Consider the following 144,179-nt stretch of genomic DNA (forward strand, 5'->3'; position numbering starts at 1 on the left):
GCTAACCGTTTGAGCGCTGCTGTAGTCCATAAGACCAAAAGAAAAAAAAAAAAAGAAAGTCAAGAAATGTCTTAAGCCAAACCAACCATCACATCAAATTAAAGAAAAAGGAATTGAGAAGTTTCTCCAGAGGGAAATCTGACATGGAGAAAAGGGGTATAAATTAAGCAGAAAAAGTCTTGAGACAGTGTCCTTCATTTAGAAACACCCCCTCTTGTGTCTTTCACTCCAGTTCACTTCATTTTCCATTTAATTTCCTCTCTTTTAGTCTCTGCCTCTCGTCTCTGTTCGGCCCCACACAGAGCTCCTGCCACGGGGACATGATTGTCGTCTTGCTTGGAGATTAATTAGTCCTTTTTATACCGTGCTCTCACTCCTGGCTCACAAGTACAAATAAAGGGAAGACGTGCTTCCAGTTTTTTAAGTGCAGTAAGCTGAAATGAATGTCTCAAAGGAACACAAGCACAGAATTAGTTCAATATTTCCAGTTAGTTGCCCATTGTTGTTGGCTGGTCTCAGCACTGGGGCTAAACTCGATGTACAAGAAATGTGCCCTCCAGAGGACAAATAACGGCATTTGTTGGATTTCCATGCTCGAGGTGGTCTCCTCTGCGTTCATCTTTCCTTAAATACAAAATTTACACAAGTGGCAGCTGCGCAGTGGAAGCAGAAAAAGTTGCAACCATGACTGCACTTTGCCCAAAACACAGTAATTACGAGCGCATGTTGGCGAACACGGTGTATGAGTGTGTATATTTAACATGCTGTGTGCTATAAATGTTTTCAGTGAGCCAATCAGGCATTGACAGAGCGAGAGAGAGAGAGAGAGAGGGAGCAGGAGCATGTATCCTCAGAAGGAGGGAGGTAGGTTGGTTGTTTTGTTTTTTCCAACTCAAGGAATGGAGATGGAGGAGGACAGGCCTACACGGACGACTCCTCTGGGTTTGCATCGGGCAGAACGCTCCTCTGCTGCAGAGTACGTCTCAGCTCCTCCTTGAAGGGGCTAGAGTAGTCGTTCCCGCCCACGCCCAGGCCTCCCAGCCCGCCGCCCCCAGCGCTGGCCCCGCTAGCCCTCTCCTCCCCCGCTGTGCTCAGGTTGAGGCGGATGTAGCCGTTGCTACCAGAGCCTCGGATGTTGGTGAGGCTGAGACGGCTCGGGGAGTGGATGGGCTGGCCGGGAATGGCGCTGGGTGACGTCGTGCTGCTGACACTGCTGGGTCCTAGGGCGTGTCCGGGAACGATCTTCAATGAGCCGTCTGAGTAATAGTAGTTGGCCCCTGTTTCCCAGAAGCGGTCTTCGTCATTGGGCATCTTGCTGGGCACAAAGGTGGGTGGCTCCTTGGGCAGGGTGATGGGGTAGACCAGGGTGCTCTCAAGAGGCTTCATATCGGCCCCTTTGCCTAGAGCCAACTTCAACCTTCTGCGCAGGTACAGGGCTACGATGAGCAGCAACAGGCACGCCGCTCCGAGGGTGATCACCAGCACCCAGAAGAGGCCCATGCTGCTGTCTGGAGCCCGGGCTTCCATGAACACTGGTGCACTCGCAACAATGGCCACCTGGTAGCGCTCTGTCTGAAACTTGACTCCTTGCTCCTCAGAATAGCAGATGTAGCGACCCGCTTGCATCTGGCCCGCTTCGGGAATGATGAGGGCTTTGAGGGCTCGATCAAAGCGTGGCCCTCCTGCTTCTGGGTCACCCAGTAGGAGTTCACGGTCATTTAAAACCCAGCAAGGCTGAGCCAAGTTGGACACCAGCTGGCAAGGTAGCACCATGTCAGACCCTACAACCACTGTTACGTTTCTCAGACGGGAATGTTCTGCAGAAGAAGAAAAGGGGTGGGAAATGAAAGGAAGAGAAAATAGCAGGGGAGGAGGTTAAGTATCATCAGTAATAAATCCATAAAATATTCTGCAGTTGCCAGCTCTTGTCTGCTTTCAAGGAGGACACCGATGACTGGTTTAGTCTCTATTTTGCAATTCGCTCTTGCACTGACAACACAGTTCCACAAGAGGCCACTAGTGAGGCATGACACCGTACTCACCAGGGCTGGGGATGGAGACAGGCTTTTCAAATTTGCCATGATTAAAACTCTCCAACATCAGGTCCTGTGTGAGGGAAGAGGTCGACCTGGGGACAGGAGGACAAACAGTGGAAAAGATTTAGAATTTATGAGAAGTAAAATCAGAGACTTTTCCTCAGGAGTTCACAATGATTTGCAAAGTTTTGAGTAGAGGGAATTTGCACAACTATTGACAAAATATACAAAAGAAATACAAAAAACAAAACAAAACAAAAAAAAACATCAGAGATAAATCACACTTTTTCCCTTCAGTTTTCACATTTTCCAGAATAGACATATAAATGTAAATGTAGGTAAATGTCATTCTGCTCTATATAATGTTCTTAAATCTGAAACAAGAGGCTTTTCCTCAAAGGACTCCCTTAAACCTGTTATGATGCTTCCATAATCCTGCTTTGATGTGTCCCATCTAAAGCATGAGTCTGGATGCCAGTTCATAAAAATAGTCAAATTCCGTCCCAGAGCCTTGTCCAGTTTATCAGCAGCTACTTCTCTAACAGCAATGCCGAGTTTCATCCAACGGAGAACGAAAGCACAGGGGCAAGCAGGTACTCGTCTCACCCTCGGTGGAGGTCAATGCGGACGCAAGCCCGACCCTCGTTGTCCCAAGCGCAGTAGGGGTCCCTGGCGAGCAGACAGTCTGGCTGAGACTGATAGCGACTGCAGTTGGCCAAGGGCAGCTGGAGAACCTCAGAACGGGAGCCGATGTACAAGTACTTCTGCAGAGCAGCAGAGAGAAGAAGGCGAGAAAGAAGAGGACAAAGAACAGAACCAGTTATCCACCAGGAGACAGAAACCAGAGAGAGGGAGATAAGAAGGAAGAGGAAAGATAAATGGACAGAGGAGGAGAGTGACTGAGTTATGGGTTAGAGGAGATAATGGGATAATCACTCTCAATTACAATAACATACACCCTCCAGCCCTCTTCCAATCCAATCTGGTTTTTGTCCTTTAAGCAAAAGCCGTTATAAAATATGTCTGGTCGCAGCTAAGCCCGTATTAATGAGATAAGCAGTGGGTTTTAGCTCGACGAACGCCCTGTCAAAAGTGCATCGATCAGCGGCCAGGCCTTTGCAGAGCCATGGTTACATGACGGTGCCAGGGAGCATGTGACAGAAAGGAATATGCGCCAAGGTTCAATTCCCAGCTGATGTGAAGCTTTGTAATTAGTGTCATCATGAGGGGAATTTCAGACTCATGGGGTGACAGGTGATCTGAAAACAGGTAGCCTGCTAGAAGGCTCCAGGAGAATCAGCCTTACGGACAAAACATCTATGAATATAAGCATCTGGCAAAAAAAAAAATGGTATTAACAGCTCAACAATGTCAGAGCAGCACTGCTGCAGGGGAGTACTAATGACTCACTTATATGACAACAAATACAGCCTAAATGACTCTAAAGGAACACAATTAGATGGCACAGCAATTAGCTGAATGTGCTGGTCGAGCAGGAAATTTCCAAGACAGCAAAAGGTTTTGCTTTGTCACAGGAGCAGCTAGAAGCTCATACTTAAAGGACTCCTCTCCTCTTCTCAAAATCTCTTCTACCTTAGTGTGTTTCAATGAGGCAACGACTCAGAACTTTACTTTTGTTGTAAATTAGTCTCTATTTAGTAGTAAAAGGATGTGAAGTGCTTTTAAAAAGGGCACCGCAGTGATTTAAGCAGTTGCACTGAGCGACTTCAGGAGCTTTGAAGGTTGCAAAACCACCTGACTTTGCCTCCTCACGTCGCATTTTTCCTTCATCAGAGGAAAAAAATAGTCAAGATATCCTCTTTTCCTTTACTATTTTGGGTCAAGCTCTTATAATCTTTTGTTTGACCATTCCTTGTCCAGAGCTGACAAGCTTACCTCATGAAGATTTATGTGTCAATACTTTCTTACCTTGGAGTGGGAGATGGTTAGGGTGTCTACAGGCCGGGCCGTCTCAAACAGCTGGATCTCCTCTATCACATGCGCCTCAGAGCCCAGAATCATCACCCTCTGCAGCCAGCCCTCCGCTGCAGAGCACAAAGCAAGAGGAAGGAGAAATAACTTACTTTACTTCTCTCCTATTCAGACAAATATGAAATCTATCTTCACCATATTCTTCCTCCCTTATGGGATGCATAAATATTTCATAGTGTCTGTCAGAACTTCAAGATATTTGCACGCCTGATAAATTCACACCTCCAAGTAGCTTATTTCAATATAATTGATTTGATATTGTAAATATTCACCAATGCACCAATTACAGCAAATCATCTCATTTGTATTCTAATGATATGTTACAGTAAACATACCCCAGCACCAGCGGCTACATACCACTCACTTTAAATATTAATCAGGAGTCCACAATCACCGCTGACTGCAAAGTATGGCAATTTGAAATATTAATGATGCCCAAATAAATTCACAAAGACACACCTTCTACTGTGAAGAAGTTCATTTAAATATTAATGATGAAATATGATCATATACAAACACTCAGCTTTTATGTTTATGTTTTAAATATTAAAGGAAAAGCTGATAAAGCATCACCACCTTTTCTTTTTTTAGTGGGAGGATTACTTTATGAACTGTACAGGGGGTGAAGTATCGACTCACTGATGGAAAATCTTGCCTTGTCATTTGTTATCAGTTCATGCTTTTCTTGTCAGAACCCAAATTAACCCAAGACTCTCTTGATGTTTAAAGCTCTTTTGTTCTTTCTTTTCCTGTCACAGCAGGAAAAGCACATGTAAAATTAAATTAATTACATTAATTATATTTCTCAAGGTCTCTCGAGCTGGCTGTGCTGAAGTATCAGTAAGCTAATATCCAGGCTACTCAACAGGAGCAACTAACTTCAATGCAGCTTTGATTTAATGTTGTTAAAACCTGCAGAAAAAAAAATATTTGCAGAAAAAAATGCATTAATGAAGAGATAAAAAGACCAGTTAAATATAAAGAGAGTTTGTTACTAAAATGCAAATAAAAAACAAAAAACAAAACAAAACACAAATTCATTGCACAAGCAGCCCCGCCTGTTGGATCACCCAACTTCTTTATGGAGCTCCTTGGCAACAAACTATATTTAAAGATGATTTTAAAGGAGACGAGCTGCTGTTCCTGGCCCTTTAGCACCTTGGGGAACAGTCATATTATCAGAGAAACTTGGAAGACTTTTCAAGTGGTGTGTGTCGAGCTGATGCTGCAAGAGGAAGAGGAGGAGGCTCTATGCGCCTTTCATGTAAGGGCACTGTGAACACGTCCAGATCCCCGGTGATGAAAGAGTCTCAGGCACAGCTGGTGGGGTGACCTTGGTGTTTGTGTGGAATGGTGTTACGTGCTGACATGTGCTGTCTTGTGTGGTCCTGATGATTATGAGACTGTCACGGAAGATATGAAAAGCTAATCTGGCAGCCAAAAGCACGTAAACACACGTAGAGGCATGAAAGGGAGCAGGCATATCATCACACTCGCCAATCACAGCGTCAGGGACCACAGTCAGCTAATCCCTCAATCCTTGCCTTTTTTTTTTTTTAACCTTAAAATCAGCCTGTACAAGCAACCCCCGCCCCCCTCTTCCTAATTCCTTCTCCCGCTCTTCACACATCAGCTGTCGCTATGCTGCAGCTAATAGCTAATCAAGCCTGCAGCCCAACTGGCACTGTGAACGCATGTCTGCCAAGGGCCCTGTTGAGTTTGTGCTGTGAAGCACGGCGAGCGGCAATGACTGCGCTTGGCACGGTGAGTGCAAGCGTCCATCCATGTGTGTCAGTTTCTAAGTGTGTCACCTCGTGCGTGTTGCAATCGTCTTCCCTGCTTGCCAAGCAGAGAAGCCCAGAGTCCGCCGTTGTCTCACCGTCTGTGTTGCCCCCAGTCACTCTGCCTCCGCAGTGATCTGAATGGTAAGCAGTGGAGTCTCTCCTCATTCATGAGATTGGCTGCATTTAAATTCCCATTCCTTGGAATCCAGTGTCAGAGCTGCGTTATTTGGGATTAAGTCTTTGGGAGAGGGGGTTGATTTCCGATCTGTGCCAAAACACGGCACCAGCATATGGGCCCTATGGCTACAGACTTGAGATATTAATTAAGTCGCAGATACAGTAAGGTAGACGTGTCCTGTGATGCGTGAGGATGGATCTCAGCATGCAAATGAAGGCTGTAATTGAAACCCGAGTTGAAGTCTGACCAGATGGCATGTTGTTTTCATGCCACCATACCTAATACCAATACCTGCTCCTATCTGCCACCACAGCCTGAACACTGTCATCTCTTTAACAAACCCACTGAAGGAACCCCCTCAACACACACTGACACACAAACCCACACCAGCGGGAAGGTAATAGGAGAGTGTGTTGAATGACTGGGAGCATGGGATGCATTTCTACTCCCATGGTTTAACAGGAATATTATGCACTTGAATGCAACACAATACAACAAGCATGCAAAAATACAAGCTTTAGCTTAAGCCTGTAAAGCTTAACTGATTCATGTACAGTAGATTAAGATGATGATTCAACAGTAACGCCTTTTTTCACCCCCTCAAAGCAGAACAGGATGTTGTCTTGAACTGCACCGCAAGATTCATTAGTGACTGGGAATAGCTTATATCAGTGTGTTTGCAGGTAGATGTAAAAACTACTGCATCTGAGGTAATGAACAGGAGTTGTTTGCTGCTGGATCCCGGGTTGGAGCATGTCAGACAATTAAGTCGTCCATGCATTTGATGCTTGAGCACTGAAGAAATAAAATCTGACTGCAGTGAAAATGTTATGTTTTATGCAGTCTAAGACCTTCAAGTAGCTGAAAATGGCACTTGAACAGTAAGAAATTGAACTGTTTTGTATTTGCTGCTTCCAGAGCTTGTATTTTACAAGAGCCAAGTGCTTTCAATAAGGTGAGTTGCTGTTGTGTAATTTATACCTGTGCCAATGAAGAGCATGTTGTAATGCCTCTGGTCCAGGGCATTGACCCGGTCCACCGCCAGCCTGGTGAAGTTAACACCCTTGGTTAGCAGCAGGGGGCGACCTAGAGCTTTATCCTCCATCAGCGGGTGTTTCTTAGCAAAGTTGAGTGTGGCATCGGGCAGCTGCAGAGAGCTGTTGTAGCCATTCTCCCTGTCTGATTTAGTTATACACTGCAGTACAGAGAGAGGATGGAGAGACAGGGGGGAAATGGAGCAAAGAAAAGAGTGGAGAAAAGAACGAAGGGACAAGCGAGAGGGTCAGGAAGGAGAAGAAGGAAGAGGAGGAAACTTCTTAGCTGGAGCTGGTACAAATTGGCATGGTTAGTTGGTTTGGAGACAACCACTCTCCCCTCCCATTACTTTCCTTCCTTTCCTTTCGTCCTGGATCATTATGTCCTCAGCTTTTTGCATCATGCCAGCTCCTGGTGTTTTCCACCACCTATCGCCCACTTCTTCTTCTCTCCCTTCCTCCCTCATTACTGCTCCATCCCACCTCTACCCTCTCGCATTATGATGCAAACTACTTTCTTGCTTTCTAAAACTGTTTGGAAATGCCATTTCATCACATGTGCAGTATTCTTAATGTTCTCACCGATCCGGGTCGTGGGCTGGGGACAGAACCTGTGAAGCGACCCCATCTCTGGGATGTCTCCCTGTACTCCTTGTACGACCCGTCAAACACCTTTTTTACATCGCCGATCTGATACTGGCAGACAGCCGACACGTCCACATCGCCCCTGAAACATGGCAGCGAGGTAGAAAGGAAATCAACGATGTGTGGCATTGATGACTGACAAATGACTTACCTGTCTTCCATCTTCCTGAGATGCACCGAACAGGATGAAACGCATTAAAAAAAAAAGCAAACTATAACTGCCAGATGAAAGTCAAATGCTTTGCAATGCGAGCTGAAAATGAAAAGGCTAACTCTGCAGAGGTGAGGACATAACAGGATTCTCAGTAATCTCATTCATTCATTGATTATCCTAACCACTTAGTCCAATGAAGGGTGGCGGGGAAGCTGGAGCCTATCCCAGCAGTTTATGGGCGAAAGGCAGGGTACACCCTGGACAGCTCACCAGTCCATTGCAGGGCCACACAGAGACAAACACCCACTCACACTCACTAGCAATTTAGAGTAACCAATCAACCTAACATCCAAATGTCTCTGGATGGTGGGAGGAAGCCGGAGTACCCGGAGAGAACCCCCGCATACACAGGGAGAACATGCAAACTCCACACAGAAAGGCCATTATCCAAGCCGAGGATCGAACCACTGACCTTCTTGCTGTGACCACTATGCCACCGTGCAGTCCCTCAGTAATCTCACAGCTACAAATACATATTCATCCCAGAGCCGAACCTCATCGACTGTGTGAGCTGCAATGACTGTCTGTATTGACACATTTCTACTTTTTCTGTGACAAAGAAAGCTGAGGTTTAAATCCATGCAATACACCTCCTTTATACACTGGCAAAATCAATCAGTTGGTGGCTTGTTGGGCCATTTTCGGCCCTAAAGCGGGACTAAAATTGGATATTGACGTACAACCCAGTCACATTAAATTATACTAGTAGTCATCATCTCTTATTTGATTTCCATCCTCATTCAACTGGAATTAAAGCATCTGTTTTTACTTACTTTGTAACCGAGTGGCTGGAATATCGACACAGAGATAATATAGCTGTGAAAAAGTCAGACTTTGTACACCAGACAGCAAAGTCACAGTTTTCAGCTCTTGGCATTAGCTGCTGAAACGCTTATTGACGTACATGATGCCAAATTTAGCCTGAAATGGACATACTGCTGTGCTTTTAGAAAGCTGTAAACAGGAAGGAAAAGGTTGTTTTCACCAAATCATAATGTGATTTATCCAGCGAATGGATTTTCTTTCCCCTTTGCTTTTGGTAATATTAATGTGCAACAAATATGCAGCTTTAATAAAGTGGATGGAAAAGTTAAGGACAGGACTGGTGTGTTAACAAAAAAAGAAAATAAAAAAACTTTCTGCCTATTCAGTCACATTGTGCCTCAAACATCATTTACATAATGTCATATTATCTTAAAGGAATCTCTATCAAAGCCAGAGGGTATAAGGAATCCCCAGCGAGTCACACAGAGAAGAGGGATTAGGCTTTTCAGCAGCTTTAGGAACTCTGAATGAAGAAACAAAGCTTGATGTTCAAAGCTGGCTCAGTTTGCGATATGATATCTTATTGAAGAACACAAAAGACTAACATCAAAGACCAGTGCCTGGAGAGAAGGAGAACGTCTAACTTTCCGTTCGCCCTCTGCTACCGCTTTGTTGATAAGCAACTTATTAGCACATTTCAGACATGTAGTGGTCAGAGACATGCCAGTTGTTATATATTCTGCATTTTGTTGGAGTTATACTGAATAAAAATGGAAAGGATCTTTTAAATAGCAAAGCGCAGAAGAGGTAGATGTTTGAGATGCAGTTTACTAAGAAAAGATCAGTGAATTGATTGGTACCATTTGGCAAGACAGAACACAGCAGTTGTGTTTTAAGGCACAAATTGCAAGATAAACAGGTAATATGAAAAATAAATTACGTGATTCAACCAATAAATCTTAATAATTGGTATATTAGTATTCATGACTCAAAGGTTTTTAGTTTTTTTCCGCTTTTAAAGTATCCTGCAGTGAAAATGAGTTTTGTTAGTCTGGTTGGTGAAGGAACATCTGCAACTCACCACTGGGCATGGAAGATGCCGTAGAAAGTGGTCCCACGCCAGTCCTGGCCCGGCAGGGTGAAGACAGCTCGCAGGTTATTGAAGGAGACATGGCGCTCAGGGAGGGAGCACTCCAGCCGGGCCTTCTGGAAGGTGGTCCACTTCTTCTGCAGGGTCCTTGTACCACCCATATCGCCCTGAGAGACAAAAGATCAGATGGGAATAATAGTTTTTGTCTGTTATTATGTCTTCTGTACTTAAGATGATTGAATCTCCTGCAACAGAAGAAAACGTTAAACTTCTGAGTTTAGCCTCTGATGTAGTTTTTCTCTTTGACTTTTAACAACTGTCCAGTTGTCTGAAGAGTAGCCGATACCTGAGTGATGCGTCATTGATGGTGCTGTTTGGTGATGCCATTCGGCATCACCAAACAGCACGTGACTTGTGATTATAGCAGGTCAGTTTACAACTTCCTGTCTTCATGCATGATCTTTAAGGGAACAAAGACCTCACTGACGACAATGACACCAATGTTGGCCATTATCAGCAGGTGCGACTAGAAGCTGTGATCTGGTGGCATGATGTGAATAATCCAAAACCGAGTTAATGAGCTCAATGGATGATGAAGTAACCAAGTTTACGCTGATTCCATGTGCTCCTCTGCTGAAAACAGATGCTACTAAATGTCTTCTGCACATTGAGACAAAAATTACTTTTGAAAGGATAAGAAGGACTTTGATACTTGTTGCTAAGGATGCTAAAGTTAAAGACTTACCTTCTTAAATAAGATTGTGAAACTAAAGTTTTCTGCATTTCTTTTTTTCCCCCTTTTTTCCTGCTGCTAAACATTTTTCTGCTATTTTTGTCTTGCTGCTAAACTGCAGATGATCATCAGCCCATTGATAATAAGTCTCATCATTTTACCTCAGTGCCTTTCTAATCATAACTAAATCATTGTCATGTGCACCCACTGACTGAAATGTCATGTTGGAAGAGGCCTTTCAGGGCAGATATTTACCTCTGAATTGGAACATGAAGATAAGGAGACTCATTTGAACAATAGGTTCAAGTACTTCCTAAATGTGTTCTTCTTTGTACCAAAAAAAGCTTTTTCTCTCATTTCTATTTCCCTTAACTTTAGCAGAAACTGTACAAAAGCAACAAGATTACACCAGAAGCACACAATGCTGCTGCTTCAACAGCAATAAGCACTGAATTATTTACCACTGTGGTATGCATCATGTATGACTATCTGTTTCTAATATCATTAAAAGAGCTGCAGTGTTCATCACAAAGCAGACATTAAAGGGCACTTCCTATTAAAGCAGTGCATGCAGAATATTGTACATGCAATTACACACTTATCAGCCTCATCTGCAGTGCGTCTAGTTTGCTCATTTTACAGGCTGCTGAGATTATATACTTGGATAATGAAATGTAACGTGACACTGAACTTTTTGCTGCTCTGAGAAGTCCTCACGGGATCAAAAGAGCTGCTGTCTCAACTCTCATTGATTGTCCTTACAACAAAAAGCACTTCTGATGTTTGGCCGTAATGACTGTGGTATATCAAACCAAATCAGTTATCCAAATGAGGCCATTAATTAAGCAAATGAATCATTAATTACCACATGTATCAATGACAATGTAATTGTCTGCACATAATGCAATGTGAGTAAACTGGCAATGAGTTGAAATTTTTTGCTCCTGCTGCTGTGCGTCGAAATGAATCACAGAGCAGCGGCTTTCTTACTGCTTACAATTCTTTGTCCTTCTGTTCTGGCATCCTCATTAACTATGTGTTGTATTCATTTTTTAGTTCTTTCATGGAAGACCTTAAAAGCTGAAACAGTCGGCAGTCAGACACAGCACATAAACAACCCCAGATGGACTGATCAATGCAGATGATAGCTAATTTGTCCGATGGTTGGATAAGGTCAGTAATGAACAAATGTTCAGCCTACAGAAGACAAACTATGACCAGAAGATCATTAATATGAAGCTGTGCTTTTGTGTCATCACATAATTTTGTGTGTTTACCTTGAAAATAAAGGATCAGAGACACGAATGGTTATTTGTTGTATTCATGGTGTGTCACACCTGATTAGTTGTCTGTTGAACGAGGCGATGGGCAACTCGGCTCATTGGAGACCACAGTGTGTGGTGATTTATTTACGGTTTATTGCTCCCTGAATGATGGCTTTGTTTAAAGGCGTGCCCATTGTTCTAATCATAATGCTGACTGAAGTTACTTCAGAGTTCTTTAGGAAGCTGTGAAAAGGAAAGACCAAAGCCAAGGATTTTATTGAAAAAAAAGTGGTTTGCCAATCTTTCTTTGGGTTGAGAAAAGGCATTTTGAGTCATAGCAAGTCTGAAGACTGTATTAAAGTAGTACTATTTAACTTTTTGTCCTTAAAAATATGGGCTTCTGACTTACTTTGATCTCACAGTGACATTTATTATGTACATTCCTGGAGCCGTCACTGCCCAGCAGAGTCCCGAGGCTGAAAAAACTGCACTTCACAACTTTCGCCTCTTCAATTTCAGCTAATCTTTTTGCTTCATTCACCAGGATGTGGTTATGATGAAGACAACATAGACTGGGCTCTTTAAAAGAATCTCGGCCATGATAGAGGGAAATTGTTGCAGTTAAACATATGTAGCAACAGCACCATAATAACACCAAATGTGTACTTACAGGTGCAGAAACAATGCATGAAGGGTTCAATCCCAGATGCTATTAACCATTCACACATGAAGAAGCTGAAGACTTCTCTGTGTTTTCATCTACTTGGAATAAATGTAGAACTAGATAGTTCAAGATATCAGTGATGGGTTTATCTGCAATTCAAAGCTGAAATTCTTCTTGGAAATCATATAAGTTTCTATGCCTGCACATAGCTCAACTCTTTTTAGGTCATCTAAACTGTAAACATCAGATGCCATCTTGCAAAGTCCATGCACAACACAAGCTATTTTGTCTTTGACCACCACTTCAAATCATGTGATGTAACACCAGTAACTCCCAGTTTAGTGTATGACTGTTTACAAATTGCTCCATGAATACAGTCAGTTGTTTCCTTACATTTTCATCTCCTTGGAAGGCCATAACTGTTAGTAAGCGCTGTCTCATGTAATTAAGATCTTAAGAGTAGCTGCGGAAAGTAAAAATAAGCTCATTCCCTGGCAAGTGTACATGAAACCATCATTTTTAAGTCAAATCCTTCCATCTGCATTTATACTATCAGACAGATTACCCTATGAATCTGTGCTTTTTCCGGTAATGAACTCCAACATGCACGCTGTGCACGCAGCTCCAGGGGAATACTGATCAAAACTGTTCTGAGATCAGTTTTAATTATCGTGTGTTACCTTGCAGACGCGTGCCACTCTGGCCACAGTGAGCTCCGTGTCACAGTCCAACTCCAACGCTCGCTCACTGAAGAAGAAATAGATCTTGTCGTCATCCCCGTCTGTACTGCCGCTGCTCTCCCTCACCAGGGCTGAACCCACAAAGTCAGGTTCTGGACACAGACACACAGCACACATTCAGAGGTTGTATCAGATGGGGCGCTTTTACACAGGAGTTAAGACATACATCACAAGTGAACAGAGAAACAGGTAGCCTGCATGACAAAATCTCACACAGAGACTTGACACCTCTGTCTCATCATCTACCTCCCCTTCTCACCTCTTTGTCTATTTTCTTTCATCACTCCTTTGCCTCACCTCTTCACCAGTCATTTTTCAATCTTTCTCTCCAGTGCTGACTATATTACTGATTCAGTTTGTGCTTTCCACTTTCCCTGTCACTGCTCTCTTTCTCAGATTCTCTCAATATCCAGGCCTCATTAGGTCATGAATGTTTCTTTTTCAAAGGCAGACAGACATTTGCTTTGGGCTTTTTATGCATTTTTTCCCCTCTTTTTTTCCCTTTTAAGTAACAAGGTTTTACTCCCTTACTTGAGGAGCTCTTTTCAGCATTTAAGCCACAGATGAAGAATTTTAAGTCATTATGGGATGGTATAACTCTCCAATGAAACACAGGCAAAACAAATGCTTTCAAGTTGGTCAGAAACTGCTTAAACAGGTCTGTTTCTTCTTTTTTTCTTCTTTTTAAAGCTCCCTATCTGGATGAATAATAAACAGACATATCAGTCCAAACCTCTGCCTCATCTGTATGCTTCTCCTACCTTCTTGTCCCTTCTCCATTCCCCTCACCTTTCTCTCTCTATCTTTTCATCATCAGTCCTAATGTCTGTTCTTTCATTACCCATATTTCCTGCTGTGACTTGATCCTCTTCTCTCCCCTTCATTTCTCTGCAAGTGGCTCACCCCTTTCCCCATCTCCTGCCCCCAAAAGATAGCAATGCTTTGTTGTGAAGCACACATCTTATCTTCTGCAACTCATGTTATTGTTTTTAATTTGAAATTAACTCAGTTTGAAAGAAAAAAAGCAAAATTAGCATCTTATAATTCAACACGAGAATGATGCACTCAAACTGATGCAGTGTTTTGAAGTGCTGCACAACTATACAGGAAGTGAACATTTTCATAGAAACTTCTAAATGAATTTTTTCCAATTGATAATTTTGCAAACTCCTTCAAGCACACTTCAGCCAAATCTGATGTTTGTTTAACAGCAGTTTTAGTAACACGGGTTATTTCTGTACATCTTTCCTCTCCTCAAGTAACCAAAAAAACACACAGCAGAGCATTAGCAACAAACTAGCTGCTGTTAGCCGCAGCATGAAGCTAGAAATACAAACAATTGTTGCCAAACATTGTTGATAACATTTGAAGTGTCTCAGCTGCTTCCTAACTGAGATGACATTTTATTTAACAAAATTCTTACAGTTTGAAATACACACCAAAGTGAGAAATAGATACCACAGACACTTCTTACTTCTCAAATGCTAAATATAACCACAGCAGCTAACTGATGCTATTGGGTTTGACCAAATGTAACTGGATGCCCCAAATGTCAAACCATTGGTTTTACTTTAATGAAATACTATTTTTTAAAAAGGAAAACAAAAACACAATGAGGAGACATAAAGCTTGTGCTGCTTATATGATTATATGATAATGTATTAAATATATTTTTTCACCAATAGTCAGCATTCAGTTACATTATGGTATGCTAATTTTAACCCTGTAACCCTAACCCTATACACATTTAATTTGACATGGTGTCTATTTTATTAAAAAAAAAAAAAGCCTAAAGCTGCAAATTTCAGTCACTTAATGACTTATATTTGCACATTTACATTTACATGTCACAGACACTGTGACAGTGATGTGAGTTATGGAAATATTAATAGCCCACTTCCCAGCAAATCGTTGCTAACAGAAGCAAGTAGAAACAACTACAGAAGCTGATGAAACATTTTAATATACAGACAAACAGCTATTTTCTCAGTTAGAGGCCTTTGGGTTGTTAAAGAGTGTAAATTTATATCACACCAGTCAAAAATCTGAATACAACAGCATGTGTTTGGTGAATCATGTCAATAGCTACTATGTGTCTACTGTAGTCATCATTAATAAACTACTTACTTGGCTACTGTTTATCAAATCAAATCAAATCAATGATACTTTATTCGTCCCAGAGAGGAAATTCAGAGTTATTCAACATTCATTCAATTTTCCTGGGTGGACAAAATGTATAAAGTTGATCCACTTGTTGATTCTGACTCCATACTGTAAGAACATGATTCCTATCTATTATTTTTTGCAATGTAGATGGTGAATCAGTGTTTCAAGAAGTCTCACATAGGTGATTCACATTTCTTTGGTCCTCTCTATAATAATCAATAGGTAACAAGTAGAAACAAAACCTGATCTTTTTTTCTGTGTGATAGACAAGATTAAAAATAATGGTTTATTTCAATTTCATTAAAAATTATTGTAAGTTACCTTTATTGTAAGCTACAATACAAATAAAATTTGGTGTTAGAAACAGTAACAAAGGACAGAAGTTTAACCAGGTGTTTGTTTTTTTAAGGATAAGAAATATTGTTATTTTCTTATATTATTCAATTTTGCATCATAATTCTTCTTATTTTCTCTTTGTCTATGCCTTTCATGCGGGATTACTGCTTCTTACACATTTGTACCTTCCTTCTTTTGGCTTACCATTGAGCCAGGTAGGCAAGTACTCGCTCTTCATGCTGTAGTGCTGAAGGCCCAGGTTCCTCAGAATGACTGGCTCCGTACCCAGAAAGTTGTTGAGTGTTGCTGAGTACAGCTCCTTATCTATATAAAATGCAAGCTTTACATTAATTCTGTTGTTTTTCACACATTTATAAAGGCTAATGAAGCAAGAAGGTCACAAAGTTAAGTAGGTAGACCAAAAAAGGATGCAGAAAAGGTGTCTTACATGCAATAAGAAAAGTTTGATCGTATAGCAAGAAAACTTAAATGATGATTCAAAGATTCCCTAAAACTGTGTAGGTGAATATAAATAGTTTAGACTGACCAACAATGAGACCAGTGTGCCCCTTGGCAGGGTCATATGGACATTTGCCCTTCCCATCCTCCAGGGCTGCACTGTTAAGGGTAAAATCATCTGCTTTCTGAAAGCACAGACAGAATCACAGGAAAAAAAACACACATGAGGAACTCAGATGGTTTGTGGTCAACATATGGCTGATAGCTCTGTCTGTCTGTATGCACCCCCTCGCCACGTTGTCCCATCGCATCAGTGTCACATCTATGCACAGACATGCACACACCATTCTTCACACATTCACCTGACCCCAGTCCAGTATACTTATTCTCCATTGCACTCATTTTCATGTTATCACACAGTGGTCTTTGCCCCAGGCCAGCTGTGTCAAGCTGATATCTGTCAGCACTAGCTTGCTACAACTGTTCACAAAAACACACACGTACGGTTGAAATACTTACAATGTAAGTGCATTTAGGCTGGAAGGCGTAGGTACCACAAGTGTAGAGGTGTGTGTGGTTGTAGCTCTGCAGGAACCGAATGTAGTTGAAGCACTCAGTCTGGTGAGAGAGGGCGGAAGAAATTTTAGAACTGTTCTGTCTTTGTTAAAATGGCAAAGAGGGCAGAGAGAGACCCTTTGTCATCTGTCGAGGCGAAGCATATTCAACCATGACGACTTTCTGCAGTCTCACACACGCTCAGAGATTTACAACCTCCCTGGGAATATCTCACTGCTTCAGATCATATTTGCAGATAATATTTCTAAAAAAGAACGAGGGGTATTGTAGTATTGTGATTTTTCAAGTCAGACACAAGTGCTCAGCATCCTTTTGAGGACATCACTTAACAGACGATGTTGTGACAAATTATCTGAATAATCTCTAAACTGAACAAGAAAGTGACAGATCGCTGTAAGGGATAATTAGCTGTAATTTATGCAGTGCTTTTTTGAGAAGTGCTTTTTAATGTTTGCACTGTGACGAAGAATGAAGCTCTTTGAATGGAAATGGAAACAGATGCTTAGACATGATGTATACCAGAGGAATGAATAATTCAGTGCATCCAGTTGATATTGCAACAGCAAAACACTGCATCTTAGTGCTGCAACATGAGCTGGGATTCTTTCAAATGCGCATGTACATCACTGAGAGTAATGAGAACGAGGATTTTCTGCCAGACAGGTCAGACAAATCAGCATTACATAGGAAGACCAGTGATTACTTGTTATGGCGGGCAATGAAAACACCATATGGTCACACTGAGTAAGCACCATCTGTCAGCATGGCCATATTGTTTCTAAATATCCGTTTTTGTTATTGGACTAAAGTACATGTAAAAAGTTAAATATAAATCCAACTATATTTTGGAAATTATAACAAAAAGCAAAAAGGAAAAGGTGTCAATTTTAATAAGTTTAAATATATGCACTGAATAGCTACATCCTGTCACCAGTCTTTTACCCCCCGACTTCTACTTCTTTAAGAAATGATCACCACATTATTTCCCTTGGAGCCAGTTTTAAATGTGAGCTGCTGCTGTTGCACTCCAATTAGCTGTTTTCCCTGGTGGAGAAAACCACATCAAAAGTTACCGCTGTGCACAGAAAGAAGTTTTAGCCCCTTTACAAAAGCTCTCTGAGATTCCATAAAATATTAACTGCGGATTTTTTCAGGCGTACATTGTCTAAAGAAGCTGGAGTTAATTTGCTGCCTGGGTTTGTTAATGTTTTAAAACTGATGGTGAGAACTGAAGAATCGTACATCATGAAGTTACTCCTGTCTTATCAGCATGAGAAGAGTCTGACGTCCGTATGAGGTTTGTATTTACTTATCATATATACAGTAAACTTAAACAATAATGCTTTGAGTGTGTTTGTTAAATGCGTTTTGTCTGCAGGAATATTCCGTCTTGTTGCAATGCGCCGCGACCAAACTCTTCTTTTTTACATTCAATCCTTTTTGGACAAAGACTGCAATATGCTTTTTGCTGCTAAAGAGCAAACGTACGTTAAATCTAACTGCTTTGAAATCTGCTGATTCTGACCCCTGTCTGGACGATGCACTTTCCTGTGTGCTAATGTAATGACTGGAAGGTTTCCAGTTTAAACCCACAGACAGACTTGACAAAATGTAATTGACTTGAAGAGAGAAATTCTACACTTATAATCTATGCCTTTTTCTCCTGCTTTAGGAACTATTATAACTAACAGAAGTGAGGGAATCAGCTTATTTTACCTGGTTGTTCTTCCCCTTGGTGACACATTCCCTCTTCTTATCCTGAGGAGCTGGCCAGTCGATCTGGAGAACAATAAGACAAGAGAAACCTTACGTGCTGCAGGAATCTTGTCAGCTTTTTCACCCTGCAAGTGTGTCTTATTTTGCAGTGTACGAAGCACACTGGAGATGCTGCAGGAAATGACATTATGAATTGTAGTTTGGGTTATACCCAAAGTAAAAAATAAATAAATAGAAGAATGAAAAGGACATTTTCTGTTGCTGTATTGCAGAAAATACTCAACAGCCTATTTATCAGAGTTACATGTATAAAAGAAAAAAAAAAAAAGATAAAAATCTGATAAATGCGTGTAAAAACTTTTAGAATGACAGTTATTTTAGTCAGTGTACTGACATCCACATACTAAGCAGTACAGTTAGTACAAGGGAAAAAAAAAACAGTGAACAAACCAAAAACAAAACAATACACAGACTTATTCATTCATTCTCACTGTATCGTTTCTGCACTGGCTCCCTGAAAACATGCCGGTTAAGACAGCATGCGGACTTTACCAAACACTGTTTTTGCAGGGTCTTCTGCAATGCACCGAACAGGGATAAAATACGCTTCCATTTACTCATTGCAAAGAGCGTGCAACACGTGGCTGAACTTTGTTGTGTGGGAAGAAGTCCAAAAAGTCAAATGAGTTTACCAAGATGTTTCCACACCATTAGAAATAATCATACTGGCCATCACAGGGCGAGAGATTTGTCAAATTTAAACTTGACTTTCACTGGATTTAAACCAGCTGCTCCCCAACAATAAGCTTCTGCAATTTAATAAAATGGCAGATAGACTGCACTTCAAAATAAAGGGGGGGGGGGCGACGACATTAAATACCACTGCAGCTTTAGCCTTTACTGGTATTGAAAAGAGACAGTCTGGTTGTTAGGATGACCCCTTGTGTAAGCCGGTATCTCCTTCCATACATTAGCATACATATAATTTATCACCTCTCAACGTGTTACCACCCCTCCTGCAGCTAAATATAAAGAAATGAAGAGTGGTTTGTGACTTTTGGACACATCTGCATATGTAGGATGAGCTGCAGGAAATGTGCAGTATTAACCTAACCCCGTCCTACCACTGTCCACTACAATCCCCATTTAATTTTCAAAGAGGTCCTTTCATAACTGGGGACATGAGGGAGTTAGTGCGGTTAAATTTTAAAATCTGAATTAATCATTCATGGATCCGTGACTGTGAAATATCACCTTTAGGATCTATGCTTTCAATTGATTGCCTTTAGTTTTTTAGGAAAGAGGCCAAGCTAAAGCAATGCACCTCCACTAGATTATTGTTACTTCTAATTTGTTCCCATAAGGATTTGAATTATTCACAAAAAAAACAACAACAAAAACCTCCTTAATTTGCACCACATATTTCGCATCTTACAGGAAAGATAATAATATGCAGTCAGGGCCGGATTAAAAGTGCTCAGGCCCCTGGGCTCAGAGTGTTCCAGGGGCCCCCTTCCCCACCGCAACATTGCGAAAATTGTGAATGATACACTGTGAAACGGCATTTCTATCATCTCTCAGCCAGTGGTACCAATAAAATATACACTATTGGTAAAAATACCAACAGCAATACACTATAAACGGTGGTGTAACTATCTGGCTTTTATAAACATTTTGTTTCGTGTCCAAATTCCTGGTGTATGCCTTACTTGGGCCCTACATGGGCCCCCAATGGGTGTGGGCCTCTGGGCCCGTTGGATAATCCGGCCTTGTATGCAGCAGCAGCAGGCATCACCTCAAACGACACTCATGTAAATATTTTTTGCACATCAGATTACCACACTGGAAACAACAAGCTGCAGGTCTTACGTGACAATGCACAGCAAATGTTTGGTTTCATCATCCTCAAATGCCCATGCAGAAGCCTGGCGTTTTAATTTAATTTGCAGATTATTCAGAGTGCTAATTGAACTTTCTGGAATAAAAAACATGGGGGTAGAAGCTTGTGAAACTAATTTAACATAATTCCACATTTCAGTCTGATTAGTTATTCAAATGAGAGCTGCTTCAGTCAGAGCGGTGATTCTACTGGAAGTCAGGGCTCCTTTTAAGATGCTGGAACACGGCGAACCAGTGCATTCAGGTGCAAATGCATAATGGAAATTAATAAGCAAAGCAATAAAACGCAATTCATCGTCATCCTGCGGAAAAGAACATAACAACATAATGCAGAAGAAAGCACTGCGAACACAAATGACAAGCGCTCGTCTTCAAAACGTTGACGTCCTGAGAGAAACATCCTCGGAGAATTTCCAGGGAAGGAAGACAGAGCAGAAAGTAATGAAGACAAAGTCAGTGAGACAGCGGCGAGGAAATGAAAAGCAGCGGTTTAAAGAACGAGCGGGAGCAGGAGACTGATGGGTAGATAGTAACACAGGGGATGGACTATTTGCTTGTCCTTGCTAAGCCACTTTTCTTTGTTGGCTCCTTCGGTCTATACTGCACGCTAGGGGCTGACAACAGGTGGTCTTATCATTACTGTAAGACTCATAATGCTCACTCAAACAGCCAGTGGCTAGGCTGAGTGTGACATTGTGTGTGTGAGAACGTGTATGTGTGCATCTAATAACTTCTCATTACAGCAGTAAATCAGATAGAAATTCCCAAACCACTGCAGGCTGCTCACTAGACCTTCGTTTCATTGCTGTAATTGTATTGATTTCAATACGCACCAATTATTGAGGGAGCAAAGCAAAACTAGATGGAGCCTCTGAGGGTTTAGCGTGTCTCTGGCAAGAATGTGTGATGCAGGTCAAGTCAAGGCTGTTAATAGAAAGAAATCAGTTTTCCCCAGAGTCATTCACAGAAAGACAAGAAACCTAAATGAAAACAAGGATGGTGCGGGAAAAAATGAATAAATGCATCCTCAACTCGGAGGAGGCTTGGCCTATATGTGCAAGTTTACATGAGGGGCTATTTACTCCCTTATATTTACAGTGGGTGTGTTTGTGCTGACAGAGGTGAAATACTGTAGTCAATATTTGCACACTTTACGATTTCAATATGGTTTGGGCTATCGCTGTGATAGACTTTTTAGCAACAGACAAAAGAAATAACTTAAAAACAAACACAATAGCCCACCTGTTATTTATATTTATGAGCAATTGGGTGCATCTAGAATGTAAATATGTTTTTTCTCTCTTTTATTAAAAACTTAAAACATTCTATTTAAAATGTAAATGTTGTAAGTTCAGGTAACAGATGTCTACTGGAGGTGTTGCCAGAGCGAATGCAAAAGAATACAAGATGTTTTTTTTTTTTTACCAGGTGGAGCTCACAATACAAGTAAGATACAAGATGGATCAGTCAACCATCAGTCAATGAGCAAAATGCAAAAGGTCTGCAGTCCCTCTTTCAAGCTATTAATCCTAATTTTATTATGGTTTTGAACCTTTCAGGAGAAATCTTTGTGACAGCATTAATTTGCTTGACATTTTTACAGTGTTAGCTTAACCGAGCCTGCAGAGGTCAGAAAATAAATACAGATCCCAGCAACAAAACACCCAGAAACCACATCACACGTTTGACATTAGTGGTGTAGCATTAAGCTCTCTGACTGACAGCTGAAAAATTATTTTGTCTGTGTGTTTTCTCAGGATAAAATAAGGTTATTCTGTAAGTTAATAAATGACAAAAAAAATGCTGCAGAAGAGGGGATGTTTTATGATTTATGTTCCCGTTCCTGCTCAGCGGTGCCGTTATATTTAAATGCCTTTTGTAATAATTCCAACCAAATTGATGTTGTAATTGAATTTGGAATAAAACTTTTATCTCCATGACAAAGCCATGCAGAGGATGCTTTTTGTTCCTGAGCTGTCCATCAGAATGCCCGACAATATTAAATGTTGTGTTATCATTTAATTTGTTACATTTCTATAAAAGCTTTTCTGGATGTCTGCTGGTTTGCAATAACAGCCAGGTAGTCATTCATTTTCTATCAATTCTCCCACAACATTCATGGACTTATGTATAATTTATTCATATTCAGAGACAGAAATACACCTTCATCGTGTTTGTGTGTTTGTGTGTGTGTGTGTGTGTGTTACCTGTGGCCGTAGCTGTCTACTGATGTCGTTTGGGTCCAGGGCAAACAACACCTCACGTGCTCCGACATACAAAACCCTCTCGTGGTCCGACAGCGTCAGCATGCTGTAGTTGAACACTCCCTGAACGCTGAACCTGGCCATGCTGTCCAGCACATCTGGATAAAGACACATCGATGCATCGTTACATCACAGCCCTGAAGAAACGCTGCTTTTAGCTGATGTGGTGAGAGGAGAAAACTCCAGTTTTATGAAAAAACACATTTAGTAACACATCATGGCGTCTCTCAGCTTAGTTTGGCTTTACAGCATGCAATAGCTTGGAATCAAGATCAAATTTAAAAAAAAAAAAAATGTTTTTGACAGAAGTGAAGGGTGAAAACCCAGACAATCCTTGATCTGACAGGGAAAAAAAAACATGACCTCTTTAGCAGTTAATGTTAAGAAGTGGTGAAGTCACAACATGTGCCAAGATTAGGTGACAAAATAGGTCTCTCTGACCGTCACGACACAGTTTAGTCTGCTCAGTTTGCAGATATGTTACTTCTACACATCAGGACGGCACTGGTGACACCTGACGCAGTCCCCTCCTGCCAAACTGTCAAAGCTGGGAAGGCTCTGAGAAATGGTGCTGGAAAGCCACACAGCCCAATGTGTGAAACTAGCTGATATATTTAGCAAAAAAAAATTAGCACAGTAGATGATGCTAAAGTTAAAGAATCAGATGATGATGATGATGATGATGACTCTAATAATCACAGTGGAAAGCCACACTGTCTGCATGTTAAGGTGAAATATATGAAATTATTAGTCACAGAGTTTTATTTTAAATGTCACCTGGAAAGAAAAAATTAAGCAGATGAACGAGGTAAACCACAAGCTGCGTTGCGTGTTTAATAAATTAATCTTTATTAAATGAGCAACAAATAACTCAATCTGCTGCTGAGATGACGACGACCCCAAAATCAGGAACAACCAGAGCTAAGTTTAAACAATATACACAACTTGATGTTGTTGCATTTTAGTAGAAAACAGGAAATCTGTAAGCTGAGTCTTGTGGTGTTTATACTGTAGTACTGGTACTGGGATGACACAGGTAATCATGATGAACCACATCCTTGTAAGTTTTATTAGAACTTTCTGCCAGAACAAATTCAATGTGCATGACTGCAACTTTTAAATATCATCAGATTTGAAATTAACAAGTCAAATCAAGTTTGTTAATATCTTGCTGGTTCAGGAGGACTTAGAGGCCTTTGTCTGAAAATACACAGAGAGAAAAATCTTCATGTCCTCCACAACCAGATAGTAACAAACAACAAAAACCAGTTTCCTTTTAAAACTGCTGCAAGCAGCAAACCTCAGTTGAACATAAATAAGCCTGTTTATAAAAACTGTAGGATGGTAATAGACGTAAGAAGCGCGGTGATGTCACGCTCCTATGCATGACCATCTTAGCTGGTTAAACCCTCCTAACATACCTGCATGCAGGTTGAAGTTTTAAGTCCAACACCACAACTTATAATCACAAAAATCTTTTAAAAAAAAAAGAATAAATTACCCTACATAAACAGCAGTTCTTCACATAACCCTTAAAGAAAATAAGGAGAACACACAGGAACGGGCAAAAGGTGAGCCTATTCGCAGCAGAGGGATTCCAACCTGCATTTAACTGAGGCAGCCGGCTGGCTGGTTGTTACGCCACTTTAGCCTACCTGTTCACAGAGCAAATACCAGCAGAAATAAATGTGTTCAATGTGTTGTGTAACCATTTGGGGAGCTACTGAGTGCCCATGTCCTTTTAACGGTCCCACTTTGGACACCAACCTCCGTCTCCTGAGTGAAAGTCCTGTCTGAGCTGTATGGATCACTGTGTCAACACACCGTCACTCCAACACTCATCTATCTAACTTCCAGCTCTGTCATAAATGACACCAGCAGGAGGGAGCTTTGCGCCACAGAGCGTTTGCCAAGTACTGTGTTTACTTTAAGAAATTGGAGGAGAAGACTGTCTCTGGGGTAAGTTTGATCATTTCCAGATCTGCATGTCAGAAAAGAGATAAGGTGGATGTTGTGTATTTAGAAAGGCTGTGCAAATAAACAAGATGCTTTCTCAGACCAGCCCTTGTAATGAAGACAGCAGAGGTCTGCAGCATTAAAGCTGCCAGGAAAGGCTCTGACAGCAAAGCTTGCCAGAATCTAGAGCTTTTAAAGCAGAACGATATTGAGAATACAGATTAGATCACCATGAAAAGGACTGCAAGAGTACACAATATCGTTTTATCGATGAAACACGCTTCAACAGATCAACAGCTTCAATCAGTCTGCGCTTTAATGTGAGTTTTAAAAGAGAGTTTGGATCAAATCGGATGCCAAAAAATATGAATTCATACTAGTTCCATTAAGACTGGGGATTTTCATGCGAAGAAAATCAAATACACTTGTTCAAGAGAGCCAGAAATGTGTTTTCCTTCAGTTTAAGGCAGCTTTTAGAGCATAGATTGCTAAAAAGTCAGACTGAAGCATTAGGAAGAACCCCCCCCCCCCTCCATGGAAAAGAGCAACATAATCCAGGCTCTACAGAGCACCGCAACACAACAACACAGGGATTTGTCGGACCTGCTAGCATTATTGCACATGGAAAATGAGATCCAAGTGACAACGTGGGCAGCATGCAAAGTGTAGGAACGCTTATAAATGGACACTAATAATGGGTGTAAATCTGTGGGGGAGATTAGATCGTTCATTACGTGGCCTGAACTTCTCCATGCAAGCTGCAATTTAACACAAGGTTTAAACGAGGTCTTTTACGATCTTCAGGCGGTCTCAGAAAATAAATTGTATGTTAGCATCCTTATCGAACCTGTTAGTGGCTGTTTGAAGTCAAAGGAAAAAAGCTGAACTGGTGTGATTAGACTAATTTGAGAACATCAGGAAGTGTTCATTTCAATCTGCAAGGAGAAAACTAAAGCTCATCTTTTTTGGTGAAAATTGAAAAATATGCATCCGCTGTTTAGCTGTTCACTATCCCATCAACACACACACACACGGACACACACATACACGATCACAAGCCATCCAAATCCCCTAATTAGCATACAAACAAACCGGTCGTGCAGGGCATCAGAGAACATGAGAGAGATGAGGAAAAAAAAAAAGATGGTGTTTAGTTTTCTTCTCCACACTCTCGCTGCTTGTGTCACCTTGTTCCTCTCCCTTCCTCTCTCATGTAATCTGAGCAGATAGGATGTGCACAAAACAGGAGACAACGATGACGACACGCTCTACTCACAACGCCATCCCGTGAACTGAACGGGATTTTGCTTTTCTCCAACAGACATTTTCACATCTTCTGTTGTTTTTTTTTTTCTTCGTTTTTATCCACGACTGAAAATAGCAGCAGAAATCTGGGCAGGGAATGGAGGGAACTGGTGTGATTTATGGTGTGACTAACTGCTCATGTGACGCTGTGGCCTAGTTGAGACTAAATAGACTTTTCTACATGAAGAAGCCTGTTCTAGAGGAAGGAGTAGGTTGTGTGTGTGAAAGTCAGAGTGTGTAAATATGTATGGAAACGAAAAGACAAGGCAAGGACAGACAGTGCTGGAAGGAGGTGGGCTTGATGTTATGACTAAAAACCCTTGATATCACTGAACTTAAGAGGATTTTTATTCACGGTTTAAAGAAGGTTTCCAGAAGAGTTTCTGTTTTTGCTTTAAAGACAAAGTGACCCTTCTTCTGGCATATGAAAGTAATCGCACGTAAAAGAAAACCAAGCAAAAAAAAAAAAAATCTTTGAGATCAGTTTAAACAAAACCTCCTTTCATCAAAAATGGAGCAGAAATTCCTAAAAACACATCCGAACCCCTCAGCTGACAGCCCAGAAAAGTGCAAAGAGCTCAGAGGAATAGAAGCCAGAAACATCTATATTCAGAACAAAGTCATCCTGCTGATGAAGACCATGTGAAATGCTGCAGGTTGAAGGCTTCACTTTCCTGTCAGACCATTTATAAAGATGCTGAGTGTTTCATTAAACCTGCTGATTATTATTTACTATTTTTTCAGTCAACAATAACGATTTATTTCTGAATTATGCTCCCATTACTTTTCACTAATAAAGAAAAATATTTTGATTTTAAGTTTGAGTTTCAGACTGCAGAAAGATTCAGGATCTTCAGGAAGTATTTACTGAGCTGAAGAGAGAGTGCATGTAATTCTGTATCTTAAAACACAAAAATGTCTCTTTTCATTCATCCAACAAAAGAGAGATTGAGGAGAGAAAACAAACATTGCGTTCAATAGAGCGTGATTGCACTGACAATTCCAGAGAATGAAAGCAGAATCACACTGTCCGTCTTACCCTGCAGGGCTGCAAGGCATGCTCACGTGTTAAATATCTACAGTCACAGATATTCTGATAATTCACGACTTTTAGTCTCCTCTTTTATTTTTTCCCAGCGGTCATCATATCATTTTCTGATAATGCTGGAAACATTTCACATTAGAAGCGAGAAAGCAGCAGTTCTAAGCACATGCGTTAAATCAAGTATTTGTAATATAGTCTGAGATTTTAATGTCAAGGAAAATTGAAAAAGTATTCAAAGTTTTCTTTCTCTCTCTCTCTTGATGTTAACCTGGTGTCGAGTTAGCCAGAACTGAAACAGAAGACTGTAAACCACCACTTCACATCTAGTAACCAAATTAGTAAAGACAAATTATAAACATGGAGGTTTGTTTGATGGGATGTTTGAGCAGCCTGAGCCAACTAGCCACCTGGCGTTACAATAATCTGCAGCAGGTGGACATGCAGTTTGGACACCACATGGTAAACTCCCAGTAAACCAGACTGTGTTCATTAGTTTTGCCCTTTTAAAGCAGCTTTACCTTGACTGGTGAAGCAAACCTCTAAAACCTAAAATCTGGACAAGTTGGGAGTTGAATAAAATCCTAAGAGGAACGGAGGGATGAAAGGAGTGAGATGAGATGAAGAGAGAAGAAGGACTGAAGAAGCAAAGGAAGGAAGAGCGATAAGTACTGAAGTCAGCTTATTATCTGAAGAGCAGCAATGTATAAACATTGGAGGGTATGTGTGGACGAGGAAGCGAGATGAGAGCGAGTGAAGAGAGAGGCAACATCCTCGGGGGAGAGCTGAGCACATCTGCTGTGTTCCAAACAGCTGCGCAAAAAAACTTCAGAGCTGTTCTGCTAAGACACACACACACACACACACACACACACACACACACACACACACACACACACACACACACACACACACACAAAACAGTGCATGTGTGCACATGTACACAGACTATGTGCAGTGTATGAGGAAGCTAAAAAGCACACTGGATTTGCACACACACTTGCATTCAGTCCTGAATAGCTCTCCAGGGTACCTGCTCAGTGACTTCAGCATCTCTCCACCAGCAGAGTGAAAGTTCTGCTCCCAGTGGCTTTTTTGAAGTGATGAGCCGCTCTGTCATTAAGAAGCGATGCATGCAGACACACTTACCATCTGCCACCACACTGTGGCAGCCCTGAGGCTAAAGGCTGTGTGTACGTGTGTGTAAAGTTGTAATCTGCATGAGTGTGGGTTTGTCTATTTAACAGCTACGGGACTGGCCACAGCTGTGGGTCATTAATGTTTGTGTGCAGGCTCGTGTATGTATGCGTGTCAGAAAGAGAGTGCCAATGAAAACAGCATCTGTACTTTTCAGATATTTGAATTTTAGGGTAATATTTAGGCCGGCCTCTATTCTGATTAAAGACTGAAACTGAAAAGAAACAGATTGCATTGAGATAAATGGAGTCAAATAATTCTGGACAAATAATTTGCAAGCAAAGCTGTGACTAATCAGCAATAAATTTTGGTTGCAGACAACGGAGTACTGTTTAAATCTTTATACGAAGGGTATTTTAATTTTTTTCCCCATCACATGAGGACCTAGTGAGTGTATGTCTATGGGCGGTTTGGGTTAAATTACAAGTCCTTTGATGCTTGGAAACAACACTTTGTAGGGAGCAGAAGAAAAGAGAGAATATAAATAAAACAGTGCGAACAGAAATTGAGGGCAAACACAAGGGAAGGCATAATGAGTGCCACAGGATGGAAGAAGTACAAACAAAAAGGAAACATGGTGAGCCAGAATGAAAAAACAACACAACTCAGAGGGCTTGACCAGGGTCAGCACCGCCAACAACAGATCTGATCTGTGATTAATGCACAACAAAATCTTCTCTCTGGGTGCTGTCACAGTGTGTATGCCTTTTCACCTGGGATAAAAAAAAAGGTAATAAAAAGGGATGTAAAGAAAAAAGGAGACATGACAGACATCTGGGGGTTTGTATTTGTGCTGATAAACATGTATTCAGACACATAAATGCAACAAAAACTGACTTTGGAGTAGATTGGTAGATAGTGTTCATTTGCATAAAAGTGCATAATATTGCAGATTGTGGATGAAGAGACATACTTTCAGTTTTGTTTAATTAAACTCTTTAGCTAAAATCTACAACATAACATTCCCATCTGAAAACAGAATCTGTACCCAATAGTAGTTCATTTGTTCCATTCTTATGACTTACATACAGAAAAAAAAAAAATGTGATCACAAAGTTGTTAGCTAAAATGAGTAGCTAACATAAAATGACTCAAAACATTTTTTATACTTAGTTGTTCAAATAAATAAAGCATGCCTAATTTCCAAAACTTCCAAAACATCCCACACCATTTAATGGGGATGTTTAGTACTCAGCAGTTCCTGTCAGGATCCTCCACCTTATCATAGTTAGGCTTCAAACAAGACCGCTATATGCTAACATATGCTAACAGAGGCTAACAGACGCTAACTGTTTAGTCTGACAGTTGTCAGACTTTTCTCTGTGGTTGTGCTTCATGGTAAAAAAGATCATTTCTACCATATTTCAGAGCACAAATTTCATAAAATCCTTTAAAAACTATTTTTAAAATAGGTATTTCTAAAATTGTGCTATGGATTTCCTCATTTTCAGTCATTAAACAACATTGTGGTGATCCTTCATCCATTTTTCTGTTTTCTCTTTGAAAAATGATAAGAGATGGGGTTGACACAAGTTTGTCACAAAACCCCTAAAATCTAAAAAAAAAATATTTTACCAAGTCTTTGCAAACTTATATTCTATTACTTTAATATTGCATAACAATAATGTAATTTTGTTATATAAAAAGGAAGTCTGAAGAACATCTCAACATTGTGAATTGCTTTATGAGAATATGTTAATTTCTGGTCATAAAAGGTCAACTGCTACATCTATAGCACTAAAAGGGAAGAAGGACAAAACATTTAGTTTGCAGAATATTTTTAAGGACATAGAGCTATTTTTTCTATAAATATGTAACTAAAGACTGAACTCAAGTAATGATAACACTAAAATAAAAAAGTATTCAATTCATAGATGTTAATATACTGAAAACTAACCAAGAATAAAAAGGCAAAATAGCAACTGAATTTGGTAATACTGGGATTATTTTCTGGGTTACTATTCGATTATTGGACTCCATGTAAACACTTGTCAGGAAAGCATAACATAACACAATGTGTGTATGCAATTTCATGTGATCAGGAATCTGATGTGGATACATTCACTGCAGAGAAAAGTATCTTAGAAAAATTTTACAGTGTTACCACACAGCATAACCCAAATCTGTCCATTCATTTTTCATATCCACTTCATCTTGATCAGGATTATGGGGAGTTTGGACCCTATCCCAGCAAAGGCAAGGGGCGGGGTAACCCCTGGACAGGTCACTTGTCTATTACAAATTCAACACAGAGAGAAATGAGGACAAATATCAGAACTATGATAACCACCAACCCAAACCCAAGCAGGCTGAAAAACACCCAAGCATTATTGCTGCACAAAGTTGGACAGAAGGAACTCAGGGAGTGTCTGTTGCTTTATGTCCAGCTGAAAAGCTCTCAATCTGGACCTTACGACTGTGATCAGCCTCCCTCTCGCTGCTATAAATACACTCAGCCTCCTCTTATAGCTTCAAACCACCAAACCACTCACACACCAAACTATGATTACAGGCCTATTTTAGGGAAAGCTTTGAAGAAGTGGCAAACAACTAAAGAGGCAAGACGACAAGCGAAGGAGAGACATTGTGAAGCAAACATGTGGAGAGACACAAGGCAGCATTGTCAAGGCTACATCTGAGCAGGTATCCTCTTTCAGGTAACAAACAACAATCTGCACATTAAGACAAACACACTCCCACATGGATGCAAGAGCTTTTCCTGTTGGAGGAGTTTACAAGAAAGTCAGGTGCACGACAGAATGAGAGCACAGAGATAGAAACAACAAAGGAGAGATATACATATCTTTACTTGCTGGCTTGTTTCATGGAGAATATACAGTATAATCCCCGCCAGGCTTTATTATTAATATTACTGATTATTTGATGAATATTCAGTTGAATTCAACAGAACTGGGAGATAGGTTGATGAACTGGGAGGAGAAGAAGTGGTATAAGTGGATTAACACAAAATGGAACAAACCAACCCAATGAGGAATAGGTTTTTATTTAGAGGGGATTGTGAAGGGGAAAGATGAAAAGAGGGTTTGGGGGTGGGGTAAAACAGCCTGGCTTAGCATGTGTTTTGAAGGGGAGGGAAGGGGAGAGAAGGGGAGGTTGCAATCCACAACAAGCCGAACAAATCGGGCACTGGCTGATGCCACAAGTGAAGCTTTTCAACCCCGACGTCATGGTTCAGCATGTATGACTGATGCAGCGGCAGGCAGGCAGCAGCTGGAGAGAGTTAGACCTTTGTGCACCGTGTTGTGGTGATGACACACATGAACAGATACAGGAAGCCTGCGGAGTTCAATGACACTGTTTCACTTCTGGAATACAACTCATTGAATATTTTAGATGCTAAGAGTTACTGTGATGCTTTCAAATGATGGAGAACACATGGTATTTAAAAAGACTGTGGGGTGCAGCGCTACACCAGAACTGGTGGGTGTCATAGCAGTCAAACATGGGATCTGATTATTTACTCAGCTCAAGTATAAAACCCAAGGACCCAAGCACTCATGATGAAATATTTGTCAGTGCTTAGTCATATTTCAAAAAAACAAAAACAAAAACAAAACAAAACTGTTTATTCTCCTAATTTACATATCTGTTTAAAAATAGATACTGAAGCAGTTCAGCAACATTTATAATAGACCTTGTTGAAGGACTCCTAATGACATGATTACAATTACTTCATGGGTTACTCACTGCAGCTTACCACAGAAACTTCACGGTTAACACACAAAGAATCTACACAGAATGTACAAATGCTAGTTTTTCATGGTTTTGCAACAGGAACCATGATTGTAAATGTAAGCAATTGTTTAAACAGCTCATAAAAATGCCACGCTATTCCCTTCAGCTGCTTCTGTTTTACAGATGCATCACTCAAGCAGCATGTAACAAGAGGCACCAAACGCACCAGGACTTATGACATCAATTTCTGATGTGTTTCAGTGTATTTCAGAGAAAATTAATCATAAAAAACCTCTAACACTGGAGAGTAGGGTGGATACAAGGCAAGAACAAAGACAGTGTTACACATTTCCAGACAAAAGCACGTTTGTGGGCATAAACTCATGGCATGTTTACACTGGCACTGTTTGGTCTACTTTAAACAAACCCCAGTCCACTTTCATAAATACTGTTAGCCTAGAAGTGTGAACGCACATTTGGACTCTGGTGCAGAATCAAAGAAGAGTGAAAACTGGGGGAAAACTGGGGATCTTGTTTCACAGTGAACCCCGGCGTAGTTTGCCTGCAGTGTGAAAGCAAATTTACCATCCTTTGAGCAAAACAGAGGATGCAAAAATATGGTAAATCCTAGAAATGCAATAGAAATTCATACCCGCATGTCGAAAAACTGCATGTGCATCACTTAAATGGCATGATCAGCAAACAAAATTCAAAGATATTCAGTTTACAGCACAAAAGCGTGCAAAGCAGGATCCTCCCCCATCTTTTCAATATGTAATTTAGGATGTATAGTTAATATGTGCACAAATTCAGCTGTCAAACTACCACAACAAGAAGGTGCTTTGGATGAGAGCTGCCTCAGAGTGGCATTTTCATTTTAATCCACATGCCCACTTGCTCACACATCTGCTCTTGCAAAATCAGAATGACAACAGAGAGCACTCCAGGTCCTGACATCTGGTCCCGGCTGTTAATCTTCACTGACCAATCAGTGTGGGGTCAGGGGATGAACGACACTCAAAGCAGATAAAAGCAATGATGAATCTCCTCCTTCCATTGCTGCCCTCCTTCTCCCCCATCTTTCCTCCCGGTCATGCACAGCCTCTCTGTGCCTCCTCCTCCACCTCACTCTCAACCACTCATTACTGTAATTGGAGGGTTTGAGAAGACAGAGCAGTGAGACAGAGAAAAGGAAGGGAAAAAAGAAAGGTTGGGAGAGAGGGAGAGAGGTTTCCAGAGGTCAGAGGCCTGGCCCTCTTCCGTTATCATTCTACAACGAGGTTTTTTATTTATTGTCCACCATCTCTGATTCTGACTTTCTTTTTATAATTCAGGAGGTTTTCATTTGCTTTGGCTTCTCTTGAAAGATTTGCTGCTGAGATTTAAAACAAAGTATCACATTTCTAAGGACTCTAGCACTCCTAGCAGCTTCACTCCTCCTATTTCTTTTCTTTTCTTTCCTTCTTCCTTTCTTTTCTTCCTTTCATTGTATTACCACAGCTGCTGCGTTTTATCATACTCAAGATTCGGATTACTGGCCTCTGTCATTGGGCTGAGTTTAAGGTTCACGGTGCGGTTGTGTGAATGTGTCAGTGTGTGTTTGTGTGTGTGCAAGTAACCCAACAAGAGAAAGTTCAACACAAAGGACACAAGATAGTGTCACAGAGAGAATTTGAGAGAAAACAGTAAAAACAGGTTTTGTTGAGGAAGTGAAAGTAACTTTACAACACAGTTTCAGGTGAGGCGAGAAATGAAAGATGGAAAGGTGAGAATAAAAAAAACAGAAAAAAATTATGTATAGCCCGGCTAATTTAATAATTACATATAAAATACACAACATTTAAGCCAATATAATGCAGAAAACATCCAAAAACTATGAGCAGTGATTGTATTTAAATAGGACAGCCTATTTCAGCGTGTTTTACAATCCCAGCTTCTGCTTTCTGGGCTGTGACAGCCATCCACATTCGTACATGTGGGCCCTTGTTTGGCAGATCAGGTGATACACCAGGAACTCTTTATTCAACTGAATATTCAACTGAATAAATAATGTTGGCTAAAAAATTATCCTGCAAAAACAGAAAAGATTGGAGTCTGCTTTGCTGGAATGGAGACCTACAAGCTGCTCAAAGAGCTGAAACTTAGATTGGATGTAAAATTTTGACTTTTCCTCTTTTGGACTGATTCTGTAGTTTATCACAAGGTGGTTTTACTATTGTACAAGAACATAAATGTAAACACAGAGGCTATCTTTGATGATCTATGTATGTCTAATTTAGTTTTAAACTGGATTTATGCTCGCATGCCATCTGCATCAAGTTGGTTACACTGTAACCGTCGGGTTCTGCGTAGGTCCGCAGAGCCCTGGAGCACACCCCTACGGACCTGACCTGTCCCGACTATGTAACTCTATATGTATATAACTCTATTGCTAAATGAATCTCATCAGCCACTATTTGTAGTTTAAAATAATTTTATTTCTATTCTACAGTCATTCAGCAGACACTTTTATCCAAAGTGACTTACATATACACTCATACCATAACAGTGTCTTGCCCAAGGACACTTTGGCACATAGTCACTGAAGCCTGGAATTGAACTCCCAACTTTTCATCTACAAGCTGTAGCTGCTCTTCCTCCTGAGCTACAGCCGCCCCCCCAATTTTTTTAAGAACAGAAACAAAACAACCTGTTAACCCTGTTTACCGGCAGATACCAGCCCTACTACCACTGCAGACCCTATGCTAGAGCATAAACACACACTCCATCTGCATCAGCAGGTGGGCCTGACCTGATGCAGATACCGCATGAGTATAAATTCAGCTTTAGATTGTAAATCATGTATGATGTGTAACTTCATAACCTATTTTCTCAGTTGGGTGGCTAACATTCAAGTTATGTAGTTGTTGGGATTCACGACTTAAATTGCAGACTTAAGTAACAAATAACAGAAGTAATCAAAACAAACATTAGCTTTGCGCATACTGAAATGAGAAGCAACTCATGCAATCATTTGTTCGCTGTTGCAAAGCATAAATGTTGTCATCAGCTGTGGAACCTCTGAGCTTGTGTAACATCGTAACATGTAGCCATTTTCTTAGCTGGGTTAGCTAGCAGTCAAGTTAGCCAAATGTCAGGACTTTCTGTTCTTTTTGACTTGAGCTTTCAAAATCCATGCAGCTCGAATCTCGCTTAATTTCAAAATCCAATTTCTTAGTGCTGTGTGGATGGCTAGCAAAAGCTAGAAATAATGGAAGTCAATGAAACATTAGCTTTGTGCAATTGTTTGGCTGCTATTAAGATGCCTCAAATGTTTTAATATCAAATATTGAAGGATGCGTAATACACAGCATAATAACATTTAACAAAAACATTAATTTGATACATATTATATAAACAAGAAACTCATGCAGTCCTTTTTTTTTTATCCATCCATCCATCCATTTTCTAAACCGCTTAATCCAATTCAGGGTCGCGGGGAATCTGGAGCCTATCCCAGCAGTCTTTGGGCGAAAAGCAGGGTACACCCTGGACAGCTCGCCAGTCCATCGCAGGACCAAATGTTGTATTCTGATGCTAAACCTTGTGTGTGTAACATCATTTTCTCAGCTGCATGGCAACTAGTTAGGCTAGCCAAATATTGGGATTCAAGACACAATTTGCTATTTGTAGATCTTGCAGATGTCAGCATCTAAACCCAGACTTGAGAGCCACTAACAGCTCTTTACCTGCGTTTCCATATTCTATGCATAATGTGGTTGACTTGCTGCACTGCAGATCTTGATCCCACATTCACAATGCTGCCACCACAAATACTTTAAATGCGAGTTAATCCCCAGTTTGAAATAGTCCAGAGGAAATGAACTCTTAACCCTATTTTAGAAACATTTGCTAAGAGCTAAAGTGTAAAGCTTATTTAGGAAATTCTGGAAATTATGCAGTCATGATCCGCTGTTAAAGATCTAGGTCACCCAGGAAATGTGGCTTCTGCTACAGACGGCGGCTAATTCAGGTCATTTGGAGGGGAAGGAAAAGTAGCATATCGTTATTCAAGGACAAAAAAAAATGCTTTGAAAAGGACAAAAAACTTCAAAACTATAAAACAAACATAAAGATGAAATATTACCTTCATAAAAGTGGAAAGAAATCAAGATACACGCTCTTTGTCAATGATTAGAAAGAGGAAACCAGAGAAAAATAAAAAGTTGGTGAATTTACAGCTCTCATTAGCAGCTCTACAAGGGTCATATATAACGTGTGGATATAAAATGTCTCATTAGAAGCCAATGGTGATTTGTTTTCCCTCGACAAATGAGATTAAGAAGAACAACAGCCTAACATTTAAATTGGCAATACATGACTTTTGCAAAGCAAAGACGAAAAAAAAAAAGCCAAACAAGCAAACACAAAAAAACAAAGATGAAGCCGGAGACGAGGTGGACAGATAGCGAGGAAAAGGGAGACACCGAACAGAGGATGTTTGTGTTTCTTCTTCTGCTGCCCCATGTAAGCTTCATGTAATTGCAGGGTGGGGGTAGGGGTGGAAGTGGTGGGTGGGGGTAAATATTATCTTTTCAACCATCTCTGCCCCATTATAACCCACCCAGTGCACTCACACACATACTCACACACAAACACACACCACCTATACTGCCTAGAGCTCCAAATCCCTCAGACTGCCAGCCTAAGCAGTACACACACCCTCACACACATATAAACAAAAGAGGATTAGATAGGCAGATTCACAGCTAGACACACATGCACACTTGCTCTCTCCCTCTCTCTCATATTCTAACAGATAGGTATAAACACACACGCCCTATGTGGCCCCATACGCTCTCTCTCTGTCTTGCTTTTCTTTGCCTGTCTTCTACAGTCTGTTTTACTGCATGCATGCTCCCAAACACACACACATATGCACGTTAACATGGAGGCTAAGCAGTGACGCTTCAGCGCAGAATGAAACTCAGGGTGAACGGCCTGCAGTGGATGAGTGTGCGGTTTCCCTTCTCTGTCCATCGTCTGAAGCTCCTTTCTGTCCTTTTAAGGCGTGTTGCTGCCAGTGTCTCTCCCCCCCGTCTCCGTCTGTGTCTCTCTACTAATCTTTGCTTTTAGTTTTCTTTCTATTATGCATCATCTCTCCCTCTTCATTACACCCCCCCCTCTTTTCCCCTCCAGTTTTGTATCATTCATATCTCCTCCTCGGCCCCGTTGTCAGAACCCATCCATATAAGTCATTTAACCCAGTGTTCTGCCTGGAAATCTCTTTTTTAACCCACTGGAGGAATCTGCCAGCAGATAGGATAATCCCTCTTGCTTCAAATGCAGATCAGACTGCTTTAAGAATCTTTCAGAGCTCAAGTGCAACACTCCAATCAAGCATGATAGAGGTATAATGATGGAACTTTTACTTCTTCTACAAGCAAAGCTGCACCACAAGCCAGAGGTTATGCTGTCTTTGTTCACCATTTTCTTTTCTTCTCTTCTCCTTCTTGTTTTTAACATACTTTTTTGGTTGTGTTCCTTCTGTACACGACACCATGTGTGTCCCAGTTTTCCCCTCGCTGGTGTGTCTTTACCACAAGTGTGTGTGTGTTGTCCAAAATGCAGCTCTGATCTGTGCCAAACTCAGGCTTCGCATTGTCACAGTGGAGCACTTCACCGCAAACTATCAACACCATGTTGATTGTTTTTTCCCCCCCTGTTCCCTCCTCATATCCCACTGCATCCCACTCAGAGCACTGTATGGGTAGATGAGAAGAAAGAGAAGGGCTATGAGGAGAAAAAAAAAGCAAAGAGGGCTGGAGAGTGGGTGATAGCGGCATGAGAAAGCTTTTGAAATAGACCCCCACCCTTCTGAAACCACCGCCGCTGCCACCACCAAGCGTCACTCTCTTTGAGAGTGGCTGAAATCGGAGCCCTTTGTGAAAAACGCCGTGAGAGCATTTCAGGTTCATGTGTTGAGTTGCATACAAAGTAAAAGAGGGGGGAAGGATAAACGGTATAAAGAAACAGCTGGAGGAGATTTAAAAGACGGGATGGATACAGGATGAAGGGTGGAATAGGTGCTGCAGAGAGGTGAGAAAAACACACCTTTTTCCCCATATTTTTTCACTCTCCTTACACCCTAATCCTCAAGAGGGAGAGTGCTGCACTTCCCAGTCAAAGGATTAAAAAAAAGACTTTTTCTCAGCTTTCCACAATTGGCATTGTTCAGCAAAGAAAGCCGGGTCTGGCTGCTGAGGAAGGCCGAGATAAAGGGTGTGAAAACAGTTGAGTGCTAGGATTAGACTGATTATTGTTTTATTGAGTTGAAGTAGGTCTTTCTGACAAAGGCCTGAAAGCATCAACCTCTGATAAAATGAAAAAAAAATCCTCCCTGATTGTTGTAATAGGATACAGTTGTGTGACTACTGGTTTTGAAGTGGATACCAGACCAGTGAAGCTATCGTGCCTTGGATAGGCTGCAGCTGTCACGCCAGTGAATAGTTGGAGAACTAAACTTTCTGAATAAACTTTCCAGATATGGCTTGGAAAAAGCAGTAAAACCAGCTCTCCTTCTGAGCTCAATCACTTCTCTCCAACTGAGCCGTGGCTATCAGGGTATACGACAGCAGCGCCGACTAAACCCACACAGATTTTTCTGTTGAGGGTATCTCTGGTAACCTTTGACTCACAAATTCTCCACATCAACCATTTGCTGTCTGTATTGATTTTGCTGACCTTTGAGAAAATGCAGAGCTGAGAAAACGTTTCAGAGATTTTTAGGTAAAAAAAAAAAGACTTGACCCACCAGAAGTTCTGTTATAGCTTGTAAGTGAAAAATAAAAAAAAGCATATTAAATGTCAGGAATCTGAACACGTTTCCATTTTGCTGGAACACAAATTGAGTTAAAAACTGGATTTATCTAAAAAATAAAGCTAATGCGAAGGTGTCTTCAACCTGCGTTATATGCACCAACCAGCAGGGGGCGACTGTTGCAGATTAAAAGAAAAATACAACAAAGTTATTAGCTCTGTAATTGACTTACCATGGTATCGAACAGTCTTCCGAGGAACTGGGTTCCAGTTGAGACCCAGCGACTTCTCCCATCCAACCAGAAACACCAGGAGCAAGATCTTGATCCCGCTCGTGCCTCTCATGTTAGCCTCTCTTGTTGAATCAGCTGCTGATTGATAGATTGAGTGACCAATCAGTGGATCTGTGAAACTTGAGAAAGCAGCCAAGCTCCTGGCAGCCTGCCGAGAAACAGAAAGAAAAAAAAAAGCCAGATCAGCCGGGAGCTGCAATTCACTTCCTTTATTGGCTCAGTTGTATATCTGAAACAGCAGTATTTACAACGTGCGCATTTTTAGAAAAGACACAAAAAAACGAGTCAGCCTTTCAAGCTACAAAGAAAAATAAACATGTCACATAAAAATGAACAAGGCCATCAAATTCCACCATAATGTAAAACAACAGTGAGTTATGCAAATTGTTAAGCCTTTCATGGACAGTTGTAATCTGAGTGTGGGTTTCTATGTGTGTGTGAGTGTGTGTGCACATCTGCCAACAAAAACAAACCAAACATTTTAACGACTTTTCAGAGCTCGTGCAGGAAAGCTTTCATCGCCCCTCCCTCACTTTGAGTGATAACCCAGCTATCACCACTCAGAAAGCTCAGAAATAGCTTATCGCCGCTTTCTTGTCAAGCCAATTCAGCAGCCGTTTATTAAGCTGGTGCTGAGTTTAATTGGCACTGGCATCGCATCAAACATCAGCGTGTAGGGAAATGAATGTTGAGGCAAGGACAATCCAATAGCTCTGTGTTGTAAATTAATTGGTTTATATCTAATGAACATGTCAAGTGTGCAGCTAACACGCAGCATTACAGCCCAATAACAGCACAGGATGATTGACTTGTGCAACATGTGAGATGGCTGCACAGGGTTATAGAAGACACTTTCGGCAAAGTGACTCTCGGCAAACTTTGCACGGCCTTTCGAGGATGTGCCAGCCCTGAAATCTTTTATTCATCAATTTATAGCAGGGGTGGCAAACTCCAGTCCTCGAGCGCTGGTATCCGGCAGGTTTTTGTTGTTTCCCTGCACCAACACACCTGATTCAAATCAAATGGATCCAACAGCTTCTTGTCAACCTATTTTTTTGTTTTTTTTGTTTGGTGTTTTGAAGCTTGGAAACAACGAAAAACCTGCAGCATACTGGCCCTCAAGGACTGGAGTTTGGCTGTGGTTTAGAGGAAGAATAGAAAGTCAAAAGTGCTTAAAACAACAGCAATTTCAAGCATAACTAGCTTTAAATAGTCCAATTTATTTTTGATTAGCAGTCTCCATATCAATATTGGACTCCTCAAAGTAAATTAATATTGACCTGCAGGCATTAGTGGATTTGGTGCATCGCATGAAAGGGTAAAAGTCTTCATAACCAACAAAACAAAAAAACAGAAATCCTACATTCTTTCTCATATCACCATAAATCAGAGGTTTACAGAACTATTGAGTGATTTATTGGTTAAAGGATTAAAACTAATTTAAATGGCTAAATATGTTTTCTAACCTTCCTTAATAAGAAGCAATGCTAATGGCCTGATTAAGTTTTCAAATGTTTGGACTGATTTTAAAATTGAGCTTTTAGGAGTGTTAAATAAGACAATGTTTTTCAATTGAAGAGAGATGCACTGGTTGATGCTACTGTCACACAGCAAGAAGGTGTAGACCTCCGCTTGGGGCATTTCTCTGTGGAGTTGCCATGTTTTCATCGCATGAGTTCTTTCAGGAGACACCAGCTTCTTCCCACAGTCTAAAAACATGCAGGTTAGGTTAACTGGTGATGTTAAATTGACACCAGGAGGGAGTGTGAGTGGCTGTTTGCCTTGTTTGTTTCTGTGGTGATCCTGTGATGGACAGGAAACCCATCCAGGGCGTACCTCGCCTCTTCTCTGATAGCAGCTGGGATAGGCTGAAGACCATGTACAATTCTGAACAAGAAGGGCCGGATTAAAAGTGCATAGGCCCCTGGGCCCACAGTGTTCCAGGGGCCTACCACAACATTGTAAAAATTGTGAATGATATACTGTGAAACGGCATTTTTCTAACATCTCACAGCCAATTGTACCAGTGGCAATACACTAGACACTGTGGTGTAACTATCTGGCTTATATGTACAGTTCGTTTCATGTCCAGACTGCTGGTGTTTGCCCTATGTAGGCCCCACATGGGCCCCAAGTGGGCGTGGGACCCTGGGCCTGTGCCCTTAATGCCCATTGGATAATCCAGCCTTAGGTAAGGCTAGAAAATGGTTGGAAGATTGAATGCACATCTGGAATCAGGCATAAAACTTAAAACTTTTTTAAAGTGCAAAATATTCTGTATACAGAAGCCATCCAAAATTCTTTCTCAAGAATAAAGCAGAAGGCTGTTCGTAGGAAGGCGGTGATTATCCGGCACTCCATTTTAAATGTCACTTTTAAGAGCCGTAGGGCCAAAAAGTCATTTTTCCTCCATTCAAACTGCTGCAGAAAAACTTTCTAATCCACAGCAAACTCTCTGACACATAACACTACGAGTAAGTGCTTCTCTTGGACTCAAATAAGTTTAACATTTTCCTTAACATGAATTTCTTTTTAATGACATTAATGTAAAGCAAGTCAAATAAAACAATAATACTAACTAGCAACTACTGAACTTACATTCAGCTACCACAGACAGGAGCATGTAGTGAGCCATCTAAAAGCTGGTATTATAATAATATTCCCATAAAAAGTGAAATACAGAGTAAATACACACACACACACACACACACACACACACACACACACACACACACACACACACACACACACACACACACACATACCATCTGTAAGCCTGCCCCTCTGTACCTGCTGCCGTGCATCACTGAGTGAAACAGTGCCTCTGATGATGTGTGCTCATTGAAGAAAGGAACCCATTTAGTTTTCAGCAGGCACAAAATGTCAACCTTTAACCCAGAACAAAATAAAAATAAAGTACCTCAGAAAACAGAGTTAGTACAATTTCCCCTTTCTTTCACCTATTCCCACATACGAAGACAAATTGTATTGCAGACAAACAAATATTTAGTCTATTCAGTGGGTTGGCGGGGGAGGTAATTCAGACTCAAGGATGTGTGTGCGTAGTGCGTGTTTGTGTGTCCACATCCAGCCTGTGTGACTGTTATTGATTATATTTTTGAGTGGAAAATAAGAAAAGGCTGGAGAGAAAAAAAAAAAAAAGTCACGAAAACAACCAACCCACTCTCCTAATCTTCCTTCAACTCCACATCAGATCATGGCGATGCGCTGTTAAATGAGCGTGCCTAAACGCTGGGTTTGGCTGAAAGCTCTCCCAGCCTCGCAACGCCGGCTACCAGCTTTATTGGATCGATGAGGATGGCCTTGCCTGGTCAACGCTTGAGTGAGCGGGGAAGAGATTGAGAAAGAAAGATGGGGCTTAAGAGTAAAAACAAAACAAAAAAAAAATCTTTCCCTCAGCATCAGTTGTTTCATCTTTGTGCTGAGACATGACAAAGACTGTCAGGCATCCTGAAGGCCGAATGAAGCGAAAATGCAGCATGTAAACACTGCGGTGCAATGAGGAGGATGCAGGTGAGAGGATGAGGATGAAGAAGGTGGACAACAAGCCCGGATATGAAGCTAAACAACACAAATGAGGAAAAATGATGACGCTTATCGAACTTGAAATTCTGGATTTAAAAATAGAAACTTGAGTCAGAGTCCAGCTGTTTGTCTTCTCACATACAGGAAGTCAAGAAAATGTCAGAGCTGCTGTGCACATTTGTCACAAGCAAGTAGTTTAATCTCACTTTACCATCTTACTCCATTCTCCTAAATATTCAAATATAACATTTAGTAATAAGAGCAATTAAAGAAAGACCTTTACAGGCTGAAAGGTTGCCAGAGATTAAAGATTTGATCTAATTTATTTCCCTTGTGACTTTTATTTCCAGTTGTACAGAAAAATACATGGCATGAACTAACCCTGACCCTCAAATTTCCACAAGAGCACAGAGGATTTTATCTTTAGACATAAAAAGGAGATGTAAATATATGTTTTATCAGAGAACAGATGATGTTGTACAAATAAATGAAGAGCTGCTGAAGCTGCATATCCAGAGTTTAGGTGACCAGAAGTTAATTTCATCGAAAATGGATTTTGTTGCATATCTATTCAGTCTTCATGGAAATGCAACCATAACTTTATGAGTAATATTGCCTGCTACAGACTGCAAACATTCACCTTGATAATAAGTTCCTAACAAAGTGGTTGTAAGTTTCTCAAGAGGAAAGAGGGTCAGAGCGAGAAAGCCACGCAGCACTGGGCCCCAGGCTGGGATTTCAACCTGGGCTGGTGAGTAACTGCAGCCCCTCTGTGTGAGGCAGCTGCTCTCCCAGATCAGCTAAATGCTGCACTGTTTTACTGTAGCACTTTCAGTTATAGACAAAATATCGAAGCAGAGGCTGGAAGTTTTGAAATATGAATACCTATTGACCTACAGACATCTCTACTACCGTCAGGTTTTTGTTTTCGTTTGCAACATCTGTACCTCTGCTCCTTACATTTTCATTAAGAGACGTTTAAATGGTAACTGGACTAACTTTGCATAGCGTGCTTCTAGTCTGCATTTCAACACAAGCCACACTCATCCAATCACACACGCAGTCCTAAAGTACTTTTAATGCATTTCTTCATTTATTTCCAATAAAATTAGCTTTTTTCATGACTTTTATGTATTTTCTTGTGTTACATATTTATGTACTTTTCAGTATGAATAAAGACTCCAACCTACATGAAAGGAACGGCACCATTTACAATTTCGTCCAGCTTGCAACACACGTTCAGTAGCATCATAGCAAAATGAGCCAGAGATGCTAAGGGAGGCCAGGGGTCAGCCAAGCACTATAACTGATGGAGATCAACGCGGATCTAAGTCAAATGTTTCAAACGGATTACTATAAGAAGAACCAGTCTATCCATCTATTTTCTATACCTGCTAAATTCTATTTGGGTTGCAAGCAGGGGGCAGAGCCTCTCACAGGCTGCTGTAAGGCCTTCACATGGACAGATAATATATCAGAATATTTTAGTACAACTTTTGTAACCTCTATCAAAAAGACCTCTGAGAGTGAAGGTGAGCCCAAAGCGCAATGGTTCTTCCTTTTCCGGAGTTCCAACTCTTCATCGTGTTTCCTGAAATTCAGGTGGTTTTTATGCAAATTCTCGTTAACAAAGATTAATAAGGTTGGCTTTGCTCTGGTGGAGGCAAACAGCAGCACTGAAGTCTTCCATCAGCACAGGCGAAACACTGAAAAAACGCTCTTTGCAGTCCTTGATTTGAGCATTAAAATTTTCATGGCACAAATGTTAACAACAAAGTGTGAAAAACCGCTTCCTCTCTCAGTAGTAAAGTCTGCTCTTCCTTTGCGATGAATGTGAGACTAGCAGCCTCTTCTCTTAGAGGAATGTAACGTTCTGCACTTCAGTCTATCTGCAGTGATTTGTGCTGAGACGTTGAGCCATTCGCTAGAAGTAAAAGCCAACGAGCTACTAGCAGTACGATTCTGCATTGTTGACTGCTTCCCTTCATTTGGCACCACTCTGACGCTAAACTCTTTCTCTGAATCTTCAAGGCACATCTGCAGGGAACTTGACGAGCGACTGGGGAGAAGGCTGCACTCGGCTTATGATGAATCTTTCCATTTCTTGCCATCAAACCCACTCTTCTGATTCCTCGCTGTGCTGAAAGAAGCGAGATTCAGTCAGACTTTCCCCTGATGACCAAATTAAGTCTATTGCTCCGTCTGTCACCGTACTCTCTTTAAGGTCCTGCGGTGTCACATAACTCTACAGGCGGCGTCAAGTCCTTTAGCTGCCGGTGTCGTTGGTGCGCCTGGTTTAGCTAATGAGCTGAGACACAACAACCTAATAATCTCATTCAGCACTCCACCATGAAGGGCTCATTAAAACATACTGAGAAATAGGCCGCATGCTCTAAATTAGGTTGCCGAGATCCTGCGTGCGTCTGTCGATTTGTGTCATCGAGTGTGTGTGCGAGCGCTCGGTGTTTGTTTCATGTCAGAGTGTGTTTGGAGGTGAGATGAGTCCCTGTAGGGAGAAGCAACACTGGGTTGCCTCATAAGTGAGCGGATGTCAGGGAGGAAAAGAAGGAAGAGAGGAACATTTTCAACCCCAATCTGTCTGTCCTATTTTCATTTCTACGACGCCTTTCTGGTTTCTGTTGCTGTCTCCTTGTTTTTCATTCCCCCCCCCCCCCCCCCCCCCCCACCTTCCTGGAAGCCACACACACACACACACACACACACACACACACACACACACACACACACACACACACACACACACACACACACACACATTGACCTCTGGTGCAGTCCCTAGTGATTTGTTACTCCTTCCAAGCGTTGTTTGACTTTTAACCTCAACCTTTAACCTTTTTTGTGGGCAACAGAGAGCCTGGGTGTATCGTTCACCGTCTCTACTTTGGCTATCGCACTTGGACAGACCTAATGTCCATTAACCCGTAGCTGCCCACCACTCCTCACACACTCTAACACATACTGACAGGATGGGCTTGGACGGCTCCCACCCATCACCTTGCCTGCATGCAAAACTAACACAGAGCTGCCATCAGCTCTCTTCCTTCCCTCCTTCCTTCCTTCCTTCCTTCCTTCCTGCAACCCTTTTACCCTCCCAACTCCCTTCTCCTTTTATTTGATCGGCAACATTTCAAAACAAACACAAATGAAAACTCTCTTTTACACAAAGAAGCTGTTTCAGCTTAATGGAACAAGTTAGATCAAACAATTTCACACCTTGCGGACAAAAGGGAGTTCAGAGCGGCTGCATTACTTTTATGCTGTGTTCCCCGCACTTTGAAATCATCACTGCGGGAGGCCGGAGCTGCTGCATTCATGTTAGAAATGCTGATTTTCAGCTTACTTGTCTGAAACAGGAAACATTTTGAAACCAAGACTAATGCTCACTAGAAGGGTTTAGTTTAAGTTAGAATGACACTAATTAACAGTGGCACTTTTAATAAATTCAACAAAAAATATATATTTAAATGACTGCTATGAATTGTTCTTACAGACGTTTATGGTCTTCAGAGGATGTACTGTGTGACCTAACAACTTTCATCTTGCCAGCATCAAGTTAAAGTAAAATTTTCATCAATTTTTTTGCATGTTTTTTCAGGACAGTTCATGTTTTCCAGACTTTACAGAGGACAAAGTCTAAAAATAGCATCTGCGAGAGTAAAGAAATTCATATTAGCATGCTAACATGAATGTTAATAAGTTCTTACCTGCTAATCTCTAGATCAGCGGTGTCCAGCTCTGGGCCACAATTCTGCAGGTTTTCTGTGTATCTCTGTTCCAACACATCTGAATCAAATGAATCAGTCATTGTGCAGAACTTCATAAGCTGTCGGATCCGTTCAGTGTAAGTCAGGTGTGTTAGAGCAGGGATACATCGAAAACCTGCGGCACATCGGCCGTCGAGGGCTGACTTTGGACACCCCTGCTCCAGATATTTGCATTAGTGCTACTGATATGTTAGCAATCTCTCACGGGCAGCTTTCTAAACCCCCTACAACGTGATACCACACATACCAGGTGGTACACGCTGTTTCATTTTAGAACATGCGACGCCATTTTTAAGCCTGGTTTTGAAAAAGAAGAAGTAAACGATGGTAAAGCAGCAATTTTATATAAATCATGAATAAATGTAAAAAATGTACTTCATTATCATGCAACTTATCTGACATCTGCTCAGTGTTTAAAGGAGGCAAAGCTGGCAGTCGAGTATTAAACAGAAAAAAAAATACAACAAAATAACAAAAGAAAAACACACACACACTTGAAAAAAAAGCAAAGATTTTCTCAGACAATGAATAAAAAAATAAATCAATAAATAAAGTTTTTGGAAGGATAAAAATAATGCTTAGAGCTCCTGTAATGTGCAGTATTTTCTACCTGTGATGTCATCTCCATCCATAACAACAGTGTAATTTGTGGCAAAGTTCAACTTTCTGAACTTTGCTTCAGCAAATCGGTTTTAAATTGCCAAAAACTTTTTATTTTTCCACACAAAAGGATTCGCTGCAACATGATAATCTGTGCCCTGAGTTCACCCAGTTTCATTTTTGAGATTTAAATGTATTCTGATGGGTTCAAGATGTTAACCGAGAGTCTGTGAACGCACCAGAGGCCCTTGGAGAAAATGCATCATAGCATGATATCTCCACTTTCGCTGAATTTCACAGCTTAGAGGTTCTGATCTGAGTTCAACTCTTAAAAACACTGAGGTCCATCATAATCAGTTTTGAAGACTTGAATCAGAGCTCACACCCTGTAGGATGGTAGTCTGAAAGATTTAGCTCAATGTCTGCAATACAAACGAGAAAAAAAAACAACAAAACAAAACAGATGGCAGTTTGTAAGTAAGAGATTTTAAGGCTGTGGGTTCAAGTCCAGAGCAAACGACTTCGATGCTGGAATGGAAAAATATTGTGTTACAGCTCTTCCTGCAAAATTGATGACCTGCAGGACATGAAGTGCGAGGAAGTCAACATGGACTTCTTGCTATTTGCTACCAGTTTTACCTTTCACTTATTCTCAGCCACAACAGAATGACAACAAGTTGTTGTTTTTTCACACACTCAAAAGAAACGTGTATTCAACGAAGCCGATATGGTGCTTCTTGCATTTAGAGTGTGGCATTAATGGAACCGACACGGGCGCTCCGCTGGCGAGGAAACAAGTGCACATCCAACACCACGCACCCTCAGCATCTACGAGCCTTGGCACAAAGACACAGGTGGACGCTTAAACCACACAGTGGTTTGTATGGGACAAACACACATGCAGTTTGAAGCAAAATCAAGCCTCAGTGTTTCTGCAACTAAGTGATAGCAGTAACAAGCCTATCTGCGAATACAGGTGTAAATAAAAGGCTTTCTGCTGACCAACTGACATTAAAGAGCTGTGGGTGTGTGGCTTTGTGTGTGTGGGGGCAGATTTTGTGGTGTGTTTGTGTTGAGCTGGCACAGATGAAAGACTGATAATCAAAGAGGGATTTGATCAGCTGCACACGGAGTGTATGACTGCAGGACATGAATACAAAAGGGTGTGTGATCGTAACAATGTTGCTCTGATATGTCCGACAAAAATGTTCTCTAAAAGTCCCTCTGACAGCATCCATCAACAATATGTGCTCTCTTTTCAACTGCATCAAGTTGGTGTTATCCACTTCCCTTCGCATGGTAATGGGAATTTGCATCCCAAATTGAAACTGAGCGTTTCGACTGACTTTAAACATTGGATGGAAATGTCAAAAAAAAAAACACAAAGCCGTAAAAACATCTTAGCCTCTCTGGCCACTGCCTCCCCCAGAACCCCACTTCTTTCATGTCTCCCCCTTGAGAGACTCTGCAAGCCTTCAAAATTTCCATCTCCTCTCCTTTCATCCCCTCAGCGCTGCAGCTCTTGCTCGCTTGCCCTGTCTCCCCCACCCCCGACCCCACTTCGCTGCCTTGTTCTTGTTGTTATGGTCGGCTGGTCAGGCGTGGCTGGCTTATAATTCTTTGATCGGTGCTCTGATCTCTTCCATCAGTGCCATGGACTCCAGCTGATTACAGATGAAATGGATCTGATTTGGGCGCTGACTGCGGGCCAAACACCTGCTCAGACCTGAGGAAGCGATAGAGGAGGAGGTGAGGGCGAGATGAAGCCAGACGGTGACGTCCGGTTTATCGAACAGCAGGACCCTCTGTGCTAGCGGTCCGTGGTGACAGGCGCACATGTAATGGAAGCAGATTGTACACAAAACATTTGGGAGACAAGGCGTAATTTTCTTTCTTTCTTTTTTTTTTTTTTTTTCTTCACAACTGAACTCAAAACAACGCCTCAACAAAACCTGCGTGGACTCATGCATTTGTTGTATATTTACATGTATCAGAAAACGCTTTTCTTTCTCTGAAAATGACTTTTCATGCAAGGTTGAATTTCAAGGATAAAATGAACACAAGAATTTCAACAAGCTGTTAAGCCTGAAATCAGATCCAAGGGTAAAATGGATAAATATTTAACCATAATGTTTTAGTTCTGACTCAGCCTTTATTGCTGCCATCCACTGCAGGAAACTGTTGTCAATTAAGAAAAATCTTGTAAACTCAGTGCACACCAGCTGCCCATTCAGAAGAACACAGTGAAGCCTTCATCGCCTGAAAAGTCTGATTTTCCCTTGAAGAATGCAAAACTGTAGGGCTCAAAGGAGAGTGATATATCCCCAAATAAATGCTAATGTCTGCAGGAAGTGCATGCTAACATAAGATTTGTACCAACACTATCTGAGAGAAGCCTGACTGAAGCTATGAAATCCCACTGCTGCCATGCTTATCTGCCGCGAGGAGATGACAACCCACCGATACAACCCTAAAAACTGAGTTATAGCAGAGTTCGCGGCACGCTGATGACTTTAATCACACTGGTTGTCAGTTCTCTGCCCCAGAGGTCTACAGCTTTAATTCCAGCCAATCATTCGAGCAGAGAATCTCATCAGTGCATCAGGCTCTGTGCTGAAATCCATAATGAGAGAAATGAGTGGATTTAGTTGGAATAATAAATAAAAAACTCTGTAAAAATGTTATTTTTAATAACGATCTGTAAAAAACTATGAAAAAAAAAACAAGAAATCTGATATGATGAGGGAAATATGATAAAAAACAAACAAAAAAAAAAAACAAGAAAAAAAAAAAGTACATTCTGAACCCTAAATGCAATCTGACTATAGAGATAAAGCATCACATCTTATACAAAGATTGAGCACTGTTTAATCGTCCAAAGAGTTTCTGTGGATTGATGAGATGTTTCCGTTTGCTGCATATGTGTGTTTGCGTTGGTGCGTTTACATCTGCAAAAGATGTCTCTCAAGCCTTTTGACTAAAAGTTGAATTTAGACGTTTCATTTTCTTGACCTTTAAGAAAAAAGGAATAAATGCAGGAAAGCCAGCAATAACCACCGATAAGACCTTTTCTGAGCGAGCACAAACAATGTCTGAATTTCATCTCTTAGCCTCTCTGTCTAGCTTGCTTCTTTTTTTTTGTGTGTGTTTTTCTCCTTCCTTTTGGGCGACCTTGTGCTGTCAGCACAGCGTCTGTTGTTTCTGACAACTGCATGACTGTAGTGAGAAATCATAAAGCCCACGTGCACTCTGCCCTGCCTCGACCTGCCTGTTCTGTGCGGAGGCCTGAGGGATGCTGGGATAGCTCTTTGACCTGTCATCAATGCACATGCATGAGTGTGTGTGCGCCAGTCCATGATGACAAGTCGATGATCCTTGCTCAAGGCAGCGGACTGATGTGTGAGCAGAAGGCCTGCACACACACACACACACGCACACAAGCACACGCTTATCTATAATTCATGTGGAAATACCACATGCATGTACACAGAGGAAAAAAACATGAAAGGGATGCTTTATCACGTGTTATATCCACACCCGCGGTTTAGCGCACACAAACGCACATTTTCACATTTACCGCTCACATATGCTGCAACCTGCTCCTCACACACCAGCACACTAATCAAATCACTCCTGCAAATATCCTATTTTTTCCCCCGCCAGCCGGGCTAAGACAAGCAAATAGCTAACAAACTTTCTCTGCTTTATTTCGAAGCTCATTAAAAACTATTCACTCTGTACGATTTAGCGGCGTAATCAGCTCTGAATAATAGACATAGTGATATTGACGCCCGTGGGCAGCACACGTACTGTCTCATTTCGGAACAACAACCGCTGGGTGTGTGAATGCAAAACAGTATAAGGCAGCACACACACCCCCACACACACCATCTCCCTCTCATGTTTTTTTTCTTTTGCCGGCTGGCAGTCCCTGAGATATTACCAGTATACTCTTGCTTAGGGGGACCACCTACTATGCTGCTTGGGGGGCTAATTGTCCAGTAGTGCTCTTGCACTTTCCCTCTCACAGTCCTCTTCCTCTACCCAGGTCTGATCTTTTGGGGAGGTTTCATGCTGAGTCCAGAGCCCTGGATCCCAGTGAGGAGCCACAGGGCAGAAAGGTCACACCTAGCTGTACTCTACAGAGGCCGCCCACACGCCTCCATCAAGGCAAATGCAGCAAAGGAGCCTGCAGTTACATAGAGATGATAAAAAAATCAGGGCTGGCTGTGGATGTATAATTATTTTTCAGTAAAGTTGCACTGTTTTAACTAACTAAATGGGCAAAACATCCTGACATTAGTAGATTATTCATTACTAAGTTGGCTCTGGCCAGTGCGTCACTATCCCATTACATCCCTTTAAACAGCTCTTCCATTACCTGTTTGACCTCCTTTCCAGTCTATTCCCAATTTCTGTGATGGACCAGAGTGCAGTGAAATGGTTTTTTTTTTTTTTTTTTTTTTTAAATCTTTTCAGAAATAACAACAGGTTACAACAAGTTTCATTTTTTTAACAAAAGTTGTTTCTGAATGTTCTGAATGGTAGGGCTGCTCTAATCGCGATTATTTTGACTGAAATTAAGATCTCGATTCTTTAACACAATTATCCAGTATTTTTAAACCACGCTGCGCGTCGTGGTGTTTTCAACTTTGTGTCGCACATTATAACCATCTAATGCACGGTTCAGAGTTGTTTAATCCACTTTTATCGCTAATATAGGAACTATTTTATGTTGGCCTCAATGTACGTTTTATGCCAAACAACCGCTGTCAGGCTGCAGCGCGTTTTTCTCATTCACCGGTTAAAGACAGCGGACTTGAATAAGCTGATTAATGCGTTACTATGGTAACGCCCCGTAACGGAGGGGTATTAGTGTTCAACTCGCCGAACTACATGTGTGTTTATACGAAAATAATGCAGCCAGTTGTCACTGACAACGGTATAAACTATGTTTAGGTGAACTTCCACAACCTGCTGCAGTTATTCTACATTGACCTGCAGCCGGAGCCGACTGAGACTGGCCGCCTGGGAGTGCTTTAGGACGGGAGAGGCTCCAGCTGCTCCTTCCTTACAGTAACTGCAGAACAATTTGTACCTTCAAGTCAGTCGCAAAAACACCAGACAAGTCTCTAATAACTCCAACCAAAGTTGCTCCATTTGTCGCAAATCGCTTTTAAAAAAAAAAGTCGCCAGATTTAGCGCGAAAGTCGCCAAGTTGGCAGCAGTGTCTGAATGAAACCAAAGCGGCTGTGGGAGGAGTTTACAGCCCAGCGCTGCAACGCCAGAGATGCTCGATTAGCAGCTGAAGACAGCAGGAGAGGAAACTGCAAAGAGAAAAATAATCACACCCTTTTATTTTTATGATCGTTGAAAATCCAGATCGTAATTAAGATTAAGATCTGATTAATCGCCCAGCCCTACTGAATGGATGGTGATGCAAACATGTTATCCACGAGGTGTTTAGAAACACTGGCTAACTTTTCTGAGACACTCAGCAATATTAATATCAAACAAACTGTAACTTGCTTAAACATTTGTCTGCAAACTGTGATGGTGAATGTGGCAGCATGAGGATTTATCAGATTGTGCTTTTACACCTTTTCGGCTTGTGGATCAAACCACTTTGTCAGAAAACTCTTTTCTTCTTTGTCATTTAAGATCAGAACTGATCCTGTTCCTGAATAAACAAGAAAAATATTTAACTTACAGACAATAAAAACAATAAAAGTTTTCCTTTTCTCTTTTTATGATAAACTTCCAAGTCATCAGATTTTCCAAGCAACCCCCCCCCCCCCCCCCCCCCGAGTTTTCCTGCCCCTCATTATAGCAGACAGCAGTTGAAAGTATGAGGCTACAGCAGTGAAGTGAAAATGTGAAACAGAAAACTGCTGCTGAGTTTGAACTCATTTCTGTTTTGTTTAAATGTTTACACAAATACACAAAAGGAGAGAAGCAGAAAGCACTGAAGGGAAATATGAATTACATACATTTGATCTGAGCTACGATTATCCAGCTGTTGCTGCATTTATGCTCGCGCAGCGTCTGCGTGCGGCGGGGTCGGCTTAGCCGATGCTGGTGAAATACGCTCTCCCACTCGGACATATGGTTACGGCGTCATGTTGCTGTTTTTCATCCGTGTTTACCGCAAAAACTCAGGAATCCAAACAGATTCATTACAAAGGAGTTGTTTGCGTAAATGTGCTGCGAGGAGGGGTGAACGTCGGGCTTCCACGGACCTACGCAGAGCCTTTTCAGTGTTTTTCTTTTTAAATTTATGATTTAAACTCTTTAATCTCGTACACCAGAAGTTAATTGCTGTAACTTTTACAATGTGACTGTTGCTGGTTAAAATACTGCATATAAGCATCAGAATTCCTCGTGTCTAAGCTACAGCAAATTGACAGAGTGGGGTCCTGCTTTCATAGTAATGTGAGAATAAATAACATGTTTTAGCATTTCGACCATAAGGACAACCCACACATCCTAATTTTTCAAAGTTCGTAAAAAAAACAAAAAAAAAAAAACAAAAACAACCTTTTATTCCATTATTCTTCTCTTCACTCATGCTATGAGCTATTTAAATTTCTAAAAGGTAAGCAGGAATTTGAGAAGCCCTTTCCCCTGGGTCAACAACTACTTACAGCAATGCTGCCTTGAAGCAAGGAGCTTAACCCAGTAAAAGCCTGTGTGTTCAGTGACTGCAAGAAGTCAGAAGATAATAAAAGGCTTGAGCTTTGGGCACCGGGCAGCTCCCAGAGGCCAAAATTAGCAAAGTGTGGTTCTACTGAACAGCTACCATGAATGAATGGGCAGTACTATGAAAAATGCAAAGCACTTTGAAAGAAGTCAGTGCATACTGCATACTCAGCAGAAGTATCTATCTATCTATCTCTCTCTCTCTCTCTCTCTCTCTCTCTCTATATATATATATATATATATATATATATATATATATATATATATGGATACATACATACATACATATGTATGTTGATTGTTGTGTTTATATATATATATATATATATATATATATATATATATATATATATATATATATATATATATATATATATATATATATATATATATATATATATAAAAACACAACAATCAACAATTAAACAGTGCAGATATTTGTTAAAAGGAAGAGTGGTGAAAGGTGAGACCGGTCAGAAGAGAGTGGCGGCCCTTGATGCTCCAAGTCAGGGTCTATTATGGCTTGATTGGACCCATTAGGAGTGAGAGGTGATACAAGAACCATCTGCAGGGTTCCTTCAGTGCAGGTCTACATTAACCACTGCCTGCTCTCTACTTTGTTGAACACACAGGCTGATCAATAGCAATGAGAAGGGAGGAGGTGGTGAGTCAGGGCAGAGAGAAAAGAGGTCCAGGTTTACGGGAAGATGAGCTGAGATCGATCGGGAGACAAAGACCGCTGCCGCATGGAGCGAGAGAGGATAGAGGAATGCAAGATACGGCACATTCCCACTCATTCGGCTCATCAGGCTGGATGCAGTGTAAACTGGGAGTTTCTACATGCGCTGGCCACTGGGAAAGAATCCTCACTTCATCACTATAATACGTCAGATGTGAGACAATAACTTTGGTCAGTGTGAAGAAATACATACTAGAGAAAACTAACAGGGAAACACTGCAAAAATCCAGCAGTTCCACCACCACAACTAGACAAATAGATTTGCTCTTCCAAATGAAAAATAACTCAATTTTCTTCTGTTGAACTAGTTTTAAATCTGACATATAGTAAGTAAAAGTCAACACTTCTTAGTAGCACGCCGCAAAAACCAACAAAAATGGAGCTCTTTTCCAGTTATTGTTAAATACAAAGAAAAAGTTGGAAGAATACTTTGGTTTTCCTTTGTTTTTGGGGGGCATTTTCTGGACTCACTCAGCCAAATGTTGGGATATACCAAAAGCATCCTAAATAATATGGATATAACCCTTTGATCCATCAAGTCTACAGCAGTAGGCACGTATTAAAGGCTATTATCTAGTTTAATCATATGCTATGATTGTATATTTGCAATTTTGCCACTTTAGTGGATTTTAGGAGAGTCACCCATTAGACAACAAATACAGTATAAAATTCCATATATACATGTACATGTAATTACCAATTTTACCTCAATGACAAATAGGATGAGAAAATGATACTAGTCAATTTTTAAAGAATATTTCTATCATCTGAACATGACAATACATGAATTCATGAATATTTCTATAGAAAAGATACAATAAATGAACTAAATAAAAGGTTAAATAATAATAAAAACAAAGGAAAATGTCTCTGTACATGTCTGTAGAAATCAAATACTGTATATGAAAAAAAATGTGGCATTAATATTTAATAATTCATGCATCAGAGGGTGAAAGGAGCTAATAATGTTGGTGAATTTTATTAACTTTGGACAAATCCAGGATAACTATCGTTCTTTTTCGGCCATTCTGCTATGCTATAACAAATGACTTTTGACTCACATCTGTCATCAGTGACTCTTATTAGAGAAGATAAGTAAAAGATTTCTGTATTTTCATATGTCTAAAGGGCTTTCAGTATGAAAACTTTGCAGGAGGTGTGAAGTCTCAATGAATAATAACCTACGACAGCGATCGATTAAGCAGCAAATTGGAAACGCCTGGAAAAACTGTGACACAAAACAATATTTGAGCACTAAAAGAGTAGTTAGTGTGGCATGACTCTTGTCCTGATGGGGCTACTGCAGAGGTAATGTGCATCACAAACTGTATGTCTCAACAAAGCACATAGAAAATGCTGCGCTTGCATTAAAGGCAAACGCCATAAAGCAAAAAATTAAAACAGCGGCGGCTTCGTTCCAGTAAATGAAGCCCCGCTTGCTGCTTTCTTTTAATGGCATCAGGTCGTGTAATTGTGTGTCAGTGTGCAGGTTTGCATTTGAGTGCATTAACGCTGCCACTCCCACTCAGCGGATGGGTGTTTGCAGTTAGGAGCGCTGCATCCATCAGCGCATCCCTGACACCTGTCACACATGCCGTGATGTAGATAACCTGTGTCTCCATCTGTATTACATTTTTCTTCTCTTCCTCCCTCTATCGCTCTCTTGATCTCTCAGCATTCACTGTCACCCCTTTCTCACACACACACACACACACACACCTTACTTTCCCATCCACCCCCCTCTCCTCCCTCTCCTCCCTAAGCTCCTTGCCAGTCGGTGATGGCACACCGTCAGAGAAAAGCTATTTATGATCGGCAGCCAATATCCGCACAGAGATAAACATACACTGCGAGTCGTAGATGGAGAGAAGCGCGGTTATTAGAGAGAACAAGGGATGAGTATGTTGTGGCTATGCTAGAAAGCGAATCAAACATTTGCGGAAAAAAAAAAAAAGGATTGAAGAGAAGAAGCATGTCGCCTTAGGTTGTTTTTTCACAGCTTTCCCTGCTTGTGTGTGTGTGTGTGTGTGTGTGTGTGTAGCTTGGTCTCTCTCATTATCATGGCCCATGTGTGTGCGTGTTTGCATTTGAGTGCGTCTCTCTTCTTCTGGTGCATCTCTGTATTCTCTACATGGAAGTTGGGACACAAATGACTATTTTTATGGGAGGCAATTTACTTCAGCCTGCTGGAGCTCCCGCTCGCTCAATCAGGCCGACGACAGGAGAACCCTTCATCACACACTTCAAGCATAAGGTGGCCACCCACCAACTAACACACACATATTGACATGCAATGTTTTATAATGAAAACCACGTCGACTTGGATAAAAAGCACCCACTATGGTAGATTGTAGATTATGACCTCAATCATTGGTACAGCAGTCGTTGTTTATGTGTTCAGGCTTCATTGTTGCAGCCCATAACAGATTTGGAGTGGAAACCACAGATCGGATTAAAATGAGATGCTTGCCGATATTGTTTCCCTGCTTCTTTTTTTTTTTTTTTGTGGCTTTTATGTTGAGCTAAGCTAATTGTCCTTGTATCAAGTTGCATGGTGGGTTGACAGACATCAGAGGGCTTAGCAAGAACAAGCTGTGCAGCAAACTGTAGGGTCACCTGGATAGAAAGTCGCGGCGCAAGCAAAGCTAAAAATATTCCACACAGCTTCGATTGTGGATAATCATCAGAGTGGACCTACGGTAGGTTTTCCTGAACTTTGCATGAAGAAGCAGCTCTTAGTGAGCTTCTAACCAGTACTTTGCTGTGTAAACTTTCTGGTGAGGTTACGATGGCGACGGTTATGCCAGTTTTACATGTGGTATGTCACGTTTTCTGTTTTTATTTTATTTCTGACTCGCCTGGAATTGTTGCATTTATCTCTCTTATGTTAAATTTCCTTAAATGAGTTTTTTCTTTCACTTGCCGACGCTGTTGAGATGAAATGTGAGCGATTCACATGCGCGCACACACTAAGAGATAACCTTAAGCATCACTCTCGACAACAGACAGAAGTCCAATTTCTGACTGAGATTTAATTTTTTCTCTCTTTTCTTATCTCACAAGTGGCTCGTACATGTTTTGCTTTGTCTCCTTGTGGGTCAATTCTTCCTGGGAGTTTCTAACAATGACTGTAATTTCCATGTCCTGATCTAAAGACTGTGCCTTTTTACTCCTCGTATTTCCATTTTTACGTCTTTCATTTTTTTTTCTCATTTTAAATTCTTCACTCTGTCTTTCTCTCTGTTCAGTTCTCTGATTTTTGCTGCCAGTTGGACTGTTTGCAGAAGGATGCTTCAGAGGAGAGGTAGGACGCTGCAGCATTTTTCTTCTCCACCCTTTGTTCTGTTTTTACTTTCTTACCTGCTTTTCTCCTCCTCGCTTGTGTGTTTTTCTTCCTAATCTCCCTTTCAGTTCTTCTGCGCCTGAGCTCTTCGTGAATGTTGAATAGCAACACTTGACTCAGATGAAGGTCACGCTGGCCTAAAAGAGAAAAAGAAGAGCGGGCTAATGAGTGGCGGGGGTGGATGTCGGTGAATATGTTCGTGTACACACTTGAGAAACAATAAATCTTTCATCGGTGTGACGTCTCTGTAAAAGAAGACCTGCCATTTCCAAACAAGTATGTGCACACGCACGTTGCCTGGAATTAAAAATAGTTATTAGATGAACAAGACAACAGTGTGATGCAGACATCCCTATTCTATCTGTGACTGCTGCTTCACAATCCAAAATCTTGTTAAGATACTGTAACCATGTCAACAAAGGACAGCTGTTCATTCCCTGTTTTAGGTTGTAATTTAAACGTTTTATAAAATATGACCTTAAAAGCAAACAAACTACTGAGACTTTTAGAGTAAAGCAACTCTTTTTCAGTAAGTGTTGAGTGTTGTTCCGTATACAAACAATGTATTCATTCAAGCTGTAAAACACGATGAAACTTTCATGGAAACTGTGTTCCTCTGAAATGAGGTGTTGCTTTAAGTCGCAGCTGTTTTAGTGCTGCTGACGATATGTAAGCTTGAACGTGCATTTGTATCTCAATGTATTGTTTCACGTGCAAAGAACCGTGACTGAAACTGTTTAGTCTGGGACAATGCGTGGTTTTCTAACCACAACCACGTATTTTTTTTCTGACATCCAAGCCTCAGTGTGCAAATTAAATCTACATCTTCCCATCTGCTTTGAACCCCGAGATCCGGCAAATGGGAGTGAAGGAGAAAACTATGCTATTTTAGCTGGGCTACAGTAGAGCACAAAGACAGGAAAAAAATGTTTTGCACATTTTCTGAAGTCTTTAGTGTCAAACTAATGTATTTCTTCACTTTCCAACATGCTTTTTTTTATGATCTGTCAGGAGACCGGGTTGATGAGGTGTAGGCTGTGACTCACACCGCTGTGACAAACAAAACATAAGCTATTTTCACAAATGAGATACACATGATTAATGGCAGTCTATTAACCCTTTAACAGCCTGCTCGAATGTTTTTATGGAGACTTAAATGAATTTTATTCAAACTTTGTGGAAATAAACTTGCCTGAATCCTCTGGACCATTTGGTTTGAATATGTAATGCAAAAAGTGTCTATTATCTCTTTACGGTTTCAAATTGGGACCATTTCACTATTGTTATTATTTTGGTAGCTGTAATCCCAGCCAGTACTTTGGTTTATTTTAAATAATTGTCTAAAGGAAAACTAAAATTGCAAAAAAATGTTTGTCTTAATGCAAGCTTACAAGAGCAAAAGTGAGAGTATTTCCTCATTCACACACTGGCAGCTTTTCAGTTGATGCTCCTCATGACTTTATTCAGCCGTGCTTGTAAAAGAGACAGAAAAATCTGCTGTGTGCATTTATGATTCAGAAGAAAATTGGATAGAAATGCCATTATCACTAAAGCAATTCATTCTCAAGTGTAAAGTAGTTGTGTAAGCATGACCAGGGTGGATTAAGCAGCTAAAAAAATCTTTTTCTATGTTCAAACTCTGTGAATAGTTATTGTTTCACACATCCGAGTTTAACTGAGGTTAATTTTTTACCTTTATTTCATCTGTGGATACTGTCTCTGCTCTGCTATTACTGTTTTTAAGATGTTGTCAGAAATATATCATGATGGCCGAGTCTGTCTGGAATTGGTCATAAAAAGGACAAAAGAAAGTGATCTTGTGACTCTGGGGTTTGGGGATATGCTGGGGGTCTCAGGTTAAGAACCTCATTTTGCAATATCTTTTTCTTATTTTCATTTCTATTTTCAAGATCAGAAAATTCAACATGAAAGCAAAAAAAAACCCAAAACAAAACAAAAAAACCCACAATACTTGCAGTCGTGGATCTTACACCTCTGTTATTTTTCAAACCAATTTACCCTGAGTTGTATTAGGCATTACAAAGAAACATGAAATTTTGGTAAAGAAGGGAAGTGTAATAACCTTTCTGCAACTGTATCATGTTCCATTACTGTGTGAAAATCATTCCTTCATCGTAGAGAAAATTGTTTATCACCAAATATGATGGAATACAGCTAGAAGCTACAATAAGTTCGTCCATGTTGTTCTCTCAAGCAATCTGTCTCCTTTACAGCCGCCATGGCATGAGTTTATGCTCATTAACTTAAGCTGAGCCAGAAAGAAATGACTTGACGTAGTGTGAAAAGATCTCGCTTTTATTAGTGCTGTGACATTAATAGACACATAAAAGGCACACCCAGATATACAAAGTCAGTCACACACACGCATACACTCGCTTGAACCCCTTCGACTGAGATCCCATAGTTCACAGAGCAGATCATATAACTAATTGCAACGTCCCTGCTGGTGTGTTGCTGTGTAGAGGCTGAGATTCATGTCAACATCAATGGCTCAGTAATAACAATGAGATCGCCTATGGCCAAGCAGATTTTGTCAGTAGCATCTGTGCTGGCTTGTGTTACACCGAGGCAGCACACAAAGGCAACGCCGAAGCCTCTGACAGCATCGTACTTCGTTCACTGCTGTCAATAAATAAGACACTGGAAACTCAGCTACACTTTATTGACTGGAAAAGCTGTGATGTTCATCAAACTTTATTGATTCAAACACATGGGTGGGTTCAAATGATATTGTCAGCAGAACCTTGGCATAACTCGCGCACGAAGCAAAACCATGACAAACCTTTCTAATTAAAAATTTAGCACACATTTTTCTAGTCTAATATGTGGGAGATTCTTCTCAACCCACTCAGGTTAATATAGTCTTATAAAGGTTTTAACAAGACAGACATCCCAAACCTGCTTTTGACATGATTGTGTAAAGGAGGAGAACATCCAGGACAGCATGAACCCATTTTTGATGGCAAAAGAACATAAAAAGTGAGTCACATAAAAATATTAAAGTTTATTTGACAGAAGGTCCTTCAAAACAGAGTTAAGTTATGTGCCGGTAAGTGAATTTAGACCTAATCCTGAACCTCACGCTTCTGAGTAACTCACCATATGAGCACACATGTGGGTATGTCTGTTAACTGCTTCTGGTATAATGTTTAACCCTTCAGTGAGTATCCCCACCTGGGACTGAACCGGCAGCGTGTCTGCTGAAGCTGTAGCAGCAGCAGGGGGAAAAAAAATACACTAAGGGGGAAAAAAAATCTTGCCAAAATGAAATATGCTGCTGCTACTGAGGTCACTGGTTCGGTTACCTATGGGGCTGGATGAATTCAGGCAGACTCACATACACACACAAATATGTGACAGCGCAGCAGCATACCAGCCATCTTTGGTGAATTTTTCCTAAATATGTAAGTCGTCCAGACCTCAGCTTTCCATTGGCTTCATCTAGCTCAACACAGCAGCTGAAGCCCTGCCAAACTCCACACAAACACACACCTAAATATGAACACATCAACATGGTCTTTCATTCACACATAATGGCAGGGACATGAGGAATCAGACAAGAAGCAGAGAGATCTGGTTAAAAAAAACAAAAAAAAAACAGGACACCTGCATACACACACACACACCTTCAGCTGCTTGCTCCTGTGTGTTTGACAAGCAGCATAGTGAGGAGCTGTGTGGAAGCCAGCCGCTTATGAATCAGAAGTGACTAACTGTTTAAACCCCCACTTTGTGAGCTAATCGCTTGCATGGTTATTGTAAAATATATGCATCTGTGTGTATGTGAGTTGATGTGTGGTATATCAGTATTTGTGTGAAGATACATGTTGAAACGTTAGCCTGTGTGTTGCCACTATTAGCTCTCTCCATCAAGCCCAATTGTGACAGCCTCAGCTTTTAATTGCTTTGCAGTAAATTTGACATTGTGTAAGTTGACAGCACCCTGATGAGCGGGATGAAAGTGGAGCAATGTAGTACTCATCACTTCCTCCAATCAGCCCAGACAAGAGACCAACTCCGGGCTCCGTTTGATCGCTGCACAAGACAACGCAATGGGATGCTAATCACATGCAAAGACTGGGGCTTTGAGTACATGCCAAAGTCTGCCTAGTAAGACAGCATGTGAACGTTTTGTGTGCCAGCAGTGGCAGCTCTAATCAGTGGCAGGATTGGAAGAGGCATGTGGCAATAAAGTCCAGCAAAATGCCTGCCAGTTCCTGTTAGAAGCAAGCAATCTCTGAAAGCCTGGCTAACAACACAAGCACACATGTACAGTCAAGCTACGCACACACTCTCCATCTTGGTGGACATCTGGCCAAGGTCAGAGCTAGATCTGAGCTGTAAAAGCCAATTGCCAACACCTTCCATCGCCACACCCACAAAAAAGAAGAAATCTTTCAAAAAGCTAATACAGATTGGGCTGCAAAGCTTGAGTTAAAAAGGTTTTGTCATCCAGAGCAATTTACTTGTAAGCTAGGACCCCTCTAAGTGCAGCCCATTACTCAGAGTTTGTGATTTACAGGCTAAAATTAGGGTGGCCATCATTTGCCGAGGCCATTATCAGTCTGACTGAATGAAAGAGTCAATACACACAAAGATCCCTCATGAGAGTCGTCAACAGTCAGCTGAAGGATCAGTTATTTAGCGTGCAGTAGACATGACTGATACACAGCAGGACTGGCAGCATTTGTCTTCTGCACCACTCCATATGAGAAATATCTTGCCAGCTCTGTCACTATTTCTGTTATAAAGTTTGAGAGATGTGTGTTTTTAAAAGTTCACCTTGGCAGGGTTGATAACTTAAGAAAGACAGATTCTTTCATTTTCTAACATAGAGTTTCAAATATATTAGCTGTATAAGTTGTAGCCCGTGGGTTTATAAGTCAGTCATAAGTCATCGGCAGCAAATTGTGAGCGGCCAAATTAAGAAAAACCCTTTTACGTGGATTATCCTTTTACAAAAGAGAGCAGAGGCTACTTGAAGCCTTCTCATGGATTAGCGTCCATAATTGATAATAGCAATTACTACCAAAAAATAACAGTAGAATATGACTTATGAATTTATTTTTCATTATTTGGTCTCGGAAATTTGACCTTAAACATGATATGTGGTGACTTCAGTAAGAAAAGTCTGTTAGCAGGTGTTGGAGGTTGCTAATGCACATGTGAAAAGTTGCAAAAGCATTTTGTAGCTCAATATAAGCAGCCTAAAACAACCAAAATTGAATTAGTGACCATTAAGGATGAAGACTCAAGTCTGAAATGAAATAAATTAGTTTAGCAATGTCAGAAAAAAGTGGGCTTACCAGAGCTTCTGTAGGACTAGCTCAGTATAGGCTACGGTTTAGCTGCCTCTATAACTAGAGAAAAAAAAATACAATATCTTCAGTTTTGCTGTGTTTTGGTATGTGAAAAAACAAACCAACAAAAAACAAAAAACAAAACCAAAATTATGAAGCAGTTTGTATTTTTTTCTTAACCAGCTGTTACACCATATAATTTCTTTATAATGTGTCTTTCAGAATAGCTAACAAGCTAGATAGCTAGCTAAGGCTAGTAGCTGGTACTACATCTCAGTAAAATAACAAAAACAGATAAATAAAGAAAGAAAAAACAAGCATTATAGATACTTTTTAATGTTTAATTCTGAAATTCAAAGCATCACATTTCTCTGTATTGTGTTGCTCAGACAAAAAAATACCTGCACCTGTTTTGCTCAGGAAAACCTCCAACTTTTTACAGTTTGTGTTTCATGACTTCTCACACATTACCAGTATCAAAGGACAATGCATGGTCTGCCAGCTCTGAACTTTGTAACTTCAGCCCACAACACAGATAAAATCGAAGCCTCTGGCACTGCAGTCAGTCAGAATACATCGACTGAGCTCTTTGGAATGTGTGAACAAGCGCTTTCAAGTCCTATTGTCTCTGCACAGTGGGGGGAAAAAATTGTTGGTGTTGACAGATAAAATGATTGTCATTTTGATTTTTTTTCAGTGAAGTGGGACCTTTCTGCTATCATCCACTCATTTCCTGTGTGAAGAGGAGAGCCTGCGTCATTGCTTTTGGCATCTGATATAGGTTTGAGCCGAGGAGCTGTGATTATTATTCTAACGGTGCTAGAACCCACAGGAGCTCTGGTGGACACAAAATGCTGTGCAGCACCTGCTGTGCTAGCTAAACCGAAAAAGAGGTATGCTCAAGAAAGATTCTCACATTTTTTAAGATAACAAAGATGGTTTCTTTGTATCACAATCAAATAAAGGTAAATATATATATATATATATATATATATATATATATATATATATATATATATATATATATATATATATATATATATATATATATATATATATATATATGTAATGAAATTATGAAATCTGACCATGGTGCCAGGAGGTGATTTCACTTGAATTACTGTAAGTGTATCTCAGAGGAAAGCTTTGTAAAATGATCAGGTTGAGTGCGGAGGCTGAAAGGTCTCTGCATGGATGCATGTATGTGAGTGTTGCAAGAAAACATCTGTAATGGCTGGATGAGATGGTAAAACACTGGCTTTGGCTCGTTCCTTTCCACAGCGAGGCCCTGAGCGATGAGGGTGGTGGGGGGATTCATCCCAATATTTGTCTCATAAACGAGTAAAGCCAAACAAATCCCTTCTGCTGAGGTGCCCTCTGGTAAAACCCACAATATTCCATGTGCAGCTTTTCCCTGAACCATTTTACCTACTTGATCTCTGCTTTTTTCACTATATTTACCTCTCGGCTGTCAACGCACAGATCAAGTTTTCAATCCAGTGAAAACCCTCAACTCTGTGAATGCTTTAGAAGTACCGTTGAAATAACAAAAGTTTTATTATGAAAAGATCATTTTGATGCCAAAAGCAGACTTTGTGAAACAGTTCTTTTAAAATATTGGTTTTGCCTTGTGTAGCTGGCTTTCTAAGTTATTGTCTAAAACATCAAATATATTGTCATATGTATCATAGTGAATATAGAGTGTGTTACTTGCCAACCCATGAGGGACTCCCTGATTTCGCAACTTTACCTCTGAGTTATTTAACCTTCTTTTAGCTCAATGATTTTTCATCATCGACTTTGCAGTTTTGGTTTACTCTTACACTTCTCATCAAATCTGTGCCTTCAATACTAGTTTTAAAGTGGTAGAGCTGCAACTCTAAATATATTAATAATGTTAAATTGGCTCCACGTCAGCAGAATGTTTAAAACTACTTTTGCTATTTCCTTTTAGTTGTATTATAGGATGTTACGATATAAATAACCAAACTGACAGGTAAAAGGCATAAAAAGCTTAAGATGAGATAACTATAGAAGGATATTGTTTTCATTTTTGTACAAGAGATATCTATATCTAGCTATGCATGTCTTGTCATCACATTAGCACATGCAGAAGAAGAACCGAAACAAGAAGAATAGAAACAAGGATTTTATTAACAGTAAAGGTAATGAGTCGACATAATGTGGTTCATTGTAATGATGGAATTTGGATGGACGTGTCAGGTCTGAATAGTCAAACTGAACCTTTTTCTTTCATTTTCATCCTACATTTCCTTTTCTTGCTACATCGCTGTCATAATTAAATACCCACGCGTTCCATTTTCCACGGTGGGTTTGTCTCTGTCTTTTATTCCAGAAAGTTTCTTGCCCTTGTAGGTTTGTGACAGAGAATGCGCTATACTTTGTTTGACGTGCATGGGCGTCAGAGAGAAAAAGTGAGAGAGAGAGAGAGAGAGAGAGAGAACAGACACATTCATGAAAAGCAAAACTAATTTTCCCCTTTGAAGCTTCACATTGTTAGTTCTGACAAAATATGTGACAAAACACAGATGAGAAGGTGTCAATGAGTCCCTGAAGGTGGATCCTCACCCAGTAATAGGAACGCAGGGCATTTTAGGTTCTGTGTGGCCTGAGAGAAGCAACTGGAAAAGTAACCTGGACAAACAGGCGACTGTTCTGAGTCTGTCATGTCATAGACTCATTCAAGGTCAAAGTGAGTGTGATTTTTCTTTTTCTTCTCCCCTGAAATAACCAGAGGCAGGGATATCCTGTTTCATTAGCTTTCCTGCACTGTGCTGCTGCTGTCTGTCTGACAAAATGTAACTGGCTGAGGGTTGGAGCTGCAGCTGAAATAGCAAATAACCAAGAATCCCAACACGGGTGGAGGATTATTGACAGAGAGGAAGGCTGAAGAGTAATATATGTGAGCAAGAGATCCATGCACCTACTCCCCTGAATGTAAGTTTGTGTGTTCCTATGAGTCACATCCATATTCCTGCTGGATGTTGTGGATGGCTGGCTTAATTTGTGCAGATTTACATTGCAACATCCTTCCCTGCACGTGCAACATGTGTGTATGTGGCAGTAGCATATGTGAGATCACTGTGTTATTTCATTCATGGCTCTCCCAGGCTGCAGGATGACCCCCGTTCCTTATGGTTTCAGAGCTCAGAGCGGTGGGACACCCAGCAGGCAAAATGAGCCACACCATCTCCCTCCATGGTTACCAACAGGCCCCTAAGGGCCCATTGCTTGGTTGGCCGTTTTCCCTGGGCTTCAGCTCAAACCATCAGAGACAAGTTCAGAAGGGAATTCAAGAGCTAAACAAATTAGATCACCTTCTTTGGCTGCCTCTACTTCTAACATCTCTCACTTCATAATCAAACTATCACAGCAAATAGTTATTATAGGAGGTCAGTAGTGTCCAAACAACTGTTCCAAAGTAAAATAAATTTCTGCCATTTTGTGCCTTTAAATGACCAGAATTATTAAAAACTTTATTAGAATCCATCCTACTAATTCATATTATATTCACACACACACGACATAACATGTGCTTTCCCATTGTACTGTCTGGAGCAAGTTTGGAAGACATGCATAACACTTTTTTTTTTTTTTTAGGATAAATAGAGGCAGAGCACATTTAACTCTGTGACAAGGTTGGAGAAGAATAAGGCTTTTAACAGATAAACAAAGTCACAGTTGTCAGCTTTAAAAAGCATGAAGATAATCATATCTTGAACTAAAACATATTTTGCTAAAGTGCAAAGGGACAGGATGTTTCCCAGTGCTTGCAAAGGTTTCTGTGAACTCATAAGAGTCACTTAGATCTGATCAGTCTGTCTGTATGACACTGCAAAACCTAAAACAGAAGGGAAATATCAGACATTAGAAAAAGGATGAGTGTAGCCCTATTCTTTTTCTTGCAGTAGGGGGAAAAAAACATCCCAGTGTGCACATTTCCAATAACACATGTAACAGTCTTCACGGGGACAGAAGTACTCCTCCAGCCTCTTCACTTTCAGACCAGAAGGGTTGACAAAATGTTATTTAAGATGTGATGATGAATCAAACTTGCTTTATAGTGGTGACAGACTGCATATTAAGGAAAGTGACTCATATTTCTGTTCTTTTTTGTACATCTGTTTTGCCTAATGAACACCTGACCTCTGGACACGCAGGAACCCACCCCATTAAACCCGACCCAGTGAAGGACATAATCACATCCACGTACACTGAAACACAAAGGCATTAAATCACAGAGGTCCATCCCTGTTACACCCACCCACCTGTCCACGCACACATATACACACACATATACACACACATATACACACACAGAGACACAAATAAAGTGAAACTTTAATCTTTGTACGTATGACGTATGCAAAGGGTAGATGCATCCTGAATCCACACAAGCAGATACAACCATCATAAAATCACACGTAAGAAAAAACAAGAGTGGTTGTTGAACTTTATGGAAACAGTAAAAGGATTTTTTTTCTCTCCTTAAAATTATAATTATTTTGCAAGATCAAGGAGTCAGAAGAAGAAAGAGAGAGGGAGTAAAAGCCCACACACACACACACACACACACACACACACACACACACACACACACACACACACACACACACACACACACACACACATCCCCTGTGCAGCACTGACTGAGGTCATCTTTATTAATAAACCCTCTGACAACAAACACACTCACATCAAGGCCCTCACCCTTCCTCCATCCTTGCTCCACACTCCCTCCCTTCCTCAGCTCCTTGAGAAATGGCAACTGCCAGACTGACACAGCAGGAGTGGCGGGGGTCTGTGACCACACACCCACATACACAGACACACACACACACACACACACACACACACACACACACACACACACAGACACACCTACACACACACTGCAGCATGGCCTAGAGACAGCATGTCAGTGATCTGTCAGAGGGTAACGGTGTGGAGCAGGTGTATGCATGTCTATGGGTGTGTGTGTGAGAGAGTGTGTGTGTGCATGTGTGTGTTAATGCATGAGGTTTTGGGGATGGTTGAGCAGATAGGAAGTTTTCCCCTGCACACATGCGCACAGACTCACACACTACGAAACATGCACCGGCTCATTTGTTTCCACTGACAGGAGAGGAGAGGGATGGTTTTCTACAAGGTATGCCTAAGGGAGGAGGACAGGTGTGTGTGTGTGTGTGTGTGTGTGTGTGAGAGAGGTGGAGGAGAAGAAGTAGTGGAAAAGAGCTAAAATTTGCATCAAAGCCTAAGAATATGTGTTTATGCTAATGTCTGCTCATTGCAGTGCTTGCGTGTTATGTTTGCTCTGCAGAATTAAAGGCGGAGAATTAAAGAAGAAAACTTTTCAGGGAATCAGGAGAAGGTACATATCTTCCTTCCTGCAAGTGGGTGTTCACACACTGTTAAAGGAGGCTGCAAATTTGTTGACACAAGAACTCTCAAAGAGATGAGACACAATAAATAAAGCTTTAATGAAATCTCAGAGGACTTTATGATGCTGCGAAACAGACAACTGAACAGTTTTCCCTGCTGTGTCAATACTGCATTTTCATATAAAGTTTTGTCAGTGATTGAAGTCAGGGTAGTTGTGGTGGCAGCAGCAACCCCAGGTAACAAACATTCAGCACATCCTGGGTTTGCTCTATGGTCCCAAAAGAGAATACTGATAAAGTAGCCTGACCTCAGAGAGCAGTGGTGGGACACTGCAAGTAGGCGCGTTTCCATTACACCTAGAATTGCGCAAAAACTAAATATCACAAAAAAGAAAAAAGTCTCAAATATTGCTAAAAACTTTTTATGTTTTCATGTGGTGGTTTTTCAGATGTTTTAATATGGAAACATATCGTAAAAGTGAAACACTTTTTTGGCATTTACGTGTCCCCCGGACATGACAGAGGGCGTCGTGACCAGTTCATTTTCGGTAAATATGACGTGGTGCGGAACAAACAACGGCAAATTTCAGAGTTTTAGAAAAGTACGTGAAGAGGAAAAGTTTTAGAAAAGCATAACAAATATTTCGCAGCAAGAAGAAAACACCAAAATAACGCTACAGGGCTACTTTACATAAACCGCAATATTTGTAAAATCTCGCAAGAATAACAAAATATTACAAGACTTGAGGCTAGTGTGCTAAACACTCTTCTATGAAAACACCCGCAAATCGCAATTTTTGTTTGTCAAAACTTACAAATATTGCTGTTAAAGTAATGGAAACACAGCTATTGTTAGGAGTTTCCCTGCTGCAACACACCTGACACACATCAGACTTGATTAGCAGACTTGTTCAAAGCTTGAAGTCAAACTCTGCACAATTCTGCTAATTACTCATTTGCTACGTTTACATGGGAGTTTTAATTCCTCTTATTCCGAATAAAAGTTAATTCCACTTCAAACTGATGAAAAACGACCATGTAAACACTTAATTCCTAATGCTAATTTTTATTCGGAATTAAACTTAATTCCGATGTAAGTGGCTGGTTTATTTGCTTTTAATTCCGATCTATTTAATTCCTCTGTCATGTAAACCTTAATTCTGCTCTAAGTTAATGCCGGTTGTTCTGAGCATGCTCGTTACCTTGTCCTGTCCCGATGATGCGCGTTGTTTTGCCTCGCGTGTTCGGCGGTCTATCTTTCTTCTCCTTCTCAGTTGCTGCAAAAAGTGAAGTAGTATGCTCGTGTTGAGCTGGTACTTCAAAAAATAATAAAAAATAGCGGTGAAACTGGTACTTATTATGTAGTTTTTACAAGTTATGACTGAAAAGATGAGAAGCAGGGAGCCAACTTTGTTTTTGCTGGTATACTTCATACGTCACGTGCACCCTCTGTCCAATCAGAACCCTTCCCAACCCGCCGCTCTAAAGAGGAATTATGTAAAGACGTGTTTCATGTAAACCTCCATTCTGAATTATTATTGTCATGTAAACTCGTAGGAGAATATGTTCATTCTGAATGATTTTACAGCAACAGCCCATGAAATTGGTTATTTTTACATCAACAATATAAACTTTAGGCACTGACAAATGAATTTTCCTCTATCATACACTCCATTAGATATCAATGCAGTTTCTTATATATATATATATAAATAAGAGGACTGCGTCTTTCCTTGCAGCCCTGTCATTCTGATCACAGCCTGAGCAGATACTTCTTTGCTTGGAAGTGAAGATATTTCTGTAGAAGGAACTATTTTCCTTTTAAAGCCACAGAGGCTGTCAGGACGATGCTAAACAAGATGCATCTTCTTACTGGTAACCTCAGACGATTTGCTGCTACTGCTGCCAAATTCAAAACAGAGTGCTTTCCATGATGCTGTGTGTTCCAGAGGACTGGCTTACATAACAGAGTGTTTACTACAGCAAAGCTCAAGAAAAATAAACAAGGGAAGCTTTATGAACCCAGTATATGTTTTATCGCTGGAGCGTTGTGCCATTTTTGCAAAAGAGAAAAATAGGCAGAGATTCTTTTTTTAAATTTTTGTACAATAAACACAGATAATCTTTAAGTATTCAGGCTTTTTTTTTTTTTATTTAAGAGGAGGACTTTGAAGCCCCACACGCTCCAATTTATGATGCATTCCTAATGAAACAAAAAGCGCAGAAATGTTCTCATGCCCTCGAGGAAGGCTTTCTTTCTTTCTCTGCCTTATGCATGCGTGAATTTTTGCAGGTAGATATGGATGTAAATCCAGTAATGTTCAGAAGTAGACGGCAGTCATTTGCCTCGTCTAAGTGGTAAACAACTTTGCAGCACACACCATGACCAACACATTATATCATGATCGTCATGAGATCCAGGCGAGCCTGAGGCCAACTGCTCGATGTGCTTTAAATTGTCAGGACCACGGGGAGACGAGATGAAACTCTCCGCTCACACCCTTGGCTCGCTAACATTTTATCCAATTCCAATGTGAGCCTAACTGAAATCAATGGTGCAGTAATGGACAGTGAGAAAGCGTGTTAAAGTGTAATGCTGCCTGTTAAATGCAGCTGCTGGATGTGAGCAGAATGCTTTCCTTGTTATATTGTAAGGCTAAATCTCCTCTTTCAAGTAGGATTAGAGAACTTTGGTTCAAGGCTGCAGATTTTCAACGCTTTTCCTCGACAATCTGCAAAAGAACAACAGGATTCAGATTTCTATTCTTGTCGGAATAACTAATAAGATCCGAACTAAACGAGTTAGGGTGGATTAACGGCACTTCAAACTCACTAATGCGGTCAGAAGAACGTCATCTTAGAATGACTCTAACTAAATGATAAAGAACAGCTTCTAATAACTGTAATCCATTCATGAATATTGCCATCAGATGCATCTTTGTCATTGGGGAGCTTTTTAAACTTTCCATCAAGCGTCGCAAAGTGAACCTGCCTGCAAATAAATGCAAAGCTCGTTGGCAGAGGACGCATGCTGTCAGCCCTTGAATCAGAAGCTCAGGAGGCAATTTAAGATGGAAAATGTCCTCACTTTGGTAAATGGAAGCCACATCTGCACACAACCAAAGCCAGCGGTGGACTGCCTTTATAGTCAGCCTGATGGAACACTAATACAAATGGGCACGCATAAATGGATGCATCAAATTCAACACACATCCATCATTCTGTTTTACTGCTTTATATGAAAATCAGGGCTCCTGCTGAGATATTGAAAGGAGAGTCTGGGTTGCAATCCCCTCATTTAAAAAAAGCAGAAGCCACTGAAGTAACTAATTGCAAACAGGATTATCAAAGTCAGCAGAACGCAGTGTGTTGCAGTAGTTATTACAAAATCACGGGTTAAGAATTTTTTCTCAGAAGCAGAACTCAATAAAATTCTATGAAGAGCTCGCCGGGCCTTTGTCTGAAGGTTAGATAGAAGAACAAGGCAATTTTGTTGCTGCAGTGGAAAAACACAAACGGCGGGGTGTCTGGGAGGCAACGAGGAAACGGAAGAAAATGACAGAACTGCAAAGAAATCAAATAAAGACTGACAAGAAATGAAGGGCAGAGGAGGTCTGTGGTCACCACGCAGAAGTCCGAGAGCTTCTGATAAAAACAATCAGACACAGTTTCTGTAGGTTTTTAACTGCGCTGTGTGCTGCTTTCCTGTTCATATCTTTCTTTCATCATCTCAGAAACATCCCAGGCACCCATTCACATGATATCACAAGTTTTTTTTTTTCCATTCATTGCTTCATTTCAGTCGGTTTTCTATTTTTTTCTCTCGTTCTTTGACTCTGTATACGTTTACTTGCTTCTTTTTCTTCAGTCTATTCAGCGTCGCAGCACTCCAAGCAGCTCCCAGTAACTCATTTCACATCGAAGGTGTATGTCAGTAGTTTGGAAATCTTGCTTATTTGTCATTTATTCTCCCATACAACTATCTTTTGATTTCTCCAGCGAAGATCTGTAGCTAAGCTCACGTCCATGGTCTGTTTGACAGTAAAAATACAGAAAAAAAGAAAACAAAATGGTATATATAACAAAACAAATGCTTGGTGACAGAAATACAATCAGTGTCTGTTACATCACAGAATAATGTATCTTTTTTAATGTAGAAAAAAAAAAAAGACGGGAAAAATAAAGCCAAATGCTGGAAAACTTTTCAGGTAAATGCTTTGCTGGACACTTGTATTTATTTCCACAAAAATATAATTCTCAGAAATGTATTCAGTCATATTCATTCATCAGTTCCTACTTAACCTGACTGCCGTCACGCTATTTAAAACAACTCTACATTCTCCTTGTTAGATCTAATAAATCTGTTGACGTATCGGCTGCTACTGGTAGACAAAGTGGCACAAGACATACACACCAACATCACTAGAGTAATAGCATCCCGATGCAATCTTTCAGAGGTTTATTGTTATGTTTGAAAAGGGCTACAGAGAGCTACAGCAGCAGTGAGAAAAAGACACAAATCAATTATAATTAACGTGGTTTTCAAAAACACACTGAAAATGCGTATGTTTGAGCTCCTTTGTGGCTGTGGGAGGTGTGACGCGGTATGCACGACAGAATAATAATATGTGAGAAGATATGTGAGTGAATGTGTCGTTATGCAGAAACGCATGTGCTTGTTGATCTTACGAGGCCCCCTCTGACTCACACAAAGACATACAAACCCTTTCTTCCCTGAAACCACACTGACTTTGTGAGTCACTGTTGTTAAGTGTGTGTTCCTGCGTGTATATGAACACATCTTAATCTCCCAGCTTACACCAAACCAGCAGAGATTCCAGTAAATGTTAATAAAGTCTAGCAGGAGCTGTCTCTTTTAAACATGCACGCTCAATATATATATATATATATATATATATATATATATATATATATATATATATATATATATATATATATATATATATATATAATAATAAAATGAAACAAAGGGATATACAGACACAAAGGACTCAGACAAAGACACACCCTTGCACAGAGGTGCAAACACACACACAAAGACACAAAGAAAAAGCCACACGGAATGAGACACAATGACAAAATCCCCCACACAGATACAAAAAAAAAGATCCAAAAACATTAAACACAGACCAAAAAGAGAAGAAAAATCCAATTCACTGGCAGTGCCATGAGCTGCTGAGCGGAGGCAGCACGCTGCGACGGCTCTGGACATGATGGCTTAGTGTGTTTAATAAGACGGGATGCAGCTCTGTTGCGTCCACGTGGCTGTGAAAGAGAGAAATTACACACAAATACACCGAGAACAGAGGAGAGCTCACGGCTTCACACAGTGATGCATGAATATGTCTTAATGTGGGGGCTGATTTGCGTCATTAATCTCCAATAAAAAGCAACTACAAAGAATCTTGTAGTTAACTAAAGATTTTATTCGGTTTCTTTTGCTCATTTGTAGTCATTTGGATGAAAAAAACATTACCTGGTATCACGTGTTAAATTAAGAACAATAAAGGAGATAAACAAAGAAAAGCCAGGCTGCGTTTTATTGAAAATTTTAGGAAATGCATTGCTGGATACTCATGGAGTCTGCTGCAACTTGGTTTTGGTGCATCTGTTCCAAAGCTATCATACAGCAGCAAATCTGTGTTTTACATAAATTAGACAAAAACTTCACAATGTTTCCACCATTATGGGGCTAAATGGCTAAATTAACCTAACTACATCTTCACAAGCTCTGCATCTCTATGAAAGTGTAGATTAAATGGCACAAACAGCAGCTGGATGGGCATAAATGGAAACTGAGGAAAGCCGTTTGAAGCAGACAAAATCCGCCAGCCTGGCTCCCGGCGCAGATGAAAACATCATATTCATTTATTCATTTCAGTTTCTGACTTGAGCCTGTCATCGAGATCATTTCCTCCTGTCTTCCAACCATGTATGAGCTACAGATAAAGTCTCACAAAGTCAGCATCAGGACACACACATACAGACATAACCACACCCACTTGACTACTCACACACATGCACACACACACACATAGATGCAAACAGGCACAGCAGCTAACTTCATTTCCAAATTAATTAAAAACACATAGTTCTCCTCCGCAGAGAGTAAAAGGCAAGTTTGAAGAACTTAATCCTGCAAACGAAAGCAACGATGGCGGATGGATGGTCATCTATCTATCTATCTATCTATCTATCTATCTATCTATCTATCTATCTATCTATCTATCTATCTATCTATGCATTTGTAATGCACTGACAGGTAAAGTGAGTGGGACCGAGGGGGGTGGTGAGCCTGTGCGTTGGAGGGGTTCATTGGCATCGCTTTTTCACTCCCTCACTGTCTCTTTGAATTAGTTTTCAGACCCTTTTGAAAGAGACGTTATTGATTTTTTTTTTTCTTTGACGCACAGAATCAGAGGGTGTTTGTGTGACTGTGTATGTGTGGGTGTGTGTTAAGAGTGTATGTGTGTGTGTGAGCAGCTGGTCCGACCTCAGGCAAAAGAATCATAATAAAGAGTTTTCCCTCCTCGCCTCTCCGGTGTTCCTAAAAAAAGAGTTTGCCTAATAGGTACGGAAAAAAGAAAACAATAATAACACTACAAGATAAACTGTTCCGTATGCCACAGCTCCGTTGTGTGTGTGTGTGTGTGTGTGTGTGAGAGAGAGAAGATAGAGACGTTAAAATGTGAGCTTATAAAGGTGTATTTGTAAATGCGGAGATCTGGCAGGCGACGTGTGAATGTGCGAGTGCAGGTGAGAGTTGAGAGAAACATGTGCCTGGTGTTTCTCATTGCTACACTTTTTCTTTTTTCGAGCGTGTGAAAAAAGTGTGGGAGAGAATCTCTTTCTCTTCAACTATTTCTGCCAATGTCACATACGAGGCTCGTAAAAGGTGTCTGTGCTATGAAAGATGTTTTGACTGAGTCCTTGATTTTGATGTTAAAGCCTCAAATTACCTTCAGATCTGGTCATTTTGATGATTATTTCATTTTATTTCTGTCCAAAAACATGAACTGTTCCAAACCTTAGCAGACAAAAACCTGACATTTTGGAGAGATATGAAAACAAAACACACCAATAATACTGAAAGACACTTAAAATCTTTTAATGGAATGTAAAATATATTAATATAAAATTATTATACATGTAAAGTTAATTTACATTAAGACAATTTAAAGATATTTATTAGAAGAGAATTGCAGAAGCATTATAATAGTATATCATTGCAGTTCTGGAGTAAGTGTTCTTGAAAAGCATGAGTGTGTGTCACCTGTGTGTCATAGCGTTATAGAGACTATGAGTGTGTGCAACAGGGTGAGTGTACAGAGCTGAAGGAGAGAAAGTAGAAAAACAGAGCACTAAGAAGAACAACATGAGAAAAACTGAAAAAAGGAAGAAGAAGAGAAAGTAAAAGCCGGGCTGAAAATTGATGGTGTAATTGTTGACTGCTGGGCAGCTCTTATCTTTGTTTCTCAGGGTTGCCATCTAAGCGAACTGGCCTTTCTATCCAATCCTTGTCTCTCACTTTCTCGAGTTGAAACAAACCTGTTTTCTTTTTTCTTCTCTGCTGTTTTTTTTTTACTGTTCTGTAATATTGTAGCATCACCTGACTGAGCATCACCATCTTTCCCCCCCTTTTCTTTCTTTCCTTCCCTTCCTTCAGAAAAGTCAGAGCTCATGCAGAAAGCAGCAGACCGGAAAAGAGCAGGGGGGTTGGGAGTGTGTGGGTCAAAGGTGAGTCTGCAGCAGAGGATAGGGGTGGGTGAGTTGGAAAATACAAAATCTATCTCTTTATTTCACCCCCTCAGCAGCACACCACCCCAACCAACACTGCAACAACAGGACTATTGTCGCTTCAGCTGCTGATACAGCTGGAATTAAAGGAGATCTGCAACCCTGGGTTTAGGGTGAGGCCACTGAGGTGCTAACCGCTAGCATTAATAAGCAAAACCTACATTATGTTAGCAGTGGTGATTTAGGAGCATTGTGTGGAGGCAAACCTTTTGAGAATAAATCAACAATTCCAGAATAAACTAAACAGATTAAGTTAACAAGACTGTGGTAGGGACAAGGAACAGTATTGTGTACTAAGCCAAATGAATGCTTGATGAGACAATATGTGGGCTACATTGTTGGCTGTTTGATTCTGCAAAAGCAGCAGTTTTATGAGCTTTAAAAAAAAACCTGGAAGCAGAGAAAAAACAACTGTGGTAGACATCAAGTCTTCTTTTACAAAGCCATACCCTCCCTCAAACAAGTATAAATGTTATTTTATGTATATTATCAGCTCAATGGTGGAAGATTTTCTTAACCTTATCATATCTTTTCAAATGCAAATAGGAATCCAGCTATTAACCCAACCAAGCTGCTGTTAAATAAAAAATGAAACAGAATGACCTGAGTCTGACTTCAAAGATGAGAACATGACACAACAATTAGCCTTAAAAACACAGCTTATAAAAATCCAATCTAATTCAATGCTACGTTGATCATTAGCTCAGGCTTGATGAAAACCACTCATACCATCACTATCAACAATGTCTAGAACAGGTGTGCCCAAGTCCGCACCTCAAGATCTACCACCCTGCAACTATTAGATGCAACTCTTCTTCAACACACCTGAATCAAATAGCTAAATTTCCTCTTCTGTGTGTCATCCAGCTGTGCAGAAGCCTGGTAATGAGCCATTCATTTGAATCAAGAGTGGTGGGCATCTAAAAACGGCGAACGTGGGACCGCTCCCAGTGGGCAGGTTTCCCGCTTATGGGGCAACAACATGTAAAAGCAATCAGGAGACAGTTTCTAAATCTCCCTGTGGAGTATTCATTACTCCAGGATCTCATCACATCTTTTGTGGGCAACATACAAAACAGAAAAGGACTGGGGAGGCGGCATCACAAAGAGAAAGGTAGGAATACGCTGGAATTAAAAATCAGCCTGCATTTTCATTTCATTCTGATTTTACGTTGCTTCATTTCCTTTCTGTGAACAGCATGGCTCCTCCTTTACCACAAATAACAAAAGAAATGGTGATTCAAGGTCTCTGATCAAACTTAAGTTGTCAAACAGGGATCTCTTTATACTGAGACACATCAGCTGAGGAAATATTTCAACAACAGGCAACGATTTTAAAAAAATACGACATGGATTTTAACACAAGGACTTGGTTAGTGGTAAAAGCTGCATTGTCCCATTATTGACTTTTTTAACGATTAAGGGTGGCATTGGCTTTCTAGGAGGCCTCATCAGGCTATTAGGAACTCTAACATACCTTTGAATATCCAATTAGAGGTGCTACATTGTGTAAACATCTGTATTTTCTTCTAATAGCAGCTAACTAACTTTGATTTTCCTACAGGCAAGCATGAAACAAGCAGGGTAGCTGCCTCGCTTCTAGCAGCTACAAAAAAAACCTAAGCTACTCCCACACATCAGCTCAGAGGAGATCTCAGAAAGCAGCCATGTAGGGGCCCTCCCGCTGCTGATAAGCTTGCACAGGCCCCTCTGTAGTGCCTACCCCGGAGAGAGGCCATTAGCCTGGCTGCAGCTTCTTCCTGGATAAGCTGCAGCTTACCAGCCTGCGAGCCACAGGGCAACTTTTTTATTGTCCTCTCAAAACTTTATGCGTGAGGGTGGGGCAATGGCTCAGGAGGGGTTGTGTTTGTTAGAGTCTGCATTACAGACTCTACTACACGCAGTCCATGCATGTGTGTGTGTGTGCGTGTGTGCTCCCAGCACTTCCTGCCCACTAACGGCCGGTCCCACGGTAGGGAGGGCAAGCTCTATCAGACCAGAACAATGCCCAAAAAAAAAAAAAAAATAGGCTGTCATAAAAACAAACTACCATGCTCTGGTTAGCACAGGGTGGAGGAGGGTGGGGGTCTATTTTGCTTCACCCACTGCACTACATCTGCATCATTATTCACATGTGCACATAATTACACACAATCTCATGCATGCAGTGCATGACCCAGTATTATATTTTCAGCTGTTATCCTTTACTGCCACCATGCACACATTTACATAGACTTATCCAGGAACGTGAATGGAAAAAAGCCAAGGAAGAGCTGAACATGTATAATAGACATGTACACTTTGTAAGTAGGCACATACATATAGACTCACAGTAACACGCTTTTGTTAGGAAACAAAAAAAAAAAACCTTCACATTCGCACTGAATCCGACACTGATGTGTCACCAAAACCAGAGCAGCAAGAAAAGAGAACAATTCCAGTGGTCCTCTGTACACAAAGCGTAGTGGGGACAACTGAACCAGAAAACATCTGCTGACTTGGAAAAAAACCAAACAACAAGTAGCTGACTGAAATGAACATTGGGGGCCTCGGAAAATGTGGTAAGTGCTCAACTACATGACGCTGCCTGTTTTTCTTTTTTTTCTTTTTTCTTTTATTTTTGTGGTGAATAAATTAGACTACTTTTTCTTCCTTATCCAGCTTTATAATTTCAGACCAGTACCCGGTACTGATGAACCTGATAACAACATGAGGACAGAATAAATAATCAGGTTACTGAACATGAATTACCAACAAATTTTTCTCTCTAAGTTGATGGCTCAGTCTGAAGAACAAAAGAGCAGATTTGAAAAATGTCAAACATACTCCAAACATTGCTGCAATTGTCATGCAGCACAGAGTTTCTTTATTTGATGAGTGCTAAACAACCCATCAGACAGGCATTACAGAAATGTGATATACTGTGATGTATATACGTTATGTTATAAGATAATAAAAGTCATTCAGATTATAAGTCAGTCAGGCTCAAGCCAGCAGCCTGGTACAGTCAACAATCTTAGAAGTATGCAATGAAACAAAATCATTTTATAAACTCCTATGAATTACAATATCAGAGACACTTTTAGTCTAATATGGGCTACTTTTAGCCCAATGTTATATGGGTCACCCATGGCTCAAAGGTCATGAGTTGGGCCTTATTTGAGTTATAGAATGGCTTCTGAGAGACAGATGTGGCCTAAATTTCCTAAGCCAGCTTTGACATGGGGTTATGGAAAGTGTTGGGAGGGGCATTGACAAAAGCCAGAAGAAAATACAGGATTTTGGATCATTTGATGGTTATGTAGCAGAGTTTAGGCAGCTGCTCTCACCCTTACTCAAGCCTGTCCTTTGAGGTTAAATGCATGTCAAAGAAAAACAACAAATGTGTCCTGTTTGGTACCAACATTTTTAATTAACTAGGGTAAAACTTCTAATGCTCATCTTTGTTATTATATTTGTTAATTCTGTACCAAAAAAAATGTTAGTGACATTTGGAGTTGGCTAGGATGGTGCACTTCAAATTTTAACTGAGCTACAGCTGTTGTAGCATCACAGTTAGCAAAAGAGAGTTAGACTGATAGAATCTAGGATTCAGTGAAAGATTGATTGAAAAAAATATAAACTTCACAAATATCTTCAATAAGTACTAAAACAGTGTACCATATTAACATAAATTAGTTAGCAAGCCGCTAACAGCTGCTAGCAAGCGGCTGACACCTGCTGGCTAAATATGATTATGCTAAGCAATCTCTTGATTTTAAATTAATCATTTTCCAACTACAGGCAGACCTTGGGTTATGCAGTTACGTTGTTTCGACTTTACAATGCTCATTAAATAATATAGTAGTAGATGCATGGCTGGCTCTGGAGTGGGGGGGTTGGGATCTGTACCTGGGGGTGACTGTCGGTTACCCGGGTCTCTGGGTTCTCCTGGCCTTCCTCTAGCTGTAGGCGGGCGGGGTCACATTGGCATGATCACTCTTCTCTAAACACGTTCCACTCTGAATGTTCTGCATGAATGTTCTGCATGTGTCACAGTCACTGAGTCATCCAGCAAGTTTATTCACTAACAGCAGGTAGCTCTCTTTCTGTCTTTTTGACTTAACTTGCTAGTTTCTGGTCCTCATGATTGTCAACGGTTTTGTTCTCCACGAATCTAGAGTTGGCTTGTGTGGGTGTATATATTTATGTGTGTGGGTGGGTATGTGTGTGTACTTATGTCTATGTGTATGTGTATGTATGTATGTGTATGGATATGTATATATGTATGCATATGTGTGAGTGTATGTGTATGTATGTATATGTATGTGTATGTGTGTGTATGTGTATGTATGTGAGTATGTATATGTGTATATATGTATATATATATATATATATATATATATGTGTGTGTGTGTATGTATGTGTATATGTATGTATGTATATTTATCTTTATGTATGCATGTATGTGTACATGTGTGTGTATGCATGTGTATGTATGTGTATATGTATGTATGTATGTATATATGTATATATATATAATGTATGTGCGAGTGTATATACATATATATGTAGGTGGGTATGTATGTGCATATACATGTATGCATTGATCTCTTTCTTTTGGTTTTTTTTTGTTTTTTTATGTTCTCTTTTCTGTTCTCTTTCTGCCCCTTTCCTGTCCTTTCCGGTCGGGTCCAGCAGCATAAACTCTGTAATACAAGCTATTATCCAAAACAAATTGAAAAATAAAATAAGAATCAAGAAATACAAGGGGATCATTACATCTACAAAAGTTCCCCTTGGCAAAATAAATTTGCTCAGCAGAACACAGCATCCAGAACATCAGTCTGCTTGCTTAAATGCTGGACAAGACAAAAAAAAAAAAAAAAAAAAAAAGTATATATATAGTAGGGGTGGGAAAATCTCATGGAAAAAAATCGAATATTGGGATTTTTTGCTTTACAATTTAAAAATAGATTTTTTTGTTAGTCCTGCGATAGACTGGTGAGCTATCCAGGGTGTACCCTGCCTTTCACCCTAAGACAGCTGGGATAGGCTCCAGCTTCCCCGCGACCCTGAATAGGATTAAGCAGTTAGTAAAATGAATGCATAAATTATTTTTTTGTTAAATAATCAATGTTTTTTTTAAAACAAATAAAAATAATCCATAATAAAAATTTTTGTCATTTTTATTGATCGTTTTACTTGTCTTCTTGGGCATTGTAGCAGCAGAATGATGGTCTGGCTACTGTGTTTTTTCCTTATTTAAATCAACAATAAGTGACAGGTTAAAAAAATGTTTTAAACTTATTTTCGTTTTTAGTCTACAAAAATCAGCAATATCGGGGAATCATGCGAATCGCAATTTAAATCGAATCGGCTCCAAAAAATCCGAATTGAATCGAATCGGGACATATCGTCACAGCCCTATTATTTTGTGATCAAGGGTGCAATATGGGGTATTTAAGGATAAAAATCCGATTTCGGGTTATGGTGCAGCAGTAGGAACCAACTTGTTCGTAAACTGAGGATTGCCTGTAGTTTTTAAGATATCTATAATGTTAAAAAAACACAACAACAAATCTACAGTTGCTGTTTATCAAACACACCGTGTGCTGATGTTTACTGGCATACTTGCTTCCTTCCACAATAAATTTCTTGAGAATCTGTTCTGTTCCAGCCCTAATTCTCTAATCAAAAGTTCTGTTTTATATAAAACTACAACAGGAATCCAAGTTTTTTAACAATGAATTGCTCACAGCTGTAGAGATAGATGGAGAAAAAGAGAGAGGGAGGTTGGAGGGCAGCAGATGGCCAGTCGTGGTCAGCTGGTAACAAACAAGCAGGTCAGGACTGTCCTGCATCTCAGTTCTACCACTCATTAATAATGTAGAGAACGTCGGCCACCCAGAGAAGCTTCACTGCCGGCCTTAAGAACTCAAGTCTCCCTCGTTACTTCCTTTGTTGTGCTGAAGAAAAACACAAACCTTTGTACCTTTATGCCATTACTGGGAGGATTACTCTCCATCTGTTTGCTCATTTGTTTCAAACTGCAGTAATTACATTTGGCTGATGCCTCTCACCAATGCACTCTGACGTTTTCAAAACTGCATCGATTAGATCATCATGGGGTCAGAAGGAAAAGATTTGATAAACAAAAACTTCCACAGTACAAGAGCGGAAAAGATTTGATGCATCTAAATATATGGACTCCCCATGTTTGCCTCAAGGAACATCAGTGAACTCCATATTGGATTTTCCACTGGTCTGACTTTCTTGGAAACACTTCCACTCTCTCAGGGCTTATTAATCTATTGATCTTCTCAAAGGAGAGCTGCATCATTCATAGCTGGTGACAAATATCTATCACTGCATTCTTTTCTGTTTTCTGAGTATAGGACGTTTTGTGACAATGTAGTTAATTTCTGACAGCGATGTCAATATAGCTTCATTTAATTTGAGCAAATTGATTTTGACAGAAGCATCCATAAAGGCTGCTCTCAGGCATTCAGTTGAACCAGAAATAGGATTTAAACACTCTCCCATATCCCAGCACAATTTTTATTCACAATAGGCTGAATATGCACTTGTCTGCTCAATTAAAGTTGAGCTATATAAGTGGTAAGTGCTTACACTTTGGCAACGCAAAAATGACCTCATTATGCTGCCCGGATTGTGCAGAGCTGAGTGAGTGTGCGTAAGAGGGGGTAAAATTTTTGTTTCTAAGTGGGTGAGAGAGATACAGGATGAAAGACAGAGAGGAAGCTCAAAGGGAGGGCGAAGTTGCAGAAGAGTAAAAGCTTCGTGTCTTGGAACAACTGCAATCAGAGCTGCTGCCAAAACCCCCCGAATCCACCCTCATTGCCTGACAGAAACTTCTCAGCAGGCCTCACATCCACTGAAGACGAGGCTGGAGGATGTGTAGCTCAAAGCGGGTGCACGCTTGGTGTTCTGCATTACAGACACAGCGCCATCGGTTGTATTGAAACAGGTGGTTAGAAACAGAGAACTTGCTGAGTGTGACTGTGTATAACACAGGGGTCAGATATTTGCATATTTTGAGGAAATACAACATGCTGGGGGCACATTTGACTAAAATATACTGAATAAAAACACACTCTGGTTCAAAGCTTAAATCCTTGAGACTGAGAGGCAAGTTTCCTTAAACTGCATCATGAGGTAATTTAGCTATTTTTAATTAGAGCAACAGCAAACTGCGTATTTCATAATATGTGTTTTGCAAAACCAACACTACACTGCAATGCACAGACAAGTCCCTATAAAATATCTGCTTGTTTTATTCCTTGTTTTTAAGTTTTGTCCTTTATTTTTGTTGTCTATGTGCTTTACATTTATTAATCTATCTTCATCTTTTTATGTTCTGACACAATCTTTTATGCACTGATGTATCTACTGTATCACTAAAGTGCTTCAAAGGAACTTTCAAATGAAGCAAACAGTCATTTTTGTTATATAAAAATAACATGGAGTAATGGTGTCTTTAGCAGAGATTGAAGACAGTGTGTGTGTGTTGCACTTGGAGCTTATCTGCTCCGTGTTTTGGTAGCAGAACCGGCCTTCTGTGCATGTTTGTGAACGAGTTCCTCCCTTCGAAACTTTTGGCCCTACTTTGATTTCTAAACAGACACAAAAAGTGACCTTCCATTGCAGATTTTCAGCAGGAGGTTATCATCCAAACCTCCTTCAACCTCAGAGATAATCTTTAGATAAAACGGCCTCTGACAAAGAAAGGATTAAGACCAGATCCAGCACTGGTCTTCCTGAAATGAAAAGTTCTGAGAGCTACTAAAAATGTTTCAAGATGATGCTTTCAGTTTCAGTCCTGTTTATTTTTTTTTTTAGTTTGGGCTACTGGTGTGATGGGAAAGTTCTCTTTTTAACCCTTCAATGCAGTGACCTCTGTCAGACACCGCCATTTTTACTCCTGGATTGATTTACTAATGATAAATAGACTGTATCTATATTGTGTTTTTCTAAACTTCTTAAGTGCTCAAAGTGCAACATGCATTCATTCACCAGACATTTCTCTTGTTTTTTCTCCATAAAAAACACACTCACATCAAAAACACATCAGAGGGGATTTGGAGTTCAGCATCTTGCCAAAGGCCTCTTCAATATGTGTGCAAGAGGGATGCCAGCGACAGACGTGCTGACTCCAAATGACCAAGTTTGTACAGTTGTGATGTTGTTCTGAAGGCTTCCTAAGGCTCAGCCTCTCAGGTACGGCTCTGATATTCCAGTACAAGCACATGTTTATGAAAGAATACCATTCAGTTTGTTGTAAGTGCACTATCTTTGACCAAATACAGGGTTAGATATATTAGCAAATCATTGCATCCTGTCTTTATGTACACAGCATCCCATGCTTTTATTTATTTATGTTTGAATGTGTTGTTGTAGAGGAGATAAAGCTGCTTTTTGTAGCTGATGGAGGACTAGCAGATGGTGAAAAGGGAAAAAGGCCAACAGAGTAACCCAAAAAAACAGGCATCTGACATAAATAATTTATCCTGATTGGGAAGGGCGAAGAAAAACAAAGGGATGTCACAGGGAACGGAGCGGCTTTCGGCCCCAACTTGAAGAAAACTGAACTGACTTGGATTGCTGTTAACAACACAAGCTTAGCTGCCGGCTTAATGTGCTAATGACATGCTAATGTGCAATATTCCTGTATGTTTCGATTGTTTGTGCGGAGTTGTCACCGTGCACACACATATCACCTCAACCACAGAACTGATGCAAGACTAGACTATAAACCAGCAGCGATAATAATGTAGAATAACTGCCTGTAAGAATAATGTTTAGATCATTTGGTCCCTGGACCAAGGTCCATTTAGCATGATGTTGGTGTAAACAAACCTCCTCCCTGGTTTCTTTCTCTAAACATCAGTTTGTCCTGCTGATTCCAGCCACACACTGCTCTCCCACTCAAGCACACACACACACACACACACACACACACATTACCCATCTGCTCCAGCTCTCCAGACCTTGCGTCTGGCCTTCTATCAACCATCTCTGTTCAACATGCATATGTAAATCGAAGGGTATCATCATATTCTTTGCATTTTGTTTGAGCAACACTAAAAACACTGAAGACATGGATGGGAACTCTTCTCATCTCAGCAGGAAAATCAAATCAGTGGAAAGGAACAAAATACTAAAAGCGATGTGCGTCTGAAGGAGAAAGAAAAGGCGAGCCGCAGCAAATCTGCAGTTGGAGGAAAAGGATGTTTGGAAAAAGCTCTGCACCTCCAGTAAGAGGCTGGCACATCAACTGTTGCTCAACAATGTGCAGGAGGAAAACGCCCTCTTCCACTATCTAAAACGCATTATTGTTAGCTGACTGAGTTCCAAAAACTCGTTCAAACACCTCAGCGAGCGGGCACATCCATGTTACATAATCACCAGTGATCTCGTCGCTGTGCATTCAGCTGCCCGCCATGTGGCTTCCAGAATCGGTTGCGTTGACGTGATGCATGTGACACGTAGATGACAATTAAAACGCACAAACAGATCCACGTGAGACAGACATGAGACATCTGGTGCAGTGACGATGCAACGGTCGTGATGCAATGACGACCCCCCATTTAAACGCATCACTTCTGCCATGTTAGAGCACACATAAACATGCACAGGAAGACACACACGATGATTGCAAAATAGAGGCGATTACCCAACATTTTTAGCCTTTTTTTTTTTTTTCAGCCACTCCGGTGTGGGAATTCATCTCCTTTTGATGGAATATTTTACATCTGAGAGTTTAAAATTGCACGTTAAAAAAAGTTTTAAAGCATCGTTTTCCGACTTGGAGGGATTTTATTCCTTTATTTTCCCGCATTTTACTGATAAGATATCTAGAAGGACACACAGAGAGTGCATCTTCCATCAAGGTTGGTGACATTTTTAAAGTTTTTAAGAGGCGGGATCTGCACCAACAGTCCATAAAATTCCCTTTCCCCCCACTTCACCTATCCACCAAGTATCATAAAAGACTTTTGATGGCCATTGAGTGTGTTTCTTTGGAGGAGACTGCAGCATGTACCACACAACACCCTGAGGGGACCTAAGCAGAAACACACCCTTCCTGCAAATACATGAAAACAGTTTGAAGAAATTTCTCTTGTGTCAAGTTTGCACTTTTAAAATACGACAAAAAAGAAATGAAACTTCAAACCTGTACATGTGCATTTCTAAACAATTGTTGTCTCAGCGGGTATTTTATCTGCATTTTAACTGTCTGTGTGTGTGTGTGTGTGTGTGTGTGTGTGTGTGCAGCAGTAAGAGGGGGATGTGTGGGGGAAGATGGGAAGCAGGCCGGCCATCAGGATGTGGAGTCTATTGTCTGTTCGACAATGAAGAGATCGGGTCGGCAGGAGTCCTGTGGTTCTCTCAATGGAGGTATTAACATCTGGGGCTTGAAGGCTGATATGTGTGTGTGTGTGTGTGTGCTTGAGGGATTGTGTGTCCGTGTGTGTGTGTTTGTAACTTTCACGGACAAAACTGAATTTTCAAGTCTTTTTTTTTTTTTTTTTTTGTTGCTTTTAAAAACTTAAATACAAATCCACTGTCAGGAGATATTGTTCAGTAGAGACACCATCATGTGTGTGTTTAGCAAGGATTATTTGCCTTTTGTAACAAGTTTATAAAACTCCTCAAATAAAAAAAAATAAAAAAAAACTTTTGTCAAACTTTTTGCATCACATCCCTCCATGCTGCACGTCATCACACCAATGTCGCCTTCTTCATCTAAAAACTCAGTGAATCTCTGTAAATAACACAATCGGACCCACTCGGATGCACCTGAACTACCCACCGGATGAGAAAGAAACTTTATAAAATGCCTCAAGAGACACTTACACAAATATCACATCAAGGCTTGTGTAAATCCTGACTCCTCCAGCTCCAGTCGACATGCCAATAACATCCTCCACTAACTTGTCCCACAACCTTTACTGTGTGGAGCTGTGCTGCACGCACACACACTCACACAAACATACACGTACACATACACATGCACACACACACACATACAAACCACCCCCTCTTGCACTGTCTGTTAGTTAACTGGTGCTGGCACCATTGAGCTTGTAAAAAAAAAAAAAAAAACCTCCTCCCTGTAAATCACCACTTTTTTTTTTTTTTCTAATACAAACTCGTGTTCACTGTCCAGAGGCGTCATGCCCCCCCTCCTCAGTAATTATAATAATCACTTGACTGAAGCTAATACTTATTTCATTGAGTCTGAAGTTGAAATAAAGTATGGAAAAAAGACAAATATAGAGAAGATGCTTGTATTTTCTGGTTTATTGCGCCAGAAAGAGTTTAATATGTGATTGTAAGCCGGGATAGCAGGAAAAACCGGAAGGACTTTGAATTTGAACCACTTTATCTGCAACTATAAATACATGAAGGAACACCACTTTTTAATTCCTTTCTCTTCATGATGGCATGATTGCAGTTGTGTTTTTCCCCCTGTCGGGTTGCAGTAACCACGTCAGGTTTTCAGCACAAAAAAGACAAGAATCATGCTGTTTATGTTGTAGATGGAGGTTGTATCTGCGTGTGTGGAGGGCTTTGGGAGCAGCTCGTACAGTGCATGCAGGGACCACAGAGAAATCCCGGACTTGATTCCCTTCCAACTGCTCCAGACCGCACTGCGCTGTGTTTACACTGCTCCACAAGGAGATAAAGTTGCACCACATCGAGTCCCAAACTGGCAACCTACATCTCCCCTAAAACAGCTGTCCAGACAGCACATTGTAGACCAATTCCAATCGTTTTATTACTAAGAGAGCGAAGGAGGGGGGGATAAAGAAGTCTCATGGCAACAGTTGGAGATCCGGATGCTTTGGGTTTGAATGTTTGTTTGTTTGTTTGTTTTTTTTTTGTCTCTTTTTTCTATTCTTTGCTTTTTATTTTGACCAAAAGAAGCCTTTAGGTAAATAACTTACCTGAATGTGGCGGTGAGGATGATGATCGCCGCTGCGTCCTGCGCTTTCCTCCGTCTTCCTCCACGGATCCAGCAGCCTGCCCCCCCCTTTTTTTTCTGCCTCTCTCCGTTATCTCGCGTTTTTGTTTTTGAATTTGAGTTAGAAATTATTCCACATCCTCATCAGTTTCAGATGAACCAGGCTCGCCGCTCCTCTCCTCGCGTCTCCCAGTGTCCTTTATGATGTGAAATGTTTGGACTGCAAGGCAAATCAAGCCATATGATCCTGTCATTCGCTTTCTACACAGAGGAACTGGCTCTCCGCGCAACTCCCTCCAAGGCTTTGTAACACGAAACCAGAGGAGGAGAAATAAGAGGAGGAGGAGGGATAGAAAAGGGGGGGAGAAAAAAAAAAGCCAAGAAAGAAGAGAAAGCGTGAATTTAATCCACTAAGTGGGACGAGCTAGAATGATCTATCCAGCTCCCTGCCTCAGAAGTTTCAGCAGTCCATTCCAGAGACATATGTGCGGGTGTGTAGCGCTGCGTCTCTGTGCCAGGCTCCGCTGGAAATGATGAGTTTGTGTTGGTGCGTGGCGCTGCGGCGTGTGTGCGCCCCCAGCCTACTTCTGCAGCACGCAACACAGCAGGGATCTGGTAGGATTTCAAAAAAGGCACACACACACACACACACACACACACACACACACACACACACACACACACACACACACACACATACACACACAAGGTCCCTGCCCATTGAAAAGGGGCCCCTGCAGCAGTCAATTCAAGGCTTGATTAAAACATTTCCATTGTGTGGAAAGTAGAGGTCTATTTTGGCCTCGTGCTCCCCAACCTGTCTGACCCCAGACACCCCCAGGTTCTTTTTCTTTCTCATATTTTTCTTTAAATAAAGAGGCCCTCACCCAAATGAGCATTTGGAAGAGGAGCAGGGTGGCCATGCTGGCAGTTAAAGAGAACAATGTTCACCTCTGATTACAGCATTGAATAAGTGCCAGTGAGCAAGGCATCAAGCCCGAAATCTGCTCTGTGGCTGTGAAAAATATCTTTTTTTTCCCCCACTTTTGTTAATATTAATGTTGATCAACCAAACTGAGCAAAATGCTATGACGCCAGGAAACATGTTGTTGACGTTGCTGAAGTCCTGAACAGATAGATTTGATTCACTTATTTATTTTTTATCTCAGGAAAACATTAATGTTCTGGTTTTTATGAAGCTGGATGTTTTGTTGCCCATGTCTTCTCAGTACATTTTAAACAGAAACTGCTGCTTATTTACTTTGCTGTAACCAGTTTTTGGACCCAAATTATCACATTTTACTGGGATCCTGAACAGAGCATGACCCCAAAGCATCACTTTTTAATGTTTTAAATTTTACAAAAAGGAAACATAGCTGTGTCAGAATGTGTTGCCATGGCAATGTGGAAAATGTTAGCACTACACACATTAGAGTTAGTCCAAAATGAAGAAAAACAAGCAGGAGAAAAACGTCTGGATTCAAACATGAGCAACTAGGTGTAGCTATTCCACATAAAATCATGTTGTGGGTCGTTTGCATCCATTTTTGTACTTTTGTCTGGCATTTAATGTTATGTACACTCAGTAGATGTGATTTTAAATTGACCATTTGACTTCAAGACACATTAAAAGCATCAAATGCATATAAGCGACAAATCATAAGCACTGTCTCAAAATCATGTTTTTGTCTCATGTTGGATGACAACCTTTCAGTACTATAAGATCATGTTCAGCAGTTATTGCCTTTAACCAGTACACACACACGACTGCTGCAGAATGATAACTGGTTTATGTCTCTTATAGGAAATATAAATTTCTGGCAGACTTGAAAAATCAGTTCTCAACTATTCACAAAGTTGATATTTGAAACACTTGGTTGCATTGTAAACACAATGTGGAACACATTGTAAGGTATTAAGGCTTAATGTATGCTTGGAGACTGAGATCCCGCTTCCCTGCAGTCTGACCTGCATCTGATCCACCATATCTGCTGTTCACTGCAGTTTACAACTAGTAATTGTGTCTGGCCTGCACTCAGTGCTGCTATTTTCTTGTCTTCAAATAATTTCTAACCTGTAGATGAAGTGGTGAAACACTGACTTGGTGAAATGTAAAATGGCTCTAAAATGCAAAGCATTGTGGAATATTTGCTGACAAACGTAACTCGTGTGTCTGTTTCTGGACACGTAGCATGGCTATCAGAGGGATGTATATTTATGTAGGACGTTTCTTGGGCAGGTTGTGTTTTGCAGAGGAAACAAGAGGTTTTCCTAACAAGAAACACATATTTTCCTGCCCTAACCAAACCAAATGGTGCAGGTACCTAAACCTAACCTAACATCATGGGAAAGTGGGAATATATCATGACTTAAAATCAGTGTAGAAACGATTGCATCTGATAGATCTCTTGCTAGGAAGTTGAGTTGCCAAGTCTCGCCTCTCACCAGAATTTTTATTTACGTATAGGGCTCAGCCGGTGCATCAGTTATAGTCTAGAGATATAACTAGCAGCATGCAGCTGCATAGTGGTTCCCTTTGCATTTGAAGGTGACAGTGAAGGGGTACCCTGCACCTTAAAACATACATGAAAGGCTCTTCAGGAAGAGGCAGTAAGCTAGGAGATTGGAAGGAGAATGTTAACAGAAATGTTTCATGACAGTCTCTCAAACTTCCAAGAGACTCTGCTATTTGCAAACCATCATCTTCCATCTTTTCTGTTTTATTAGTTGCAGTGAAACTACTCGTCACACCCGTCTCAGTCGCATCCACAAACTTCTGGTTTCAGTCACAACTCTTTCAGATGAGAAAATATAAAAAAAAATCTTTAGTAGACTAAACATTTTTTTTATCTCTTAAAGGACTTAACGAAAGATACCGTGTTCATGTTGCTACACACAACTTAGATGTTGAGTTTGCATCCCTACAATACACACACTGCGTTAACAAAAAAAGTGAGGTTCAATGTCCCCACTAGATTTGGATGGTTACTTTGTCATATGGCTACATTTATAACATGTAGCTTAGCTGTTAATGTACTTTAGAGGCTCATGTCCAGAAATTAGGGAGAGAAAATGATGCGAATGAAATCAGTGGAACATTCAGGCTTTTTATTAAATTTTTACAGGAGATTTACATTTTAGGGTTCACTCAAACAGAACTGATAAGGTAAAATTATACTGATTGTATTGAATTAAAACCACTGAGAAGTGAAGCCGAAGGCATTGCAAGAGTTGGAACACTGCGTTTCATTATGAATACATTTGTTTGGCAAAGTCTCTGAGAAGTCATGCTTTTTAAATTAGCATGAGTGGTCGTTACGTTGACTGAGCTGATCCCCAAGAAACCGAAATAATTGTCCTACTCCGATACAGGCTCTGTTGTATTCATTTCAATGCTTTCTGGGAAGGAGCGGCGCTTCGTCTGAGTGTCTGTTTACACTCACTGAGCACTTTGTCACAAACACATTTGCAATCTGGTGCAATCCGAAACAACAGCTCTGCCATAAATTCTACATCCGTGGAAAGAATATTCATTTTTAGTTTGTAAGATTTATTATTGATAAATTATCAATCATATTTCTAAAGGCTGAGATGAAAAATATTAAAAACAACTTTCTGCGATTTAATGGGTCATGTGTTATTTTTTATTCTGTTTTTGCGAAAACAAAGGGTTTATTGAAAGGGAAGTACATCCCATATCAAAAGTATAATCTGGAGCAGTTAGAGCAAAATAGGAACTAATACTCAAAACTCTAGATTATCATCCAAAGATTAAGGGTCCAGATTAGAAGAAAACATTAGAATGATAATCTCTGGGACATGCACAGTAACCTCCTTCCTAGAGGAAGTCGGTAAAAACCTTTATGTAACTGGAGGAACACATTTAGAAATGTTTTCCTTCTGTTTTCATTAGTCTAAAATGACATCTTTTCAAATCCTCTTGCAGACAGATTACCAAATAAGCAAGAGAGAATTATTATAATAATCTGAAACACACATCAGGTTCTGTAGCAGACACTTTGACACACATTTGTTTGCTTTCAGAGTTAATGAGTTTGAATTTAGGACACTAATTTAGAGCCGGACTCTCTTTCGGCAGCGTGGTAAAAACAGCTCAGTAATGGAGAGGAGAAGGAGACGCCTCCGGCCACATCAAGAGGAAATGTGCTGGTAAGTTGTTCTTAGCATGGTGGCCTTCTAAGACTTCATATAAAACAGAGAGACACTTTTAAACACTTTGTCAGGAGTAGACTTTGCCCTTCGCCTAATATTTTTCAGTCTCCACAAGTCAATAACACTTGCAAAATGAAATAAGTGTTGAAGATTCATCTGCACAGATGATCTGCAGCGTGCGTGTCGGTGAAAAAAACACCTCAGATGTATCAAGTAAAAAGGCACTGATGTGTGAAGTTCCATTCCTGACCTCAAATTTGATTTACTATTGGTTTTCTCTCAGAGTTTCACTTTATGAAATGGCTTTATCTATACCCTCAGCTCTTAATTTAGTGACCCATGTTGGTGTTAAAATCGTGGTGTAATCACAGAAAACCTCCCCACAGTTCAGTCTTAGCAGTAGTTGGATTTCAGGGAATCCATTTGTTTTGCCATCTCCTTTAAAAAATGTCCCACGTTTTATGGTAAATTGCACTGGAGTTTAATTCACGCCTCCTCTGCAATGGCAGCCTAATTCTTGCCTTTTATTTATTTATTTATTTATTTTTTTGTTCAAACACCTGCGGTGGGCGTGAAGGAGCTCTCAGTTTGTCAGCCTTTCTGTTTATCATTCGATGTACAGCCGTCATCAGACTGGAAGGAAAAACATTCTCACATGCACCGATGGCATGGCTTCGTACATAAGGCCCAGAGAGTGTGAAATCATAAATTACCCTTTAATGGGGTGACAGCGCGGCTACACGCTCTCGCTTACTCCGTTTTTCGCTGCATCTGATATGCAATAACAAGGATGCACAACTACAGTAATCAGAGCATTTGCAATTGGATGTTTTTTTTTTCTAGAAATTATTAGATGAGAGAAATATGCAAATCAGCACTTAGCTTTAGAAGAGCTTTAATAACAGTGTATTTTTTTTTATTATTTATGAAGAAAAGGGTGAATTTAGAGTGCTTTAGCTTCAGTCAAGGCCAAGCAGATGGTTGTAGATCTTAACAGAACAAAAACCTTCCTGGTGGACGTAAATGCTGTTAAAACAGACAAATTCTAGCCAAACTACAAGATATCAAAGCTGCCTGAAGGTCAGTTCTTTTGCTCTGGGAGGAAGAAAAAGCAATAGTCGTCCAAAAGCTGTGCAAATGTTAAAGGAATTTTATAACAAAATGAAAATAAATTATTCACGTTTTCATCTATGGATGCAATGCAGAGATTAGGAGCTTCATGATGCACAGCTAGTGGAGGCGATTCTCCAGCTGGGCACCATTAAAACCCTGTTAAACAAAGAGAATGAGCTCTAACATCAAAAGAAGAAAACAAACTGGAAAAAGTTCTTTTATTGCCCTTTTCCCACATTTTTATTCAAATACTTACACATTGCTTTCTAAGAAATTTACAAACTTTTTACTAAAACTAGTTTTCAAAGAGTTTTTTTTTTAGCTTAGTTGGTAAAGTAGCCGCATGTTTACGGACGCTACAGCTCCTTTATGTAGCTGAACTTCAGATTACTGTAGATTACTGAACACTTTTTTCTTGCTCTATCCCAATTTAACCACATTATAATTTCAGATTTACTGGGCAAGCTTTGGTGTTCATTTTTGAAAACTACCTCATCCTTTGATTGACATTTGGCTAGCTGTAAAGTGCTTGCCTCATTTGTAGAAATAGGCAGCTGATCCAGGGATCAGCATTGTAAGGCTTTAGTCCAGTTACAGAACCAGAGGACTTCCCAGTTACCAAACCAGAGGACTGCCCAGTCACACACGGAGCACCAGCTTCACCACACTAGTTTGAAGCAATTTGAAGTGGTTTATGCTTTGAAGCTACTTACATTTGGCTGGACATTTCTGGGGATTTTGTCCTTGTGCAAGTACAACAGCTAGAGTTACGAAGGCTAATAAACTAATGTTAGCATGAAGCTACGCAGCCATGTTAAGCTAGTTTGATGAATGTCCTAGCTAAGATGATGTAGGATAACTGTGCATGTTTAGCTTTCAGTGAGTGTATTTAGGCAATAAACATCAACTCATTTAATCAAGATTTTCACATCGGAGCTGAAAATAAACTGAGAATGATCCTTGAAAGACCACCTCTGTATCCAGGTTACTTAGCGACGGCTAAACTATAGCTACATTTAATTTAAACAGGAGGCTAATATGCCTGGTAGCTGATTTTAATTTAAGCAACAGCATGAAAATAGAAAAAAAATATATCTTATAATATGTCTAATATGATCAACATCAAAGTTCAATTGACATCAAATTGAACAAACTTAATAAAGTCAAACAGATAAGACATTAAACTGTGATTTTCCTTTTGAATCACTGTGAATTTTCATGCTCAGTTTCACTGCCTTCTTTCCTCTTTGGCTACAAAGCTGATTGAAACTAGAGAACAATCTATAATACGCACATAGACAAGAACCCCACAGAGAATACAGCTTAATCTGCACTGTTAGCTTCCAGTCCTGTCTGTACATGGCTGGCTCAGGAAATCCAGCTCTTCATATAGTATACGTAGGAGGGATTATCTCTAGCGATTCACAATTCAGGTCAATTTTCCCCGGCAACAACAGAGAAACAGATTTTGAAGGGTTTGGGGGAAACTAAACCCCAAAGAGCTTTAGCTTTAAGGCAACACTTTTCTTGAGAGCGTAGACTGCTGGATTCAAAATGTGGAGACATGTAGACCTACACCACTTCCACATCTTTACTGTCCCAGAACCGACATTACGGTTGTGTGAGGAGTGACCAGAAACAGATCAAAGTCCTTAGCACGTCTGGCGAATGAAGGAAGCACGGCAAGTTGTTGAGAAAAGTGGGGAAAAGTCTCATTAAGAAGTGGAGCACAGGTGAACTCCCTCGAGCCGCCGCCGCCGCTCTCTTTGCTTCACTCCTGGCTGTTTGGACTATTTCATCACAGTGGGACATTAGGTTTACTTTGGCACAAATCTAGAGTTAGGAAACTAATTTTGAGCGTTTACCTCACTTACTTCCAGTTACCTTCCAGTGTCAGGTGGAGTTTATAAAAGCAAAGGGAGATTCTTAGCTGCTCGATCACTGCAGGTGGATGTTGAATTTTGCTGTGTGAACAAGTTTGCTGTCTCTTGTGATAAATTTAGAATATCACATCTTTATTCAAACACATGCTTTCATATGCATTGCAGTTGAGAGAGTCCAACAGAAGAAGGTAGGATTGACCTTAAAGCAGAAGTAGGATACTAAAATATAAACTGGATCATAAAGAGATTGAAATAAAACTTAATGAATGGTTTTAACTCAGAGCTGTGGCAGCTTGATGCTAAACGACTGAGAACCAAAGTTGTCATAATCAATCCAAAGGTCTTTTCGCAACGTTAGCTTTTTGACAGAAAACTGCTTTCAGCTGCTGCTGATCTGTCACATTTCATCTCATTGCAATTTCATGGGTAAACATTTGTGGAGCAGAGTGGAGAAATCTCCTGTCTTTATCAGAGATGAATGGCTCCGATGTTTCATTGCATCTGCAATCGCCTGGTGGTTAATATCTATTGAGAGGAGTGTATTAAAGCGTGTCCCATATGATGAGTAGTTCCCTCCTTCCTCCCAACGGAAGAAGGAAATTACAGCTCAACTGAACATCATTTCATTTAACGCGCACATTCATTGTAGCGAGTTAGGGAATGACAAGAGAGGTTTTAATCACAGCATTTTTAAGGAGCAAATAAAATCATCATTACCTCTTCATAAACTTGCGTCATCCTTTTCATCTGACCTGCAGTTCAAACTGGCTTTGATTAGAAAGGAATCAAAATGAGGAAGTTCAGGTTAGGGCTGCCTTTTTTTTTCTCAGATGAGAAAGGAGCTTAATTTTCTTAAAAGTCAGGATGATAGATCAGCTCGATGACAGAGATAAACCACCGGTTCAGCCCCGACTTTCTTTCACTTAATTTCACGAAGCCTCTCATGCCCATAAATCAGGGCAGGATCTCTGTTTTAATTCGGATCTCTGCATAGATTGCCTCAGTCCTGTTCTTTCTGTGTTAAAGGGATAGCACCATGCTAATTTATCTTCATGTGAAAAGGGATAGTTTCAGGAGGTTATTAAATTTCTTCCATCCCCAGATGAAAGTGTGCTGCATGTCCGCGTACACGCAGAAACTGCTGAGCAAGGCAAGACCAGGAAACCTGGAAATCTTGTATCTCTCATTCATCTATTATGTGCTTACATATATGGTCTGAAGCTGGTCTTCTATCGCTTCCCCTTAGCTTCATCATCTTTTCCTACAAAATCTGCCTCATGAATCTTCTTCTATGCGCGCTGTAGTCATGCCTGCATTTTGATACTGTTTGGAATTCCAAAAGTTTGGCCCGCATGTGAAAGAAAACCGTTCCTGTTTTGACAAAATGGAGCATTTATTCAAAAGGCCACTTTCTGCCTCGGGCTTGTTCATGATTGGCTATGAACGCACATCATTTGTGTCCACTTATTGTCTTGGACAAAGCTGCTGTGAATGTTGAATAGAGCGAAGTTCAGCACTGATTGTGTTTTAGTGCATTTTGTCCTCAGCTGGATTTCAGTCACATCAGACAGATTTAGTTAGATTAAAACTGTTCCAAAATGACAAACAAAACTGAATATAGTCTTGGCATAAAACTGACAACATTAAGTCTTGTTGTGAGAAAAGTCAGCACAGATGAAAAACCACTGCTTCGTAATTATGCTGTTGGTGTGCCAATACCTTATCGGGGGACTTAAAATACCTCTTCGTTAATTTTTTGTAGTTATAAAAAAGTATCTGAGATGTAGCCTGGCATAAGTGTAAAACTTCAGAATTGGTGAAATCCTAGTCAGTGACAATTTAAAGCTCCAATGAAGGCTAATCCTCACACCAGGCAAAAGTCTGGACATCAACAAAGACCTCCAAGGTTGATTAGCTGAAATTATTAAAGTTTTTGGCTAAACTCAAACAGTAAGTTTTGTCATAACATTTGTGTGTATTGCTAGTATACAGTCATTTGTGTACGTGTACATGCAAATATGCATGAATACACATCTATGCAGATATGTGGGTATGTATGTATGTCCATGTATGCGGACAGATCTCCCCTGTTTGCATATGTAGGGGCTAAGCCAATGCTTTAAGCCACTGGAATGTTAGGATCGGAAAGTTTTGCTGACTCGCTTTACCTGATGTGGATGAGGTTGATGAATTGTCCAGATGCTGCAGTTGCAGTTTAAAAGCAGATTTATTTACCATTTCGAACTCCAATATTTCCATAGTCAATAAACCAACGGCATTCTGCGCGTACAGCGTGTTCCTGGCAAAGCGGTCAAAACTGAATTACTTTTCCGGCCTAACACACACCTTACACACACAATTTCCTGTCTTATATAGTCTTTCATTAATTGGCCGCTACAGCATGTTTACGTAAGTCCATAAACCTTCCTCTGCAATGCATACTGGGTAGGCTTGTATTTTGTTACTATATATTGTGTTTTATTTATTTTTTTTAAATTGAATTTGTTTTTAATATTTGTATTTAATAGTCTACTAATTGTTTTTTTTCCCCTGTCCTTCCTGTATTAAGCTGTGGTGACACACACCTTTCCCTGTATTGGGATAAATAAAGTCTATCCTGTGTTATCTTACGTGACTTTTGCAGTCACATATCTCCGACAGAAGTTGTGGGAAACAAGATGATCAACACGCTTAATGTTGTCTAAACAAGATGCAATTAGCTTTTCAATATGTAAAGTTATTTAGTGTTTCAGATGAAGTTTTACATGACCGGGTAGATGAAGACACAGAAAAAGCTTGAATTCTTCAAACATCTTAATGTGTGGATGGGCATAAATATTTTGGATTAAGACCATTTATGATACATGTTACCTTATTTCTGTACATATTTACATGCATTTTGGGATTTCACAGCATCATCAACACATCTTTTGTATAAAGAAACTGTAACTAGGAGTTTAACATGGACTTCAGTCTTCATAATGCAGGCCATCTTCAGCACACAAGATACCTAGGAATTCCTTGTGAATGACGCAAAAACATCAACGCAAGTTAAAATGAGTAAGTAATGGCTTTTATCGTACCATGAACTTTAATTTTCCCACAAAATAGCAGAAGTTAACAGAACTAAGCAACTGAAGTCAAGTGATTTACAGGTAATCACACTAACAAAGTGATTACTCCAGAGTGGCATGCCTCAACTTGGCTCCTCCCAGCCAGCAGTGCATAAGCCACTTTTCTATACAACTATTTGTAATTTCTTTGGTTTGCTTCTCCCTTCTTTATGACTTAATAAGGAGCAAATAAAAAGTAACCTTGATCAATTGGAATTTCCCTCTTGGATTAATGAATTATTTTTCATTTTACTGGTTATACAGTTTGATTGGTTAGAACAACCAAAAACAGAGCAAATGTTGGGCATTTTCCAGAGATCAAGAACACATTGGCCACACACTTTCTGGTCCATATTAAGCTAGGCTGAATGCAATCTATGTAACACAAAACTTTCAGGATACGTGTAATGTTTCATGAAACCCAGCCATATAAGGAAACAAGGAAACTGTCTGTAACAGCTGCATTGTAAAAAAAAAAAAAAAAATGTATTTAGCATGAAGCACAACCTTTCCTGGCCCCTAACAAGTTAATGTTATTGCAAAAATCTAACTAAGAATTCACTGTTAATTTCAAGAGTATAAACAAACAAAGTATATGAATGGTACCGCTGAAGGACAAATTCTTGGTTGCTATAGTCATTGACATTTTTGTTGCATAAAGCTTTAGTGTTAAAATGCAAAGAATGTTCGTATTAGGCATATTTTTGTAAATGAAAAGAAAAGAAACCTGCTTCTCAGTCCATGGCTGTAAATAGTGCCATGGTGATTAATAATTACCAGGAGTGAGACATGGAAGGTGGTTATTACATAAGAACATGTATAGAGATGTTGGTCACTGACCAGCTGATCGATAAAACATTAAGCTGCATCTGTGTCAGAGAAAGGAAAATTTATTGTATAATCTTGAGTCTTTTTTAGTGAAACTGCAATGTTTGGAGCTTTGAATTAATAACTATCTCACATTCTGCCATGAAAGAGACAAGGGCTACTTTCCTACCAAAGCCCATGCAAATGTAATTGTTCTGGGACTCTGACCAACGAGCTTCACTCAGTCTGCAAAAGATAAAAAAAAAAAAAAACAAGCAGAAATTATGAATATCCACCAATGAAATGCAATACTTCTGCTGGGTATACAAAAGACCAGAGAAAATGCACAATTTGTTTCCATCAGCATAACTAAAGGAGAATTTTCTTTCTTCAGTGTCTTCTTTGTGTCTTTCCATGGGTAATTCATGTATTGCAGCCTGATCAAATGATATTAGCCATGTTTCCAGCCTATAAAATCATGCCCAATAGAACACAAGCATATAATAAGACGAATAAAGCACATAAATGGCACAGAGCTACATTCCTTCTATGCTTGGTGAAGGCATCTGTGCACAAGCAACAGGTCAAAGTGGATTACAATGCTGCCACGTTGCTCAAATCAAGCTTGTTTTTGTGTGTATTTTTCATCTCAGCATCATATAATACAGTCATCCCTCAATCAGAGTTCAGCGGTGAAAATCTAATCATACTGGTTTGAGGTTTCGGAAAGCTATCTGCTTTAATCCAATTCTTGACAAATATCCCTGTCACAGTACTCCTACTCCCCCTGTAACCACTACCCAATTCGGTGGGCTAATTTTACAGATTGATCTCATCAGGGATGAGACAGATGTGGAGGCTTGACAGTGTTTGAATGCTGGAGACAGCTGCTTATAACTCCCACACCCTCGCCCATCCCATTGAGAAGAATATTCCACTGCTGTGACCTCAAGTGGCCCACATGGATGTCTGGACAATGATAGACGGACACAGAGCTTCTTTCTGGCTGGCACGGCGCTCTTCCTCACATCATACCCTGCATTCTCCGGAGCCTGGGCGTTGCAGTGCCTTCCCCAGTCATCTCTGAAATCCTAAAGGGCAACTTGCTCAGCCGTGAAAAACAGCCAAAATACTTACACTTGCCATAAATGCCCATAAGCTAGGCAATCTTTCATGCTCTATAATGTTGTTCTCAGCAACACGGCAACACTAAAGGCTTCTGATAGGAAAAACAAAAGACAAATGACTGACCGTGCCCTTTTCTAATCTATCAATTTCTCCGAGAGCCTTTTGTCCTTCAGGCTGTGTCACACGTGGGCCTGGCAGCTCACTGCTGTAATTATATCACCCTGAAAAGGCCTGGGACTCTGTCTGAACCTGCACTGGTACATTTATTCGATGACCTTTCAGCCAAGACCACCTTGATTGAGATCTTCCCTGAAACTGCTCTGATATATCTGCTTCCTGTTACAAATATGTTTTGTCAAGTTTTTTGACATCTCTGTAAAACAGTCCTGCAAAGGCAAAAAAAAAAAAAAAAAATATGATGCATGTTGGCAGATGTGGCGTTTATACTGGGTTTCACTGGATTTCAGGGTGATACTGAACATTTCCTGGCACTCTGTAGAGCTATTGGAGTGTCTCCATCCTGCTGGGTAATGTGAGGGGACTGGTACCATTAGTAGACAGACTGTGGGCACTGGATGGAGACTTAAGACCCATTGTTAGAGGAGCAGCTTAAATACCAGCATGTTGTTAATACCCCCACATAGTTATTCACACATACTGCCTCTTCACATGGGCATGGAGACACATGTACACGTCAGCACTCCTACCTTTGTGCACTATTTCCAAGAGAACACCTCTATTATTTCCAATGGCTCCTCTACCTCCACTATGTGCATGTATGTGTGTGTGTGTGTGTGTGTGTGTGTGTGTGTGTGTGTGTGTGTGTGTGTGTGTGTATGAGAGTATGTGAAGCAGCCCGTACAGTATATAACAGGGTAGTTCTTCTCTGGTAAGTGAGGTGAATTGTGCTGTATAACCACTTAACCCCCCCTCCACGCCACCCTCCCATGGCAATCCCAATAAAACCTGGATTATTTTTATAACCCAACGTATGGCTGCTGACTTTACAAGCTCCCCTTCAGCTCCTATGTGACTGAGAGCAAAGAGCAGGGGGGAAGAAGAAGGAAAGACAGGCCAGGTCAATTCAGCTCTGTGTGTGTAAAAGTGCAGCATATCCAAAACCATCAATGAAGGGCTTTTCTGCTGGAAAGGAAAAATAAACACCCTTACCGACTCTTTTCCTTTAACTTGTGCTTCAGTCTGGCTGTACAGACGGCACTGCAGCAGCTCCAGCTCCCAACCAGTCCTGGTGGATTTCCCATCCAGTCTGCTAACATCAGCTTTATCTCATGGAAAGGTCAAATGTAGATGTGTTTGTACAGTTGAAGGTCTTCTTTGTCCGCGGCAGTCCAATGCAGAATCCAAGTAAATTTTTTGCATTTTCAAACAACAGTCGCTGCTTTCACACCCTTCCATTTTGCCCAGTAAGACGACAAGGTATGAAGTTATGTGTTTGCAAATTGAAATGTTGCAAATACGATCAATGTGATCAGTTTAGTGGGTCTTGTTTTAAAAACAGAAGCTAATTCAATTTATGGTTTTGTTATTTCTAACAGGCTCCACCAATCGTCTCCTTCCAAGATTGTGTAGTTCTGCAGTTTTTTTTTAAACTTAATAGCTACTTCCAAAGAAAATATTATCAAAGCTGGGGAGTATTTTACTTTCTTCCAGCACACACTCACAGCCCTCATTTTCATCTATGTGGTCTCTAATTTGAAACTTTTTGTCCTTTCTGTTTAGCTTCCCCGCTTGCTGATGAGAGAGGCAGTTACATTGTTGTAATAGTTTTTGTCTGTAAAGCAGCACAAAGCTGCCAAAGAGGAACACGATTAATAAATCAGGTAATGTAATTCAGAAATACTTGGACTTCTTTCAAAAGTAATATATTAATTTGCTTATCAGCCTCTTGGAAAAGCATTTTCAGAGCACTAAATTACTTTGTTATCACAGCTGTGAAATTGTCAGTTGCATCCTCTTATCCTCAAAAATTGAGACTGAACTTCATTTCCTGTCCTCTCTGCGACGCCTGATAAAATCAAAGCTGAGTGAATATTTCCTCCAGGCAAAGCGAACATCTTCAACCATTTCTCATTCCAGCTGGGTGTGATGTGTGAGGGGACGATGACTAATTCCATAGAAAATTAATCAGAGAGAGACGGGTGGGTGGGGGGTGTAGTTCCTGGATAATTCCACTTTTTAATTTTATATTTAGAAACGGCGATAATAAAAGTAACGACTTATTTCTGTGATTGGAAAGCGTAATGTGGCATCACTTAAATTGAAATCGCCATTTGTTTCACTCCATTGTTGGACGGCTCCCTGGAAAGGGCTTGGAGAGGGAGAGGGGGAGGGGGGGGGGGGGGGGGGGGGGCTTTTCGGGAGCTGCTGCATCAGCATGTGTGCAGTAATGTGATAGCAAGGCCTGGCCACACAAAGAAAACACAACCAGTGCTCTAACAACCTAGTAAGACCCTGGGAGGGGCATGGGTGGGGGGCTGTCAATGTTTGGGGAGTGGGCTGTAAAGCTGGGCAAGACTGCTTCAATAATTATGCTGCCTTCAAGTGCTGGCGGAAATATTGAAATGAAAATGTAAGAAGAACATTAAACACAGAGGTGTGACCTTGAGGGAGAAATAAAACCGGAAAGCTTTGCTGGCACGTCCGAGGCATACTTTTCCACTTTTTAATCTCTTTCAGTGCCATATGTCCCCCATTTTCATTCCTCCATATCTGCCATTGTTCGGTTCTGTTACTTTTCATTATTTTAATTTATCATGCATGTCATCTTTGAGGGCTGCACGGTGGCACTGTGGCCTCACAGCAAGAAGGTCACTGGTTCGATCCTTGGCTGGTTTGGTCAGTGGCCTTTCTGTGTGGAGTTTGCATGTTCTCCCCGTGTATGCGTGGGTTCTCTCCGGGTACTCCGGCTTCCTCCCACCATCCAAAGACATGCATGATAGGTTAATTGGTCACTCTAAATTGCCCCTAGGTGTGAGCGTGAGTGGTTGTTCGTCTCTCTGTGTGGCCCTGCGATGGACTGGCAGGCTGTCCAGGGTGTACCCTGCCTGTCGCCCAAAGCCGGCTGGGATAGGCTCCAGCTTCCCCGCAACCCTGAATGGAATAAGCGGTTCGGAAAATGAATGAATGTCATCTTTGATGAGGAATTCAATAAAGTGTGATGGCATATCTTTAAAAAAAAAAACCTAATAATAACAAAATTTAACTTTCTTTATAAACCAAAAGAACATGAGTTGTGTTTTATTGTAACTGATATTAGTGACTGGAAGGAAGCATTTATGTGGAGCACTTAAAGGTAGAACTGGCCTCTTTAATGCCAGACCTGCCCCACTTTCATCAGTGGCGCATGCATAATTTTGGAAGTAGCGTGGGTGGCAAATGAAGGCAGGGTTGTGCTGCGTTCGTTTGCTCAGCATGAAAGAACGCAGTGCTGGAGACTTTCGTGCAAGGGTTAGCTGAGGGCTAAGTTATTTACTGGTGTAACTATGTGGTAAATGCACGAATAAAGGACGGTTTTGTTAAAAGCCTGCTGCAGCTGCAGTATACCAAATACTTAGGTAGACAAAGGTTAGTTTTGAAAAACTACGGAAACACTTTTAGGGACATTGTACAGTTCACTTTTGAACAAACAAAAATGCCACAAAGGTAAAAAGAAATGGACAAACAAAAATGTCTTTCACTCTTTGGTGATATCCACCATCTCATCAAATTAGTCATATAACTGAAATCTATATGCCATTTGTACATGTGCATGCTGGGCTGCATGGTGGCATTATGGTTAGCATTGTGGCCTCACAGCAAGGAGGTTGCATATTATATATAAACAGGTTTAACCCTGTTTATGTGATTTTTTTCTTAACAAAGGTAATGCTGTCAGAAGTGCCATGCCAGATAGTGTTTACAAGAGGGTTTTGTGTGCATACAATCACACATATCTATGCAATTTTAACAAGTAACTAAAGTGCTTATAACTGCACGTACACAATAGTAAACAGGGCAGTTAAATGAAAGTGAATAATATCCTGTAATGGTTTAAAGATATACATAATCTGCAATTATTATGCAATTAGTAGAGAGATAACTGAAGACATTACATGATTAATCACGATTAAAAATTAAAATTGACTGACAGACCTAGCAAAACATAATGTTTAGTGCTTAAACACATTTGTACAGCAACAACGTAGCATTGAAATACAGCATTCTGACACTTTACATACAGGTACATACAACTACTTGGTGCAGCTTTTTAATCTTTGTATACATTTGCTTCTATGAGCAAATGACCCACAGGTTTATTTTGGGCAGCTACACAGCTGTGAAAATGTTTCTCAGGGAAATGCTTCCTTTTATCATGGTACAATTACATGGCGACAGAATATCAAACATATCGCTGAAAATAAAAATTGTGTCAGTTCACGCTGCAAAAAGAAAATCCTTTCACCAGATTCAGTCAAGCAAACATGTTGTCTTTCCAGAAGCATCACATCCTGCTGTTCTGTCAAAGCCTGCAGTGTTTCTGATAATGCACAAGGTGTCTTTTGGTGTTGGGAGAATGTAGTCAGGTTTTTTCCTCCTCAAAAGTGAAGATTTCAGTCAGAACGCTATGTGAGATTGAACCCATTACACCTTTGTGTTTGATCGTGACTCTGCTTGAATGATGCTCTGGAACAAACTCAGCAAGCATGACAGATTGTCCCTGAGAATGCAAACCCCAAAACCTGCACTACAAAGAAGAGCAACTGAGAAGAGTCAGAAGCTGCCAATAAAATCTGAATACAAATGGAACAGAATAAAATTGTGTTGTGCCAAAAATGCCATATTTCTTTTAAATTCATACATGCCTGACCATCTTCTTTGGAAGCTGTGATATCAGTAAATGCACCCTAAAGTTTCACAGAAACATCTGCTAAACAGAGATAGAAGGGTTTTATCAATGGAAAATATGCCATGTGTGTAATTAGTTCATTATAACTACTTTTTTTTCAATGAATTCATTAAATGAAGGAACTTTGATGGTAGTTTGCAACACAAGTACATGACTTGTTCTTTTTCTTCTCCATGAGCAGAGGGTGAGAATTCTGACTGCAACGTGTTCATAGGAGCAGAGGTTTTGGAGCTGATGGGGTAAAACGCAGAACATTGAGCCAGTTTTTGAAAATGAAAATAGAAAAATTCCTCCAATACACAACTGAGACATGTGGATTCTGTGTTGCTTATTAAAGCAACGACATGACATAAGGTGGATGATAGAAAGGGAATTAAAACATCAACAGCCTCTTGATTGTTTGGAATCATTAAACTCAATGATTTTAATGATTCACAAACCTGCTTTTTCGGCAAGTTTTATTGCGATCAAGTAGACCTTAGTGACAGTGAAGCCAGGACAAGAAGAGCTAAAAAAAAAAGCTTAAAAACAGAACATTTTTTATGTTTGGTAAAGGTAGAACCATTTGGTAGAGGTAAATTTGCAGTGACTATAATAATTTTTTAAAATAAAATATGTAAATAAACTTGGCTAAGCGATCTCTACCTATTAGTCTAGGTTAAACCCAAACAAATTTTAAAACTACTGTTTTGAATTTTGACCATTTTTATTTATTTATTTTTGTTTTTATTAACTTATATCTTAACCATTTAAAAAAAAACAAAAAAAAACAAAACAGACAAACAAAAAAAAAAAGTTTATTCTGATTATTCTCGTCCAAATAAAATGAAAAAAAAAAAGCATTTTCCTTTGGCGTTTTTCTTACTGTGAACTTTAACAGGTTAAGAAAAAAATCTAGAAGACTGTGGAAATAATAAAGACCTAACAGAGAAGAAGTTGGTCTTTGACACTGGAGCACTTTTTTGCTTGCGAGGGCAACTTTCTAGCGCCTGATCCTGTTAAATCAGTTGTCAGCTAGTGCATGTCTCACTGATGGCGTTGGAAATTTACTTGGATGTGTGGACACGAAGAGCAGCGCGGATACACAAGCACGAGTAAAAATCTGTTCTTCAAGATGAAGCAAGGGACTCAAAACTTGGGCAGCTGACAGAAGATTGCTTGATTTAAAAGCAAACAAACAAACAAAAAAGGATTACATGGTGCTCAGAGACATGTACCATCAAATTTTAAAATATGGAAATGAAGTAACAGTGGATCAGCTCTGCATAATGAGTCTTTGAGACAAGTTTAAAAGATACATTTTAATACCAAACTAATGAAGCGATGACATGATGAGCAGTGTGCAGGCAGATGGAATGAACTCTGTCCTGCTCATGCAGCTTTCTCATCAGGTGGGGATGATTGGAAAATGCAGACCACTGACCAGCATGAACTGATAACAGGCTTCCTTTTTTCATTTGTAATAAAATGAGGCTTCGACAACCTTTTTTTAAGGTTTAAAAACAACTAACCATGAGCCTGAAATCAAAACAACAAAACAAAGAACAAGGAAAAAAACCAAAACACACACACCCTTCCCTTATGTGATTTATTGTATCTCCAGCCATGAAATTGTTACCATGGTTTCCTGCCTTTCCAGTTCTTTGTGGTACATCTCACCACACTGTATCCTTCTTTTCTTTTCCGACTTTTCTTAAAACCAAACCACTCAATGTCCTCTTATCAGAAGTGAAAGAACAATATTCTATGTTTTTTTTCTGTTTTTGCAGTAAAATTGAATCAAATCTAATGTTGGTATTTATTTACTTTATCTACCCACAGCTCCAAGCTACTTTCACTAATTAACTATTTGTTTATTATTTTTATTATCAGTGTTTACACAAGCATGTTTGCATATGTAGGCACCTTCTTGCATGCAAATGGATATGCTCCTACACATGTATATGAATGTATGTTGCTCTCATTATTTTTTCTTTTTTACATTTATTTATTGTTTTATTTATGTTTGTGCTTTATTGCCAGTTAGCATACTGGGGCAGATTTCAGTGAGAGGGTTGTGTTATACTTTATATGTAAAAAAAAAACAAAAAAACCCCCCAAAAATTAAAAACTGTTCGTATTTCAGCTCTTGAATGTGGCATTGAGTAGAGATTTCAGCTACGGGGCTTTGGGGTGGGTGGTCAGGTCAGGAAAGATGTGTTTAGGCTGGCAAGGAAAGTAAAATGAAGGAGGAGGGGTGAAGAAACTTCCCCCAAGGCCCTGCAGCTTTCATCAAAACACTTCCTGGTTCTGAAGTTAAACCGCAACTCTGTCTCCCTATGGTGGTATCCGCTGACCTGGTTTTCCCACGTGAAGGACGCACATTGTACTGGTGTAGCTCAGTGAGTGGAAAACGGGATAACACGGCCCATATGGGTGGAATGGGGATTTGTCTGTGTGACATAGCAGCTCCACGTGATTTTCTTTTTCACGCTCAGACACACATTTTTATTGTGTTTACAGACAAGCTCATGCAGCGCTCTGCCGTGCTGTCTGACGGACTCTGGTGGGATCTGGTTGTGATGAGAACAGAACATGCACCTCTCCACTGGCAAACTGAATATAAACAATACAATCATACACACACACACACACACACACACACACACACACACACACTGGGTGCTTTATTATACAGTTGAAATCCAGCTTCAAATGTGATAAAATTCACCCACAGCACACTTGCACGTACACACCCATGTGTCGTGTTTGTCTTTGTCATGATCCCGTTGGGCAGAAAAGGAGAAGAAAAGAAATCCTTTTGAAACCTGAAACTCTTCTCCATCAGCAGCCCCCGTGCTCCCCTCAGCTGGCCCAGGAGCAGAGCAGCAGCAGCAGCAGGAGAACACGGGCCTCTGTTGTCTCAGCCGGAGCCCTTTGGATACATTTTGAACCCCTTCTCCCAACGGATGTAGCTGCATAGAGGTCTTGTTGTACTGAGGAGCATGTGAAAGCACTGCTGACTTCAGTGTGGTGAGCAATGTGACTCGTTACTGTAACAAGGTTGGCCTGTGTGTAAGTCTTTGTGTGTGCGTGAAAAAAAAAAAAAAAAAAATCCATATTCCATGTCTGTGGAAGCATGTGTTGGAGATTTAATGCAAGTCTTTGTGTCATATTACTCGCCTTTGACATGACAGGAATAAAACGTATTTTCACCAAAATCTAGAAACGCATGACTCATATGCAAAACACATTGTTAAAGAGCATTTTCAGAATATTTTAGTTCACCTAGATTTCTTTTCTGGTTTCAAGTAAAAATCTAGGAAAACATTGAAACCTTCACTTCGAATGCAAAGGTCACTCTCAGGTTGTAATAAATGGAGAATTTCCAATGATGTTATCATTTTTTCACAGTTTCTTTGTGATATGTCCCTGTGAGTGCAGTGCTTTTGGAAAGTATTTGATGCAAGGACTTTTTAACAACAAAAACTTTATTCATACTCTTTATTCCAAAACACATAAACAGTGTTCGCAAAAAAACATGTTAGAAATTTTCAAGTGCAAGGTTAATGAGACGCAATACCAGTGATGGGAGTAACGGCCATTATGGTTACTGGCGTTAAACATTACTGACAGCTTGTTACTGCTGTAAGATGAGATTGATTTTATATTGTGCTGCTACTATAGGGGAGATGAAGCGGAGTTATTTGGTGAAACTGGAAAATACATTCAAAGTTTGAGTTGAAGAATAGTTGTGACCACAAAGAAAGAAGCAGCATCATATGTTCAAGCCAGAAGTCGACTCAAATTCAGATGATATTTAAGAAGCAAAAAGTTAAATAATTTCACCATAAGGTTTGAACAGGGTGTCATAAGCCCCCTCACCCCCGCATAGTACAAAAACACTCAGTAAAACACCATTTGGTGCAACATTTTGAAGTAACTTATCACATTTCTGTTGTTACAGAGGAAGAGCTAGCTTCAAATCAAACTAGCCTCTTTAGCGCTGGCGGAGCTTCCCACTTTGGAAACCCAAGGCTAATGTAAATCCAATCGGGTCCCTTTCTTTATCAAACAACTTCTTCACCAACAACTGTAATTGTTTTTTGAAGTAAATGGTTGATTCTTGGTGTCCTAAGAGGAATGTTTTGGTCCATGTGCTTTCATTTTGTGAAACTACACTATTACTCGCTTGGTGTCTGGTAAACACGAGGCTGGAGATCAACACAGTGTACACAGTCATGCTACACATCCCTTGTAATTACACATGTAGATCTTCATCTCGTGATTTTTTAATTCCTTTAATCTAGCTGTGATGAATTTTCAAGTGTTGCCCCTTTAACGCTGAGGATGCATAAAGTTTTACATGATGAATCTACACACTGAAGTTGACCGGGGGCTTACAACCACATGATCTTATTACTGATGATGAAGAGTAAAACGTCATGGCAGACTTGGGTAAGTGTGTGCGCCACCGCACACGCATGCACACCAGCACACACACACAAACAAGGTGATGTAACCAGCAACGGTGAGCCCAGAGAAAACGGGAAGAGATTTTAAACTAGAATCACAAATGTAACGTTTCACTCACAGAGATAAAAGACAAGAAAAGTTCATTATGACAAGAAACCAAGTGTTTTCTCATGTTGGCTGGAGGCAGTCTGAATCACGTGAACCTCCCATGAGGAGGAGATGGAGACACAACATTCCGCAGCCTAGTATTGGTGTAGATGTTGTTACGTTCTGTTAAATCTGGTTGTCTTTGGTGGTACTTTAGATGGTACTTCCTGTTAAGTGTTAATTCTGCAGTCTCTTATTGTCCTGCTACCCTTAACTTAAAGCAAGGTGTAGCTATTGTGGGAAACTTGCACATTATAGCTGAACTGGAAAAAAGACATATATATATATATATATATTTATATATAAGTACACATACATACATATACATACATAAAGCCATCATTATAGGCTTTCTCAAAACCTCAGTTAACCTGCCATCTGTTTATCCAGCTGTTTATCTGGACAATGTGATGCAACTGCTAATCAAATTCTGAATTTGTGAATTGTTTCACTTTCTAAGATTGTTTACAAAAAGTTGTTTAGATGACGAACCTTTCCCTTTGTGAAACAACCTGCTTGCTGAAAAGCTGGCAGTTTCTCGTCATGCTTTTTCTCTCTCTTTCTTCTGTTATGACATTTCATGCTGGAAACATCAAAGAGATGTAGTTGTTCTTAAGAAAGTACAAACAAATTCTCTTTGGTGAGCCAAGCAGACTGTAATTTTATTGCCATGCTCTCTGCAGTGTTTGATACAACTTTGTTGTATTCCTCCTCGGGGCTTCATGCCTCCTCACCTCATCTCATCTAACCCACTGGGTTTTGCTCCTCTGACTCCCCAAAAAAGTCCAGCAGTCAACATATTTGACTGGAGTGTGCAAAATATTGGCTAGCCTTATGAATAACATTTTAGTGTTTGGCAACTGTAGATAAGATACTGACTTATTTTTTATCTTAGCCATTTGCTAGCAACCTCAAAATTTCCCTGCAACATAAAAATAGGATTAAAATTCTGCAAAATGAACGTTTTTCTTGTCCAGGCATGGGCAATTTTGGTCCTCCAGTCCTGCAAGTGTTCAGAGTTTCCCTGCTGCAACACACCTGTCTCAAATCTATAGATAATTTTCCAGAGCTTGATGTCAAGCTCTGCACAGGTTTTCTAATTAAGTCTTATAGCTAGCAGGACGTGTTGCAACACTATTTTAACATGAGAAGAGAGGCCTACTGTTTGTATTGGCCACATTTACTTCAGTGGAACTTGTGTTATGTTCAGTTATTTTAGAAAAAAGAAATGCCTTAGAGCCTTGCAATAGCCTTTAGCTGCAGTTTAGCTGCATTGGAGTCTATTTCTAAACTTGCAGAACCTAAGTGTATGTGTAAAAAGAGTCTTTCCTTCATTTTAAGCCATGCTAAAGGACCTGATTAGCCTCTATGGAAGATTTTATTCACACACAGTTAATAACACTTCTTCTGTTTAAATGATGAAAAATTTTGTATGTTAGCATGTTGCACATGCATGTGTAGATAGATCTAATCAAGTTATGCTAACAGATAGCTAGCTTAGTTACAGTCCGTTTTGCTGCCCATCTCATTATGGTTTAATTGGTTTTACATCCTGACTTTGATGGACTTATTTTAAAGTTTTAAATGCAATTTTTTATGTGAAAATGAAACCTTCATTCAAGCTATAGCCACATGTACAGCAGCATTTAAGAAAAATGAGGGAAAAATGTGACTGAGTTATCCAACTGTGTGGACTGACTGCAGCATCTCACAGAATCGCACATCTAAGCATCCTATTCAACAGGTCAGTGTAGAAACAAACATTCATTATTTTATGTGTCAAATTATGGTACCGAGACAAGTACATCACTTACTTCCAATTGCTTGGGACTAAACCTCATAATAACCTTTCCTCCCATGAGGAAAGGTGCACAAACAAACACACTGTGAGCCAGTGTGAATGTGAAACAACTATAAAGTCTGTGATTAGGATACAAAGTATAGTTAAATCTGATAAAGTACAGCCAGTAAAGGGCACCTGAGGCCTGCATATTGAGCCTCAGTCAGATGAAAGTTGGCCGCAGTCTTATAAGCTGAGCAAGAAATGGCCTAAAATAATGAAAGGATTGGATTTGGTACCAACAAGGGCCTTACTGTTGCTTCAACCACAGGCCAACTTTTGTGTTTTTTAAACAGTTCAACTGTTGAGATACTATACATGACACCAAAGTGTCCAACAACTTATCTTACAATTTGACTGTCAATGACCAGTACCTAGCACAGTAAACTGCATGTCACATACGTCATGCAAAGCCATGTAAGTTCACAGTAATTCTTCGACCATCTTTTTTCTTGCATCCAAGCAGCAGCGCCAACTTGTAATGTTTTTAAACTCATCTTCAGCAGGAGTTATTTAGGCTCTCAAGGAAGTTGAGGTGCCAACCCAAATGGAGACAGGAGACAGGCAGGATGCAGGTAATGGTGATTTATTGGAAATGCAGGAACACAAGACTGAGGACAAATGAAGAACCAGGAACTCACAACAACAACTACTGGGAAAACTACCACAACAGAGAGTAACACAGGAAAGACAACTGCAATGAACCAGCAAAGGGGAACTGAACCAAGTAGTATTTGTACAGAGGAAACACAATAAGACACAGCTGGAATGGATAAGCTAAATGGAACCGGGTGAACTGCTGAACAGGAAACAAAGCTAAACACAAGGAAAGCTACAAAATAAAACAGGAAACCAGAGCCAAGGACTTGATTTTTCATATTCATTGATTGCATTCTCACTCATTTTTCCTCCAGACCTTGAGCCTGGCCGTTTCGACACAAATTGACAATGGTATTTTTTAATACTACTGCATAGTGTGCAGCGTATCCTCAAAAGGCTCCAGGAAACCAGACAAGAAGTTGGATCTAAAAACTTTTTACAGCAGATAATCAAAATCTGAAAGCAATGTCCTTCAGATACAGGATAAATCCAGCAGGGAGAGATGAACTATTGACTGTTCACTGAAACCTCAACAGAAATAGTTTCCGTGGAGGAGCAGCTGTCAACAAGACATCTTGTGGAAAGGAAACGGGGAGAAAAGGCTGAAATATGCCAAATGACACAAGAACTGCCGCGGCATCAGGTCTGATGGAGTGACGAGTCCTCCCGAGAGCCTGAACCTCAACGTTATTGACGCAGTGTGGGATCAGTTTGACAGACAATGGAACAAAAGGAAGCCAACATCCAAAGAGCTTTGGAAAGTCCTTCAAGAAGCTTGGAAAAGTATTCTGAAGGAATATTTAAAGAAATTACAAGAATATTTGTCAAAGAGGATTCAGGCTATGCTGAATAATGGATGTTGTTATAGCTAATATTGACTTTTAAGCCAGTTTGAATTGTACAAACTCTGTTTTTGCCTCATAATAGTATATTTCCTTTTATGTTTGAATATTGCAGTGAATTGCTGCACAGACTATTCGCACAGACTATTCACTGACCCCACAAGGGGCTGCAGGCTATTTAGTACACACATTTTGATGGCAATTTGGACACTAAGCTGGCTATTTTCTTCCAGTCACAGATGACTTTAAGCTGTCTCTACAGCAACTATGATGCGCACAAAGATGTCATTTTAAAACCAAACTCCTGTTAGAAAATATTTTTTTTTCCTGATACTGTGTTTATTCTTTCTCTGTTGCATATCTGTTCAATAAAAAAATGATTGGTCTGTAGTTTTTTCTAACCCTTATTTGGTGTATGTGTCAATTGCGCCATTTTGAGCTCCTGCCCTCAATTCATTATAGACTATATTGACCTGTCTAGTGACCATCAAAGCTCACTACTTCTCAAGACGCATTGTAGGTCATTTTGAGTGCAATACTTTTTTCTCTGAGGACATTCGGACACCTCAAGAAAATGGCGTGACCACTATGGCACTGTGATGGGAGCAATGTGGAGGTTCGGGCACAGTCTAAAATGAATAAAGTGTGAGTAGTTAATTAAAGATGAACTCATCATGTTCTTTCCTGTCTTGCACCACTCTGTATATGTTTACAAGCAATCTACATGCCCATCGAGTGTTTGAATGTCATCCTCAGTGTTTCTATTATTCAATGTGTTTTATGCTCCTTGATCATTTGTCTCATCTGGAGGTCCTCAGGGGACCTTTGCAGCTACAGTGAGACATTTGATGTGCAGAAGCTAGCGGGATCCCACTCATCGGCCGCGCAGGCATAAACAAGACCCCTTTGGAGCCTGTAAATATGTTAAATGATCTGAATCCGGTCCTCCTCAACCTGATCCAGCCAAACCAATAAGAGATCCCTTGAGAGTGTATTGTATGTGTGTGTGTGTGACTGCCCATGTCTCTGTGACAAGACATGTGTGTTCGTGAAGGTTTCATGATGCAGCCTTGACATAAAAGGCACTAAGCCGAAAGAGAGAAAAAGAGAGAGAAATTGTTTGACAAAGATAAAAACCGAGAAACGGATGCAAATTGCCAGGACAGGACAGGATGAAATTGACTGGAATTGCTCCTTTGGGGGGAAGTGAAAGGCAGAGCCATCATTGTGTGAGCAATTCAAAGGCGGTTGATGTGTTTCGCCCAGCCGTAATGTTACCATATATACACAGATACTGCATGGTTTAGGTAGTTAGAAGAATACAGATAATGGTAAAGGTATGTTTAATGTAACAGTGGATCAGACAGCAAGTGATGGCTGGTGGGAGGACATTAGACTGAAACTTATCAGCTTGTCCTCCACCTGTTCTGGTACGCCGGAGGGAGCGCTGACAGATGGAAAGAGCAGACTGTAGGAGATATAGAGACAGAGAGAATAAGGGGTAAAGGGAGCAGGCAGGGGTAGAGAAGGGAAAACTGTGGTCTAGAGAGTGAGATGGATCAGGAGAGCAGGAGACACTCGCAGGGAAAAACAGATAACTGCTGCCGAGAGGACATGGTAAGAAAAGGAGATGGGAAGAAAATTACAAAGCTATCTTAGGAGATGGAAAGAAGGCTAGAGAGGGAGATAGAGCGGAAAAGAAAGCTCAAGAGGCAGGAGAAGAGAATAAGGTCGAATGAACAGAAAGATAGCGACCGCGTGAGATACTGAGGAAGGTGGGTGGCAGAGAGACAGAGAAGTGGATGTCTCAGGCCATTTCCTGTGATGATAGCCAGAGGCTTATTTTTCACCTACCTCAAATCTCACTAGCCCCAACACACTCTCTGCCACCCAGCCTCTCCCACCACACACTTACACACACACACACACACACACACACACACACGCAATTTGATTACAAAGCGTTAACCTCCGTCTTACTAGCTACTGTAAAACTCCTGCTGACATGGACATAATGGAGTCCAGGAGCAACATGTTTTTCCACCCATTCAGCTTTACTCAACAAGTGACAGCGCGAAAATAATTACTTCTAATTTCCTTCATTGTCAGTAAATTACCTGCTTGGATAGTCGTGCACAATGGCACCTCAGGATGCATATATATGGGCAGTGCTGGAGCTGCAAGTGTGTGTGTTCATATGTTAAAATATGTGTGCATGCAGATAGCACGCTCACATCAGTTGGACTCTGAGAAGTGGCTGTTTTAGCCCCCTGACAGGCTGAGATCGTTATATGAGCAAAATAAAACAAGGAAAATGGCCACTTAATGATCCATTTTCCTATTATCAATGTAGAAATCTCCCCTCCGAGGGATAAATAAAAGAGGATTCTATTATATTTTATCGTCTGATTGTGACTTAAACAGCTAGCTAACAGGCTATCTGCTGTCTGCTTTCAGCTATAGTTTTTCACATCAGTAAACTGTCTCTCGCCAAAATCTTCCAGACAGCAAGTTTGATTTCAACCAGCTATTAGCATTTTCCAAACTGTCTTGTTGAGCACCCCCCTCCAACACATTGTGACATTGTGTGACAGGGCTTGTTATGTTAGCTTCAACTTACTGAGACTTTTTTTGCTCTCTGCCAAGTGCAAAAACAAAGACTCCATAAAGTGGAATAAGATTGTCACCACTTTCTTCACTCTAAGTGTCATAAATAACTGAAATAGTCCTATTTATATGTTTTATTGCATATAGTGCCACAAAAAAAGGCGTGTTAGCTTAATGCGCTTTCTGCTGCAAAGGCTTCATTGCGAGTAAAAACAAAAAAAGATTTTATGCTTTACTAACCCTCGAATCAAACAAAAATAGTTTTAGAGATTCTTTTAAATGAAAGAAACCTAAATTATTGCTCCAGATATTGCACCACAAGGGAATATCTTCTTTGTGTGTGAGTGTAAAAAGTATGTAGCACTTTGTCACTCTTTGTCCAGACTATTGGAAAGCAGTGGACTGGAGAAGAGCAGAAGATGTAGCTGTAAATATTTAATGTTATCCATGTGCTGTTGTTGCCCTGCATTAGACTTGAGGCAGCAACGGACACCCTGACAGTTTTGACTAAGTAGCATAGCACAGCAGTTGGCCACAAGACAGAGAGTGAGAGGCAGTAAAATACACAGGCAAATAAATCTGGAAAATTGGTCTCTCTCTCTCTCTTTGGATTTATTTTGTTTGTGTGGCAGAGAGATAATGGTTCAATAAAATGTGTAATAAAATGCAAGGAAAGGCTGTGAGAAGTAAGTTGACTTAAGCTGTCACAAAGTTCCTGATATCTGACAGGAAAGATTACTGTAGATGCTTCTGAGCAATGCTGATGAGTATTTTTATTAGGTGAATAATGGTGAGACATATATAGCTGCATTGTGATGTCATGATTCACATTTATCCTGCAGTCAGAGGATTCTTGGTTCAAATCTCAGCTCCCTGTTTGTGTGTCGTTACCTCACAACCCTGGATAGGCAATAGCAGGTGTGAAATATAGATCAACAGGATAAATAGCTCCTTCATAACTGAACTATATAGCATCTAACAGTAAACACACACACTGACCATCACAGGAGCCACACAGTTAGCAAGGTATTTTAGTGCATGCCCATTTCATCTGTAAAAAAGAACAAGTAACCATAATTTCTTATAAAAAACAAGAAACATATTTGGTCAGAGAGGCTACTACAAAGAGGCTTAAGAGCAGGAAAAATAATGGATCAGCTACTTTGATTTTTCTGGAGATACCCAGTTTAACATCCTCAATTTACATTTATTGCTAACATGTGATTGGATCACAAGAGAACAGTATGTGAACACATACAGGTGTGAACACACTCAGGACACATCAATAATGCATCGCGCTCTGAAAGCTTAGGCAGCGTTCCCAGGTGGTCTGGGACTTGTAACAGTCTGAATCCAAATCCACCTAAGCCCATACCAAAGGACCACCCACTGTTTCCACCAGGATGAGCCTGGGAGTTGCTTTTAATGGCCTCACCCCAAGTAATGACAGTCCAACTGTGTACTGTACATCTGCTCTTTATTTATAAGGTTCACACTGTCTGGACTGATCACTGTGATCATTTAAGATGAACAAATAGTAATAATGGATTAATGAAGGTAAATTATATGTGGAACCTCAGCAGGCCTGAGGGGAAACTGATGGAAACATGGCCGCTCCAATGGCCCCTCCAACCACTACCAAACATTTAAGTACTTCACTACTCTTGCCTCCTATATCAGCAGTGAAATTGGACTTAAGGTCACAACAACATGACTGGGATGAAGCTAACCTAAGCTAACCTGTTAACCTTCTGGTCTTTGGACAACCTGGTTTACGTCTGCTCAGACGAGTCTACTTTCAGGGTTCCAGATCATATTGTGTAACCCCCATAATCTCACATTTTATGTTGCTGATAACATATGTGTAATTGATTAATGTGCATTTTCTCTACATTTAATCCACTTTCAAACGGAAAGTTCAGCCACCAAAGACAAACTTCAGAAAAAGGCCTTACAAAGTGAAGACCGAATATTTTGGTTTTTGGCTTGAAGCATCAGATAGTGTGGTACCATCCATGTGGCCTGTGTCACAATATGTACTGTTAACATATAATATGGCAACAAGTTACAACATAATATGGCAATATTTCACATAACTAAGGACTCTGTTGCATATACAAAACTCCAATGACACGAAGCTAGCACTATCTGAAACACCAACATGGCTTCAGAGGCGGGGCCAACCTCGCCACCAACAACTCTGTTTTGCAAAATACGAGTTTTCATGTGGATGCAGTTTGAAAACTTTACAGTAAATATCATCAGGCCATATTGCTGAATCTATACTGATCCCTGACATTGTGACCAAACAGAGCATGGGATTAAAAAGTTATCATAGAAATCTGGCATTGCTTCCAGACAGTGATCACATGCTGGCATTTTAATTTCCAGGTTGTCTTATCAACAGAAAGCTTCCTGTTCATATTTTGTGTTCATTTCTCCAGCCGCAGTGAATAAAGTAGCTGTGCGCGTCAGATCTGTTCTGCAAATCCTCTGAGTTGCCTTTGCCCCTAAAGTTCAGAGTTGCCCAATTTGGTCCTCGGCCGCCATCCTGCAGGTTTTAGATGCTTCAACACACCAGAAAACGGATTTAAACTGGAACATTGTTATTTAAAAATAATAAATAAAAAAATAGTTTTCTTTATTTGTAAGTTTCTTTGCGGTTGTGTAACTTGATGTATTTGGGGCAAATGGCACACACTGAGGCAGTCATCTGAAGAAGGCACTGACAAGTAAAAAAAAAAAAACAGCAGCAGTGTGGTGTTTAACACCTCGTACTGAGAGATGTATCTGTGTGTGTAAATTTGACTCCTAAGCTTTGAAGAATAAAATGAAAAATTATTAAATATCAACGTAGTTCATTTGGCAGCGCATGTGAAGGAGATGCATTGACGGAGATTGAAGCCTAATAAAGTTGCTGTCATTTCTCTTCTCTAATTGTGAGCTGTCGGACGGTATTGGCTAGAACTACCATCTGCCCAGCTGATTTTGGAACAACTTTCGTCACTTTTTCCTTTGGGGAAAGCTTGCTTGTGTCGTATTTAATTCCTCCAGATTTCTGCTGCTTAGCCATCCCTTTCTTTGGCAGTAGCACTGAAGTATTTAAAAATAATGCTTCTATACTGGGCTTTCTACTCACTTTAAAGCCAGTATTATTCGTCCTTCTCCCTTCTTTCCATCTCTAAGCTTCCCCTCCTTTCAGTTTTCTGGTAAATCAATATTGCTGATGTGATGTGAATTTTGTCTTTTGCCTTTGGGGTTTCTTTCCTTACCCAGCACAATTTTTTTCTCTCTCTGTATATCAAGTTGTCAGCCTTGGCTGTCCACCACGCAAGATGCTTGCCTTTGCTGACCCATCTGTCTCTGTCTCTCTTCCTCTGTTAATCCTACGTTTTTTTTCTTTGTTCTAATCGGTTTTTAACATTCTGGTATTAATCTACTTCTGCAGCACCCACCCAGGATAATACATGCTTATAAATCAGATTTTTCCTTCTTTGTTTTGAAGCATTTTCACTCTTGATTTAAAACAGTAAAATATAAATCACATATCACAGTTTAAGTGTAAGTACTAACCTGTTTAATAGGTGTTTACAATGGCTCAGTTTCAGGAGCTATCCGCCGTTTTTTCTCTCTATTCTGAATTAATAAAAAACTGAGTGTCACTCATATTTACCTGTAATACTTAAAAACGTTGGGTCAAAAACACCTAAATGACCGTAAAACCATATCAGTGCTTTCTTCAAGTGTTTTTACCTTCATAAATAATGAACAGAAAGAAGTTTAATTTAAGTCGCTCAGATTCGATTATTGTCAAGGACTCTTGTGTCAAATGAGAAGTGAGTAATCCCACGCAGTACCTGTCTGGCTATTTCATCTTTTTCCAGTTTATCTCTTATTTTCTTTTCTGGTCTCTTCTCATTTTGTCATTAGTTTAATCCATTTATTGGCATTTCTGCCAACACGCTATAAATAATGCAGTTTCTAACATCAGAATTAAACAATCCTTTTTTCTCTTCTTCCTTTTTCTCTCTTCCCCTCCTTCCCCCATTCCACACAATGGCTGGCATGAACAATGTACAGCTGTCTTCCCCCCACCCCACCCCATCCTTCGGCTCCACCTCCACAAACATCTGTCGTGTCCAGTCAGTCTTTGAGCACAGTGGTGAGGGGGTGGAGGTTCAGGTCAAACCAATCTCTATGCAGATTGTAATGACTTCCTGTGTGCCTGTCCTTCCCCCATGTTCTTTGCCTGCTTCTTTTTTCTATTGATAATTGGGTATGGGAGGGGGTGGGTCTGATCCCAGGGGGGCTTCTGGGAAGGATGTCTGAGCTCTGACTGAGTCTCTATTACACTGAAACTGTTGTCCAGCCAGATTCCCACCATGGTGACCACAGCTAAGTGTGAGCAACCGTGCACTCAATACACATTTAGCGCCCATGAAACTAAATCCACCCGCATGCATTGCAGAGCAAGGTTTTTATAGACTCATTGCTGCAAACTATGAGCCACATGATCATGAGTGATGATATAAAATGAAACTATGACATGTCCAATGAGTAAGTTGGAAGTGTTGTACTGGAAGAAATTTCATTGTGTCGGGACACTGGCTCAATGACAATTAAAGATCCTGTTTCTGATTACTCTGATGGTAAAGACATGCTTTTGAAACTGGTTTGAGCAATAACAGAGTAATCAAACGTGTAATAGCAAAAAAACAAAAACCTGAGTGATGTCATATTTTTGCTGATGGATTTGTTAGCTCTGTAATGCTGACACAAAAGTTTCACTTTGCCCAATACTTTGAGGCAGCTCTGGTAGGTAGAGATGGCTCAAGGTCAGGCATGGAAGAACTCAGTAAAAGTTTTGAAACTACTATCAACCCAAGACCACTAGGATCTAGTAGCTCCATGTTTAGCTGTTTTGTACTAGAAAACCAAAGTTGTTCTGCATTAACCAATAGATGACCGAGTTTTCTTCTTCGTTGTGTGTCTCGTCTTCTTTTTCAGTAATTCTGTCTGGTGCCGCCTTTGAGGAGAGTGTAACACATTATTCAAATCGTCAATTTGATTTTGACAAATGCTAAATAAATGATATTCTTAGTAAGAATGTTGCACCCTCCAATAGAACTGATCCTGAATCTGACCGAGTTTAGTGGTTAATCTGGTGTAAATGCAGTCTTGCAGTCTGGGCTTGACACACAGGGAGCGACAAACGGCAGCGAAATGTTAAATTCATCGGCACCCAGGTGAAACTCAACAAACAGCACACGACAAACTGACAGCAGCAATGTTGTGCATCATGCTCTGGGATTGCTTGTCTTCAAGAAATTTGGTTGGTTATGATATTGGAGGGACTTTTGCCATATTCACTGCTGTATGTGACAATTAAAGCATGAGAGATTTTACTTGCAATAATAGCAGTCTTGCTGTTTACTTTACAGAAGAAAAAAACAACCCTGGGATAATCCTATTTGAAGAAAAATGAAACATCCTGATAAATATCATCATTTGCTGGCAGATCTTATGGCTGATCCAGAAAAATTCATGCTCCCGTGGATCAGTCAATGAAACCCTCACTGATTGGTTGTAGTGCCACACGACAGTGACAAAAGCTGAACGTTTTTTAGCTTTCTTGTGTCACATAGGAAGCCTCTGTGTGCATGCCTACTTGACCAAGGGCAAAATTTTACATGCGTAACTGTTGCTTTTCGCTTGGCTAGACAAGGGCAGTGATTTTCGCCTTAACACCCAACTTCCATAGGAGATGAATGGAGAATAGATGATGTCAACCACAAAGTGTTGAGCCCATTAGACACCAAATAACTGGATAGATTTGCCATTGCTGTTGTGTTTGTTGGTTTAAATTGTTTGTGTTGACATTACTCAAAAACTGCTTGTATGAGACAGAATGACGACTGAAAAATATTTATCTAAACCTCAACAGCTGCTATTGTTTGTATTAACACAACATTACATATGCTATTTAGACCTGAACAGGAAGTGGTGGTCAGATGACCTCACTGTAGATCGGATTGTGTGGGTTGAATATCTGAATCACTAAAACACGCCTTGTGCTCACATTGTTTTTGGTTGTTACAAACCAGTTCCCTCAAAAGGGGCTGGACCTTCTTCCACTCTGGAGTTGCTCACTGTGAGAGGCGCAGAGCGGGTGTGAGCATCCTCATTGGCCCCCAGCTTGGTACCTGTACATTGGGGTTATCCCGGTGGACAAGAGGGTAGCCTCCCTCCGCCTATGCACTGAACAGCAGTTCAGAGTACCCAACCTTTCTGAAATCCTTAAAGGGAGTGTTGGAGGGTCCTCCCTCTGGGGACTCCCTTGTTCTGGTGGGGGACTGAACCCAAATGGAGTGTTGCTGTTGGACTTCTGTGCTCCATAACACCATGTTCAAGCATAAGAGTGTTCATATGTACATCAGGACTCTCACATCGCAGCTCGATGATCAACTTTGTAATCGTGTCGTCAGAGCTGCGGCCACATGCCTTGGACACTCGGGTGAAGAGAGGGGCGGAGCTGTCAACTTATCGCCATCTGGTGGCGAGTTGGCTCAGGTGGTGGGGGTAAAAGATTGGTAAGCACAAACGTGTCATCAAGGTCTGCTGGGAATGTCTGGCAGAGTTCCCTATCAGAGCAAGTTTCAACTCCCACCTTCAGCAGAGCTTCAGCCATGTCCTAAGTGAGGCGGGGGACATTGAGTCCGAGTGGGCTGTGTTCTGTGCCTCTATTGTTGAGGCGGCCAGTCAGAGCTATGGCTGTATGGTCATTGGTGCTTGTTGTGGCAGTAATCCCAGGACTTGATGGTGGACACCTGCAGTGAGGGATACCGTCAAGCTGAAGAAGGAGTCCTACTGGGCCTTCTTGGCCTGTGGGACTCTGGAGGTAGCTGATAGGTATCGACAGGCTAAGCAGAAAGCTGCTTCAGCTGTCGTCAAGGCAAAAACTCTGGTGTGGGAGGAGTTCGGCGAGGCCATGGAGAATGACTTGTGGATGGCTTCGAGGCAATTCTGGTGCACCATCCATCATCCTCCAGGTGGAGGGAATGCTTCGAAGACCACGTCAATCCTAGATACACAACTTCTGATGAGGAAGCAGTGCTGGGGGACTCGGGGGTGGACTCTCCTATCTTTGGGGGTTAGGTTGCTGAGGTGGTAAAAAAGCTCTTTGATGGCAAGGCCATGAGGGAGGATAAGAAGGGGGACCAGAGGGTGTTTTCCAATTACAGGGGAATCCCACTCCTCAGCCTCCCTGATAAGGTCTCAATCTCGGATTGAGAAGGAGCAGTGTGGTTTTCACCCTGGTTGCAGAACAGTGGACCAGCTCTATACCCTTTTTGGGGTCCTGGAAGGGGCATGGGAGTTAGCCCATCCAGTCTACAAGTGCTTTGTGGACCTGGAGAAGGCATTCGACCGTGTCTTCCAGGGGCTCCTGTGGGGGGTACTCCAGGAGTATGGGGTACCGGACTCCCTTGTGCGTCTGGTCCCTTTACAACAGGTGTCAGAGCTTGGTTCGCATTGCTGGCAGGTAGTCGGGTTTGTTTCCGGTTAGGGTTGGAGTCCGCCAAGGCTGCCCTTTATTACTGATTCTGTTCTTAACTTTTACAGACAGAATTTCTAAGTGCAGCCGAGGTGTTGAGGGGATCCGGCTTGGTGGCCTCAGGATTGGGTCTCTGCTTTTTGCGGATGATGTGGTCCTGTTGGCTTCATCTGGTTGTAATCTCCAGCTCTCACTTGAGCGATTCATGGCAGAGTGTGAAGCGGCTGGGATGGGAATCTAAGTCAAAGCTCTTTTAAAAAAAAAAAAAACCAAAAAAAAAAACATCTTTACATCAGCTGGTTAGGGTCATTCTCTGTTAGCAATCACAATCTTTAAAAGCAAAACAAAATAGTCGTTTTTATTACCATGCAAGCTATAAGTAGTGGATATTAAGTAACATGTAAGTTAAGCTAAGACTTTTATTTTCCAGGATATCCTGGAAATTTGTATGATCAAGATGGCATGCACCAGGAACCTATGAAGAATTTGCAGGACTGCAACTTTTGAAGACAGGAGTTGCCCACCCTTTGTCTGAGAGCAGGGGTAGACAACTCTGGTCCTCAAGGGCTGCAGTCCTGCAAGTGTTAGGTGTTTCCCTGCTGCAACACAGCTGACTCAAATCACTGACTCTGGACTAGTCTGTCAATAAAGTCTGATTTGAATCAGCTGTGTTGCAGCAGGGAAACTCCTAACACTTGCAGGACTGCATCCCTCCAGGCCCAGAGTTGCCCATCCTTGATTGCTATGATAAACCGGAACAGTCAGCTGTAGTTCACAGGAGCAGAAGCCTTGCAGGATTTTTTTTTTTTTTTAAAGGGTCTTAATCCTTTATTCTGTAACCCATCCACAAAGGAAGCAGTTATAGGCTTCTAAACGTTTCCATGCTTTCATCTGCTTTGGTGGGGAAACTCATCCAAAGCATCAGACAATGTAACATATAGGGGGAAGTGAACTGACAGGGATTCAATTTAAAGCTGAATCCTCTATGAAGAATATATAACGATCTATGTAATCATTTAAGACATATTTTTAAAGGGTTTTTAGTGTGTGAACTTGCCTGTTAAATCATAATATTCTTTGATGGTAGCTTGCATCTTCCTTGCGCATCATTATCTATTTGAGTTTCTTTCACTGCCACTATCTTCAAAAGAATTACAAGAACATGCTTAGTTGAATACAAGCAATTGTGAACATGCCAGCATGCTAATTTTGGTATTCAGATCTTATAACAAAGCCTTCCAGTAAATCGAGGTTCTTGGTTTTAGTTTAAGTCTGCTGTGCATCCAAGCGTATACAACAGCATGTAGAAGATGGTGGGATTAAATATACTGGTTTAATTATCTGTTGTTAAAATAGGAGAAAAGAGAATTGCACAGTGCTCGCACTTTCATATTGAGGACAAAGGGGGAAAACAGCATAATTAGTGCAGAGCACCATAAAATGCATCTAGGGAAAATGACAACATGCTACCCTGCAAATGAGATTTCTTTAAAAACTGAATGTTTTCAAAGAGAAAGAAGCTACAAAACATCACAAACAATTAAACTATTTTTTTGTTAGCACACTCACAAATTAAAATCAAATGTTCCTTATGTTTTATGAATGAGATCCAAAAGTACACACTGTACAGTGGACATGTCTGGGATTCACAATCTGCTCCTCTGGCATTCCCTCACTCGAGAGAGGGGGTGTTTTAGTTGGACCTGCCATGTAATTAAGAGAGAAATGAGTGTGTCACAGGGTCCTGGATCAAAAACATTCTCATCCCTCTCGCAGATATCCTCGGTCTCCGGTTCTCCTCTAAGTGTCTTGCCTTTGGTTGTAGTAATGCCCAATTCCCCATCCATTTGTCTGTCTGGCTAATCAGCCAGGCCATTCAAGTGGCGATGGCAGCTATCCACCAAGGCAACACAGGAAGGGCATCTTGCTCATTACCATGTCTGTGTCTTAATCAATCCTGCTTTTCCATCTTTTTATTTTTTTCATTTTTTATTATTTCACAGTCTTTTACTCTCTTAAAGCGATGCTGCTTTTCTTCAGATTCTTTCTCTTCATTTTCATTCCTGATCTAGCTCCATTTGTGTCCGTCTGAAAGGCCTCAGAAGACTTGCCAGTTCCTGAAGCCATTCGGCTGAATCGTGTGTGTCTGCCTCCAAGTCCCAGCTTGGTGAGGCTGCGGCACAGGACATGGTGTTACATTTGAGTTAACAGGCAGCGCTGGCGGTACGCATCACCACAGGCCCTTTTCTGTATAGCAGCCACAATTACTTAAACAGAGCTTTAACAATGAATGACTGGTGACAACATGGAAATGATATCGCTGTGGATACTGCTCAGCCAGCTGTGAGTGCGAGTTGTAAATGGTGTCACCGCTTTGTGCCTGCCGTTGCAGCAAGCTGCTATTAGCACATCGTGAAATATGCTGCTCCTGCTAATAGTGAGTGGGGGGATGATATGTATGTGAGTCCTGTTGAGTCAGATGTGACTCATATTGCAATTCAGAGGCCCGCTGGATCACAGGTCAAACACAGCCCATGCACAATTAGATGCTCTCAGACCGTCGGAGAGCCGGTCGGCCAGACATTTCCTCATCATACATAGTGTTGAAATAATTGCACAAGTAGGATTATTGAATGTATGAGAGATGGCAATTGCTTACAAAAAGGATAAAGTAGCCGCTGCCTCTGCTGGAGTTGAAACTAATGAGAGGAAAAATAACTGTCAGACTTTTACACCGGAGGCGAAGAATCAGGATGATGAGAGTGAAGCTGCAGTCACATCATCAGCAGAAAAGGAAATATATGAACCTAGAAATGGCAGCGTTTCACAAATATGCAAATATTTTGTTAAATGATAATCCGCTGCCACAAACAACAAACCAAAGACTCAAAAAAAAAAAAAAAGGAAACCCACAAAAACTAATTAGACTTTTAACTTCTCAGTCAGTAGCGTTTTAGTCAAAGAGATGATTATTTCCACCTGCAGTGGTTTATACTTGGCATGGTGCCGCAGTTCTGGGAGAGCAGCAACAAAGCCGATCACTCTGGTACAGAACAGAACAGCCATCTATGACAGCACACATGGCATTGATTAAACCAGACAAAGCATGAAACGGAGGTGCTGGGGTGGAGGTGGGTTGCAAAGCAGCTTGTAGAGAAGGCAACAAGTGTGACCAGGCTAAAGCAGCTTAAATAGTGCATTCATAAGATGTGTTGAGGAGAATGTAAAGCTGATGTTCGCTGGCTTTCAGATCAGATGATTGTAGCTGCTGGGATTGGGGGGTTAAGCTTGACTTTGCTGTCTGAATGAACTAAAGCTATGCCAGATGGTACTAAACTGGGCTTTAGGATGTTATAACACACTAGTAGACTTCTGTGTCAGACATTTACTAGTGTCTGACTCCATCCCTCAATCCTCGCTTTCAAGCTGCCAGACTGTATTGTAGTCTTTCTAAAGGGATCTTGATCAATATATCTCAAGCCCTTTTGAAGGTCTTTCAAAGTTATTCAACATTTTGCCTCTATTTTTCCATCCTGTTGTTGTATCCTAGAGGAATATGTGTGTTTTTGTTTGCCAGCCACTTAACACTGACCTACAAATCATTCAAGCATGAAAAAGGTACTAAACTTGAAGGATCTTGAGCACAATTTGTCTCCAAACATGTCTCATAACCTTGAGGAGCACATTTCATTTAGACCCATAAAATAAATAGACAAATAACATCAGGCAGCTCCTGGAATAAAACTATTCCTTCATGGGCTTTTTGCTGTGATTGTATTTGCACCTGAGAGTCATTACGCTGAAAGGATATCACCGTCAGCCAGAAGTTGGTTGATGAGTCAGACTCTGTAGTTGTTACTTTCTTTCTTCTTCTCGTTGATAGCAGGTGAATTATGTTAAGAAATATGACAACGGGAGTGTGAGTCAGTGATCTTTGTCTTTTGTGCTTTCTTGTTTAGTTTCTTTTCTTTCTTTGCTTTTTTTTTTTTAAAACCAAACTTGATAATAAAGTAATATTTCATACAGTAACAGATTCATAGAATAACATTGTGTAACAAAATGAAGATTGCATTAAATGAAGCATTCAAAGTCTTTCTGTAAATTTTTCAGTGAATATGGATTTGTACTGCGATGGACTGGCGACCTGTCCAGGGTGTACCCCGTCACTCGCCCGAAGACTGCTGGGATAGGCCCCAGCTTCCTCGTGACCCTTAATCAGATTAAGCAACTACGGATAATAAATGAAAAAGCCTAAATCTGATTCTGATTGCAGCAGGTTGTCTCTTGGAAAGTCCTTACAAATTTGTTCCATCACCTTTACTTAATGCATTACATTATTTCAACAAGATCATAAAAAAGAGCTAAAAAAGGAGATAATGTTGCTGATCATTCATCATACACTTGGAGAACAAGTTGGAAGCATTTTACAAAGGACAAATTAAAACTGTTTCCATGAAATGTGCTACTTTGATCTTACAGTTTATGTAAAAAGTAGGAAATAGTTTGCATACACTGTAAAAACACTACTCACTAAAACTTAAAACCAGACACCATCATGGGTGAAAGTGGAAAAGTTTCACTTTGAAGCAGAAGTGAGATTTAAAAAGGGTGGAAAACTTACTGATTGGCTGGGAGAGAGGAAGCAGTGAGACCATTGGGTTAGATTCTGTGACATCATAAGTAATGCAGAAGTTTTGATAGCGTGGGAAAGAAGGGAGTGGCTGGATAGCAGAGGAAAAGCCCAAGTGGCAAGAAGGAGAGTGGATGAGATAGATCAGATCTGCTTTACTGAACATTTGCCAAAGCGTCATAATTCACAGATGAGAGCAGAGTAGACAACAAAACAATCGGAGTGGAAGGCAAGAGGAAAAGTACAATGACTGATGGAAACACTGAGCAGGAACGGGTGTTGAGAGGCCACTCATTTATAAAAGTCTGTGGTTTAAAAGCATCCACCTTCCAATCCAACCAGAAACTTGAGCTGTATCTGTTGGAAAGGGGAAAAGAAAATAGGATAATTGTACTTTTGGGTTTTGCTTGGACGCAGCTATTTGACATTACGCCACAGTAACTCAAACACTTCAGAAAATTTGTGAGCAACAGCAACTGAAGGATGCTGCGTCAGTGTGAGGAATACTGCTGAGGAGAATAGTCATTTATATCCACTCTCCCCTATTTCACCCACATTATGATGTAAATCCCAGGGGCGCCTCTATGACAGGCATGGATTATCAGATATGACTCAGAAAACTTTATGTGACAAAAGCAGGAAGCAAATTCACTCTGCTAGATTACTAATAACCCATCACTGTCCCTTCATATGCTACATTCCTCATTACATCCTCACAAGCATCGGCCACAGCCTCCTCGCCATTAGCCCGAGCAGAACCTTTCGTGTTGCAGTGACTGCAGAAAGTTAGTTGTGAAGTTAAAAAAGAAAAAAAGCAAAAGAAAATCTCATTAGTGTTGCCTTGTTTTACTGGCTTGAGAATCGAATGTGCGAGCATCGCTGTCATCCGCGTGAGCTCTATTAAGGGAAGCGGCAAAACAAACAGGTATGCAGCTATATGAAGCAACCAACTCCAATCTGTGGGCATTTATGTGCTACACGGTTTCTGACAGTTGTTTGGGTGTCTGTGTATGAGTGTGTGCTAAGTGGCCTGTCACAGTGTGTGGGCAGATAGCAGCGGCAGAGCGAAGTAAAGGAGACTCCCTGCTGTTTACTCCAGGGGAAAGTAGGGGCCTAGGAAGTGCTGAGAGGGGATAAGCAGCTGTCTCCTTAACTCCTCACTGAGAAAGCGTGCTTGCTTCCCTAAAAAGCCTTTCTGAGCTGCTCTTTTGGTCAGCCGTGAGTTGATAATGGCGGTAGAGGAGAAGAAAGAAAAATGAAAAGAAATGGGAGGAGACCGTTGGAAAGGAGAGGAGTGGAACGCTGGGTGCCAGACAAACAGGTGGAGGTGTGTGAAGGAGACCCGTGCTGCTGTTTTTTCACTACTTTATGTCTGTACAAGCAGTTAAAGCGTAAAGGGGGATTAGAGATGGCAAAGAACTAGGTTGGAGGATGAGTGCTGAATTAGAACAGGACTCCTGAGACGGCAGGAGGGAGAGGAGAGAGGGGGGGAGGCTGGGGAGGGGTGGGGAAGAGCAGAAAAGGGGAGATGGAGCAGGACAGAAATAGAGGACAGGAAAAGACATCATTCAGTCTGGCGGAAGAGAAAAGACAAAAATAGAGCGAGTAGTGAACACAGGCATGGAGGGAGAGAGGATGAAGGGTAAGCAACCATGTGACTGAAAAGTGGAGAGGGATGGGGGGGGGGCAGGAGTTAGTTGGAAAAACTTGTATTTTTTAACAGGATTTGGTTCCCGTGCAGGTAAACCATTACTGTAAATCTCACAGTGGCTTCTGGTTAAATACAGGAGGATCACTTCATGTTGCAGAGGTGTGCCAGTAAGTTGGTGCAAAACAAGTTGTGTACTGCACCCTGCAAGAGGCTTTCAAAGTTTTATAGTAAGACTTTAATCTTTTAAAATATGACTTGTTCTACAAACCAGCCTCAACAAACCTGAAGCAGGTCTGACTGCATGGGGTTTCTGGGTAGAGGGACGGAGAAAGACTCATCCTGTCCTGGTTTTAAACTTAGCAATGTGTGATTTGAAGCCACATTTTATATGAATGATATCATATCTATACTGCCTGTGTTTACATGTGCTGTTTATATAAAGTTATATGCAGATTCATCAATAAATTTCTGCCAAAACAACAATATTTGTGCAGATTTTTGTCAGACTTACTTTGTTACACATAACTGGGGTGGCAGTGGTTCAGGTGGTAGAGCCGCTTGTTTCATGACCTGATGGTCTGTGGTTTGAGTCCTGTGGGGTGGGGGTGGGGCACAATTATTGCAGAGTTGTGTCAGGAAGGGCATCCGGTATAAAACGTGCCGATTGGCTGTGGTGACCCCTTCAGAGGGACAAACTAAAAGGTAAACAACAACATTTAGCAGCACATAACCATGGTTCAGTGTTAGAAATCTCATTGGGAGAAGCTTGCAGTCCTACTTCCCACTCCCACAGTAATCTTGCAGAATAAAACTTGGCAGAAGACAGAAACCTTCCAGTTTGTGGAGCAGATTTCTTTCTTCACAATCTGATCGCACTCTTTGGATCATATTCACACCTGCTGCTGAGATTTGGTACCAACAGCGTTTACTTTCTACAAGGAAAGCTTCACAATGGAAACGCAGTCAGACTATTTTCACCCTGCTGCTGTGATTGTGAAATGCTAAATCACTTTAATGTTGCAGTGAGTCTGAGGGAATAATTTACCAGCTTCATTCTGCTCAGGAAATGCAGGACGGTGGTCAAATGGCTGATTACGGTTAAAGGACTTTTTTTTTCTGTTGTCATCTTTCATTTCAGCTTTAGTCTGATATGAACATGTCCATTACATTCATTTTCAGTTTTTCAGATCCAGCTATTCAAAAGGTCAGAAGATATTTTACTGGGAAATCTAACAAGTTAGCTTTACTCCGGAAAAAAAAGTGCTACCTTGTTACTTAAAAAAACAGTTTCTGTTTATTGAGTGACTTAACCCGTTAGTGTTCACACAGCAAAAAAAAAGCAAGAAAAATGTTTCTTTCCTTTTCCCCTTTTCTTTTGGATGATAATAATAATTATAAGTGGGTTTTTTTTTGAGCAAACAGTTGAGATGAAAGGAAATAAGAAGAAAAGCACTCAAAGGGCACAGACCTCCTCCAAGCAGCTAATTTCTAGAAGAATCCTTTTAAAACGTCCTGTGTATATTCCCTGCAAATCACTCCCAAAACTAAATGGCATTTAAAGGTGGAGTATGTAAGAATTTCAATATTTAAAAAAAAAAAAAAAAAAACAACTTAAAAATGAACTATAATCATAATTAGATATATTTTTTTAAACATGTAGGTTCCAGTCTGTCCATATGTGATGTGTTATTAAATTACAAGTTTAATTAATGACAAAGACCCTTCTTAAATGTTTGCCTACCAGTAAAAAAAAGGGCTTTTTGTTATTTGTCATTAATTAAACTTGTGATTTAGCATTTAGCATCTAATTATGATTGTAGTTATTTTATTAGTTAATTTATTTAGAAAATATTGAAAATCTTACATACTCCACCTTTAAGTTCGTCCAGGACCATCCCCAGGAAAAAAAAAAACATCACTAAAATCCAGCTTTGGGTTTTATGAAAAGCAGCTATCAAACAGAAAGGTAATTGTTTGCAAAAACATAACGTTCATGGTGGACGTGATAGCACGATGATAACCCTAACCACAATGCAACTGGCAGAGATGGCATAGGCAGGTTTATTTTCTTTATTTTGTTTGTGTTTAACAATATTCAGAGTGGTTACTAAAAAACCTGCTTCACCAAACACAGCACAGCAGGACCTTAAAGGGTTAAGCAGTACCTAATAAACTGTGTGTGGAAGAGACTATTTGTAATAAATTCCACACAAATGAACAAAATCTTGGTTTTATTTTCATCTCGTGTGATGATTTAAAGTGGAACTATTATGTGCATTTCAGGCTAATTTATTTTTATTTCTGAGCCCAGAAGGGCTGGGATTGATCAAGTTATTGTCACAAATCGCTTTATTTACTTCAGACCGACCCTCTCCGTAGGCTGTCAGATCAGCCTGTGGGCAAAACGAGTGGATTAAGACTCTTCCGCATTAAGCCCCGCCTCCCGCCACTGCACTACATCGGGAGCGCTCACCTCAACTGCTTTCATCGTCATTGTAACATCTCATAAACAGAACGATTAGGCTAATATGAACTCAATAAAAAACAAAATTCAATGTCAACACATAACATACAGCGCTACATGTTGGAACCTGAATCAGACCCTGAAAACGAAGTGGAAAACAGCAACCCACAGCAACGAATGCAGCAGGAGGTCTCTCTTTGGTAAACTCACCAGCCATCGTTGGAAATAACTTTATCCCACGTTTTCCACCCGCCTGATGTATTTGTACATGCCCTTGTTAACCAGTAGAAGGTAACCAATCACCGAACCTTATCCCCCGGGACGTCACAGGGATTTCCAAGTGGAAAAAACTCTCTAAAACGACGCGTTTTTCATCGCCATGGAAACCGAACGGAGAGAGTGCTGGAACTTAAACTCAAACTCAAACATGCGTTTAGATGATAAAAACCAGTGCCGTTCACATGTCTGATGAGGATTCAACGCTGTAACACTGTAGAAAGCTCAGAAAACTCCAAATACCATAATAGCACCCCTTTAAAGTTCAGCTTCTTTGAATAGTTTTTGCTTTGCAGCAGGAACGTGTTGTCTTTCTGTTCCATATCTCATGTAACATTCTGTGAAATCTGTTTTTTATGGTGATTCTTTATATGGTATTTCCTGTTTGACCGTGGTGCTTCCTGTTTCCAATTTCAGTTTAATTAGCTGACTGAGAAACACTTGTGATGTAAGGGGTGTGTCTGTAAAGGAAATGGTGGGGAGGAATGAAAAAGTCCAATATTTTTTTCCTTTTTAACATTCGTAACAAGTTATTTTTATTCATCATTCATGACAAAAAAGACAAAAATCAACTAAATATGACAAACTCTGGAACATTTCATTGATAGGAAAGGGAGCATGGCTGAGTTTATTTCTACTTTTTTAGCCTCTTACTGAAAGCATAACAATAAGTTTTGTGCCATTTGAACTTTTGAACAGCCAAAATAAAGTACTTGGTCATTTAAACTTTTCCAAAGCTCCCACACTAAAAGTACAAACGCGCATACGATGAATTATCCCTCATTTACCCCCCATTCTATGTATGTACATACATACATAGAAGTGAAATACGTGTCAAAATGTGAAACCTCCACTGTTGCAATTATTTTTAATACGATAATCTAAATTTTAATTCAATTCATATCTGGCAGCTCTGTCATGTTAACTGCCACATCCTGCAGCTCTCTTAGCAGACAGTGTTGGGTGAAGTGTAAATAATGAGAGCCATCATTATAATTAATGGATATCAGTGGCTTTGCACCATGGCAGATGTCTTTTCTTTGCAAACTGACCCCACAAACATAACCTACATGAAGTTAGAAAAACCTCTTTGAGTTGACATTTATGCAATAATTTAATAAAATTCAGTCTTCTGCTCTTTCAAAGTTCACGTCACATTTTCAGGTTTTGTATAACTACTGTATATCTGCTAGATATATTCTAATAAAACTAAGTTTTCTTGAGCTTTGGACTTATATTTGCTACCTCATTATTGCCACTCTAATGAGAGGAGCTTCATACAAACAGCTCCAGATGTTGCAGACTTAGACTCCTTTTAATCAGTGTGCTGAAGAGATTCCACAATATTAAAACAAGAAGAAAAAAACAAGTCCATGTCTCCACCCCACCTCACCTGGTGATCCTAACCTTATTCATCATGTCTCATCCATTTGTTCTCCTCACCTAGCCATCCTTTTCTCATTTACCACATCCATCCTCACCCTCCCACATCCAGTCATTTTCTCATTTGCTTGCATTTCTTTCCCCATCAAATATATCTTTTGCTACATAAGCCCCCCATTCGCCCTTCGCTTTTTCTGTCATTTTTTATGCAGATCTAAGTCTTTTTCATATTACAAATTCATTTCCTGTTTGTTCCAGATACCATCTAGGTCCATGTTTGTCCATTAACATTGAATCCCAGATTAACCAATCAGAGAACATGAAAATCTTTCTATAACTACCATGCATATGTTTCATTACCAGTAAACCCACATTGTTGAGGCATGCTCCATGCTGGTAAAACTCAAAGATTTAACTCAGAAGAACTCAAATAAAAACTGTCAGCAGTGTGTGTTGTGAGGTGTTGCCATACCAATCTGTGATGAAGCTTGTAACAACATTTATTATTAGATACATTTTTAACCACTTTTATTAAACTAATCAATGAAATTAGTTTGAAAATCTTTGTGTTAGTTTCCTCTTGATAAACTATTTCACTTTTACATCCATCAAGACCTGGTTTGAAAGTAAAGTTACGTTAAAAGCTAGAGTTGGTTATCTCTGTTGAAAGGGTCAAATACAGTAAGTTTCCATTTGTCGTTGTTTATGCGTGATACACAGAAAAGACTAAATGGACTGAGGAAGAAATGTACAGAGTGATTCACAAACATTTTTTGTGTCTCTTTCTGAAGTGTGAGTGGCCTTTTTTTGAAGTGCGTAAGTGTGTTTGCTTTTAAAGCCAGTAACTGCTGAAGACAAGGTCAAACTGGGACAGCCATGTTGGTAACAAACCACAGAAAGAACCTTGCAGTTCTGAGTGCAGCTGGAGGAAATTCACTCTGATGCTTCCGCCAGGGAAAAACATTCAACTCCAGTAGATTTGCTACGTCAATTCTGAATAAAAGTTAGTTCCACTTTAAACTGATGAAAAATGACCATGTTAACATCTACTTCCTAATGCAAAAGTCAATTCGGAATCAAACTTAATGCAGAAGTAATTGGTTTATTCGCATTTTAATTCTGAACTGATTAATTCCTGTGTCATGCAAACCTTAATTCCACGCTAGGTTAATTCTGATCATTCTGCACAAGCTCCTTATCTTGTCCCGCCTCGAAGATGCACATATTACGTCCGTTGTTTTGTCATCTTCGGTAGTCTATTTTACTTCTCCTTCTTGGCTGCTGAAAAAACAATGTATGCTCGTGTGATGTTGACACTTCAAAACATAATCGAAATGAGGGCAAAACTAGTCCTTATTATGTGATTTTCCAAGTTACGACTGAAAAGACAAGAGGCAGGAAGTGTCCAATCAGAACCCTTCCCAACCCATCTATCTAAAGCAGAATTAAGTAAAGGCATGATTCCATGTAAACATCCATCCACCCAATTATTATTTCTATGTAGGAAAGGTTTTCGGTTAACATTGTCTTAAACCCACGAATAACATCACAAAAATAGGTTGGTGCAATGGATTAACAAAGGATATCCAGCAGGAACCATACAGATTGTACCATGATGCAATGTGCAAAAAACAAAATAAACAAAAGAATCCCTCCCTGAGTCACTGTCACTCGTTGTTGCCTGTTTATTTTCACCAAACAGATTATTGACAATATTCATGCCATCTGATCAGCACTGGATGTGGCAGGTTTTGACACCAAGAATGTACAACAGAGTCATTATAAGCCTTTTCATGAAGACTGTCATCTTCCCGTTGCTCTGATTGGTTCAAATCAGACACACTTTGATCTGTGCACCATTAGAAACTGAAAAATGTCAGATTAGTATTTGAACATTTGCCTGGTTGTGCAATGCTTGTACATAATAGGAACATTTGAGGTTTTTCAAACAAAAGTAAAAGCAGTTCTGGCATCTAAAATAAGAAACAATGTGGAAAGACTTTGCTCTGTTTCTGGGTCAGTGGTCAAACTGAAGTAAAAATGTGGCACCGATCATGTTTCTCAGTATAAATATTTATTCAGATGCATCCTTTAATTGGAGTGGCATTCAGATGATGCTCAGGTGGGTTTAATCTTCTCCGTTGAGGCTTAATCAGTGTAAATAAACTACCTTACTTTTGCTAACCTGGAATGAATAAATCTGTGACCCAAGTTTCCAAACAGAACATAAATAGCGATGTTACAGCAAAACAAGCGTGACATGAGAACTAAGTGAAAGCATCAAGAGTTCAACAGTAAAAAAGCAGCTTTCTCAGTCATAACAAATGCCAGACTAAAGGTCTCTGGAGAGGTAGGGAACAGTACCTTCTAATGCTCTGCGGTACATGGACAGGTCTCTAAAGCACAACCAAGAAAATAAACAACTATTGCCTAAAAAATACATGAAGCATTGTTCTCTAAAGCATAAAAATGATGCAGATCCAGATTCACTAAATGATGCACGCAAGCCTTAACAGCAAGTATTTTGTTAAAGGAGTACTGTACGGTTGTGTATCCAAGGATAAGTGTGTGAGATGAGTGTCTCACTGCAAAGACAGAAGAATATTGAGCAGTCGGTATAAAACCCGGGAATGTGACGTACCTTTCTACAGAAATATGCTGCATTCTGAAATCATTCTGCAGAGCAAACTAAAGCCCAAACAAACCTGCAAAAGCTTTACAAAAGCTACACGAAACATTAAAAATAAACAAACAAATAAATAAAAACAAAGGCTGATGAATAGCGTGGAAATCTTCCACAGCAGCTGAACTTAAATAAGTGTTTGTGTGTGATCTTGTAAAGTGACAAAACCAACTATTTCTGTCAGGGACGGAACTACATCAAGCTGTAATAACAGGAACTGTCAATGAACAAACCAACTCGTGCCACATCTAATGCTAATATGATTTATTATTTATTCAGAGATTTCTGCTTGTAGGCAAAAACTTCTGACAGGAAAGTTGCAGGACATCAGACAACCTGGTTTAGAGTAAAGTTAATTGGTGCTGTTAAGGCATTTTCTGGCTGTTTAGAGAAGTGACAAGAAATTACAAGAGAAGTTCAGTGACAGATGAAAATCTCCTAATTTACTCCCAGAAAGGCAAGCCAGGACTGGAGACATCGAGGGAGCTACGGCACACAATCATCTGGCGTTAAACAAAGGAAACCAGGGAGAATACAGATGGAGGGAAGTAATCAGGAAGGAACAACAGTGTAGAGTAATTAGCAAATTAAGACCTGGATTATATTTGCATAGTCTGCTGCTGTTTGAAACTGCTCACTCACTACATAATGCATACTAACGCATCACATGGTCCACAAAAAGTAGAAAAACTGTGCAACATTAATTGACAAAACCTATCATGTCCTTCATGCATAAAGCAGCAAACAGGGAGCTAACACTTGCTACCGCTAACTTGCAGCACATGATTGTGATTCTCTTTTAGTCCATTTAGAATGCCTTGTGGGCAAATAATCTCTAGACTTCTCATCCATTAAGTGGTTAGTATGCCAGTTTGGGTATGACTAATATATTTAGGGGTCATGCTCCACCCTTTTCTTTGGATGTTTATTGTATTTCATAAAAGATTACAAGTGTCAGCCACAGAAAAGGAGAAGCTGAGGCAACTGAAGGTGGTATGCTAGCATTGGTCTACACGTCTCCTGCATTCTGGTGTTGTGTGACATGTAAACTGAATGCTGATCACATTTCATCATCATAAAACAATTAAACTTTAACATGACAGGTATATATATATATATATATATATATATATATATATATATATATATATATATATATATATATATATATATATATATATATGTACATATATATATATATATATACATATATATATATATATATATATATATATATATATATATATATATATATATATATATATATATATATATAGGAATAGAATAGAATAGAATAATATATATATATATATATATATATATATATATATATATATATATATATATATATATATATATATATATATATATATATATATTATTTCATATTTCTGTGAAATGTTTACTTATTCTTTGAAAAGTCACTAGCTGTAAGAGGATGTTATTGTCAAACACAATGAAAGCTAGCTCTCTTGTACCACCAGCCACAATACTAAAGATCATTATTGTGAACATCCAGTATATAACCTTCCACAGTGTAATTGCAGCAACATCACAAGTCAAACGTAGCATCTGTCAACCTTCTCCAAGCCGAACACAGTGACAGCATGTCCTTGCAGATACAGTATCCACCAATAAGAATCTGTACATGCTAATGAGAGGTTGTATGAAAGACAGTCTCAACACTGGTCATAATTAATGTTAAACAGTAAATCTTTCAGCACATTGACAGGGACATCCTCAGAGCTTCTCAATGTCAGCTGAGTCGTCTCTTCATCAACATCTGCTAAAAAAAAATCAATATGCTTGCAAAATAGCTGTTCAGTGAAATCTTTTATGATGCTGAAAATTACATTTCTTTCTTATTGATCCACGCTGTGTAGATGCTGATGTGCATGATTACACACTCCACTTAAATCACCTTGGACAAACTCTTATCAAATTAAAGTGTGAAGCTTAGTGTCGGGTTAGAGGTTGTTTTGAAACAGCATCAGAAGCTCTTCCTTAAGGAGGGCGGCAGGATTTATGGCCCTTGCCTTTCCTGCTGTTATAACTATGCAGATGCAAACCTCAGGCTGCACTACTGCTGTGTTCGTGTTGGTGAGATAAAAATGTATCTCAACGAGAAATCAATAAAGGGTTCTTGTATACCCTTGAACCTCTAATGATTCTTTGCTTCATAATAACTGTGCCCACGTTTATGGCATTTATTTTAACAGTGGCATAATCTTGCTAGCAGCTTTCTAAATATATGCATTGCCTTCTTTGAGTTGTTTGTTTAGAAGGAATCCATTAGGAAAAGAATGTTTCGAAGACAACAATATCAAGGTGGCACGAAAAAACTAGTGCAGTATGACAACTCAACAGAACCCCAATAAGATAAAGACACACAGACACAAAGGACTCACAAGCCTTTTCTCATTCCAGTACGAACTTGGAACATGACAACATGAGATCCAAAAGGAAATAAATAACGAGACTGCAGCTGGATTCACCTGATAGGATGGCAACATTTACAATCACAGCAGCAAAAATAAGCCCCCTACTGGGAAGTAAACAAGGATCTTTCTAAAATGTTATTGTAATGTTTATTTTCAGCTCTGGTTATCATCTCTTTCCTTCACTATGTATTACTTTGGAAATCTAAACCATCTTGTTGAGCACACCAAATTTGTTCCAGTAAACTTATTCAATGAACTTCTTAGAGTTAATTTACAGAGAAGAGGCTTACACAGATAGACAGACCAATACATCCTGCATTGGTTATGTGTTTTTTAGTCTGTTTTTGAAGGAGCTCAGCTATCTGTCACTGGGAACTGTGGGAGCAGTGTTGAGTTGCATCACTGACATGCAACCAGTAAAATGAACAATCCAGAGAAGAAGAGAAACAGACAGAAGATGACACAGAAAGCACCTGAAGAAGACGCAGAAGAAGTTAAGAACCGAAAAACTTAATGCAACAGGAATACATGCACAGAAGAAAGAAAAGGCTCCACAAAGAGCTCTGGGTTAATGGCGGGGGCAGGGCTATATTTTTGGCTTGTCAAATAGTTGAGTCATGGTGTCACTCTAAACAGGGAATTAGAGTGCCGTTGACCCTGCTCTGTCTTTGGCACATGGGGAAACAACCACTTCTAAGATTCTGCCATCCATTATGAGGAAACTACCATAATGATGATTGACGGTTATGTTCAAGGGATTTTCCAAAGAGTGGAGGGGGTGTGCACTGTACAAATCAGCATGATATTATGGGAATGTGTATAAATACCACGCCAGTTCAAGCACATTTTTACTTGTCATTTATATGCACTTCAAGCTAATTGGACATAATTTTATGGTGCGGTGAACGATGACTCCAGCAACCTTTATTATGGGAATGAAACTACATCTTCATTTTCTTCCACCAAGTGGTTGGCAACTGGTTTCTGTACTTTGCTGGATTTTTGTAAAAATACCACAATGTGTACCAGAAAGATGAAGAAACATAGTAGCAAATAGGCCAAACCTGACACACGTTTAATGTGTTCAGCTGAAAACAACAGCAGAGATGATGGAATCTGTGGACATGCAAAGTGCATCAATGGTCATTCATTTATCGCATTTAAAAAAAAGTGTCCATTGACCTATTTTAAATTCTGCTTTAATTAAAAATATTGGTCCATTCGGATAGCTCCACATGTACAAAAGTTTGGACACACCTACTAATCGCATTTTTTTTGTTTTTGCTTTGATTGATTAAAACTTGATTGGGATTTTGTTTGATTAAAACTGAAGTCATTCACACTATGAAGGAACCAGTGTTGCCAGATCGTGTGAGAAAAACAAACAACCAGCTGGATGAAAACAAGCCCAAAACAAGCAACATGGCTCCTCAGAGAACATACATACATATGTATTTATATGCGTATATATATATATGTATATATATATATATATATATATATATATATATATATATATATATATATATATATATATATATATATATATATATATACACATATATTTGAGTGTGTGTATTGGTGTAACTATTTTTTCTCTGAGTTAACGCGTGAAGCTGGGTGAAGCTACTACGAAGAATGGGCAGCTTTACCACCAGAGAAACTAAAGAGCCTCGTCAACAACATGTTATCATTCATATTCTGTGAAAAATGGCCAAGAAATAATTAGTTCTGCCAGGGTATGGAAACTTATGAGCACAACTGAATATAACTTACATTTTACATAATTGGGAGCAAACCAGTTAAATTCTCCTGGCACACAGAAACTCTATTTCTGAGGTCAAATTCCACCTTAAGACGTGTGTGTGTGGGTGGATGGAAAAACAGATGACTCTTATATGAAATCAGGCCATTTGATAATTAATGACGATTCCACATTTTATTGACAGAAATGCATCATTGTAGATTCTTTATAAAAATTCATGGACATCGTTGTAAATGATACTGTAGCATTCTCCACATAAATCTGTAATAAATTAATTAAACCCCATTAATTGTCCTCAACGCAAACAAGCATCAGGCAAAACATAACTAGAAGAGTGAAGCAGCATCATGCGTAAACATCGTTTTACCTCTTCATTTCCCTTGTTGTTAATCAGCTAAAGCACTAACGTGCAGCAAAAACATACTTTCTTTGTTAAAATAGGCCTGATGTCACCTGTCATGTCAGTTTTGTGGTGAGAGGAACAGCAGCGGATTGGAGACGCCTGATTAACACGACTTTAACAGGCTACGCGCTCCCGCGGACGTTGAATCAATTTCTGGCAGACAGTGGTGTTGTACAACACCGGTTTGGGCTGGTGTGGTTACCTCTCTCTTTATATACAGTCTAAGGTGGCTACCAAAGATATGGGGTTTTGGACAAATCCAAGAAATAGATAAACTAGGCTACTGTGTGATGCTTTTCACATAAATGTGAATAAGTGACAAAGAAGTGAGAATGGTTCATACAGGGAATAAATCAAGCCCAAATAAGCAACCAGTGTTTTGAAAACAAGCCCCAAAAAAAATGCAACCCATGACTGATGATATTTACAAGCGACTTTACAAAAAAAACAAGCCCAAAGTCGCTTATAATAAGTGGTACTGGCAACACTGGAAGGAACGAAAATGGAATGATATAGTAAAAAAAAGGGTTGAAAAAGTAGAAAATGTTTTATATTATAAATTCATTCTTATACTATAAGGCCACACCACTTTAATCTGTCCTGATGTTCTTTTGTCTGAATGTATTTGTGTAAAAATGTCACATAAATGGTGTGAAATAACAAGAAAACAAGTAAATGCATCATAGTGATGACTTGCCTCGTCACTGACAAGCTGTTGCAGGATTTTCCTTTTTTTGGGATTTCATAAAAAGGTTATTAATCCAGCATTTTTGTTGCATTCACATTTTATTCATTTTAGATTCTGATACACGCATTATCAACTGGACAAATGTGGATAATAAAATCAATTTGATTCAGTTGGATGATAATTGGATTAGAGAACTGAACTGAAATATCCTGGATTGTATCTTTAAAGTGCCCGGTGATGACTTGGTGCTATAAAAATAAAGATGAACTGAATTTAATTGGGCCAACCATTATCTTCCTGAAGCAATCATTCCTTATTCGGGTTGTGTGACATACTTATGAGCAGGTAGTGTCTTACCTGCAGAGACAGCAGAGTGGAGCTGCATTTGGATTATCAGGACAGATTCACGACCAGCTAAACCTTACACTGAAGAGGCCACAAATTTATGCCATCTGAAATGTCTCAATTCTCATATCTCATTGCTGTTCAAGTCATGTTGTGAGGTAAATATTACACTGCATCACTTCTTCATCACACAGTTGTTCATTTTGTCACATGCTGTCTTAGTTTTCTCAACCTAAGAGAAGCATTAATACATGCAAGGTGTAGTTCTACTGATCAGCTGAGTTGACCGGGAGTTTTTTTTTTTTTCCAGTTTTGTGGGTATCTTACTACTGCACAGATCTATTAGCGATTGTATTTTTTCCAGGTCTTTTTTTTTTTTTTTTTTTTTTTTGTGACTGTATTGGAGTGTTTTTCTTTTGGGGGGGGGGGGGGGGGGGGGGGGGGGGGGGATTGTAGGAGTGAAACTTTGAATTGCAGCGGTAAGATATCTTACATGCACAGCTGTGTCACTCAAAAACTCACCAGCCAATCAGAATGCGCCCCTGAAAAAAGCCCGCCCATGAAAGGTTTGTGTCAGAAATGAAACCAAACAATCGAGAATCAAAACCAAAGACTATGAAGCGCAACCAAATAGAGAGAAAAGAGAGAGAAGAGGAAACTGCAAACAAAACAACTCAATTTATCTAAATAAAAGCCTCATAGTTTTCATGATGATTGATAATTTTTTATTTTGAGATCATTTATTTTACTTAAGTTTAAGAAAGTTTTAGTTTTAATTGTTGTTTTTTTGCTTATATTTTAAAATGTTTTGCTTGGATATTCTGAAACAAAACTGATTCCATAGTATGGTGGGCTCTGCAGAGCCCCTCAAAGTCAAATTTGTGAAATTTAGTCAAGTAAAAGCTACAAGTCAAATATGGAGTTATACTAATTAATGGTCACTATCTGTCTGTTGTAATAGAGAGCAGAAAACACATTGTGTGACTGGTTAAAGTCAGTTTTAGAGGGACTGTATTTCTGAACGGATCAGTGTTCTTTGCTTTTCCTCTGGGTCAAAAATGGAACAGTTATCTCAAGAATTATAGTAGGATTAGCAAAAGATGTCATGATCCTGTCTGAAGTGACTTGTGTCCTTTCAGTCAATCAGTCAATGACCTGTTGTCTGCTTTCCAAATTGAACTATAAACAAAAGTGGAATATTACCGTTGTTTTATATGTGTATTAAGAATACAATAAATAAGTTTACACTTGATGTTTTCTTGTTTGGTTTCCAGCTGTAACTGTAGATGGACAGCAGCTGTATTGACAGTTTATTGTTGGCCAACAGTTTACTAGATTCAGCTACACTACCAGTTAAAAGCTTGAACACACTTTTCCATTGGATTTAATGGAAAGTGTGTCCAAATTTTGACTGTTAGTGTGCGTATTTTAATACAAACTGAATCTAATATTCAGCTACAATATGTTACATCAACCTTTCAGTGGGATTCTCACAACGTCCACAAGGAAACAAAATAGGTAAGATTGATAACTTAGAGGTGAAAGTCTGTTTCCACAGACTGGCTGGGTATGATCCTTCTAATCACCATGGTAACTGATGCTGGACTCAGTCTGCTCTGAAGCTGTTCTTCAGAGTTTCACATGAAATGGCCTTTAAAAGAAAAAGGAAAAACAACTCTGTCCTCTCACTGATTCTGTTCACTGATTCCTTCTAATTTTCCACCCAGAACTGTCAAACTTTAGTTGGGTCTGTGGATCTGGCTGGATGTCCGCATCAGTGTGCAGCAGTTAGGAGAACTGCAGCATCCTGCAACAATGCTCAGCCCAATTTCCCACAACCGTGAGCCACCAGTCTGACTGATACTCTTTGGTCTCAGCTGCACAAACAGTGGTACGAGGGAGACCTGGGTTTATATCATCTTAAAAAGAATACCTGGACCTAACTGACTTCATGTAAAACAACAGCTCACTGTTTGTTTTTGAGTATGTTTTCCAAGTTCAGAATAAAAATGTAATTCTAACACGTGGAGTGGGGGCCGCTGACCAGAAACTAAGTGTTTCATACTGAAACTGCACAAAATTGAAAAAAAAAAGGATACAATTTTTTTTTTCTAAAAACCAACAAAAACCAAAAAGAGAAAGTGGGAAACTGCCACTTCAACTACCAGCTGATTGAAACACAGCAAATGTAAAATGTGACATAAATAATGAGAGAGA

At 40.2% G+C, this 144,179-nt stretch overlaps 1 protein-coding gene across 1 annotated transcript; it reads right to left on the reverse strand.

The window, feature by feature from the left end:
* Positions 1-353: 353 nt before the first annotated feature.
* sema4c (sema domain, immunoglobulin domain (Ig), transmembrane domain (TM) and short cytoplasmic domain, (semaphorin) 4C) lies at positions 354-88,309 on the reverse strand. Its single transcript, XM_079251491.1, has 16 exons — positions 88,051-88,309; positions 57,573-57,692; positions 38,784-38,991; positions 22,500-22,654; positions 18,394-18,456; positions 16,621-16,719; positions 16,190-16,286; positions 15,847-15,966; positions 13,081-13,232; positions 9,730-9,905; positions 7,607-7,751; positions 6,972-7,185; positions 3,966-4,081; positions 2,643-2,800; positions 2,043-2,128; positions 354-1,817 (listed from the first exon to the last, which is right to left on the reverse strand). The coding sequence occupies exons 3-16, from the start codon at positions 38,893-38,895 to the stop codon at positions 922-924; spliced, it is 2,589 nt and encodes an 862-aa protein (XP_079107617.1). The 5' UTR covers positions 38,896-38,991; positions 57,573-57,692; positions 88,051-88,309; the 3' UTR covers positions 354-921.
* Between the last annotated feature and the right edge of the window lie 55,870 nt (positions 88,310-144,179).

The sequence above is a fragment of the Telmatherina bonti genome, assembly GCF_933228915.1.
Source record: "Telmatherina bonti genome assembly, chromosome: 13".
Taxonomy (NCBI): Eukaryota; Metazoa; Chordata; class Actinopteri; order Atheriniformes; family Telmatherinidae; genus Telmatherina; species Telmatherina bonti.

What these genes read in the sequence shown, in the direction of transcription:
- sema4c (XM_079251491.1), bottom strand. Translation starts at nt 38,895, where the DNA reads ATGAGAGGCACGAGCGGGATCAAGATCTTGCTCCTGGTGTTTCTGGTT. An exon ending in AGCCTAAATGCACTTACATT is followed by an intron (nt 16,287 to 16,620) that starts GTAAGTATTTCA and finishes CTGTGCTTTCAG; the next exon opens with AAAGCAGATGATTTTACCCT. An exon ending in CGCATTGACCTCCACCGAGG is followed by an intron (nt 2,129 to 2,642) that starts GTGAGACGAGTA and finishes TCCTGTCCCCAG; the next exon opens with GTCGACCTCTTCCCTCACAC.